The 142457-nt window shown below is 49.1% G+C and overlaps 7 protein-coding genes across 8 annotated transcripts in view; 2 read left to right on the top strand and 5 right to left on the bottom strand.

The window, feature by feature from the left end:
• Positions 1-5851, bottom strand: part of LOC144146242 (uncharacterized) — a 40803-nt gene extending 34952 nt beyond the window's left edge. Inside the window, exons 1-4 of the mRNA XM_077678205.1 lie at positions 5465-5851; positions 4680-4686; positions 2878-3017; positions 1604-1813 (exon numbers count right to left, since the gene is read on the bottom strand). Coding sequence (XP_077534331.1) covers positions 1604-1813; positions 2878-3017; positions 4680-4686; positions 5465-5851 — 744 coding nt within the window. The remainder of the gene's footprint in view (positions 1-1603; positions 1814-2877; positions 3018-4679; positions 4687-5464) is intronic.
• A 4451-nt stretch (positions 5852-10302) lies between these two features.
• On the top strand, positions 10303-34649 carry LOC144145164 (switch-associated protein 70-like). Its single transcript, XM_077676670.1, has 10 exons — positions 10303-10560; positions 14040-14206; positions 15024-15210; positions 16045-16248; positions 17281-17427; positions 18534-18645; positions 19187-19344; positions 24353-24498; positions 28655-28853; positions 31805-34649. The coding sequence occupies exons 1-10, from the start codon at positions 10429-10431 to the stop codon at positions 31949-31951; spliced, it is 1599 nt and encodes a 532-aa protein (XP_077532796.1). The 5' UTR covers positions 10303-10428; the 3' UTR covers positions 31952-34649.
• Positions 34650-41959: 7310 nt separating this feature from the next.
• LOC144146241 (uncharacterized) lies at positions 41960-55665 on the bottom strand. Its single transcript, XM_077678204.1, has 6 exons — positions 55430-55665; positions 53478-53594; positions 46772-46881; positions 46241-46317; positions 44447-44518; positions 41960-42108 (listed from the first exon to the last, which is right to left on the bottom strand). The coding sequence occupies exons 1-6, from the start codon at positions 55457-55459 to the stop codon at positions 41960-41962; spliced, it is 555 nt and encodes a 184-aa protein (XP_077534330.1). The 5' UTR covers positions 55460-55665.
• Positions 55666-70493: 14828 nt separating this feature from the next.
• Positions 70494-72752, bottom strand: LOC144146240 (neprilysin-like). The gene has a single exon (XM_077678203.1). It carries the CDS (start codon positions 72750-72752, stop codon positions 70494-70496), a length of 2259 nt encoding a protein of 752 aa, XP_077534329.1.
• Positions 72753-74745: 1993 nt separating this feature from the next.
• Positions 74746-92183, bottom strand: LOC144146238 (uncharacterized). Its single transcript, XM_077678202.1, has 3 exons — positions 91719-92183; positions 91066-91536; positions 74746-76207 (listed from the first exon to the last, which is right to left on the bottom strand). The coding sequence occupies exons 1-3, from the start codon at positions 92181-92183 to the stop codon at positions 74789-74791; spliced, it is 2355 nt and encodes a 784-aa protein (XP_077534328.1). The 3' UTR covers positions 74746-74788.
• Positions 92184-93024: 841 nt separating this feature from the next.
• LOC144145163 (neuferricin-like) lies at positions 93025-108570 on the top strand. The gene is made up of 4 exons (XM_077676669.1): positions 93025-93438; positions 93539-93679; positions 98686-98872; positions 104419-108570. Exons 1-4 carry the CDS (start codon positions 93111-93113, stop codon positions 104636-104638), a joined length of 876 nt encoding a protein of 291 aa, XP_077532795.1. The 5' UTR covers positions 93025-93110; the 3' UTR covers positions 104639-108570.
• A 25254-nt stretch (positions 108571-133824) lies between these two features.
• The window catches only part of LOC144145160 (beta-1,4-glucuronyltransferase 1-like), a 97791-nt gene continuing 89158 nt past the window's right edge, over positions 133825-142457 (bottom strand). For both annotated transcript variants that reach the window (XM_077676665.1, XM_077676664.1), the window contains exons 2-3: positions 142426-142457; positions 133825-134162 (exon numbers count right to left, since the gene is read on the bottom strand). The exon at positions 142426-142457 is cut by the window's right edge and continues 1503 nt beyond it. In XM_077676665.1, coding sequence (XP_077532791.1) covers positions 133965-134162; positions 142426-142457 — 230 coding nt within the window. In that variant the 3' untranslated portion in view covers positions 133825-133964. The remainder of the gene's footprint in view (positions 134163-142425) is intronic.

Here is a 142457-nt window from a genome sequence, read left to right as displayed (position 1 = left end):
GGGCTACATGGATTCATGTCTTTCAAAACAATTTTGCCAAGGATATGACACCACATCTCTGCATCCTCGTGACAGAGAGACATGAAAGCGCCGCAAAATCGAGTCGAACTGTGAGCTGTAAACATGGGAAGAGACATCAAAGTCCGTACGCCCGTTTTTGCTATGCGATGGTAGGTTTGAGAGCCGAGGACTCCAAGAAATGCACCATCCCCACAGCATTCCCCTTGCCTCAGACAGAAGCTGCCATGTCAAAAAAAAAATCTTTCGTGATTTAAGAAAACTTGTTGAGCTGGTCGATTCACTGTTTTCCCGAAAAGGGCGGTAAACGGACGTAGACGAAGGAAGCACGAATGACATACAGGCGCCAACGTCGAACTCTTTGCCCATAAAAAACCACGTTTATTTATACACAGGACCTTAGTACAGATAAACTTACCCGCCATGGTGGCTCAGTGGCTAAGGCATTTCGCTGCTGAGCCCGAGGTCACGGGTTCGATTCCCGGCGGCGGCGGTCGCTTTTCTGATGTAGGCGAAAGTAAAAAATGCCTACGAGATTTCGGCGCACGTTAGAGATCCCCAGTTCGTCGAAATTAATCCGGAGCCCACCACTAGGGCGTGCTTCATCGCCTGCGTTGCGTTGGCGCGTTAAACCTTAGAATCGATCAGTGCAGATATATTCAACACTTCTGCCAGGATTAACATTTGCTGACAATTCAGATAAACAAGTAACAGCAATGACGTGTATTGAACAAACAGCGCAGGCACACACGCGTACCACTGGCAGTACCGACACAGAACCATAACAACTAGAGCACGTTCTAAACTGGGTGATTAGACACTATCTTTAATAAAAGACAACTCTTTATCACTAAGTGCTAGTTGCGGCGTCCTCACGCAGTCATCTCCATCTTTTTTGATACAGCATGCCTCGATAATCTGTTACTTGTTTATCAAGAAATATTGGCCCTGGCAGAAATCTTGGATTTATCTGTATATGGTCCGGTGTATAAACGAACGTGGTTTTTCATGAATAAACAGTTGGAAGTGGGCGCCTGTGTGTCTTTCAATCGTGTCTCCTTTGTCTACGTCCGCCTAGCGCCCTTTTCTTCTCTCCAGTGAAATGTTTCATGATTGACTCAAACTGCCTATTGTTGCGGCAAGTAGTTAACAAAAGCACAAGATATGGTGGCGCCCACTGAAAGCATTTCCTGCTTCGGGCCACATTTTGCCAGGGACATGATACCACATACCTGTCGTCCTCGTGACAGTGACATGAAAGCGCCGCTAGTTCGAGTCGAACTGTGCGCTGCAAACATGAGAAGAAACATCAAAGTCCGTACGCCCGTTTTTACTATGCGACACCGCTAGTGCAGTTGGGCTTCAATGGTAGCGACGAGCGCGAAGGACTCCATGAAAGTGGCCGCATTAGGCACCCGGATGGAAATTTGGTAAGTGGAATGTCTTGTCTATATTGATTGACCTTGGGATTCTCAGAGGGTTTCGGCCTATACTTTGCCCCTACGTTAAAGTCAAATCTGTTTGTTTCCAGCTTTGTGAGCGCCTTCCTCCCCCGTCTGTCTATGGGCAGATGCGTAGTACTCACACCGCAGTATTGTGCGGCCAGCTGGTCAGCGCCGTAGACTTCTCCCAGGGGCAGGATGACCAGGGGCAGCACGGCCGCGATGGGCGGCGGGAGCAGGCGCCACATGAGAGCCGACAGCGTGAGCACGGTGCAGTAGATGCAGATGCCGTCCTGCAGCGCCGGGGGAGGTGAGCTCACAGACCTCGAGGCAAGGTCTCCCTCCTGCTGTCGCTAAAGGTCCCAGCATTTGCAAACTCGGTTTTTCCTCGCAGACTCCCCATTGAGCTTTTGCGATTAGAACTGGAGAGGAGGTGAGAGAATGAAGAGAAAGAAATTCGAACACGACAGATGAAAGTGCGCGGCTGCCATGGTGGTAACGTCCTCAGTTGCCTTTATTCCACATGGTATACAGGCAGGCACGGGGACTGAGAAAAGGTGCTTGCACGCATGGTGATGTTGAATTATTTTCACTGATAAAATGGCGATCTGGCCTCGCCCATGTAGAAAGTACAAGGAACCTGTTTCGGGCTAATCTGATTATCTGACCGACGAAGGCCATCAGTGACGGCACAGCTGCTTAGCGGCAAACCGTGTTTTCAAGGGAACGAATCCAGCTGCTGTGGATACGATAGAGATTTGTGTGCAGCTTCGGCTTACTGCTGAGTGAGTCTCCCACTCTTACACTCCTTTATTACCTGCTGAGGTCTGTGCGCTGTGTATGCAACAGTTTTCGAACGATATTTATAGACGCGCACAACCCTTCATGTTTCTCGAAGACGAGACACGGGCCACGTTGAAAAATAAGTTACGAATGCGAAAATGTCGGAATGGAGCGTAGAGGTTCTCCTAAAGCTAAGGAAATTACGCCAGGAAGGCAGATGACTTACGCCTTCCCAAGACACTGTGAGGCGGACTACTTCCTCATCGATAAATGATGCGTGGTCCTTCACGAAGAAGGACACGCTCGGTCTTTCTCAAGGGCCGATTATCCCACGATCAGGGCATTCTGGCAAGTATGCTTGATACATAGAGAATACCCTACAAACGCGTTAAAGGCATCAGCAATCAGCACCGCCAATGAGGACACAGATGGACTACGGTTTGGCGTCCACCCAGTTCGACAAAACTTCCCAAAAGTCTCTCAATTCTTTCGCAAATCCTTGCACTGTTCAGTGCGCAGCGGTATTCCTCCCATCAGTCCTTCACGTTTTTTTGCGGACGAACTCTTCATACGCCAAAGAAGTCCGGAGGTATACATTCAAGCCAAAGCGGGAAGTGTGGCCGAACGTAAGTACCTTGCCCCCGAAGACGAACGGCAGCAGGTAGACGGGCATGAGGAACTCGAGGCATTCGGTGACGCTGCCGCTCCGACGCTGCGTCTCTACCTCGGCCAACATGAGCGTCGTCGTCGTGCGACTTTTCTTGCTCAAATCGCCTGCATGTGCACACGAGGGACATCAAGGTCGCGAGGCCTACGTGACGCCATTCTCAACTAAAGCAAATAACCTGTCATTTTGACTGAAGGAGCACGCTTCTCGTGGCTCATAGCGCTTTTGTTGTTTGTCTTGTTTGCTTGCACATAATAAAATCCTACGTTTGTCTCTGTCGTTTTCCGTAAAATATTTTGTGTCGGAAAATAGCACGTCACGAAGTCCAGAAAGCAAAACTGGCAATCGGTGATCGAACGTTGCCCCCCTCCCCTTTCCCTAGCAGGATGGGTATAGAAAGCCTAGCAGAAGATAGGCGTAGACTGACAGACAGCAGTGAAAAGTTCAAATAGGCGTAAGTTTAACTCAAATTCCAGTGTAGCTTCGGCACGCGAAACACCCATTTCTTTAATTTCTTAACACAGAGGAAGGTCGCGCCTTCACTGGTGTGGAAGAAAGCTTTTCTGCAAGTTGCTTAACGTCAGAAAAATTTGTCATGAAAGGGATGTCATGTACCGCAATGGCGGACGTGACCATGTACCTTGAGTATCGCTGCTTTGGGCTGTTCCTTGCGGAACTGCTGAGAGGTTTATCGCGGGGTCCATCTGGTCGGCAATAGTGGACGAAAACGCGAAAAGTTCCCAGGGCTGAGGGGCTTGTCAAAACAGTGGCCTCGGGATGGCCTATGGCCTGGCCTCTTTCCGAGCTGCGCGCTTCTTCGAAGGTCGGAATGATGTGGTGCGTGCCGCTTCTTCTTCTCGTTTTTAGCGCGTGCGCCGATGTGCGCGTTACATTCAGTGGTGCTTCTGGGGCCATCGTAGCGCACTTAGTGAAACAGATATTGGTCGAAGTAAACAAAACTTTACCGTCCGTTCCTAAAAGAAGTTAAAGAAGCGCGAAAACTTTCTAAAACCAAAATTGCGTCAAACCTGCATCAACACCTTCGCTAAAAGTTCGTCTCACTTTCTCTGAAAGTGCGCCAAACCTTCAAAGACCCAAATCGCAAACGAAAAATGAACCCATCCGAGGAGTTTTCGTGCACAAATTAATTAAACGCATCTACGAATTATCTAACTGATACGTGGTTTGTGAGATAAACGTATACTGTTGTGCTCCTCATGCATGGTCACTACGTGCATTGTTTTATCTAGAACAGTTCCTTTTTCGGGATTTTCGAGCTACCGTTTTGACCCAGTGGAAGCCCAGTTCCACGCACGCGCCGTGTATCCAGGGATCTTATCAGAGCTTCTCGGTCACCCCACCGGTCTACGTGTAAATGCACTCGTTTTTAGATGCAAAGCATCTCTTGCTGGGGCTATGTCCGGCGTCCGTCCGTTGTCCGCACCTCTCCCCCTACACTATAAAAAAAAAAAGAAATAGCTACCGCCGCCCGGTTTCGATCCCACGACTCAGGCCGCAACGGGAGGTACGCGGTGCTCTTCCCACTACGCTACAAATCCGTTTTTTTTTTTAATGCCGGTCTTCGACACAACACAGAAACACAAAACAAACTTATTCACATGAGCAACTCGAGCGACAAGCTACCAACCTATGAAGGCTGATGTCTCCCTAAAATTCCCTAAGCGTAGTCAACGGTTCTATCCTTGACAGCCACTCAGGAGCGCATGCCTTGCGTTTCTGGACTTCTACGTACTGGGATATGGACTCACGAAAACACTGCCGGGTAGGGCGGGCGTCCACATCACCGTGGAGCCAGGCCATGCGCGAGCGCCATATGCTATGCAAGGCCACCAACATAACGAGGTCCAAGGGCGCCCCTTCCTCGTTGTCTACCGCTAGATAGCGTATGCCATGGGGGCTCAGCGGGAAATCTTTATGAAGGGTCCTCTGGAGGACATCCCACAAAAATACCGCAGCCCAACAATGTAGAAAAACGTGCTCTATCGTTTCTGGTTGTGAGTTCCCCACGGCACAGATATCCCTCTATCCTGCATCCAGCTGTTCCAACAGACAAGGTGCCTGTGTGTAATTTGAAGAAAAAGGTTTTCACACCAGGGTGAGCCTCCATTCTTTTGACGCGCTTTAGCACATTTTGGCCTGGCACAGCACGGTAATTATATTTATACATAGGTACGGGGAAAACAACATCGCAAATGTCCTTATACAGTTTTTTGCGTGTCACAGAGGACAGGTACTCGCCAGAAAAACGTGCGAATAGAAAACGGGCCGTCATAACTATTTCCTTAAAATACCCATACACGCCACCTGGCATGCACCATGTTGATACTACATATTCCGGCATAGCACGCGCCAGCCGTACTTGCATGACACTCTGCAAGAACGGGTCACGAACATCTCGCCAAAACAAAAACCGGTTTACCAGCTGTCGCACATACAGGTGCGCCAGCCCCAAGCCACCATCTCGCACTCTCCGAAACAGGTTTGTTCTGCTGCACCTCTCCCATGTTGAGCCCCAAATAAACACCGCAAATACCCGGTGAAGCCTTTGGACGTTGACGTAGCAGAGGCCCGCGCCTGCGCCCCGCACCACCGTCGGGAAGAGCTCTGCCGAGAAGGCATACACTGAGACCACGGTGAACTCGAAGACCAGCAGCCACGACACGGTGGCCCCCGCGTCGAGCGCGTACGGACCGCGGTACACATCGACCACGGCTAGTGACACGGCAACGACGGACAGAGCCGCCACGCTGTAGGCTAAGGACAGACGAGGGCCGATGCGTCTCAACGCGTACACGTTGAAAGGGAACTGGACGATATTCAACGCCAGGAGATCGAAGCTTGGCACCCAGCTTTTGCGCATAACTTCGCTCGTACTAAGGTGGTAGAACATGGCGAATGTGATGCACGAGCAGCCGAACATTACGAAGGACCGGGCACGCAAGGTAGCGTTCGCTACCAAGTCTGAGGCGTGCACGTCTGCAAAAGGAAGTGCGTCGTTGCTCTAAGTGCGCTGACCCTGGTGTCCTAATCAAAGTACAACAGCGGGGAACAGTAGCAAAGCCTACGCAGGCAACATTAGGCAAATAGTAGCCCTGTATTTCGATTCCCGGTTAGCGATCAAGAGCAAACAATCCTAATTTGATTTTAGATTCCCTTCATGACATGATCTTTACCGCCTGGTTGCTGACTTGTAGCCACCTCCTTACCTCCTTCCCCCCCTCCCACCCCCATTAGAAGTGAACAGGTTAATTGTCATCGTCATTGAACTGAGCTTATGCAGGATGGTTCTTCTGCGGGCCGGCGCATATGGCCACTGGCCAACCGGGATGACAACCCTGGCATGCCACCGTGCATGGCACAATTTTGTAGAATGAAAACGTGATTCCGAAAGCAGGTAAATCGGGCTGTCACTTTTTTTTTTATTGCGATAGTATGCTCGTTGGCATAAAATACTGCGTCACAGGTGTAGATTAACCCCCGTTTCGCGAAGAAACTCAAGTAGGGAGCGGTGATAAGGTCCCCAAATCCACCGATGAAGGTCAGGTGGTCTGCCAGGGTGGAGGCCTGTGCCTCGGAGGTGTCTTGTTCTCGCCGCTTCCAATGAAGGGCAAGTCCACAGCAAATGTTCAGTGTCCGCCTCTTCGGCAGGAGCCGTGCAAAAGTGGCAGTTCTGTGCGAACGGGGCATGGTAACGTGGTGGCCACTCCCGGGTAACGGTGGGGGAGAGGGCTACACCAACACGAAGTCTTCGCAGCAAGACCTCCTCCCAGCGAGCGAGTCTGCTAGGGAGGTCCGTTCCACACGGTGGAATAAGAGCTCGTGTGGCGCGACGAAGATCTTCTTTCCTTTGGAGAAACTGTTCTGGGGTGTCTAGTGGCAGTAAAGGCAATGGTCCACCGCATTTATTCCTGTCACTATTACCGCTCCATGCTTTGAGCAGAGCTACGCAATCGAAGACGCAGCGGACATAGCGTACGCGCTGTTAATCAAGTGCGTTTTCTCCATGTCAAAGCGTTTCACATGAGTGACTGGGCATCATGGACGCTGTGCATCCTTGTTCGTTGATCGTTGGGCTCGCATCCTTGTTCGGCTCGCTTCGATAGAATATTTCTTTTGCTTGAGCTAGCCCTCGTTGTCCTCTTTAGAAGAAATTTGTCGTGGTGCTGAATGTCCTGACAGCCACGTTGGAGCAGCGGCCCCGCCGATGCTGCGCGAGCTAGACGCTATCAGGCGTGCCTATGTCTCGGAACTCTGCCTGTCACCAACCTCTCTTACTCGCGGAGTCTCGCGACAGGTGCGCCTTCTTGGTACGCCTTCTTGGCCGGACTCAAAAACTATCTTCCTGCACACAAAGGGAGCGTAAAGCCTGGCCGTGCCTGGAATTAGTGGCGGTGACCGGAAAACTTCGGAGGGCGGTAGAAAGAACTCACATGCGCACGCACCCGTGACTGCTCGTAAGAAACTGATGAACCTTCTTTCTGAGGCATGCCTTTAAGTATTCTGTAGATCATAAAGCCGCCTGCTTCTCACGTCACTCCTTTTTTTTCCTGTTTTCTTTTCGGTTTCCCTCTTTGCATGACGTGACGAACGGTGAAATCAAAGAAAAAGTTGAAAGCACGGTAAATAAGCGGAAGGGAAGGTTGGTCGAGTAGAAATGTCGATAAATATCTCTCAATGATGAAAGCAATAGACGGTAAACAACTCATGGTTCATGGCCCACGCCTGCGTTACCGTCTGCATATTCAAACGCATAATGAGCACAATTCCGCTCTTTCACCCGGTTAGGATGAATAAAATTTTATTATTTTTATTTAAATATTCTTTGCCGAGTACCCCCATAAGGGACCTTGTAACGCACTGCATTAGCACAAAAATTTAAAATTGCGGATGTAACGGTTTAATAGTTATGATATCGCGAATAGAGATAATATGTTGTAGTGCTGAATTTCGATAAATACAATACGAAAGAAATAAAAATAAGAAATATTACAAAAACTAAAGAAATAAAAAAATGCATCTTCAAACATCTACAACAAACGAAGAATGAAATTAAAAGCCGGAAAATGATGGCGCAAACACAAATAAAGAATACCAAAAACAAGCCAACGGTGTTACGCCATGCATTTGAACAAAATGCAAACTAAAGTGAACCGATCGGTTGCTGACTGTTTTTCTTAGAGAGGCCAGGTGGACGCGGCGTTCATTCATGGCAAACGCACCGTTCCTTTTCGCAAACGCATTCGTTTTCCCAAACGCTCTTCGATAAGCAACTCTGAACGCTAGCAGTCGACCTTCGGGCGGCCTCTCTCAGGTATTGCCCATACGGCGCACGACGAAATTCCTGTCCTTTGTCAACACGTAGCGTGCAATACAAAAGGACCTGGCATTCCCATCGACCGATTTCCGCCAGATCGGCGACATACTGCGCCGTGACGAACTGCGCGCGTACTCTAAACTTCGAGCAGTACAACATCCCGAAACACTGCGGCGCGCCCAGCTCTATTGATAGCCGGTGACCCTTCGAATGACCTCACAGCGAGCGCAACTCACACGAAAACAACGCACCCACGCCTCGCACGCACTAATGCGCTAATTACCCCTAGCAATATACAGATAGGGTGGTTTCCCAAGGTACCTGCAGCGCCACTCGGACTTAGGCAAACTTTCCCCGGCAGGGAACAATTCTATCGGCAAGACTCGCATCATGGCTTCCCTAGACAAACGATGAAAGGTGGAAAGCATTCTCGCGGATGTGCTATTCACCCGTCGAACGCTGCGTAAGCTCAACCGGCAGGAAAGCAAGCACAAGCTGCGGTCCGCTGCGTGCTTATTCTTCTGCCTTTGACCTTCGAAGAAGCACGTTCCACTGAAGGGCGGGCAAATTGGCAACCTTATAGGAAGAGAAACACAGTAGCAAGTTGTGGAGCGATGTAACGTTTGCAGAAGGAACACCGTTCCTTCATAAACCTAACGAGTTACCGTTACAGTTACAGTTCCACCGAGTGTAACATGAAACAACCCGAACGCGTAACGAGTTACCGTTACAGTTACAGTTCCACCGAGTGTAACATGAAACAACCCGAACGCGTTTTGCCTGTCTCAAAATCCCACTCTCAAAAAAAAAAAAAAAAAACTGGCTATTTTCCCTCGCGTTCAAAATCCCTCCTCTCATATGCACATGTTCATAGCCTCCACAGTGCTGCACGTAGCTTGTGGCATGAACGCTGTTTCGTACAACACTGAATTATATACACACATAAAAACATTCTCGACCTTGCGTGCCCGGTCCTTCGTAATGTTCGGCTGCTCGTGCATCACCTTCGCCATGTTCTACCACCTTAGTACGAGCGAAGTTATGCGCAAAAGCTGGGTGCCAAGCTTCGATCTCCTGGTGTTGAATATCGTCCAGTTCCCTTTCAACGTGTACGCGTTGAGACGCACGTACCGGCCCTCGTCTGTCCTTAGCCTACAGCGTGGCGGCTCTGTCCATCGTTGCCGTGTCACTAGCCGTGGTCGATGTGTACCGCGGTCCGTACGCGCTCGACTCGGGGGCCACCGTGTCGTGGCTGCTGGTCTTCGAGCTACCATTTATCCCGTCACATGCATATTCTGTCCAAAACAGGAACCCTGTGCCACCTACTGTGGGAGGGACAATTAACAATCCCAACCTCGAGTTCCTCCTATGAGCAGTGGGTGATGCTGCTGACCACTTTCGACCTCTCGGACCAGCGACAACTGGGGAGAAAGCCTTGATGGCCAGCAAGATCCAGGGCATCCCGGGGTAAAGGCGCCTCCCCCCGGGCAGGTGCCCTGTCATCGGCATGACAGTTCTAAAGAATAGAGTTCATTCAAATAATGTTAGCCCTTTCTTCCCTTCATTATACGCCCCTCTTTCCCAATTAAATTATGCGCTCGTCACTGGTAGAAGAGCACTGAAGCCACAAGACTGTACCCCGGTGTAATTATGAAACTGCGTAGTGTCGGAAGGTATTGTGCGCCTTTCGTTTTTTTTTTTTTTAACGTACAAAATTCTTAGAACAACTACTTTGTCGCTCGGATTTGCAAGAAGTTTTGCTGCTGAAATTTGTGCCTTTCTTATTTCATCTGAGGCAAGTTTGAATACCGCGCCAAAGACGCTAGTTTTTGTCCCCCTGGTGGTGGCGGGCGTTTGATTTTTATCGAATGAAAGGAAGGCAAAACCCTCAACAGCAGCATAGTAATTTTGTCGAACTTAGTCGCTTAGCACAAATTAATACAGGAAACAAATTAGTTAGGAAACACTGGTAACTGTTGGTAACGGGACAATCCGAGAGTCATCGCGACAGTAGCTGTAGGTTGTAGTCGTTGTGGCCAACCTAATCTAAAAACGTTGGTTGTGGCTCAACAGGTGGTGCCAAAGTCGTCTGCACTGCTCGTCTGTTGACTGTTGGTGTGCCCGTGTTCGCTGTTTCCCACTCTACCGCAGACTGTACTGCCGAATGCCGCTGCCTCCAGGTTATGGCGAAGCCGAGCGTTGTTGACAGCAACAGCATGGGGCAACTGGAAACGGACGTTACCAACGCGATATGGCACGCTTTCGACACACTCGGGGAAGGCAACTCCGGCAAGGTAGCAAAGTCCCGCCTCAAGGTACGTTCACCAAACGCGTGCGTGGTTGTTATGTGTGAGTCATGAAAAGAAAAGTTGGGACGCCCACCCAGCGAGTTTGTCGCGGGTTTTTACTCTCTGTATTCATTACGCTACCACCTGTGTTTACCGCCTGGCATGTGTTCGCTGTTTGGATGGTAAACGGCGCGCTCAGTGACAGCGCGCATTCCACTGAAGCGTGATGAACCGTTAGACCACGCGTCCCTGCCTCTAGCCGTTCCGGATTTGCTTCATTGACAGCAATCGTAAACCGAATGACGCGATGACGGACGGCATTCGAAAGCCGCCCGCATCTTCCGCTGTAACTCGCCCGAGTCGTTTCGTGCCTGTCTGAATCACAGCGACAATTTGCTGACCACGTATGCGCAGACAGCAGCCGTATAGATCGCAAGATTAGAGCAAGGCTGTCCCCTGGATTGCGGGTGGGAGGTCAGCCTACGAGATTTTGCATTGCTTTCATTGGCCTAGTTTTTAACTGGCAGGATGCGTTGGTTGGCGCCGTTGCAATGTGACATTCGTTTTCTTAGGCCCCTGTCACGTATACAGCGTTGGCGGCCGTAGGTTCTTGTTAGCACAGCGAAGCGTGCAGTGCTCTCTATTCATGTCGGTAGAACGACTTGTCATTCTGAAGCATGCTGTCTTGCTTAATACGCCTGGCGAATGCCCGTGTGCAACGGTGTTTTGCATACTAATTTTAGCGTAACGAGCTCGCCAGACGCGCGGTACTTTTTTTTTTTTCTGGCAGCATTCATTCGACTTCGGCTGCTGCTTGTTTTTGTAAAGTATGCTACTTGCTCTGCTGCTTTCATGTCATTTTCCAGCTGCGAACTGAACTCGGAAGTTCGTGAAACTGCCGTGCGCGCCTGTGCACTAGCTGTTTCCGCTGTGTATTAATAAAATCGCACGACTTCGTTGGTAATGGTTTTTCCATTGCAATCATGCCTGAGTACTCGAAATCTTAGTTTGCATGATAAATTTGTTTCTTAGTCTGTCTTTCTAAATATTTTGGGGCAGTAGAGAATAACAATGGCATTCTTTTTGGTTTGACACGCACGTTACCCCATTAAAAGGATTAGTTCACTTTCGTTGTGTGGGCACTGTTACAAATGTTAGTAGTAGCACATGGGCCAGTAGAAGCTGAATGGCTTCTGCAAAATTTAAAACTCTGTGACACAGATGCGTACAGACATCTTACTCGCTGACCGCTGACCATTAATATGGGGGTTTAATAGTAATAATGCTGCATTACTACAGGACAGAGAAAGAACATGCAGGCGCTGAACGCTTGGAAGCAAAATATTGCAGGCCACATGAGCGTACACTAAAATCTCTTGCTCTGTTGCATGACATACAACAGCACCTATCAAAGCCTGCACTGGCATGTTTCTAACGTCCTTGAAAAATGCACGTGCTGTAGAAGTTCGGGAATCTGGAGGCTTTTTAACCGTAACTTTTTGGCCTAACGTAGTTAGCAGATCATTTGAAGGTAATTTTGGGAATTTCATAAGACTGGAACGTTAAAAGTGGGCCATCTTTATCAGGAATCTTAAAATGTCTTATCTGGGTTTCAGAAGCAATTCTTTTGGCGTAGTAGATCATGCTATCTGTGCGTAGTTGACAACTTTTGTCTCTTTGCTGGCCTTGGGACTCTTATCCTAATGATAAAAAAAGACAGCTTGTGTTTCGTGGCATTGGCAATGAGCTTCAAAGCATTCGTGCAGTTCTTAGTTACAAATGATTCCTATTCTGGGACATCATTCACAACAATAAGAGATGACTTGTCCCATTTTTAAACAATGTGCAAGGAAAATCTCAATACATATTCAATCACAGGTTACAATACTTTCGAAGAAAAAAAAAAACACATCCGAAGCTAATTCATGGCTTGAAAGATGACACCTTGAGTAGTTCGCAGCAGTTTATGGCGGACAATGCCAGATTCATCACGCCACTTAACACTGTTCACTTGTTGAACGATGACAGCCTGTCACTTTTATTTCTGTTTCTCTAGACAGAAAGAAATCTGAACACTTGTACTTCTCCATGTTCTATTTGTTCTGTGCAGCTTTAAGTGAAAGGCTGCACTTTCAAATGATGTAAGATGCAGTCTGAATAGATATGTTACAGAGAGAAAAAATAGGAAGCAAACTGCAACTTTTAATAGCCTACTTGAGACAGTACTACTTATTAAACAAAAAATTTGGGAATCTAAATTTTCTTCTAAATACAAAAATATGAGTTATCAACAGTATTCAATCTCTATGTGAAACTGATTATAGCAGCTATGAGATATTTCTATGCTCAATCACCAACCCTGTGGAAAGCAAAATTTAATTCCTTTTAATTTTAACTTTTTTTTTCTTTTGCACGCAATAACAGAATGGGATGAGCCACCTTCAAGCTCTCCTGAATATTCTAGTGGCTGTTGATTTATTAATGTAACTGTGCAGTGCATAAAGCTTCAAATTGTTAAAATTCGTTTTCAACCTAGCTAGGCTTGCTATTTTACCTTTACTTTTGCCAGGATTTTTTGTTTGTTTGTTTGCAGTACACATTGTTTTTTGCAATCATTTCTCACTTTTCTGCTTTTACATTATTTTTCCTTGTGCTGTTTCTGCGTTTTATTGAGCCTGCATTGTATTCCAAATGAGTGAATATATTACGATAGGATATCAGCCATCATGGCAGTTAAAACAGCCACATAATGTTGCAGCTGTTCGAGGAACATGTTCACAAAACAGGAGTAAGGCAAGGTGAAAGGTTAGGTATGCGGGCATCGCAGTGAACTGGTAGAAAACGCACCAAGCAAGCGCCTTCGTAGCAGGTGTTTTATCTATCAAGTGACAGCGCGACATATTTAATGCAACGCACCCGTGGCTTGTATAATTATGACCACAACTGAACATGTGTGCTTGACTGCTTTCTTGCATTGGTGGAAAGCAACTCCTATTGCCATTATTGTGCATAGCTGTTTTTATGCATGAAAAGTTCCCATGTTAATACTGTTGAATATGTTTACATCGATCCTAGATATTTTGAATCATTGCATGTATCGAAACATCTGAATATTCCCTTGAAAATTTATTACAGGTACTATTGGGCATTTTCTTTTTTGAATTATTGGCTACATTAAAGGTAATTCCTGACTCCTTCAGCTAGGATATACAAAAGTTCGACTGTACAGGCTTACTTACTATCCTTACTTACTTACAGCCACCTTACTATCCAAATGCTCTCACACCAGAAGCAATTTGGGAAAGACTTTTGGTTTGTTTTTCAAGGGCTCACCCTGTAAAAAATTTGCTTTGCACCAAATTCTTGTAAGCCTAACTGATTCTTAAATTCCCTTCAGTTTTGTGTTTTAAAAGTCTATGGCATTACTAACACATGTAGGATTTCTTCTGCTAGTGTTTCCAACATCAAGAAATGTAACAGTGACTTTGCTGCCCTTTTTCAACCAGGTGTTCACATCGAGTTTAGGAACGCTCCTTGGTTACACGAGGGCAGAGGCAGCCTTGGAGGAGTACTGCAGCACGAAGGAGCTCCAATTCGACCAGTACATGTTGTACCTACTGAAGGAGCTCTTCTCGGGACTCCCAAGCACGCTCGACCTCAAAACTGTCCGGAAGTGAGTTCTGTCGCATAACGTTCTCTTTCCTCTTGAAGCACAGGCAACCAAAATTGCGTTATTTCTTTTTTGGAATGAATCGTTCAGTGCCTGGAATATGGGGAGTTTTATAAAAGCACTGATCCTCAGGAAGGTGTACAATAGTGGTTTGAGATTCACAATTACTGTAAAGTTCTGAGCAAACGCCCACCCCCGAAATATCGCCCACCCACTTTGAGGGGTTAAATATTCCATTTTCTAAAAGGCCCCAAAGATTGCCTACCCCCTGAAATCGATGAATTTAGTGCCGATGAGTGAACAAAGTAAACGTGAATCATCTGTTCATGTGTTGATGCAGTCACTGATTTGTCCTTTCCACACTTGTGCCAAAAGTTCGCCCATCTGGTATTTTTTCTTGATATCTCTGCAGTTTTGGTTGGCGCTGCGGCCACTTTTTGTAGTTTTTCACACCTGACCCGAAAGATTGCCCATCCTGTATTTTTCAGTTGATATCTCTGAAATTTGTGTGGGCGTTATTTCGGAACTTTACGGTAAAATGATTTCTTACTGTTATACACTGTGCCACCACTGGTTGTTTTTCGAGCAGATGGACATTGAAGGGGAAGGATTTCGGGATGGACGTACGGGCATATATGTGCAGACAAATTAAATCGCAAGAGTTGGGCATGTATGACATTCTGTGAGGAAAGACAAAATGCTTCCCTTCAGGAGCATGTACATTGGCAGCATTACTGAGATTAATGATAAACTTGGGCAGTAGCACTGCTCCACGTGAGCATTCGATGTCTTTTGGACTTTCCTGCTCTTGCTTCCCCAGATACAGGGACCAGATCGAGGAGGTCTGCTGGCTAGTTTGCAAAAAGAAGTACCTCGACCGAGAGTTTGTGGCATTTCCTGAGAAGTGCGTGGCACAACTGTTTCGGGTCTTCTGTTTCCTGGGAGAGCTTCAGCTGTCTCCAAAGGACGTGCCAGAAGTCGTCATGGTTGCTGAAGAAGTTGAAGAGGTGTGTTTGTGGTTTGACCTTTCCGTGGCCTTATTAGAGGGTTTTGACATAGAGGGTAGCGTACGCTAGGCTAGCGGTGGCGTGTGCCTGGACGCAACTATGCATGTGTGTGTAAGCACGTTGTGGCGGGTCACTTCACTTGCCCCCGAACGAACATGTGCGTGCACAGTCAATTCCCAGCGTACCTGCTGCCGCTAGCCTAGCGTACGCTACCTGCTGTTCTAAAACACTTCATTATAGCATGCACGAATTGCTGTATGTAGGTGGTAAGGAGCCCGTTTGTTGATCAGCTTGGTTTCCATTACGATATAATGCTTCACATTTGTAAACTTGTATATGAGTCTGCAACAATGTGATTTTTCAGGTAACCTGTATTACTTTTCAGGCACTCTCTATTCAGGCAAGTGAAAAACTGAGTTGAGGGCACTGTGCAGAATGCTGCCTCAGCTTCTTCTGATGCAGGAAATGCACCGTTCATTTCCCTGAAGAAGGGAGTTTCTGCTTTAGCAAGTTCCCCTTTGGAAAATCACATCTAAGCTTATTTTGCTACACAGAGGAAGGTCTTCTGCAACACTTTTTTCAAGTTCTTTCAAAATTGAAATGCATTTAGAGCTCAGTCAGTACTATAGTAGGCATCCACGAAGTACGGAAGTAAAAAATTGCGGATGTACACCCATAAGATGTTTTCGTTTTTTTTTCTCTCTTTTTCTGTACAATCATTGTACGCTTGAGTAAACTACCCAGTCCTTCAAATCGGTCATTGGAACAAGTGGTCGTGCGGCCCCCACTAGCAATTTGTGCCTCGTGCAATGAAATGTGGTCCTCCCCCTTTAGGTTACCAGCAACTTTGTGAAGGCCCTGGGAAAAGAGTGGGACTCCGAGGACTTTCGGCAGCTGGCCGCATTGCTTCCAGTCTTCCACTTCCAGTCCTTCCTGGCATTCCTTGAGACCCGTTACACTTCGGGATCGGAGGCATGCGGACTTGTCGAGGCCGCCACGGAAGTCTACGACATCTACATTGGAGACGTCATCAAGAAGGTAGCTTGTCGCCTGGAAGCTTCACACACTTGTGCTCCAACATCGTTGTCTCGGCTGCCTTGATTGTTACTGATGCGTGGGTCATTACAAAACTTCTGAAGGTTGAGTGGAGCTTAGACCCCAAGGCAGAACAGCAGGACACGTGTGTTAAGGCGCACTACTCCCACGAAAAAGGGTTCACATGCTGACAAACCATTGACAAGCACAATTGGCAAACTGAAGGAGTGTAGCACATAACATGGGAGGAATGGTAGAACAATATTTCAATAATTTCAGCGACATATAGTTTATACCTTTGCGTCAGCATTTTATTTTGTATAGAGGGTGGAGGAGCAGGTGTGCGCTCCGAAGTACTTCGGTCAATGGCTGAGAAAACGGCATGGTGGCCAGAACCAGGAGACCTCTGGATTATTAAAGCAAAATCTTTCTTAGTGGGGCCGATGGTGTCCCGTCAAAAAACCGAATGCATTTCCCCATAGACCGGATGGTTGACTCAACAGCTCTGATAAGATCTCTGGACAGACTGCACGTGCGTGAAACCAGGCTCCCATGGCGTCAAAATGGTTACTTGATTATTGTGAAAAAGGAACGGTTCTAAATAAGACAATACATGCATCGATCGTAAAGAAAGAGTACAATAGTGTACATGTATCTCGTAAACCATGTATTGCTATACATTTAGATAGTTCACTGATGCGTTTACTTTGCACGAAATATCATCACACAGGTTTGTTCTTTGTTTGCTATTTGGGTCTTTGAACTTATGACAATCGATTGGACACACTTTCAATGAAGGTTGGATGCACTTTTAGCGAAGCTTTTGACACACTTTTGGTGTGAGAAAGCTTTCACGCTTCTCCCAACTTTCTTTAGGTAGAGATGGCAAAGTTTTTGCTGATACTAGCGCTTTAAAGGTTGGGTAGATTTCAGGTGCCCCATCTTTTATTTAGATGCGCACGTTGCCAACGCAATTGTACTGTGTTCCCTGAATGGTTTCATCGAACGTGGAATTGTTTCCCATGTTCACCGCAGGGCTTGCTCAAGAAGAAAATGTCCACCCTGGGCCTCTGGTGGGAGATGTACTTTGTGCTGCGACCTCACAGCTTCACCTACTACGGCACCAAGGAAGGGAGCCGCAAAAGCGGCGAGATCTGCATCACATCTCGCTCGCGGGCAGAGGTACGCTTGTATCGCCACCTTTTGCTAAGGCTTGTTGGTTCATTGCAAAGTTACCCCTGGAGGTGTACGAGCAGGTGATGAGACCATCATAAAACAAAAGTTACCGGAAATTAGGAGGCAATCCAATGCAGATTCATTTTATGCGTGCAGCAAGCCGCATTTGGTTCGTTTGCGTCTTTAAGTGGATCCAAATGGAACTCTCTTCTTCTTTTTTATGTCTGTGCATCGTACTCGGAATAAATTTGTGCTTTAAAAGCTTTGTCCAATTCTAGTTTGCGAGTTTGTGCTGCGTACTCTGCGGGTAACACTAAACTAGACTTTACAGTATGGTCACAGGCTGCATGCACAGATTTCCCGTGTTTGACCCACCCAGTGTATGTTTACTATTGATTAATGTGCGCAGGTTTCTTGGGGTTGATCCACTTTGCGCTCATGCACTAATAACAAGTCCAGGACTGTAGTCGTCATGCTGTGCTTGAAAACCGAAATGCGGAGGCGGCGTTGGGGTGTACTTTGCAATAACTCTGGTTTGTCTTCATGCATTCTGAAAAAACATGTGGTATGCTCTGTATTTAGTGGTGCAAATCAACCCGGCAACTTCGTGTTTTGCCTAGGCCAAGCTTGCTGATGGGTCCACTGTAAGCTGTGGTGGGAAGTGGCAAAGGATACTTAAACTAAGATTAAGTTCCTTGTTCCTGAGAGATGTTGCAAGAGCTTTTTGTTTCTGTACCGCCATGTATTCCCCAAAAGATTGTTATAAATACTCTGCGTCTACTTACCTTAATTGCTGTTTAAGCCCGTTTTAACTTATTTAAAAATGAGCGCTAGTAGCACAAAAAATGTAGCCTACATTGGGGTTTATTGCTTGAAGTAGAAGTTTGACTGTATTACTCTTTTTTAGGAGCTTCAAATGGCATATTGTAGTTACAGCAAATGTTGCTTCTTGTTTTTTTTTGCTGCCTTTATTCAGGAAAATAAAATCTTTTTTTTTTTTTTGTATCTTCGTGAACGAAAGTTTTGATGGGCAGTAAAAACTCTTCTATCTTCTGATCACCTGTAGACTTCTTGTGAATGGCAGCTCATTCGCTGGCGTGGTTTTCCTGCAGCCTGTTGGTGATGCTTCCGCCCGAAAGGGCCACCGTTTTCTGGTCACCACGGACGACAAGGTTGTCGAACTCTCAGCCTCAGACTACAAGTCAAAGCTGCAGTGGCTGTCAGGTGACCACCTCATTTAGTGCCACCTTCTTTTTTTTCTCCCCTTAAGTAATTCAGGGCTAGAGGAGTGTGCTTGTAATAAATGTCACTTGTGGGTTTAATGTCAACACGTGACCTCGTGCTATGACGGCACTGGTGTAAATAGAGAGAGGGATCCATTAGCATAGCAGGAGTTGTGCATACTTCATGTTTTCAGTTAGTGCAGTTTTGATGAGAAGTAGGGATAAAGCTCTTTTTGCCAATTGTGGAAAGGGAGAAAAAAATAGCTGTCATAGAGGGAAAACAAAGGTCGCAATAAAACCAAAGCTATTGTCTTTAAACGACACACCAGCTGCGGGGATGTGCCTGAAAATCTTCATGGGAGCTTTGAAACGACCCTTTTCGAAGTGCATACTGAGTGGAGTACCGCGGAAGACGTGTTAAGGCTGCCGAGTTAGTGGAGCAAACATGCGAAATGATGACCAATTCTGCATTAATTTTGGGGAATGCGGAGTGGCCACGCACGTGAAGTCGCATGACGCGCTACTGTTCACACGATGTGCAGCCATCCAGACGGCGGCCCAGCACTCGTACACGCACCGCTCGTACCAGCGGTACCTGGCTACCAAGCGGAAGAACGAACGGCAGGCGTCCCACGCCAGGAAGCAGGACGAGGAGCGCCGGCGGCTGCAGCACCTGGCGCAGCTGGAGATGGAGAAAGAGGTGGGAACTTGTCCAGAGCATTTGCAGTCGTTGAGTTCATCCTTAATTTCGTATGGACCACATGACAAGGCAAAGGAGAGGCTGATATAATTGCTCTGCGCCCTTCGCAGTCAAGTTGCATGGTGGGTCGCAAAGTAACACGAAATTTAATCTTAATTGCAGCGTCTATGCTCGGTGAAGCTGTGCGCCCAGTGGTACTTATAGGTGGGAAAAATGGAGCTGGGGAGGCTTATGGCTGTGTAATGCTGGGTAGGGTCAGGGAAATCAGGGAAGGGATCAAATAAATGGCGGTGTCGGTGACTCACACTGATGCGTTGCTCACTGATAGGTTTTCACAGAAGTGTCACAGAGGAAACTTTGCATAGCTTTTGTAGTTCGGTGTATGCTCAGTTAATAATTCTAGGGCACAGCTCTTTGGCAGCCGGTACCTGAGTTTTGGGAAGGGGCCTCTGTTTATGTCCACGTGATCGAGTTAGTGAACGCCGTAGCTAGTGCAGGAAGAAAGCAGAGAGGAGCATCTGACAAAGGGTGACGACAAGGGCGGCAACCGCGGCTATGGCGTCATCGTATCTCTCACTGCCTCCCCCTCACACTTATGCGTCACCGCTAAAGAGAGCCCTCCCCCTGACACTTTCCCCAGACACTGCTTCATTCACCACTAATCCAAATCGCGTGATGTTTGCGCGGGAGGTTGCAACACGATTTCCGATAACATGCCGGCCGGCAGCGCAGAGTAGCCCGTGCCACTGTGCGTTCGCTGATCACGCGATCACTTCCTGAGACACAGCAGATACCGTATTTTCGTGCGTATAACCTGCACAAAAATGTGAAAATTTCAGTGGCAAACTAGGGGTGCGGATAATACGCGGGGTCTTTCCCTTAGTGCAGCTTCACGGCAATGTGCCTTGTGCTGTAAAGCTCCTACGCAGGGACGCTAAGCCTTCCATAGCAGCGATTGCACAAAACATGCAAGGACAAGGAAGAAAAAACAAGGACGAGCGCACTCTAACAACTGAACTTTATTAATTCAACGAAAGACCTCTAAACCCACGAATCTGCGCAGCTTCACCACAAGAAATTCTCTACCGAATGGGTGGTCAAAGGCCTCTACGACTTGACGCCGACCGGGGACGTCCGAAGGCCTGATATTACATTATTCTGCAAGTGGATTGCCGAGGCATGGAGGGTGATTCCCGGTGAAATGGTGCAAAAAGGCTTCGCAAAAGGCTGCATTGCAAATAACATAGATGGAATCGAAGAGGAACTTGTGCACAACAGTGAGCGCGGCTCAAGTGATGGCTCTAGCGAGAGCAGTGACACTGAGCAAATCGTGACTTTCGCCTTGCAGTCAATGTATGCTACTTGCTAAATATATGCTTTTTCAGTCTACATAGTATGTTATGTGTTGCTTGAGCAGTAGGTTTGGTGCACCTCCTATCCTGTGTCAACTGCGGGCAATATGCGAGGATTTTTTTCTTTTCTGGCGGGCTGAAAGGGAGGGTGCAGATTATATGCAGGGACGGGTTATATGCGTGAAAATACGGTATGCGCTGTGACCAAGAACAGGGTGTCTAGCGACCGGGAAAACCGGGAAAAGTCAGGGAATTTTGAGCCACCGGGAAAAGTCAGGAAATTGTCAGGGAATTTTTGAATCAAGTAGTACCAGTCAGGGAAAACCACTTTGGGGCCAGCCCACGCAGTTTTAGAATAGGGGAAACCAGTGTTGGAGGCCCCCAAGAAGTTACCGAACACAACACATTCGCGCGCGACGAAAGCGTGAACCGCATGAAACGCTTTTTGGTTTTTCTGCAAGGGAAAACGCGGCGCGTACGCCCGAGGCGCGCTGATGCCGCCGCACAAACCACCCGCACGGTGCGTGCCCGTGCCGAGCGGTAGGCGTTGGCAACATGGCGGCAGCACCGGCCGCGGAGTCGTGCGGTAGCTCCAACGACCGCTTCTAACCGCTCTTTAAAATGCTACTCAAGGCACAAACGCACTTGCTTGTGCAGGAAAGGAGCCACCGCAGGCACGAAATCGTCGACGCGGCCGTGAAAATACCGCGCACGAATCGCGTGCAGAAACTCGCCGTGCGGTTCACGCAGCTGGCTTAGGTTGCTGGGTGCATTTGCGGCAGAGGGACGTCTAGGTGGTGCCCAAATCGCACGCAAAACGGGCTTTTTTTTAGCGAATTTTAAAAGACAGTGCTTTTTGGGAGCTAATCTTGAAAGAACTTCCTTATGACATCAGGAGCCAGAATTACATAATCAAAAAGGAACATGGTTTAGCGCGAACCCAGTGAACCGCATGGGGTGTTTTCTGCTCGCGAAAACGCGCCGCACACGTCACAAGCGCGCTGACGCTGCCGCGGAACTAGAGTTCCTTTATATATAGCTATGTATATAGCTTATATATATATAGCTATATAGAGGAACTCTGCGCGGAACTGCCCGCACGCTGCGCGGGGTGCTGCCGGCGGCGGCAACATGGCGGCGGCTTCGACCGCGAAGTGGTGACGGGAGTTCAAGCGACCGCTTCTAAGCGCTCTCTATAATGCCGCACAAGGCACGCACGAAGTTGCTTGTGAGGTAAAAGAGCTTATAATGTGGGAGAAAACGGTACAATAAAACATCATCCGCGCCGCTACTGAAAGGGTCCATGCAATACCTGCCGGCGTGGTAAGCCTTAACATCTCTGGCGGAGCCAGCCGGCTGCCTCGAGAGCTTCGAAACTGCCGCCATGAGGCGCGCGGCTCCCCATTGGCGCAAGTCGTCAGGCTCCTCCCACTGCCGCGCGCAACGCGCGTCATTTTCTGAGCGAGGCAGAAGCTGCCGCGCGCGCGAATCGTTGACGCGGGCGTCAAAAAATCGCACGCGCAACGCACCATGCGGTTCACGTTGCATGTCAAGCCAGGACAATCAAGAAAAGAAGCAAAAGGTGCTTGCTGAAGCGCAACTCGAAGCTTCTATCCCGCAAGATGAAATAAACTATCTGAAGCCGTAACTGAAGGCAAGCAAACCTCAAACAACAAACTGAAATTAATCAAAGTGGATTTTGAGAATTAGGGCACTTGCAACAAATGTGTTTTTTCGTATGATAGAATGTGTTTTCTCTACGCTTTTTATATGCTTCACGGACCGTTTCCACAAAATGGCGCGTGTTGTATTGGTCAGGGAATTTCAACTAAAATGGTCATGGAAAACCTGGAAAAGTCAGGGAAATTGAATTGGGCAATTTGCTAGACACCCTGAAGAAGTCTACAGGTCGCGTGGCATAGAAATTTCGCATTAGGCAGAATAGTAATTGTCAGTGCATTTTTTCTCTAAGGCTTTCATTTTTACTGATGGCTCATAGTTTCTTGATACGGTTTAAAAAGGTTCTATTGTATTTAATGTTTCTCAAAGTCAACATGCGAAGGCAGTATTAATAATCGTGAACGTATGTAAGCGGAAATGTGCTCAGAATCACTGCTGTCGCTATATTGCTTTTATATACAAGTCGTACACATTTCATTTGGTCAGCACAGTTGGCCGTAAGGAATGCAAGTGCTGCTTATTGTGGCCCAGCAATAACGTTTTTAACCTGACGTTGCTCATATACGAACACCCTAAGTGTCATCGTCATGTGTAAATGCTTGCGTTTTACTTTATTTGATTGAAGCATACACCTAACTTTACAGATGAGAATGAAAGGAGGGCGCAGATATCTTTGTCTGTTATATACAGGTTCTGAGCTGTAATATTGCTTTTGTTGAAAGTCGTACGGGTTCCTATCAGCTGAGTTTTGACAATACTTGTGTGCCTTGTTCTTTGCATTGTCTAGTGTGGTTGTCCAAATGTGTTGCTTGAAGCACTTGCTATGTGATGAACACCTGTTCGGGATATGTGCGCACAAAAATGCACTTGCATACCCCGATCTACAAAGTGCGTATACACGACAGCGATAAACGGCCACCGCAGTCGGTTTGGGATGATGACTTCACACAAATTTTGAGGCCAACCCCGCAATCAGCTATCTGTTAAGCAGTCGGTTTGGGATGATGGCTTCACACAAATTTTGAGGCCAACCCCGCAATCAGCTATCTGTTCGAGCTTCAACTGGTAGGATGTCACTTGTGGGAGTGTCAGTATTTCTAGCCACCACAAAATATTTTCGGTCCCCGAAACAGTTTATGGCGCATGCAGCACAAGCAATCAGCTGATGTCAAGGTAACGTCTAGCTCCTTTGACACACACAGCAAGGTCGCATAATACAAAGTTTACAGTTCCTACCATCTAACTTTTGTGGGACGTAGGTTCCGGGCTGCACTAGAAGGCCTGAAGGTAAATCAACTCCGGTATAATCGTGCGAACAAGATATGCAGAGCAACAAAAAAAAAAGTTTTAAACATAGTGCCTAAAAGTTAAAAATTACCAAGAGACCCTTGGTAAATACCGTATTTTTGCGATTATAAGCACCCCCCCCCCCCCCGCCCCCTCTACTTTCAGAAAAAAAATTATAAAAAAGTTTGCATGCAAATCCAAGCATCCCCTTTTCTGCAAGGAAGCACAGACAGCCAACCGTGCTTCCACGCTCTGTTCTTGAACCTTTCACTGCACTGGAGTTATTTAAAGGAAATGTTTGATGGAACAAAAGACAACCTGTTGTGAGATACTCAGAGCAGCGGCCCAGGCGGTGCTTCATACTCGAGTGGTAGGGAGAGTGACTGAGTATCAGACTTTAGCGGTGAGTTTGCTGTCTGTGCCTTTTTTTTTTTTTTTAACGTTTGCTGTATAAAACATTATTCCTTGAACTGTCTAATCTTGCTACTGCCGCGAAAGTGCGCGTGTAAGCGGGGGAAGGTCATTTTAGAATTTTGGAATCCAAGCACGCCCTCACTTTGGGCAATGTGATTATGGAAAAAAATGGGGTGCTTAGAATTGAGAAAATACGGTAATTGCGTGCCGAGGTTTTCCCCTGTGGTGCCTCCTGAGCCGTCGGCCTGACTGTTCTTCTCCCTGACCCCTGACAGGCCCGTCGTCTAGCGGAGGAGCAGCTGGCGAGCGAGCATCAGAAGAGGCAGGAGTTGGAGGCGGCCCAGCAGGAGCTGGAGAGGAAGCTGGAGGAAGAGCGGCAGGCCAAGAGGGACGAGGAGATCGTCCGCAATCTGCAGTCCAGGTGCCTGTCCAGCCTGTCTGAGCTCTGTTCTGTGATCCGTTTCCACAACTTTGCTGTCATTTATCGTTGTCCTGTTGCCATGGCTGTGGGTTCCGTTGGGAATGCAAGTCTCCAGCAGGCAGGGCCTGTTTGTTACTTGTAGCCTCTAGTGTAAAAGGTGTAAAGGTTTTAATACGGTGTAGACCATTTATAGCGTAAGCGGGGGACCGGATATAACCGGATACCACATACTGCTTAAAATGTGATTGGCCGAGGCACCATACCGTTTATAGTGCGGTTTTTTGGCGGTTCCACTGATCGACCAACGCAGCTGGGGCATCGTTTTAGGATCGCAAGAAAGGGAGAGAAAAAAAACGTAAGCAGCCATCCGACAAAGAGCCCTGCTCTCATCTTACTTGGACATAGAAAAGAAAAAAATAGGTGCCCTTTCGTTCATGTGTTGCATTTGCACTCATGTGATAACCAGAACTGCCCTTGTTTGTCACATCTTAGAAGATAGCGAGCCGCCTCCTTCCCACCGCACATAGTTAAGTTGTTTCTAGATAACTAGATAAGGAGCCACCCTTTCACCACCCCACCAAATGTTGTTTACAAGCAACTGCTTTCAACATCGTGAACACGCGAGGTGGGGTGGAAAAAAAAAAACAAAAAATTCTGCTTGTGTTCTTACATTTTCCCGCGGCACTCCTTCATAGATGCTAAGAAACCCAGCCATACTTCTTCAAAACACAAACAAAAAGGAAGTCAAACCCGCGCTCGCGGTTTGGAAGAACCGTGCAGCAGCTTGTAAGACCCTTTAGCAGTGGCTGATAGGGGAAGAAGAAGACTAAATGTAGACTGTGCCTGCATTTTTAAGAGGCCTTTATTTGAGTGATGATAAACAGAGAATGATTGAAAGGTAGATTGTGATGTGGTTGGATTTGCGCATGTTTTGTTTATAATGCAGGTTTTCGTGGCTCCCATGGCATACGTTGTAAGTGGTCTACACTGTAATTTAATTGTCTGAACAAGCACTCCTCTTTTCCATTCTTTGAAGTGCACGGAGCAAAATTGGGTGCATGATGTTGGAATTGGTTCTTATGCGTATCTAAGGGCCACAAGTCTTGTCGCTCACAATGCAGTTTTAGTTTTATGTAAAATATAAACAAGAGGAAGCAAGTGTTGTCTCTCATGTTTAATCTTATTTTTAGTGGAGCACTTGTCCCGGCCATGAACCAGTTGGTTCACCTACCTTTTCCCTTGTAGCTACGTTTGTGGTAGGTTCCTGTATACTAAGAGGGGAGTTTACATGCTAAAAATGTCAAAACTCAGCAAGCGATACTCAAAATTCTGTGATGTCCATGTGAGAACTTATTTTGTCTGTGAGGATAACATGCTCTTGATAACTGGCACGAAATTTTTTTCTTGATTGTTTTTTTTTTCTTTCTTTATTTTTTCGCGGCTATAGGTGTTTATGAGCCCACTAATCGTAGAATGGCACATTATATTGTCGAGCGCAGCATAAATAATTGCTTACAGCTTCGTTTATTCGTGTCAGTTTTGGTTTCGGTGAAGCGAACGTTGAGGCAGCCGCCATGACAAGAAGGTGCATTTGACGTCACTGTTCTCATCGCACAACAACCGGTGCCAATCTGGGCATGCGCGTGCGCATGCGCACGCCAGATTGGCCCGTTCGGCTGTAGTCGCATGTGATGCCAGTTCCAAAAACTGTGGCGTGATGCTTGTGACAAGGTGGGAAAGCGCGCACCAACAGACCAACAGACCAACAGAACAGCGGCCATCTCGATACGTTTGAGCCCTGACGTCGGCCGTTTGGGTCGAAGCACAGATGACGTCAAGAGCTTGCTCGGTGGCATGGATGAGCTTTCTCGTACGCGCAAGGATTAAAATTGATATAAAATATGTATAGTTATGGTTTAAACTTCCGAGGGGGTATCTTCATATACAAAGGAAGATTTTTACATTGTTATCTGAGCTTTCAAATTTTGTGTCAGTACTGCCCTTTAAACGGTGTCTCATGCAGTAGTTGGTGACTGACTAATGCAAGTACTTAACTCTTTCATTACGGCGGAAAAACGGCCGATTTTGAGTGCTTCCACGAAATGTTTTTTTTTCCCCTTGAACTACTGGACACACTTAGCCTTGCTATGCATGAAATTGTAGCTTATAGATTGCTCTTCCAAACACAAAGCAGCAGTTTTGTTAAAGGTACAATTACTTATAGTTTATTCGTCAAGTAATCAGAAAAAAGCCCCCAAGAAAAGTATACGAAAAACACAAATCGGCAATTTTACCGAGACTAAAAATTATTTCAGGAATTTTAAGATATACAAATTGTTCCTACGTTTCTTGGCTATGATTCAATATATACATCAACAGTGTACACCATGTTTTCGATTTTTCAGGGCCCGTCAACCTAGCGGAACTGACGGCTGTACCACGCCGCGAAGGCACTCAAGAGTCTCTGTAAAATGCGCATCCAAGTTTACTCTTTTGTGTTCTCGCACAAAATCTTTATGAGTTCGGTGGTAAAAAACAAGAAAAAAATCCAGCGCTATCGAGAAGCGTCGCACCTGAACCCTGCCGCGCTAATCTGACACGAGTGCCAGGTTATCTTGAAGGTAATAGTGCGATATGGCGTGGTGCATTTGACAAAATATTCTGGCCATACGTTGTCGAGACCCTAAACACAAAATCAAAACCGCAGTCGTCAGATAAGAAGCACGTTTTGTTTATAAATACAACCTGGAGTCACAACGAAATTACCTGCCAGCGCTTGTTGAAGTGCGAGGCACCTGAACCAGAGCTTCGTCGTCCGAACTGAAATCTGAAGATTCCACATCACTGCTTGACCCCTCACTGATGCTGGAATCAGAAAAATCGACAGTAGGAGCTGCCGAAGTGCTTGCTACAGCAGTCCGACTTTGCGGAAAGCGGCGCGAACCCGACGCCATTTTGTCTCCTGCTCGTCTCTACCTTCAGTTCAAATTTCTCTTGCTACACCGCTACCACACGAGGCACATAAACAAACGAAACCGAAATTGAAAGAGAAGTTGCCAATGAACACACCAGATGGCGATAGTTGTCTGTGGAGCACGGGTTTCAGATTTTGTGGGAGATTTGAAATCATCGGACGCCGGCTTCCGATTGCCTATGGCGCCGTCGTGAAAGAGTTAAGGCCATAGTATTTACAACGTTCAAGGATCCTTTCACTGGATATAAGGCAAAAGCAATTCCACACAGATGCGGGAACCGCATGAGCCTGTCATAAGATATTGCCGTTGTAATGGTTTTTCGAACAACTTGCCTTCAAATGGCGGCACACAGTCCTGGACCGAGATTCAGAAATGGTGGTTTAAAGATCGGGGAGTCGTCATCCTTTGGTGAAATTTTCCATCCCTACTTTTGTAAAGCGCCTGCAGTGAGATGGAAAGTTGTCTTTGCCACATGTCATGCACATTTTTCCGGCTTCTTGTATAACTGGAGTAGCTTTAATGCACAACGCCAGAGCTGTGCAAACGAAATCAGGGTGATTCCTCTTTCAAAGCAATTGGTGGGCACATACAATCGCGTTCACCCACACTTTTCTTGTGCCACTGCGTCACGTGGAAGTGGGTGATATGACATGATGATTAATAAAAAAGACAATGCTTTATGTACAGAGCTGAGGCTATATTCTTTGTACAGGGGTCAAGGGACAATAGTGATGGGGCGCAAGGGTTTCAGCTAGTTGGTAATCCATGAGCAACACAGCGCGAAAAAAGACCAAGGACGAGACGAAGATGACAAACAAGCAGCGCTTGTTTGCCGTCTTCGTCTTGTCCTTGGTCTTTTTTCGCGCTGTGTTGCTAGTGGTGGGGGATCCATCACTGAGTCACGACACATTTGGTGCAGCTAATTCAAACAGCTAGGTGGCTAGGCTTTCTCTCGCACACGTTGCTCCCATCTGGCTCGTTTGTTTGTGCCAAAGAGTGGGCTGCCGTCGCGACCATCTCCAGAATGCCCTTGGGGGCATATCATATGTAGCCACAGTCTGCTTTAGGCCTGAAGCGAAACAGGAAGCTCGTGTGACACAGCCTTCCAAGTTGCCTTCTAGACTTGCAAAGCATGCTGCTGCAGCTAGGGAAGAAAGAGTGCTGCCCGTCTGGGATTGCAGGATCCTAGCGGAGGAGTGGGAGAAGCGGGAGCGGCTGGAGCAGGAGAAGGCGGAGCAGCAGCGGCAGCTGGAAGAGGAGAGCCGCCGCCGGGAGCACCTGGAGCAGGTGCGGCGCCTCAAGGACCGCGAGATCAACTCCATCGCCCAGAAGCTCTCCTCGCTCAAGACCGAGAAGGTGCTGCTCAACTCGCAGCTTGAGGTCAGGCCACTTCTTATCTCGTCCCAGCGGCAAGTGGGCATAAGACCCCCACCCTTTTTTTTTTCCTCGTGCGTGTGACTGTGGGCAAAACAGGGGCTTAATTCTGAGTAGTGTGAGTCTCAGAAATGCCCGTATCAGGATGTGGCCTAGTACCAGTTGCGCAGACCACTGCTCCACCTTGGGTGTTTTGTGTCACATCCGTGTCGTCTTTCAACCAATCAGGGCTCACTCGAAGTGGACACCTTTAAGTGGACAAAACTCAGAATTCCGCCCCTGCAGTGCCCCTATAGAAGTTTGGCCATTCAAAAGCGGTTTATTTGTAGCGGTGTGTGAATATTCAAAAGTTTCAAATATACAAGTGAATTTTACAATGTTCGATGCGGGTACGAATTGAATAGCAGCATTGAAATATTTTCAGAGTACAGTCAACCCCGGTTATATCGAACTCGCAAGAAACATCTATCAGTTAATATGGGAGATAATTCAATATAAACATGTTAAGGAATTGTACGTCACAAAAGCACATACCATATTGAAAAACATTACTGATGAAACTGCTTTACTTTCGCACGAAATAGTCCTGTATCTTTGTTTGAACAACCTTGCTGCCTTAGGCGGTAGTATGCACTTGTCCACATTGCCTAAAAGTCGGAGCAGCTCAGGCCGCAACCTTTCACTTTTGCGAAGAAGCACCAGGCTAGTGCAAATTTGGGCAGATTTTTTCAGTAACATCTGCGCACAAGCTACTTCGAGCTAAGGCCATCATAAGCCTCATTTTAGTGATACTAGCACTAGCCACCAAAGCTACCGTATAAACTGGAATATAGGTCGACCCGGTATATTGGTCGACCCCCTAACTTGAGGTGGTAAAAGTTGACAAAAAAATGATTCGGCAGAGAAGCGCACACACAATGTCTATATTTATTTTTGACACCCGTCCATCACCGCCACTCACTATGCCTGCCGAAGTCACTCGTCCGAGCTGTCAGAGTCGTCCGAGGGTAACTGCTTCTCACTGTTATCTTCAGTGCTGTCGAGCGCGTTTCTGATGGAGCACTTCCTAAACACTTGTGCAACCATGTCATCGGGCTGTGACTGCCAAAAGAAGGGCACCCAGCTTGACACGGTCGCGAGGGATGGTCTTTACAGCTGGCCCGTAGGCAACTTTTCGTTGTCACCGGCTATCCACTCATTGTACAGTTTGCGGAACCAGTCCATGGATGGCCTCCGCTCTAACCGGTAGCGATCATGAGCGAAGTTCCCGAACGAAGTCTGCCACTTTGTTCTCCAACTCGGGGTGCACTGCTTGACGTCCACAAAACGATCTGTTCCGGGGGTTGCACGCGCACAGCATAGCTTTGTGGCTCTGCCAGTACTGCACACTTTTCTCCAAAGCGCCAAACTGGCGTTGCGCCACCTTAGCCCTTATTCACACAGCCGTTTTTCACCCCGCCATGTCACCGTCACGTCACTGTCTTCCGTCATTGGCGACAGTTTCTCGGGCGGTTTCTCGCCGAAAACGGCGCGATGATGACGGGAAGCCGACTCCACGTTTCCAATCCGTTAACGCGATGGGACCACGCCCGTGGTAAACCAGCCAATCAGAAAACAAATTTTTACGGCTAAATTTAGCGAAAAGTGAGCACACATAAAAATCTAAGCCATTTTCTTGACTTTTCAGATTAAGCACACTCAATTCTGGGCTAAACTAATCACTAGGCAGACGACCCTGTACTCTGATGGAGAGCTCCAGTATGAGCGCTAGTCCGTTTACGTCTCCGTCGCGGTTGCTTGACGTGACAGTGCCCCGATGGAGAAGGTGATGGCTGTGTGAATGAGGGCTTATTCCCATTCTGCTCGGTAACTCAATCGCCTTCAGCTTAAACACAGTGATGAACTGGCATCGACTTCCGCCACTCATCTCGGAGCAGACACAAACAGAAATGTGCGCACGCACACACACAAGACGAGTAAAAGACGAAAAACTAAAGAAAAGCGAAAAGCAAATAAAGGCCTGATAGAGCGAGAGAGCAGTCCAACACAAAGGGCGATGGCAATGGATTACACTGTGGAAACGCTTGCTCGGCAGCTTGAACGTTGTTGCCAGACAACGATTTACGTTCTGCTAATGACTGCTATGTAAGACGAGGGGGGACTTTTGTGCGGATTTTTGAGGAAGAAAACTACCTATTTTCTGGTTTATACGGTACACTTTGGAAGGAAGGCCACAAAGCGCAAACAAAAGGGGGGAGGGGGGGCATGGCGGGCAGGCCAGGATAGATATTTTTAGCGCGGGGGGGGGATGGAATGGATTGAAAGAGTGAGGGGACAGCCGCCGCGCCCACTCCCCGTAAGCAGCCAGGCTAAACCACTTTTAGGGGTGTGCCGGTGGAATTTCTCCTCCACCGGGAGGGAAAGACAAGTTGGGGGGGGGGGGGGGGGGGCATTTTTGCTGCATTTGGCGTTCAATATATCGGGAGTCACTGGTGTTTTTGTTTGATATAGGTGTAGGTCATTTCTGCTATATATAGTCACTGCAAGTATACCGTGACCAGAAATAGTTCAACATACAGGTTAATTTGATGTAAATGGGTTCGATATAGTCAGGTTAGACTATTTCTGAAGTGCAGATAGATTGTTGCTGAAATTTAGTCGTCGTATATAAAAAAAATCGAGATAAAGGGAATTGCGCTCTATATACACTATGAAAAATTTCCTGCAAAAACACGTATCATGCATCTTTTACTACAAACTAAGCATTGGCTGTGTCGTACGGTACACAGATTAAGCAGTCACTAAGATATACCGGCTGCTCTGTCACCGTTTCTGTGCTTGTGTGTAATTAGTGTCACATTCAAAGGGTTCAGCGTTATGTAAAAAAAAAAAAAAAGACATGATCTTGGGCTCTTTTCTTGTGACATTGATTTTTATTTTGTTTGTTTGTTTTCCAGCAAACACAAAAGAAGCTCTCAGAAGCAGAGTCTACCAGTAAGACGCTCGAGCGCAGGCTTCGAAAAAGCAAGAAGGAATCTCAACTGAAGAGGGCTGTCTCTGTGGATCTGACGGACTTTGTGACAACACCAACAAGCAGGCAGTGATGGGGGGGGGGTCCTCTTGCAGCCTGCTTTGTGATGTGTTTTCTGTTTTTTTTTTTTTTATTATTATTATTATTATTTGAAAGAATAGTGCTCTTCGATGCCCTCAAATACTTTGAGTGGCATAGTGCCATTGCTGCTCTCAGCCGAATTGATATACAGTTGTGGGAGACTATAACAGGTGAGTTAGTCATGCCGAAATATGTTCCCTGCGCTTTTTGTTTCTAAGACAAGGTGACATTCTAATTTTATCTGATGAAACACTGCTAGCATTGCGGTACAAGGCAGCTTTGAGCATGTAAGCTATTGCTTTTTTTTTTAATCTTTGTTGGATGTTGTTTTGTTTTTAAACTTAGTTTTTCAGTGGAAACTGAAACAGTGTCAAGGGAACGATGGGCTGGAGAGAATGTGTGCAGTGGGGGCTTGCATCTGCCTTGCCTCCATTTCCCAAATGTAGACATCCAAGAAAGCAAACAATGGTAGCAAACCTAGCTGAACCTTGACTCACTACTGCCATTAAAACTCGTCATTAAGGTTCCATGATTGTTATAATGGTATAAGCCGAGCTGGCTAGGTAGTTGACTGTGTAATTCAAGGGCTTGTGCACCATACTACAGGGACCACATCAGATATGGCTTGCGAACTTAGACAAGAGCTTAGGCAACAAGTTTTAGCCATAACTCTGCAGTTGATGGCAACACATTGACTGCTGCTTATAGAAGACACTTATTCCGAAGCGGTAAGCAACCATAGCCTTAATCTTCTGCCTTCGACATTCTTACCTTGACCCTGGACTGGGCTTGGGTTGTGTTTCTGTAGATGGGCTCAAAAAGCTTGAGCTCCTTGGCTGCTGCGGTCATTTTAAATGCTTTTTATGCAGCATAATCAAAGTGTTTACCACTGCGAAACTCTGCCTCTGCAAAACTGTGCCACTGCCTTTTTTTATCCATGTTTTATTCACTTTGTGTTGTTTAGCCTCCTTGCAAGCCCTGCACACATTTAATGAACATCGTGGTTTTTAACTGTTTAGCTGATGTTTGAGGACAAAGCAGTGTAATACCCCTGTCACAACAAGCACTTTCAATCGCGATTGAGTCGATCCGGATCAAGTCGCTGCTACACGGCAGTTTCAATCGCGATCGAGCTCGATCCCGCTCGAACTCAATCCTGGTTTCTCAAGCGCTATCGAGGCTTCCAAGCGCGATCGAACAAAAGCGGCGATACTCTCGTCCCCGCTCAGCAATGGCACAGAAGGTGACAACTTCAACTAAAGCCGCAAATTGTGTCAAATAACTTGACCGAAATAAGCTTTCGGTAACATTACATAGTTACGTATACCTACGACCGTGCGAAGTTACTAGACGCCGGCCGCAAGTACATTGTTAACGCCATCTGGTGTACACGAGCGCAACCGGTGCAACTTCTCGATCGCGATTGAAACAAGCCATGTAGCAGCGGCAGTGCGTCGAGCGCGCTCGAAAAGAAAACTCGATCGCGATTCACTTCAATCGCGATTGAAAGTGCCCGTGTGACAGGGGTATAATTGTAAACTTCAGGAGCTCTGCTGGAGGCTCGTATGTCAATACCGTTCGTGTAACTTCGCGACTTGATACGTCTTACCCAAGTCTTTGCACTTAGCTAAGAAATCTCTAACAGTGCCAATCGTATTTGCGTTGTATCAATATACTTCTAGCTTTGAAGCCGTGAACTCAAATGGAGCAAAACACAAGCTGAACTGAATAACTGCTCACTCGACCAGACGGTCACTCTAATAACTATTCAAGTGCTCCACTTCACTGAGACTCTGGCCGTTCTACTTTAAGTGGGGCCACAGTGTAACTATACGTCAGAAAAGCCATCTGTGCCTTTATGTATGTGTGCAGACTTTATTGTGAAAACTTTGCTGCTGCTAGTGGCTAGCTTGTGTTGCGTGCGGCGTTTTTTTCACTCTCCCCACTGAAACGCATCTGTGATCAAAATTTAGAAGTGACCACGCAAATGACTGTACAAACAAACTCGCTAAAAGGTATCATGCATAAGTTCGTTAGCTGAAAGAACACTCTCGGAAGAGGGTTTTGTGCGCTTTTGCGATGAGCTGTGAGCTTAAGTTTCTAAGCTTCCTAGAAAGGTAAACACATCTCTTGTCCAACTGTGTACTTTTACTGGTTTGTGTGTATACTCTCACCTCACTTGCTTGTGAGTGTCCTTTGGCGCAGAGAAAAGTTTTTGGTTCAAAAATAGTTGCACAACGTGGCTTGTTCTGTAACTAGCAGCTTTGCAGACGAACATGTGTGCTCTTAATTCCTTCCTTTTTGAATGCAGTCAAGTCCGTAGACGTTGAAATGCGCGAATTTTTGTTCCTTGTTGGATGCGGCAGCATCAGCGAGGTAAATGCTGTTGTCTGGGCACGGTGTCGCTTCTGCCAGCAGAACTTGATAATTCCAGACATTTCTGTGCTTGTATGTTCCCTATTAATTGTATGACGGCTGTGATAGTCTCGCACCATTTTACTACAAGCAAGCAGCTTTTTGTACAAACACTTCGCATGCTGAAGATGTGTGCCAGAGTCAAAATACGCTTTATTGTGCATGCAAGTTTTTCCGTTTTCTGCGTTAGCTGAACTCGCGGTTTAAACTTGAGAATGTTGTGTTATTGAGCTGACTGTTTACTCTGCATGTTCAAATAAATTATTCAGTCACAATCGCATGCCCGCATCTTCTTTTTCATCACAAACGTTTTCATAGCATGCATACATATATACATAGATACAGTCTAGTCCACTTATAATAATACTCAAATGCCTAGGAAATTCCATCGTTATAAGTGATAATTGTCATAAGCGGGTTGCGAAAAAAAAGAGAGCTCAAAATGTTTTATTCGCATGCAAACAAGGTCGTAGTACTACTTATTTGCGGAAAAGAAGACAGTCTGTCAGTTTTGTTTGCCACACACGAAGCTAGCGCACATCTTTTTCTAGAGCATCTGTAGGTGCTTCACCTAGCTGAGCTAGATGTCCTTAGCAGAAACAAAGTCTCCGAGGGACTGTATCATGCATTGGGCCTCCTGCAAAGACACTACCTGAGTAGGCTGCGCAACCATGTCGTCACTGTCACCGCTATCCGAAGCACGTATCCGCGCAACGATTGCCTCTTCTGTGAAGCACTCTGACGTTTCCAAAACATCAGCCCTGATGTCCCTTCCGCAGAAAAACGGAGGCAGTTGAACAGACCCCCAGTTAAATTCGAACCACACGTGACCATGGGGCGGATGTAGGCGAATGCATGAGCGAGCAGCACGTTGGCACTGGTGGCGCGAGTTTGCGAGTGTGCATGAGACAATGGCAAAGCGGCGGGGCCGGGAGGGGGGTTCAGAAGGAAAACTGCTCTCCTCCGCCGCTTGCTTCCTTGCAACTCACTTTTTGAGTTGTGGAAGGGTGCATCGCGGCTCGCGGCGCATGCCGTTGGTGGCTCGAATTCTCAGTGCAAGCTGTAACCAGTGTAATGAGGACGAACCGCTGTGCGCCATGAGCAGTGGCTGCATAAGCGGCATCATGAGTGCCAGGTGAACTACCGGCATTGACGACGACGACGATGAGCGCCAGTCTGCAGCATCGCTAGCGACGAGGGCACTAGATTAAACCGGCTCCGTCTTGAATCTCGATTCCTGCCTCTCCTCTGCTGTTTCGGCTTTGAGCAACACACCCCATTAGACCAGATTCAATCGTTATATCCTATATCTCGGCGCTGGAGCATTGTAATGACCAGTTTATTTTACCGTAGAACATATACAAAAATGGACGTTGCCATAGTTTTTTTATCGTTGTAGCCAGTATATTGTTATAAAGTTTCCATTGTGTCGAACCAAAAAAATACCGGTTCGGTTACGGTTCTGGTTCAGGCGAAATCATTTCGTTCCGGTTCGACAAAATCATGTTACGAACCGGTTCGCGAACCGGTTCGATGAGTTGAATTATTACTGAAATTAGAAAAAAACATTTAGTTGTTTAAAACGACAGTCAAATCAAAATACAAACAAAAATTCAAAATGCTGCTGCTCCCCAAGTGCAGTGGCGCAATTACAAAGCAAACTTTAAACAATTACGAGATATTCGAAAAACAGATGAAGTGGCGACTATTTACCACCTGCTTTCTCGCCCAGACTATGTTGTCCTAGCGACTATTCATAAAGCCACCGCCAAGAGATATGACGATGGGATATATTTTCTGCCCTTTCCTTTTTTGTTGAAATCGCAATCATCGCTATGGAATCGCCCATCACGCTAACCTTGAAGACTTAAATTTAGGCCTGCGTACTGGCCGCGCGCGCACGTTCAAATACCGGCGCTTAATACCAATGGCGCACATTTTTTTATATTTGTAACAAAACAGAAAAATCCTAAAAGTAATCTTTTTAGCGCTCAGTCACTGCATTATTGCTCTGACCACTGCAATTCCTTTTGCGATAGCTATGACGGATGTGTGCATTCGTTGCAATGCGTGCAATGTAGCCATCGTTCCGTGTGCTAAATTGTGGAATCTTATAACAGATTATGCTGTTACAAAATGGAAGGGAAATTTGACGCGCGGAGCATGAGGTGGGACTTTTTTGGGTAGACGCTCTTTAATTCGTCCACAGCACTACTCCCCTCCGGAAGGAGTAGCAGTAGAAGTAATGTAGCGAGTTGGGCAGTCAGTACAAGTGTACCTTCGAAAAAAAAAAGGCGGATCTGAAAGAGACAAAACTGCAGAACTAGCAGAAAAGATGATCGCTGGACGAATGGGGCAGTGTGAGGTACCAGGCTGCCTTTCTGCACGTGTCATCTGCTTTATTGCTGTTTTTGCTTCCAAGACAAGGTCGAGGGCTGCAGTTTCTTGCGAAGAGATTAAGTGCGCACCTTAATAGTTTTCACTGATATATCTGTTGTTATTTGTATCTCTAAAAAACGGAACTTTTCCACTGCACTGTCCTCAAAAACTGACCACGGACTCACTTCCTTCGCATTGATGACACGTTTGGTTGTGAAAGGTTTTGGTACTTTTTTTACTTATTCGGTTTTACTTGCTTTTTGCGTAATATTCTAAAACAACGTGATTCGCCTTTTCTTTTTTGCTGTTTTCCGTGTAAACACATTTAAAAAAACTGGCGCATTTGATGCTTCGTGCTATATCTTAACCAGCTGGTGATATTAAACATGGATCAAAATCTCGATACACGGACGTTCTCGATTTCCAGCTACTCCAGAAAAACGGTCGTAGTGAAGGGAGATCGAGGCCACTTGTGGTCAGCAGCAAACGGCTTAGCCACTGAGCAGCTCCTGCAGTCACATTTGTCATGTATTAACAATTTGTAGGTGTCGGACCTTTTAAACAAATTATGAAATGAATGCAAGAAGTTTGCACACATCGGGTGTGGGCTTTCGCTGTTGCGCAGTGGAGCACTCCTGCAGCCTGATTGCTGCAATAAAGTCGCAGCTAGGGAAGGGCAAAATCGTTTTATAAGCTGCCGAGAATGACATTTCGTTTGGTGAGCTTGCACTACGCTCGCGCTTCCAGCAGCAACAGACCATTGCTACATTGGTGCTCATTCATTTCCCCTGTTGTTACATAGAGCGTGATAGTGTTCAATTGTCTGGAGGGGAAAGTGTGCGAGCGGGTACGAAGTTGATGGTACGTGAAAGAAAAAAAAGGCCTGAATTGCATTGACTGTGCAATATCAACAACGAAGGGTCGAACCGTTTCGGAATTAACCGGTAACCGTTATTTCTTTTTTCGGTTCAGTTCCGGTTAGGGTTCAGCGTGCTCAAAAAGTAACGGTTCGGGTTCGGGTTCAGTTCCGGCAAAAATACCGGTTCAGTTCCGGTTTTCGGTTCGGTTTCGGTTCGACACCCTGTTATAAACAGTATCGTTATAAGTGGACTCGACTGTATACGTATTGTTACGACGGAAATGAAGCAACGAAACTATGCGAGAAGGCGACGAAAACGAACTGGCCGGCCAGGAGGGAGACGTTGGTGATGCACACTACTTTCTCTGTGCTGACCGCTCCCCGCCTACGAATTCCCTGCACACCGGTCGTCTAACGACGCACTACGTACTGGGCGGCTGCTGTCCCGGCGGCAAGGGTAGGGCGCTGGCGCAGCGTTCAGAATTCAAATTCCAATTTCCACGTGCGCTAAAAGTGATGGGACCGGGCCGCCGACATGCTGCACGCCCAAACCTGCCTGAGTGCCACGGTGGCTTTCGAGAAGGTCGTCGTCGGGGGAAAGGACGATAACAGACAGATCATGCAGTCGATGGAATTGTACAATAGATAAAATTATTTAACTTGTTTACTACGACTTCCGCATTAGTGCGGACTGCGATAAGCCACATCAGGCAAGACAAGCCACAGCCAGTCATTTACGTAGTCGGCGTTTTATTCTGTGGGGATATCCGTAAGAGGCGAGGGGCGGATACTGTGGCAAGCCGCAAGCTATAGGACCGGTGACGGACTTGTGGGTGCCGTACCGCAACCTCCTGCTGCCCCAATGGGCTGTGGAGTGGGCTTCTTGGACGGAATGGTGTACGTGGTGGGGGGCGTCACCACCAAGAAGCAGGTCTTCACCGGCATGATACCCAACGAGATCCTCTCCGAGGTGCATGCCACGGACCCCAAGGAGCCAGCGTGGACCCCAAGGAGCACGGCCCTGGTCATCCACCACGAGCTGTGGCCGGTAGGCGGCCTCAACCCCTCTAGCAAGGACCTCACGGGCGTATCAAACGTCGTCGACGTCCTAGCGTACGACTCCCTGAGGGGCCACTGGGAGTTCTGCTTCAAGCTGTCACAGCCCCAGCATGGAGTGGCCGAGGCCAGTGCCGACAACCGCGTCTACATCATCGGAGGCATGACCTGCCTGACCGGCGCGTTGGTAGACGAGGCGGATGTCTACCACCGGCAAAGACTCACCTTTCTGGACTGCGAGTTCCTCCCCAAGAGGCTCACTGAACTCACAGCAGTCACGGTGCCTCCGGAATCCGGAATCAAGAGATTCCGGGTTGAAGAGTGGGACAGGGTCGCCATCACCATCCTCTACGGAGCTCGAGCAGGGCGCCAGAAGAAGCGGCCCCCGAAGACGCGGCCCCCGAAGCCGCATAAAAGTATAGTCGGGGACAAGGACCACTCCACGGAGGAGACCCAGGTGCCTCCGGACGTACGGAGAAGGCCGCGTACTCGCCGGACGGACGCCGGTGACATGGAGGGCTCCGAAGGGCCGCAGTGGCCCTCCGGCTGGCTGTCCCTGGACTCGGACGCATTCGGATATTGCGTGGCATACTTGCGGCCGAAGTTAGGCTTTGATATAGGAAGATGGCCGCCCCCGACGCAGGCTTCGGCGGTAACGACGGTAACGTCCCCCCTGTGGAGCCACCCATAGGCGAGCAAGACTCGCCCGACAGTCGCGCCGATGATATAGAAAAGAAGTTGGATGCGCTATACCGGAGGATCGTCAAACTCGACCAGGAGATCCGCCATCTGAAGTTCCTCTACGATCGGGCCGAGGCAAACGGCGACGACATTCTGGACTACATCAACATACAGATTTCCATCGCCAGTGGCACGACGATGATGTGCATGGATAATGCCAACGCCCAGGTGGACGAGCTGAATCGCATCATCGCGCAGATGTTTGAGGAACTGTGGTATGAGGACCATTCGGAAGGCGAGGGAGTGTCGTTAGAATATATATCTGTCTTTCACTTTGACTGTTCAATTTCACAATTAACATAATAGCTAGGAACCTTTCTTTAAAAAAAAAGGGCCCATCCCCCCGTGAGGGGGACTCGAGTAAATGCGTCGCATAGGGGGTGGGTGTATTGCGTTAACGTTTAGTGTTTGGGAAGTTGGTGGTAGTGAATGCGTTGTATCAGCAGCTTGACGTAGTTTTTTTTTTTTTTACTCATACTGTTGGCCGGTGAGGCCGATACAGGGTGGGGTTACAAAATTCTTGTAATAACATATAAGCGTCCGTAAGAACGCACAAAAGCAAACACTTAATCGTGCATGCCTATATTATTGCACAAACAATGCAAACAAATAATGCCAAACAAACGCAATAAAATGCAGACAAGCTAATGAGTACAATAAAGAAATCTGTACATACACGCATACATATTCATATACATATACACATACATATACATACACACACATGTGTGTGCAAACATTCATTCAGCACTGCTAACAAAGTAGGTTAGGTACATTTGTACTAGGGCTCGCAATAAGGCCGTTCTCAAATTCCCAAGCAGTCCGAGATAGAACGACCGATTCTGGTAATGCGTTCCAGTGACGTATTGTGCGTGGAAAAAAAGAATATGCGCAGTGTTGATGCGGAGTTGGGTACGATGAAAGCGCGGCTATTTGTGTTTCGCATGTCTCTACCTTGTCTCGGAATTAGGTATTGGGTTGTTTCTATTTTAAAGGCATTCTGGGTAAGTAGAAAGAAAAACTTGAGGCGCGCATGAGTGCGGCGATCTGCTAGTGTTGGCAATTTAAGAATTTCAAGCATATCTGAGACAGAGTCAGTGCGTGAATAACGTGATAATATGAACCGAGCCGCCTTTTTTTGCACTTTTTCAAGCTTATCAATCAAACCTTTATGATGCGGATCCCAGATGATGCTACCGTATTCTAATGTTGGCCTGACAATTGTTAGATAGGCAGATAGCTTCACCGATGGGGGTGCCAGTTTTAGTTTTCTACGCAGAAACCAGAGCTTTTTTTCGGCAGCTGAACAAACTATAGTAATATGAGAAGCCCAACTTAGGTCATTGTTAATAGTCACACCCAAATATTTTACTGCGTTGACTATGCTTATCTCGCCAGTTTCTAGTGCATATGGGAAACTATGGACATTTGTGGTTTTGTTAGTAACACGTAAAGCAACCGTTTTTTTCTTTATTTAGTTTCATTTTCCAACGTTCACACCACTTTTCAATCGATGCAAGACCTTTGCTAAGTAGCGCGTGGTCGTTGCTGTCATTAATTTCCCGGTATATTAGACAGTCGTCTGCAAAAAGACGTACAGTAATTGTCTCATGTATGTCAGAAGCAATATCATTTATATACATTAGAAAAAGGATGGGGCCCAGAACGGACCCCTGCGGGACCCCAGAGGTAACTTCTAGCTCGCGAGATTTGATGCCATGTACCTCTACAAATTGAGTCCTTCCTGAAAGATAAGCGGTTATCAACTTTACTACAGTGCAGTTAATTCCTAATCGTATTAATTTTTGGATTAGGTGATCGTGTGGTACCCTGTCAAATGCTTTTGACATATCTAAAAATATTGCATCAATTTGCTTTTTATTATTTAGGCCAAGAGAAAAGTCATTTATTACCTCGGTAAGTTGTGTGATCGTCGAAACCTTTTGGCGGAAGCCATGTTGATGTTTGAATGAGTCAAGGATATAAGGCGCGTTCGTAGCCTTTCATTCTGTGTCGGTTTTGTGGCGCAGTGGGAAGAGCAACATGTACCTCGCGTTCCGCCCACTGGTAGTGAATGCGTTGTATCAGCAGCTTCTTGACGTAGTTTGAATGAGTCAAGGATATAAGGCGCGTTCGTAGCCTTCCATTCTGTGTCGGCTTTGTGGCGCAGTGGGTAGAGCACCATGTACCTTGCGTTCCGCCCGCAGGGTCGTGGGATCGAAACCAGGCGCCGGTAAGTATTATTTTTTTATATAGTGTAGGGGGAGGGGTGCGGACCTGTTGTTGAGAGCGAGGAGGGTAGCGTGATGCGGGAGAGGAGGAGTGGGGGAGAGGGTGCACCTGGAACGGCTGTTGCGGACGCCGAGGCACGCCAACGCCGACAACGCCGGGTGACATCGTGAGTTAAAGAAATGCTCTGCATTTAAAATATATTATATATATATGTGTGTGTGTGTATGTGTGGGATTCAATTTTTTTACTATATTGTGATAAGTGACGGGAAGCGAACCTTTGAGAACGAGGGTTGCAGTGTTTTACTGTTAGTAATAGTCAGCGCCAAGGCGACTGGCATGTGGACCGCATGAGCGGCACGATGGGCATTCCCGCCTTCTGCAGTGCCATGGTGATGCGCTGTTGTATCTCCACGGGAATCGCGTCCCATGGCTCCAGCGTGGTGAACAGTATCTTGGGCTTGCCGTCTGCGTGGAAGAAGCGGAGCATTTGCAAGGCAGCGTATATGTAGCTCTGTCAGAAAAGAACGCTAACGACACCATCGACTGGAAGGTATAACGTCAGTGCTGGAGCTGTAACTCTCCGTCTGCACACCAGCTGAAAATGGAAGAGGAACTTGTCAAAACAATGAACCACATTTGTGGAACGGCCACAGAGAGCCTCAAATTTCTTTGTCAATTGAGTTTACTGATTTAAGTGGTTGATTGATGGTAACTATTTGTTTGATTAGATCTTTTATCAGGCTTGGCTAGTCCACCTCAGTGGATATGCACCACTGCGGCACGGCTTTTAGGGGCGAAGCTCCTCTTGCTCGGGCCCTGCCCCGTCCCTCGTTGCTGCCAAGCACGGCGGAATGATGATGATTGTGGCAGGATCCCTCTAGGAATTGGCCAACCAAAGATTGGCCGAAGAGGTCAAAACGTTCGTTCGTTGCTATTCAACAAGGAGGACAGGAAGAAGAGGTTGTCGTTCGTCGCCTGCGAGCTGAAGACACGTACCGGAGGTACGCGACACAAGACGCTCTGCTGCAGAAGGCGACGGCCAAGGTGGCTAAAATGTCACACACCGAATTCGCCAACTTACCCATGGAGATTATCATCGTCCCAAGCCCTAGATTCCCAAGATTCGCAAGCCCTACATAATCACCACAAACATCGACGTCGTCGACGGGCTTGTCAACGGAGCGGTGGAAAGCTTGACGTGTCGAGTCTTTATATGATGTGTGGGCGAATGTTTCACGGTTTTACCGATAAACATTTGAGCTTCGCCCCTCTCATCATCATTCACTTCGTGGAGATGGCGGGATTTTTTTTGCCATAAGTCATGAATGCAACCTTTTCGGCACTGACAGCTGACGCCACAAGAAATTGTAAGGCCAGTATTCTCTCACTAAAATGGCGAACAAGTTATCAGGAGTAGTTTTTTCATTCCAGCTTTCAAATGAGGCCACTTAAGTAAGCCTAAAATGTCACCAGAAGTAGACAATGCCAGCTATTTTCCAGCAGTATTGATGACCAATGCATATTCCGGTCGCCCAAGCCAAGGTATGCATTTTGATGCCTCTCTGTTACCTCGCCAGCTTCGTGCTACGTGACGTCATTATTTACTACACTAAATTGCTCTGTCATTGCTAAAAAAATGAAATACAGGTAAATGAATGCTTGAAAGGACGCCACGTTTCTCAGGGAAGCTCGTATGCACAGGGTAACTAATTGAGTTAAGAAGACAGTTGCGTAAATTTGGCTCTGGGTGGGATTCAAACTGGGAGCATGAGGAATGCAAGACAAGTACACAGCCAGCGGCCCACCACATCCCAGTGATTTAACTCGCTAAAGGTGTACGTAATGAACGGGTTATGGCGTTCGGCTTAAAAAAACATGTGCCAGGGAGAAGCACTGTGCAGTGATAACAGAGGAATGGTTTCTCCGTGCTAGTTGCAGAACTAGCAAATAGGTTACTAGCAAAGCACGTTTCCGCTGATAGCGCTAACAAGGGCAATTGGCCAAGCCTTTCAGCCATAGTAACGAAGACATGACACTTTGTTTTGGAATGTTATGAACTATGAACTATGATTTGTTACTTACCCATTTAAATATTCTAGTTAGGTGTTTGTAATGAGAAAATTGTAGAGGATCATCAAGCAAACCGATAACCATCATTAGATTTGCGAAATTGTAATTGCGTGCAGAGCTACGTACAGCGCTTAGAGCCTCAGCTCTCCAGATGATCACAACGGGCTCCGTGCAGCAGCTGAGCGCCGCAAAGCCACGGCCACGTGCTCATGTCACTCGGAGCTGTACACGTCGCACGCCCAGCACGCTTTATCTTCTGCTCGAGCGGAAAGTGTTGCGCCGTGAAGATAAATCCGAATATAATTAAAGCGTGGTGGGCGTGTGATGTGTACAGCTCCGAGTGACATGGGCGCGTGGGCGTGGCTTTAGCTGCCGCCTCGAGCCCGTTGCGCTCATCTGGAGAGCTGAGGTTGTGAGGGCTGTAGCTCTGCACGCCATTACAATTTCGCAAACCTAATGACGGTTATCGGTTTGCTTGATGATCCTCTACAATTTTCTTATTACAATCGAACACTTGACGAATAATTAAACGGTTAATTAACAAAATATAGTTCATTATTCCCGTAATTAGCTCTTGAAACCCGTTTTATTGAATCCGCCATGTTCTCTGACCACTTCGCGCAAGAAAAACAATTCTACCTAAAAACGTCTATTTTTTTTTTAAATTACTCTTCCCTCTAAAACCCTGTATATGCGTCGTGGGTTTGCTTCATGAATGCCTAGAGCTACTTACCATTTTGTGAACAAACGTAGACCAAGGCCCATGATCGATTGTCCGTGTCTAAGATTTGCTGGAAAAACCTCCCTGCGAGGGAAACGAGAAACAATGAAACCAGTAGGCCAATGAGAAAAATTACCTGTCTCAAATAAAAGTCAAAGTATCTCTACCGTTCCCCTTGAACTTTTTTCGTGACATTAGAGAGTTTTAGCATAGCGTGCTCCGTCCGCTAACGCTATGGCGGCGGGTAGCGGGGCGCGACTGGGGAGAGCTAATTCGTCACGGTGGGGTGGATTAGTTCCGCGCGGCCTGCCTTCGCCATGCCCGCTCTTTCCCTCCGCTGAGGGGCAACCTCCTCGCACTCCCCGCGCGCGCATGCGCAGTCCGGTCCCGCTACCCGCTAACCTTAGCGTAGCGTACGGGAGCCGCTATGCTAAAACTCTCTATTAAAGAGCAAGTCAACAAACGCCAAAACTGAGCCCACTTCGCCACGCACACGCTGACTGCACCCAGGTAATGTTTCTACTGGAAGTCTTAGAAAATGCTCACGCCAAACTAGTGTCAGTGAAGTTAAGGGCCAGTATATGTGTATATTAATTGATACTCAGGTTGACTTCTGCCACTAATTGCAATAACTCTCATGTTCACCCACATAAATCTTTCACTGGACTTGTATGTCGAGGTGACACATTTGGACGGGAATATAAACTAACTAATTTGCGAAAGGTAGCGAGACAACCTGTTTTATTTTATTTCAGTTATTCATCCTTCAATCTCTGTAAAGAAACTCTGTAATGATGTAATTATATATGATTTTGCAATGTTTAATTATTTTACAATCCACATCTACTCTAAACGTATATTGTGTAATTATCCTAAACGAGCGCCGAAACGAAATTTTCGATCTGCTGCGTGTGACTGTGCCCCTGTTCTAACGAGGTCATTTTCCCAAGATGACCGCTGGCTGTTCCTTATGCAGAAATCGTTTTTATTAGATTATTCAATCAGGAGATAAGTTCCGTTGCTGTAGTTGGTGTTAAACAAAATACACTGTAGAGTGCGACCTTTCTGTAATGTTTGGCCGTGAATGAGAGCGGTTTGCTCAGGCAAAATTTTTTTTTGCCGAATTCCGGCTGCAAGAGTAAAGACGTTCATGCCTGCACTACCTTCCTTTCATATTCTAATATATAATTCCGGAATTCACGAAAATTTCACTTACGTCACATCCGTCACGGAAATGACGCCAGTAAACGAAGCAAGCGGCCTGTAAAGGGTGCACCCCTGCACACAGGGTCTTCTTGCGGGTAAGCAACCTTAAGTACTAACGAGTACGCTATACTTTGGGTTATTTGTTTTCGAGTTTTTAATTTTAACACGGGAGTGTTTTATGCCGGGATACACCGAGATTTCACTAACGTCATATCCATCACGGAAATGACGCCAGTACACCTTTGCCGAAGCGATCCGCCAGAAGGACGTCGCTCACCATGTACACCTTCAAGACAGCCGCCGACCCGCAAATCATGCTCAGCTGCAGATTTCGCTGCACATTTAACTTTCGTGTTTCACCGATTCCTATGACAGAGGAATCAACCACAGCTTTTTCGTTATTTCTTTCAGTCCTACATTCCCATTTCCCCGGCTTCTGAAGGCCTTAGCAAAGGAGACGTGCACTCCTAAGGACAAGAACAGTCATTTCATCTACTCGGCACCCTCTGTGTACGTTAACCTGCAAATCTGTCAGGCTAGGTTGCATACAAAGCGTGATATGTGGGCTCCGTGTGTTTGCCTTTCCACCCACGTTCTTACCATCTCTTTGAAGGAACTGCACAGAGCTGTCCACGAAGAATTTGTACTCCTTCACTTTTTTTGTCCGCCCGCCATACCTGAAAGACGGTATTTTGAAGCAAATCATTGTTACAGCCATCTTGAAACTGTGTGCGACTCAGTGTTTACTATTAGATCCTGACGGGAAAGGAAGAGACAACATGATTTGAACCCTGGCCTCTTTGTGGTTAATTAATTAGTACATGCACTTATAGCTCTCTTTGCTCATAGTTTTTATAGGCAGAAACATGTTTGATGCATATATGTACACACTTTCTATAACCTGAATGTAAGACGTATAAAAGAAGCAAATATATATCCGTAAATATATGCCTCCATATGTCTTGATAAAGCCTGTAGGCCTCCTTTGTTTGAATGTTCCTTACAGAAAGTGGTACTATAGTGTACAAGCAATATTGTTTCAGCTTTTATCAAGGAGACAGGCGGGGGTGATATTCCCAGTCACCTAATTATTTCTTGAGGACTATATCGTGTGTTGTAATAGGGTCCTACCTTTCAAGATCATACCACATCATGACACCTCGTTCCGGGTAGTAGGTCCTCACCACGCAAGATTGGATGGGTGGGTGGGTAGCAATCTCGAACCAAAACTTTCCTGAAATCTGGCAAATATATAAATTGTTTACATCAAGTTTAGCTGTTACTGCCTGTAAAAAAATGCAAGCACAGGCAAACAAGGAGAATGCAAACAATGAGATGTAAAGTTAGATTCGGCTAATTTATATCACACCATGTGAGCCGTCTTTTTTTTTTTTTTTTCTAAATGAGCCAGACGCAGAAACCGAAATTGAGTCGGATAAAACTGCGTACTGACAAAAAGAAAACTCGGCAACTTTCCCCCGAAAAGTGGTGGCAAGAAAAGAATTGAGATAGCGCCCTGAAAACGTGTCCGCAGATCGTAATTCGTATCGGAAATTAGCCAAATCCATTTCCCCAATGGGAGTTTGCTTTTGGCTTGACCGTTTAGACTGTTTCGTGGGTGTGTTTTTCTTTTTTGCTTTTCGGAGCTGGCTTATTATTAATTCAGACGGCCATGAGGAGATCGGCGAAATATCTGACCCTAGATGTCAATGATGAAGTGAACAGAAGAAAAAGTGAACGAATTGAAACTGAGAGATGTCAAACAATGAGTTTATTTCGTCTCACCCATCCCTAGGAAATAACTCCAGTTATATTTAGTTTTTTACTCCCGTATATTTACCATTTTGGTACTTAAATGAATAGCCGCCGCTTACAAGCACTGGCAAATCTCCCCCCTCCCTCTGACAGCACGAACCACTTCATTAAGGTGAGGAAGAAGACATGAGCAGCCTTCTTGTGAAGCATGTTGGAAATTCATGGCAAAGCAATGAAGAGCTTGCTTACTTCATGAGTGCCTTCAGGTGTGCCCAAGAAAATTGTCCTTGGGAAACATTTGAAAAGAGCTGCTAATGGTGCCAAGGGAACTCACCTGCTCTCCTGGTATAGCTTTATGGTTCGTGAAGCCCTGTTGCATATTTTAGTGCCTTTTCCACCAATGCTACATCGCATTATGCTTGGTAGTCAATTTGAATAAAGTTTTCATAAGAATGCCGCATCAACTTGAGTGTTTCGATTAAATATAAGCCAAACTCAAACATCACCCCAATATTGATCAAATTCACTCCATAATTTTTTATTACTTGTGGCCATAAACGTCCCATAGCTGACACGTCAAGTATGTCATATACAGTAAAACCTCGTTACAACAGGCACTCAAGGGATCCGGGAAACATGTCTCTTGTAACCAAAAATTCCAAAAACAGTGCTGAGTCGAACATGACCTCTTTGTTATAAATCAGCATCAAAACGTATTCGGACAGGTCGACAAGAAAATTCTCACTATGGCCTATGAAAGTCATTCATAGTAGTTTCGGAGACTGCAGATTGTACTAGTTTCCTTCCCAACCATTGTAGGTAAAGCACTTTTGTGGGTAAGCTGCCGACACTTTCTGTCCTACAATACGCCCATCATCATTCTCCGCTCGTTCATCCTCTAGAGCCCCATTAGTTCTTTTTGACGAATTGTTCCGACTTTTGGCCGGAATGCTGAATCGATCGAGAGTCCGACCGACCGACCAACCGTATTACTTGTATTCTCTGGTGAGGCACGCATGCCGGCAACCATGTGAGTGTGACGTCACTGGTTAGGTCGGGCTATAGTGCCTATAGAATATACTGGTCTAGGCACTATAGTTATATAGGCACTATAGTGGTTATATAGCACTACAGTAGCTATATAGGCACTATAGAACCTAGGCACCATAGTCGGGCTCCGCGGGATGGCGGTACTTGTCCGTGCTAAGCACATGACGTCTATTAGACGTTCCAAACTCTACCCCATCGAACGCAAAGTAATGCCTCGACTCCAACGTGAATGCGATTAATAACATCTCTGTTGACACCACTGTTGAGAATCGGGCTGAAACCGAGCAGACGACGCACGCCGGTGCTTTTTTTTTTTCGGCGTGCGGGTGTAGTGGCCCAAGCCGCGCCATGTCCGTGGTGCTTCGGCCATGTTCGAGTCCTTTTACAGTGTTGCCAAGCGAAGAAATTGACTGCTAAAGTTTTCAACGAATACCACCTATATACTTTTGCCCTTAACTTCACACACTGGTTGTGAATAAACTTAAATAGCCTGGCAGCACGCATGCGCGCCAGTTTTCTCAAGCGCCGCAAGCAATTGGGAGGCCGAGGCCGAGGCCGGGACCGCAAAGCCCAGTCTTCTTGCTCAGCCCCGCAGTGGTGTTGAAATGCGCAACTAAAGATATTGCACAGCGTCGCTCCTCCTAGCACGAATCCGAACTAATTAAGGGGAGGCCGTACTCTCAAATGTGTGGAAGACCAGCGCATGAACAGAGCTTTCGAACATGGCAGCCAGATGACGCCGCATGTGCCGAAGACTGTGTGCTCCATTGTTCGTGTTTCTGTGTATTTCCCCTGTACATATACATAGAAAGAGCAAAACTCTGCTGGGGCGTTCACTGTTCAAAGTTGTATCGAATGGAATGTTTTTTTTCTGGCGATTCCTAGCTGTCGCGCATGGATCCCTCACCACCAACCACAAAGTTTGAGTGCAGTAAAGCTTAATGCATCATGCTCGTTTACCTAATACAAAAAGTCATGCATGGCATGTTCTCTGTCAACATTCGTAATCTGCAGCATTCAAGAACCGGGCATTCAACCGGATTTCCGAAGCTTACGGCGAGCAATGGAACTAGCGGACAACAATTTGACCTAGTACTTTATTCTGTTGTAACTTGTTAGACATATCGTTAAACTTTTCTGTTCTTATAAAAGGTAGCGGCGTAGCCAGGATTTTATGACCCCCTCCACCCCCTCCACCCCCCCCCCCCCCTTCCTGGCCGGAAATGCTGCTACCCGATCCTACCTTTCTGTCGCTTTTTCGATGCCTGCTAAGAATGGACAGCTGGTTTTACTCAATTAGAGCCAGATCGTCTATTTTAAAGCTTACTATAGGAGATAGATGGACCTTTTAAGCTTGCTCCGACACAGCTGGGACGCCCTGTATATGCACTGAAAGACGATTGCTTCAACCGACGTAGATTTATTTGACAACGTTACAAGCGGGGATCTGCTCTTCTTCAGGCTTTAATGTATACAATGGCGCCGCCAGGTCTCGCGGGTTCCGCGCTATAAGATGAAAGGGGGAGAGGGTGACTTTTTAAATGTTTATGTTAAGAGTAAAGAGGGGGCAGCTGGAAAAAAATGGGCCAGGAGTCCCACGACAGGTCTCTGCCGGTCAAGACTGCGCCTTGGCCAATAAAACGTTGCATCGGGCTGACAGAGCTTGTGCGCTCCTCGCCCTATTTTTCGCCAGCTATTTCTCTTTCGTCTCCATTTGTGTTTCATGCAAGAAATATCGCCCTCTCCACCGTCCATTTCCTATATTACTCGTGGCTGCGCTTGTCAGGAATCACATTTCTTGTGCCAACGATCCCTCCGAAACAGCCAGAGTTGACGGGTCGGGAAAGAAGGGCGTGTCAAACAAGGCAAACGAAGTAATTAAGTTTACTTGGCAAACTGCTCTCTACTCTCGAATCACGTTACCAGTCGTGAACCTGCCTGTGAGAATCTGCCTCAGCACTGGCACAGACGTGTCGATTCTGAACGAGATGAGAGCGCGTTGGGCGCTCGCATGCAGAAGCTTACGTGACGTACGTCACGTCACGTACGTCACGTGCGTCACGTGCTGGCCGTAAACGGCCATGGAACAACACCACATGTTGGCCTGTCCATATGATCCCCTCCTCGAAGTAATTCCTCGGAGTTCTGAGAGGCAGCGTTGAGCTCCTCTAACCCAGAGAGAAAGAAGAGCATCATAGCCCGGGCTACCTCCGCACAGCTCCGGCTTCCGTCCTAGGTCTTTGAGAGAACTCCAATGACCCAGGTGGAATTCTAACCCACATCGCGTCATTGTACGGGTGCCAGTAACACGCTCCAAACCGCTCAAACAAAGGGGAATTTTTACTCATTATTGCATGAAAAACTAGCGCTAAAATCTCAGCTTATCTATACGATGACAGGAGGAACCGACGTAAGCGTTTCAACTATTATTAACGAACTCCGCACCGGTTAGATCGTCTTTAACTCACGATGTCACCCGGAATTGGCGTGCCTCGGCGTCCGCAACAGCCGTTCCGGGTGCGCCTTCTCCCCCACTCCTCCTCTCCCGCATCACGCTACCCTCCTCGCTCTCAACAACAGGTCCGCACCCCTCCCCCTACACTATATAAAAAAATATTACTTACCGGCGCCTGGTTTCGATCCCACGACCCTGCGGGCGGAACGCAAGGTACATGGTGCTCTACCCACTGCGCCACAAAGCCGACACAGAATAGAAGGCTACGAACGCGCCTTATATCCTTGACTCATTCAAACTACGTCAAGAAGCTGCTGATACAACGCATTCACTACCTGTGGGCGGAACGCGAGGTACATGGTGCTCTTCCCACTGCGCCACAAAACCGACACAGAATGAAAGGCTACGAACGCGCCTTATATCCTTGACTCATTCAAACTACGTCAAGAAGCTGCTGATACAACGCATTCACTACCACCAACTCCCCAAACACTAAACGTTAACGCAATACACCCACCTCCTATGCGACGCATTTACTCGAGTCCCCCTCGCGGGGAGATGGGCCCTTTTTATATAGTGTAGGGGGAGGGGTGCGGACCTGTTTTTGAGAGCGAGGAGGGTAGCGTGATGCGGGAGAGGAGGAGTGGGGGAGAGGGCGCACCTGGAACGGCTGTTGCGGAAGCCGAGGCACGCCAACGCCGGGTGACATCGTGAGTTAAAGAAATGCTCTGCATTTAATAGTTAGGCGGGGCCCTGTTTCGATCCCACGACTCTCTGGCCGCAACGGGAGGTACGTGGCGCTCTTCCCACTGCGCTACAAACCGTAACGGGAGCATGTGCTACGAACGCGCCTTATGTCCTTCACTCATTCAAACTACGTCACGAAACTACAGATACAACGAAGGCACGCGAAGCTGAACGTCAACGGAAACGAAGAACTGAAAACTTTAGAGGAGGATGTTGAATTTCCTGCGGGAAAGCTGTGGCGGGAAGCGCCACGCGCCTTGCAGCTCAACCAGAGAAGAGGACGAAGAGGGCGGGCAGCGGGGTAGGAGCGTGAGCACGCAATAAAGAAAGACGAGAACCAGGAGGTGGGCAGCACGAATCAGTCTTATTGTCAATGCGAGATTTTTCTCATCTAAAATTCTCCTGGAATCCGAATTGGTGCCCCTCACGCGACCTGGAGGCGATTGTAACGAGCCTTCGATGTCGTGTGCCCCAGTTGAACAGATACCTCCACAGGTCTCGTCTGGCGCAGACTGCCATGTGCAGTTACTGTAATGAAGAAGAGTCTGTCGACCATTTCCTTTTGTCATGTCGGCGATTTTCAAGCCTGAGACGTCAGCTCCTTGAAGTGCCGCTTCATCGCCTGGGGTTGGTATTATCAGTGCCGGCTCTTTTATCATTTGGGGCTTCAGAAACGGGATATTGCCGCCGGGATGTTTGTTCTGCTCTTCTGCGCTTCATTGAAAATTCCAAAAGATTTACAACCTAATTCGTATCTTGTTCTGGATCCTCACCTGAGCCCTCCACAAGCATCAATTTCTAATTTTTTTTTTATTCTCCTCCTCTCCCTCCTTCTTCTTCCTCCTCCTCTTATTTTTCTTTATTTAATTATTTATTTACTTATTTCCTTTTTTTTTCAATATTAACCAAATTCCAAACTCAATTCCTCCAACACAAGAAAAGCTTCCAAAATATTTATATTTTTCTTTGAATCATTCTAATTTTCTAATTTCCTTTGAATCTCATTCGAATTAACGACTGATGTTTGGCCGATCCCCTGATTGGGTATGCGCCAATATTCAAAGGAACAACAACAACAACAACAACAACAAGTTCGATCAGGTAACGCGGGTGTCGGTCTCTTCGCTGTCTCTACATTTCTCTACATTTCTCTGTCTCTGATGGGGCTTCACACTACGTTCCCATTCGCGCTCCGATAAATGAAACAACATAACGGCAACACAATGGAACCTACACGGAACCCCCATGATGCTTCGCATCCTCCTCATGATTCCCCACGGGAACACGGTGTAATTTTTTTTGCCCTGCCTCTACTAACAAGGCGACAGTCGACAATCTGGTGTTCCCCTTGGTCAACAGCTTGTTGCAGCATTTATTCCATATTCTGGCACAGTGCGCACTTTGGCGATCGAGTTAGGTGTGACCCAGCCCAAGCACCATGTGCTTCTCTTTTGGCTATGAGCGTCGTATTACGATCCAAGTTTTTGTCAATTGCAGCGAACACTGCCTGTGATACCAGCCCACACACAGAGCTTCGTTGCGCCATGAACTGCCCTCGAGTGCGAAGACATCTGAGGTCTGGCGAACTGCCGCACACCTTCATCGGCGGCTGCTATGCAACAGATCTACTACAGCTTGCCTATAGCGACAGTCTAAAAGTCAGACACACGTCAAGCAAGCTGCACAAGCGTGGAAACATATTCTCAGACCGCACCATACACACGAAGACGTGCCGATGAGGGCTCTCAATTGGTGCATTATCATTAGATACAGAAACCTCTCGGGAAAGGTATGCATGGCTCATGCGGATAGCTTGTACGCGGAACGTACTTCCCTCCAGTCCACGTTGGCGTTGCTCCACAAAACCGGACAGCGCCCGGCTTCGGCCAGCCCGGTCCACGTCAACAGTGTCCACGTGGCCAATAGGCAACACAAGTGCCGTAGAGCCTTGAAAGGAACGAAAGATTCACGTGTGAGGACATTTTCTTCCTTAGGAACAATGAGGGTGCGAGCCACGCCGTCCGTCCGAGATGGCGGGCTTGGCTAGCCTCGGTCCAGCTGACGGACCAGTAGGCTTTAGTAAACCTGACCGGAGACACCATCGACAATTAACGTTTAATAAAGTTTTTCCTCCTCCTTTTTCTCATCGCCCACATATCTGCATCCCCCCACAACCTCCAATGGGAGAAATGTAGCCCTCCCATCAGCACCTAGTCTACTCTCGCCCGCACGACCCACACCCTCCTCCACACCCCACCCTTGAGCAGTGGGAAGCAGTGCTGACAAGGTCACGGCGGGATCAACAGCAAACCAGGGTTGTTAGAGCCCTGGAAGCGGTGTGGACTGACGGCCTCTAGCTGGACAAAGAAGCGCTGCCCACAAATCCACTACTCCACCTTATGCCAATGAATTTTTTTTCTCTTCCCGGTGTACAGAGACAAGACTTCAGAAATTCAAAGGGATCATTTAATACCACTATCAAGGAGTAATGGGGGGCCGTGCTACACAGCTAAAACCCTGACATCCAGCGGTGGGCCGCCTAAAGGGCCAAAGACGCCGCCAGGAGCCAAGATGCCTTGGCCGTCGTCTAAGGTGCCACAGGCCTGAAGAGGCCTCCCGTTCGGACCGATTAGTTATTTCTCCTTCAGTTCTGTCTCCTCGCATACGGGGTTGTTTAAACTTGCGCAAAACTTCTCAGCTATACGCTTAGAACGTGTTATGTAGCCATCGAATGCATTATCAAGCAACCGAAGTATTTGTGGCAAGTAAAAAGCGATTATACCCCACGTTTCACGAGTGCTGTCTGTAGTCTGTGGTTAGAGATACACACCCCCAAAATTGACGCCAAAATGCATGGGCGTTCGTCATATCGGGCGTTTGCACACCGAATAACGTTTGTCGGCAGGGCTACTCTTACATTGGCTCCAGCTGCTAAGCTCGGTTCCTGACGGCGGCAGTCTTAAGTCTTTGAAGCGGGAACAAAATGCTAGAACACCAGCATCACGGTGCCGTGTTTCGCAGTTCAGCGTCGGCCGTTAATAGACAACTTTGATTTTGACTGCCGCCGCATTCGAGGAGAACTAAAGCAAACATCGCAACCCACCTTTTCTTGCCAGTATCAGTGAAACTGCTGTCATACCTCCCCCATGTTTTTTTTTTTTTTAAAGCGCAAGCTTTCTCGCGCCACTTCCCCAAGAAAACTGTCCTTACGTCTGTCCGTATAACGCCTGCTCTCCGCTTAGGTATATTGAGCCATATGGGGTATTTAATGGAGGGCACTTTTAAAAATAAATTTAGTAAATTTCCGCACCCTCCGAAGCAGCCATTTATGTATCAAGATGAGCCCTTGGGAGGCAATGCATATATGTACTATTTTACAATTCCCACTGGAATATATATATATATATATATATATATATATATATATATATATATATATATATATATATATATATATATATTGGAAGCGGATTTTTTCTCGACTTTGATTTCTTTGTTTCTGTATCATACAAGTACCTCAGTCAGCGCCATAAAGCACTTTCCAATAGCCGAATAGCACTGCACTAAAGAGTGCATCTATCTTTTATGTGTGTTCTTACGGAATTCCTCGTCCTATATATACATATATATTCACATTTAACACCTAGCTAGAAAAGAGACCTGTGAAAAGGAGACAGGCCAACAGCCATGCAGAGCCATTCTCGGTAAAAATGCCACGAATCTGCGCTCACATGCCACCATTTACGCAGTCAAAATGTAATTACTCTCGTAATTGAGCTTACCCGCGTGTGAAGAGATGCCACCGCGCACATCGCGCAACTAGACACGGGTGGCCTCAGCCCGGAAAGATGTATTCCGTTTGTGCACCCTGGCCGGTCGGTTTAACGTCTCAATGGCAGACTCGGTATGTTTCGGTCCGTGCTTTGATGGCCAGGGTGAAGGGGCGGGCGTTGAAAATAGCTTGCGGTGTCGCGGTTGTCCTTTCAGCGCGCCTACGTCGGGTCACGAATGCCCCGAGCGCTTTCTGAAAGGAAAGAAAAAAGCTCCTTTGGCAGACACCGGCCTGCACTTTGTGGCGCGCACATGATGAATTGCCTGTTCCCCACGCTTAATTCTTTGCGGTTTTTTTTGTTTTGTATTTTTTACCCAAGAAAATGTGGCTTGTATATTGGGCCGTCACTCGGCGGTCAAGGTCAGAGATGCTCGTCCGACAGAGGCAGAGACAGAGACGAACACACACACACACACACACACACACACACACACACACACACGCACACACACACACACGCACACACACACACACACACACACACACACACACACACACACACACACACACACACACACACACACACACACACGCACGCACGCGCGCACGCACGCACACAGAGAGAGAGAGAGAGAGAGAGAGAGAGAGAGAGAGAGAGAGAGAGAGAGAGAGAGAGAGAGAGAGAGAGAGAGAGAGAGAGAGAGAGAGAGAGAGGGGGGGGGGGGGGGGAGAGAGATAGAGAGACCAGCGACTCCTTTTCAGAATATATGCATTTGCGATCCGGTACACGTCTCCCTCAGCCCCTTGTATATGACAGAAACGGAAGAGCGCATCTCTGGCCGTTTTGAAGTTGTCAGAGACTTATTCGCGACGTCAGAGAACCAAATAATGAGTGGTTTCTCTTCATTATAAAACGATGTCTGAATTTAAACTCTGCAGTCACTGCTGCTTGTCAGTCAAAAAAACAAAACTTAGGCATAAGTTTCTCTTCTCGAAACTCTAAAGTACCAATATAGGCGAACTTGCTTTTACACTATAGTGTTCCCTTTAATAGGAAGCTCGTGCTATGGAACGCCGCGCATTCTTTCTCGTGGGAGCCATCCCTCAGCTTCCGACACCACCGCCAACGCCACTTTTTCGCTAAATGAGCCATTTAATGCTTTCTCGTTACGCCCAACGTCTAGGAGGAGAGGGAAGGAGTCCAAAAATTGGGATATGCTAGATTTTGTATGAGGCGTACGAAAGTGTCAATTCCGTATATTGAAAAGAATGTTTTGCAGCTTCGCCGTACTGAGCTATTTGACCACGTGGTGTACGTAGACGGTGCTTCACGTCTTACCGCAAGTATAGGCGGCAGAGGACAAGACTGTTAAGGAGTGACCCGCACCCGCTAATATGTCGACTTTATAATTTCACTAATGCCTGCATGACTGGGGATCTGTTGAATACAAACCTTGTGGACAAATGCGATGAACGTTTACAGGTTCGGCCTTTCTGCGTGCGAGCGACCTGTCTGGTTCATGAAAGCGGAACTGAAGTCGTGCTGCAGAGTTGCTTTGGGGACCGAACAAAGCATCCAAATGTAAATGTTGTTACCGTCTGAAATGAAGTTAACCTCTTTTATTTGGGCAAAAAGTTTAGTTGATGTCGATGGTACCAGGGGCGGAAACTCAGTGCTTTCCATTTCATGTCCATTTCAAAGCACCCGTTTCGAGCGAGACCTGACTTGCCTAAAAGCAAATGACCTGGTGGGACGCAACGTAAGAAAGGTGAGGCGTAGGTATCTGTGCATGTGATTAAAAATGGACATAAAATAGACACACACACACACACACACACACACACACATATATATATATATATATGAAACTTTATTTCTGTTCTATAAACACAGATACAGAAAAAGGAACCGCGGAAAAAAGCTGTCATAGACAGCTTGACGAGGCCGCAGCCCCCTTTTTGCTCAGACAGCAGCATCGCGACAAAAGAAAACACACAGTTATAAAGGCAACCGAAAAAAGTAACAATAAAAGCTAACAATAAGACTTTTTTTTTCACGTAATACCCGTTATTTTTAACAGGTATAAAAAGAACGGTTAAACAAGAAAGCAAACGAGAGACATAGAAAGGTTAACACATTTTAGTACACATGACACGTAATTGACGCTTAGAACATTTATAGATATCAAAATCGGCGCACTCAAATTCATTTAAAATAGAAGGCAGGGTATACTGTATGCGCTCTTTCCCAGTGTTTAAACGGGCTGTAGGGACCGCCCAATCCTCCTTATTCCTGAAAAAGTAACTGATTTCTTTCTGTTGCAACCGGGCCAAATTACGCATGTAGTTTGAAGATTTTGATAACCCCACTTTTAAGAAAGAGGTCTCTGGTTGGCTCCATATAACCTTTGTTATAAACGTGACGAAGAAATTTTTTTGTAGTAAATAAACTTTATGTAAAGAGGAATACTTTGCGGTAACCCAAACAAGTTGATAATAATTTAAATTATAATAACACAGAGCATTGTACAGAAGCAATTTCACAGATTTGGGGAGAATGTACCTTAAATGACCAATAACACCAGTGATTTGAGCCAACTTATTTATAACATGATCAACATGATTATCCCACGACATGTTTGCGGAAAACATGACACCTAGGCATTTGAAGCTATTCACAAACTGTAAATTTCGCGAATTTAGTTTCATGGTAGAATGAGAAGGAACCGGTTTGTTTTTAAGGCGAAATATAACTGCTTTTGTTTTAGTTTCATTTATTCGCATGTAGTTTGCATTAGACCATTTGTGCAGCGCCTCCATCGTGAGATTGCATGTAAAGATAAGTTCATCAATATTATCGCCAGAAAAAAACATACCACTGTCGTCTGCATAAATAACAAATGTTGCTGTGTCACTAATATTTACAATGTCATTCAAATAAAGATTAAACAGCAGAGGCCCCAGTATACTGCCCTGTAGGACACCAGAGAGCGTCATTTATGTGGACAACCTGTGTTCTATTAGACAGATATGACGTTATCAACAAACCAGCAGTGCCCCTAATACCGTAACACGCTAGTGTCTTGATCAGTAGTTCATGGTTCACTAAATCAAAGGCTTTGGAAAAATCTACAAAAATTCCTATGACCAGGGCCTTATTTTCAAATTGTGTAAGGATATATTCTTTTTGATGCAGTAGCGCCAGTTCTATTGATTTGTTTTTGCAGAAACCAAATTGATTTTCCGTAAGGATGTTATGTTGATCAGTGGATTTAGACAATCTACAGTGAAATATTTTTTCAAACGTTTTAGAAAAAAACAGGAAGAATAGACACAGGTCTGTAATTTCCAAGATCATTGCGATCCCCACTTTTGTAAAGAACAGTTACTTTTGCTGTCTGCATTTGTTCTGGAAATATAGCTGTAGTTATACAAATATTAAATATATGTGCGAGAACTGCCGCAATTACATCCACGACATATTTAACGGGCTTCACTTGGATGTCGTTAATGTTACGGCACCGGCTGTTGTTCAAATTTGAAACTACTGACATGACTTCTTCTACACTAACTGGTTCAAGAAATGTTGTTTTATCATTGCGCACGTTTATATAGTTGCATACATCCTGCGATGAACCGCTAGCCGCTAAAAGCCGTGAAATGTTTGTTGAAAGCATTAGCTAGTTCAATTCTATAGAGTTCTATCCCGTTAATGTTTAGGCTGCAAAGTTGATTTTGGGGCTTCTCAGGCTTCAATAGAGAGTTTAAGCGTGCCCATACTAAGTCATTCCCGACATTCTTGGCTTTAAGAAATGCCGAGTAATATTCTTTCCGAGCTAACCTCAGTTGTTGTGTTAGCTTATTTCTTAACTGCTTAAAGGACTTAAAATCATCACTTGAACGTGTATTTAGAAATGTTCTATGCAATTTGTACTTAAGTTTAATTTGTTGCCTCACATTTGGCGTAATCCATGGTTTTTGGATTCGGCGAGATATTTTACGGGTTTTTAAAGGGAAGTGAGTTTTGTATATTTCCGTAAGTATACGAAGAAAAACATTATAGGCCTCGTTACCATTATTAATTGTAATGATACTGGCCCAATCTTGCTGAATTACAGTCATTCGAAAAGCCTCAAGGGCACCGTCTGTTATGCATTGGTAAGTAAAAGCTTGTTATATATAAATATATATATATATATATATATATATATATATATATATATATATATATATATATATATATATATATATATATATATATATATATATATATAAAGGAAGGAAAATGAGGGGCTCGTTGAGGAAATACAGAAAGATAGGGCAGCAGTCTACAACGCCAAAGGAGGCATAGGGGTGTGGTTAGGGTCTTTTCTTTTTCACTACGGTTAATGAAGTAAACATTTTTTTAATATACAGAAGAAAGAAAGAAAGAAAGAAAGAAAAACACGCGCCCAGAGTGGGGACCGAACCCACGCATTCGACATGTAATCGAAAGGCGTGGGTTCGGTCCCCACTCTGGGCGCGTGTTTTTCTTTCTTTCTTTCTTTCTTTCTTTCTTCTGTATATTAAAAAAATGTTTACTTCATTAACCGTAGTGAAAAAGAAAAGACCCTAACCACACCCCTATGCCTCCTTTGGCGTTGTAGACTGCTGCCCTATCTTTCTGTATATATATATATATATATATATATATATATATATATATATATATATATATATATATATATATATATATATATATATATGTATATATATATATATATATATATATATATATATATATATATATATATATATATATATATATATATACGAAGGTTTTTGTGAGATTACCAATCTCCGAAAATGACAATATAAAATCCTGGTTAAGGTTGTCATGCATGATAATGAGGCTGAGGTATCAAACCTTTCGGCCCTGGCGTCCTATATAAAAGACTACTAGCAATTTGAGAACAAAACCAAGAGGGCTAGTTTTCAGGGAAATCGTTCTTCAAGGATCCCTCTATCGATAGATATCACCATTGTTCGTTTTTTTCTAAAACAGAACGCTATTAAGAGGAAGGCATTGCAATGAAGGCCAAACTGACGTCAGGCTGGCACCGCAGGACCGAAGTCCTAGTTTGATGACATGGCTGTAAATCCAAAAATATTTGAACTACCAGCCCTACTTTTGTAGTGGGCTCACTGCTTTCCAAATTTTAGGAAAACAAGTAAAAAAATTATGCCGTAAATTAATTGCCAGATTTAATTAGATGTAAAAGCCGGGTAACGCGGGCCAGTTGCTACGTAATGCTCAGAGACAAACAGCCATAAGACAGGACTAGTGCTGCGTGCGTCTAGTCTTCCCTTTGTCCTGTCTTTAGCGCTGTTTTTCTCTTTGAGCTGATTGGATATCATGCTTTTAAGTCACTAATTCAAGTTACAAGCTCAAGTGTGCCGAATCTGTGAAGTAACTTGAAACCGCGAGTGAGTCCTCAGCTGAAAGCCGCGAATATGCTCAGTTCATAAAACCTGAGTGAGAAGCTCTTTTGCTTCAACTATATATATGTACTGCTGAGAGTTTAACGAGGCAAACCGAATTCCACGTTCTAAGGCTCCGTCTGATTGCATTGCATATTCTGAACTCATTTGAAATTTTAGAAGTAAGCAAGAGCTTCCTTCACGAGAGAGACATGCATTTTTTAGCAATATTGCAGTTTTGCATACATGCAAAAGATTGTTTTGCACACGTGCAGTTCTATAGCAACACGCATGCTGCATGACGGTGTTAAGCCAGCGGTCTTTATGAACGGTTAACGGTGGGATGTTTGACGTCACTTCATAGCCTTCGCGTGTAAATGTGAGAGTTAGTACCGCCGCTGTGTGTAGGTGCACTGCGGTTAAAGCGCATTGCACCGAAGCCACTCGGGTGTTCGAAGAGGCCGCGAATGTAGTGCAGGAGCGCTCCAAGCGTGCATGCACGGCACGGATATACCTTCCTTTGAAAGCGAAACATGATAGAATATGTACTTATCACTAAGCAGAGCACCACGCAATGGTTTCCACCCTGGTGACAGAACGCATTTCATTGGACCGCTGTTTATGTCTATCACAGAGCACGGGGTAGATTTATTTGATATCTAATTACGCATACACAAGCAAGACATTTAACCCCAGCGTATTTTCTCAAAGTCAATGAATCGTACACTTAATTCGTCGAATCGCATTCCGCACATAAAAGCGGACAAATTTCGTCATCAAGCCAACCACGCAACGCCACCATCTTCAAACACAAATAGGTCATTTTCACGATTCGACCGACTGTTCGTGCTACACTGACGCACGCGAAATCACGGCGAATAAAAGATTGGCCAACAAAAATGATTCTGGCTGGCACAAAAAATTCGGCCAGTTTCTTGAAAATCGTTCGTTTTTTGCGTTATAGTCACCAAGAGATGCGACGTGTCGGCAGCCTGCACCGACGTGGTTAAGAGGCGTGTGAGGATGTAGTTCACAGCTGGCTTAAGGTGTCCAGGAAAAATACGTTGGTAACGTCACTTCGGTTCTGCGCTGCCGACCTCTGAGGGGGAGAGAGTTAAAACCAGCGAGTGGCGTTGGGAACATCGTGGTAGACGTATGCAGCCGCAGCGCTGCACGTGATGCTGATGTCCGTGGCGCGGTGCAATTGGCGAGCCTCGATGTCGTAGCGCTCCACAAGCGACACCGTTGTGGTGCCGTCGAATCCCCCCGCAGCGTAGATGCTCCCTTCGAGCAGCGCGGCCACGAAGTTGCTGCTCGGGAAGGCCATAGCGGGCAGCTCCGACCACCGGCCCTTGCGCACGTCCAGTCTCTCGGCCGAGCCGAGCCGCTGGGCGCCGTCGAAGCCGCCCATCACGTACACGTCGTCGCCGTGCACGACTGCCGTCAGACCACTGCGGGGCCTCGACATGCCCTGCACTCGGGTCCAGTCATCGGCCGTCGGATCGTAGTACTCGACAGTGTCCAGCACGTCGATGCCCGTAAAGCCGCCCATGACGTAGATGCGGCCGGCGACCGCTACGGCGCTGGCATCGCTGCGGATGTCGTGCATGGATGCCACGAGCTCCCACTGGTTGCGCGAGGCGTCGTATGTTTCGCAGGATGACGTGCGGCCCTCACCGTCGAATCCGTCCAGGGCGTAGATGTGTCCTCGGAGCAGGGCAACGCTGACGTAGCAGCGAGCCATGTACATGTTGGACTTGGTGCTCCACTTCATATTGGGCCCGTCGAGACAAACGACTGAATGATAGCAGATTCTGCCATCAAAGCCTCCTATGAAGTAGACGAGGCCGTCCATCATGGCCACTCCATGGTAGGCCCTCGGCGGCGTGCACTGATTGGGGTGCAGCACCCAGTGACGCGAACGGCAGTTGTAAGTGAGCAGGTTGTTGGTAGCGCCGCCAGTCCAGCCGCCGAACATGAAGATGATGTCTCTAGGGATACGGGGTTGGAGCCAGCGGCGATCGGCAAGGTAAGGCCAGGATCTCCAGTTTGCGCTGTCCGTCGCCACCATGTCCAGTGTCCATCTGATGACACTGAGGACTTCGAGGGCCTCCTTGTCTTGGCGTGCCAACGGTTCGGACTCAACTCTCTGCATGTCCGCGTTGCTGCCGAAGAGGAACCTCACAAGAGTCAAAAGTAGAGACAAGAAACCCCGCCTGACCTCGGGGTACCCGGCTATCCACTTGAGAATAGCGCCGAAGGAACCTTCGACTTCGCTTGTGACATGGAGTTCGTCGTCGCGGAGCACATTACACAGCTCCTCGAACGCCAGCAACCGGAACTGCGGGCTCGTGGTCCATAGCGTCTCGAAGTTTCGCACCAAAAAGCGGAAGACCTCGTTGTCGAGTGGCCAGTACCCTCTGTTCATGGCCAGCTGGTAGGTGCCGACGCAGTTTCCCGGTGCCAGGCTCTCCCCGAGTACCTTGAGGCAATGCTCCCGTAGCGCTGAGATGCTAAGCACTTCTGCGACGTCCAGGACCTCGAAAACGTGTGCGCCGACGAGCTCCTGGGGCGGGACGTGGTATGCGAGGTCGATGGCGAGTTCCAGCATTTCCGCGCTCCGGTCACTCACGAGAACCTCGCTGAAGGGGGGCCACTTGACGTCATTTACCTGCTCTTTCTGCTCGGCGGTAACGGCAACATCCTGTGTCTCCCACATTTCGGCGAAAAGCGCGCCGCAGCCCGCGTACCTGGCGGCGAGAATGAAGCGGTGGGCCAGACGCTCACCGCCATCGGAGGTCCTGAACTTGGCGTCGCCGTAGCGGCCTGCTTGCCTCAGGGCCCTCAGCATGGGCATGGAGCGATTCACGGCGCCTTGCGAGAATTCAGGCTGGCGACCGTTGTCGCTGAAGAGCTGCTGGGCGGAGGCGGTCGCGGTGGCGTCGTCGTTGCAGGGGATCGTTTCCTCGACGCCATCCCCGGAGGCCTCCATGGCGGCGTTCGAGAAAATCGAAGGCAGAAGCGCGAGCTGGGCGAGCGGCGCCGGGCAGGATGACAGCTAGCGGTGCCGCTTCAACGGCTCTGTTAGGCCCAACTGACCGATTCGAATCCGCAGCTTCCGCGCGCCACGGTGGTGGTGGTGGTGCCAAAAGAGATGGCTCATGCCCACTCAGGGGGATTGGCCAGGAAAGGGGCGCTCACAGAGAGAAATTACAAAGTAATTAAAGAAACACATTTAAGGAATTAAATAAAATATTAGGGAAATATATACAGAAAAAAAACTGCTCAAACATGAGACGTAGCATCAGGAAGTGTTGAACGGTTTGCGCTCACCATGCGTGCTCGTCGTTTTCGTCCAGTTGCCCCTGATTATGCTTACGCGGCGATGCCGCCCGCTCCCAAAACCGTAGGGCGCAGTTGCTTTTTTCAATGTGGGCGGTTCGTTTGGCGGTGACATTGAAAGCTACGAGAGGCATGAGGTTACTGGGTCATAAGTACGCTCAAAAAGAAATAGCAGGTTTACGACAGGAATGCTCTAGAGTTCACAGCCGTTCGGAATCATTTCCGGGGCCTTTGGGAATATTGACTGTATTGGGCGAAAAGAAGGAAGTGGTGTCGGAAAATAGTTTAACCGTCCCCTGTTGATTGGCCGATCCCCTGATTGGGTATGTGCCGTATATAAAGGCGCAACAACAACAACAACAAACGCGTTTTAGGTCTTCACGTATTTCAACAATCGGTTTAACCCTGGCCAATCCCCCTTGTGGGTACGTTCAAAAACTTTGAGGGCATCATCATCATCATTATTTTAGTTTTTTATGGCCTCACATGAGGGTGTAGGACGACTTCTCTGAATATGAACTATTTTGGGGGGGGCTATGTTCTCATTGACTTAGAAATGCGAATACACGTACGTCATGGTTTCATAGCCAATCCACCAATGTCGACCGCTTGCGTATACTGGTGGCATTGCTATTAATTAATGCCTCGCCCAAAAGGAGCTGAGATGCATGCAGAATGTTCCACGTGCCTGAGTTTAGCAAAAACCTGTCTGAAACTCAGAATCAAACTTAAAACGGTTGTGTGTAAGTGCGTTGTCTGAGTTGGCCCTCAGCCCAAGGTCAGCCTCTGTTCGGGCACTGCCGCAGCGGCACGGATAATTACTCTGCAACAAGCAGCTGCAGTGTGTTTGATGTCGACGTTTTAGGCTTAGGCGGTTCTTTGGGCTAGTAGATAATAAATGTTCGTCGAAGGTTTGCCGTTGTGCAATCCGCGGCGGCCGTGTCGGCGTTCGCGCCATCCCCGTCGTCAAGACAAGCAGCCCCTTTAGGGGCGAAGCACCTTAAAGGGACACTGAAGTGAATTTGTCAAGCCCCCGGTTTTGCTTGCACTGCGTGGACTGGCTCAAATTACCACACTTTTCATCATTTATCCGGTTGATAAGTCGGTAATTATTTTATAATGCGGAAAAGAAGAAAAACTACCATGCGCGGTCTGTAGCGGCCGCGCCAACTAAAGGTTGTGACGACAGGAGGAGATGCTCCTTGATTGGACGATGTCCAAGGTTAGCATTCAAACAAGTTTCGGTTTCGGTTCTTGATTGATTGATTGATTGATTGATTGATTGATTGATTGATTGATTGATTGATTGATTGATTGCAGGGTTTAACGCGCCGATGCAACGAAGGCGATGAGGCGCGCTGTGGTGGAGGGCTCCGGATTGATTTCGACCACCTGGGGATCTTTAACGTGCGCCGAAATCTCGTACACACGGGCGTTTTTGCTTTTCGCCTCCATCAGAAAAGCCCCCGCCGCGGCCGGGAAACGAACCCGCGTCCTCGTGCTCAGCAGCACAACGCCTATAGCCACTGAGCCACCGCGGCGGGTTGGGTTTCGGTTCTGTAAAACAGCATGCTTGACATCCGACGGCATCGTTGGATGGGCATTCTCGATATCTCAGTAATCGTCGTACCGCGCTTCTGCCATGTTGTCGGTGGTAAAATGCCTAAGATAAGCCTCTCAGGACGGCTTGGAATCGTAGCAATCACTACTAGCCGAGGCCTACGCAGTGGATGAACGCCCTCCGCGTCCCCGCAGACGCTCAAATGCCATGCGCTTTTCCCGCATATTCGGAGCTTGCCTCACTCATACCTGTATCGTAAAAAGCGTGTTCGCACCAGGCCAAGGGTCTGCTGATTCTGGCCTGTGCCCACTGCCCGCAAGTAGTCGGTGCTTGTTGCAACAGCACGCGAAAAGCATGTACCCTCGGGGATTCTAACTTGCGACTTGCAAAACAACAATCCCAGCGCTTCAGACCACTCGGCCACGAGCCAGCGCTGACCATGTTGGATATATAAGGTATATAATGTACAATCAGTTTACACTTTTATTTAGTTTTAGTGTTTGAAGTAACTTAGGTGACTATTTCCTGCTCCCTAGTTTTGCGCTGTACGGTGAAAGTTTCAGTTGATTATATTTCCTTAGTACCTATATTGACTTCGCTGACTCTTCTCCCGCCTTCAAGTGGCCTTAGGTTTTCTTAGTAGCGTACCAGTCAGCGAAAAGTCGCATGTTCGCTTGTGCAGCGCTTGTGTGGAGCGATCCGGACTCGGAGCTTGACACAGTGCACAAACTAACAAAGTAAAGAAAGGCACATTCTTCCATTCACAAACGTGTTGTGGCTTAGTTTCAAATGAGCGGGCGAATTGCGACGACCCGTCGGCGGCCGGCGGACTAAACGCTGGGCCGACTGACTCTGTCGGAAGGTCGGCGAGCCGTGCAGTAGCGCAGCAATTGCCAGCTCATCTCCTCCTGACGTCACACGAAAACGCCACAGGAAATGGGCGAGGGTGCAGAAAGGAGGACAGCATTTTCGAATTGATTTTTATACTAAATAAATTCGCGTAAACGCGATCAGAGTGGTCGACACATGGCCTATGGACTCCGGACTACAATTTGCGCTAGTAATCCCGCAATGTTTACAAATCACTTCAGTGTCCCTTTAAGGCCGGGGCTGGGTCCGGCGTCCGTCCGGCGTCCATACTCACGGCACATCACCGTGTAAATCGAAACATCTGAACAAAAGGTTCACAAAAGGTTAACATGAACATAATAAAAGGTTCACAAAAGGTTAGAGAGAGAGGGAGGAGAAAGATAGAGAGAGAGACGCACAGCACCATGTAAATAGAAACATCTCTGAACAAAAGGTTCACACAAGGTTAACAAGAACAAAATAAAAGGTTCACAAAAGGTTAGAGAGAGAGAGAGAGAGAGAGAGAGAGAGAGAGAGAGAGAGAGAGAGAGAGAGAGAGAGAGAGAGAGAGAGAGAGAGAGAGACGCACGGCATTGTGTAATTAGAAACATCTCTGAACAAAAGGTTCACAAAAGGTTAACAAGAACAAAATAAAAGGTTCACAAAAGGTTAGAGATAGAGAGAGACACACAGCACCGTGTAAATAGAAATATCTCTGAACAAAAGGTTCACAAAAGGTTAACAAGAACAAAATAAAAGGTTCACAAAAGGTTAGAGAGACAGAGAGAGACGCACAGCACCGTGTAAATAGAAACATCTCTGAACAAAGAAGAAGAAAAAAGAAAGGAAAGGCCGGGAGGTCAACCAGGTGTAGAGCCCGGTTTGCTACCCTGCACTGGGGGAATGGGGCTCAGGGAATAAAAAGGGGGGGGGGAGAAGAGGAAGAGATAGGAGTGGGAAAGCGCGTGGCAAGCACGCTCCTCTCCGACGAGTATTCGGAGCAGCGACACAGCTCTGAACAAACGGTTCACAAAAGGTTAACAAGAACAAAATAAAAGATTCACAAAAGGTTAGAGAGAGAGAGAGAGATGAACAGCACCGTGTAAATCGAAACATCTGTGACCAAAGGTTCACAAAAGGTTAACAAGAACAAAATAAAAGGTTTACAATAGAGATAGAGAGAGAGTGTGCTCCTGGAGAGCCGTGCTACGCATACGCGAAGAGCATTGGATTGGATTGAATTGGATTGAATTCAATTTGGATTTGGATTAGATTTAATTGAAATGGATTGGATTAAATTGAATTGGATTGAATTGGATTGGAAATTGTTTTAGCAGCAGTAAGCACTCTCGCAGGTGATTTACGGTAAGAGCGATCCCCAGTGCTTCGCACTCGTCATGATTCACTTCGTGGAGATGCGTGAATTTTTCTATTTTAAATTTCCCTTCTCTTCTGTCGTCGTAGTAAGCACGCTGCGTGAAGCCTGGAATAAATCTTCGTTGGTCATCCACCTTCACAGAGCGGAATGGCTCATATTTTTTTTTTTAATCTGTGCCAAACGCTATTAGTTTCTTTTCGGGTATACCTTTATTAGTCGTTATTCCGGATCAGATGTTCGGAAGACAAAACAGTGGTTTTGTTTCAGTTCAGCACCATGATCCAGTTCACTGCCTGTTGGTTCGTAATATACAGGCGCGCACTGAGAAAACCACTGAATAAAATTAAAAAAAAAAAAAGAAACCAGCACGCAAAGGCGCATCTGCCAAACCGCTAAAGAATATGCAAGTCTAAAAGCCCGTGTCGCGCTTGCCTCGCAATAGCGTGCCGACGCTGTCAACTCGTGCTATTTGCTGTCTCACTACGTGGTAATCGTTCGCACGCCCCTATGGCGGCAGCCTCTGCGTCTACAGAAGACGGCCTGTCGGCAGCCCGCCACGCGCACGAGGCTGGATGTATTCACGGCTTCAAGTTTTGCCTTCAAAGAGGGGTAACCAAACAACCCTTGCCCAATCTTTCCCTTGGCCTATAGCCGGCAGCGGTGTGCTTTATGTCAACAGAGGGAGAGCTTCTTCTTTAGATAAGCCTTGTGCATGATGCGAAAAAGAGAGAGATAGGGAGAGCAAGTAGTGTGAGAGAGTGGGGGAAAGAGGGAGGAAGAGAGAGGAATAAAGAACGAAATAACGAAAGAAATAAATAAAAATAGAAACGCTCAGCAACATCTCAACACCTTCTTTATAGTAGTAGTCCCACATCCTAATGAAAAACGAAATCGGTATTTTTTAGCGTTTTATATGATTACAAAATTACAAAATACAACACTGATACCCATTTTGTCTGAAATTTGAAACAAATAATCGAGATCAATGTAGCCTCCACAGTGCTGCACGTAGCTTGTGGAATGAACTAGTAGATTGGATGCGCGCGAGACATGAGCGGAACAGCACGCGTCCCCGCACGTGTCTACGCCCCGAGAACCGATTGGGTTGCCGGACGACCCGCTCCCGCGCGCGTCCAATCTGCTAGTTCATTCTACAAGCTTCGTGCAGCACTGTGGAGGCTACATTGCTGTCAACAGTCCGTTCACTGAGGGCGCCTAACTCACCGTGAAGGATGCATGCGACAAATGGCGCCGGAGCCTGGCGGTTCCACCTGCCGAGAGGGGAGGAGGAAATGTCCTTTCAAGGCCCCCTTCACGGTGAGTTAGACGTGCTCAGTGATCAGACTGTTGACAACTATGTAGCCTCCACAGTGCTGCACTGAGTTTGTGTACCGAACTATAGATATTTTGCCGCGCCGAGTCGGAAACCGGATTGCTCAATCGACGGACATGTGTCTCCCGCGCCAGCGTGCTGCGACCTCAACATTTGGCTGCGACATCAACACCCCCATTTAGGGGATCAACCAGTGAAGATGGCAGCTGCCGTCAGAAGCTCACGGCCGATTAATCGATTCCCTCTGCCCCCATGCTTTCGCCTTCAAAATTTTTTCTCGTTTGATGCCTTGACATGGTAAATAAGATATACAATCTACCAACAGGATATGTGATAAAGCCTAAAATAACACCTTTGGGACGCAAGGTATGCAGCGTCACCTTTGAAGAAGGGGAGCAACCTTACTGCGTCGTTTTCTTCTGTCTCGGTGCCCCTGAAGCTCTTGCGGCACACACGCTGCTCATCGTACCAGCTCACCGCTAACTCCCCTGTTCGGTTCGAGTTGAGCAGCACAACGTTGCTTCTCAAGGATTTGGTTGGTCTTTGGAGAATTCCATGATCGTTTCTGTAAATACTAAATTGCATCGAATACCGTGAAACGATAACCAGATTTTTTCTTCTTCGAAAAAGCGCTTACGTGTTGTCTTATGTATCAACTGACCAGACAGTGCGCGTTCCGCGAGTGGCCAACATTCGGCTAATTCCGCGATGCGGTATCATGCAGGTTTGCCGAGCCAGACTCCGGTCAAGCGCGCAAACCGGTGAAGTTGACGCCCGAGTAAAGTTGGTTGCGGCAGTTCATGGAGGAAGAAAGAGGACTAGAGCACGTTTTTTTTCCCTTTTGGAACCGCCCGCTTTAAAGATATTCTTGAAACAGCCTCTAAGCTGGTGCTTTACCGCGCCCACTTGAAGCGGCGCACAAATTACGCGTGCTAAAGAAATCTATTCAGCATCACGAAAACCCTCTTCGACCACGACAGGTTGTACACGAACTCGGTGGTGACAGTTTCACAAAAGCCTAGTGTAATGTAAATGAGCACATGGAGTGTCATGCCCGCAAATATAAAGAATTACATAAGTAACGTCCGTGTTTTTGCACCGACTGAAAGAATTATAGTCCCGGAACCCAAAGCCTTGCGCAACGTTCGTCTTCACAGGCTGCACTTCTTCCCGGGATTCATGAAGGAATCCTCGGCGCACTGAAAGGCATCGGCGAATTCTTTCATGTGCCGAAGCGGACCGTTGACGCGGTTCCACGCTGGGCTGGGCGCGTCGTCGTCGCCTCGAGGAATCGCCGGATTCACATTCTCGCAGAAATTGAGACCGTAGTAAATGAAGAACAGCTGCCTCTGGTTGAACTGTTGGGCCCTGGCGAAGTAGAAGTTGAGGCCTTCCTTCTGCATCCACTCATTGAACGCCTGGAAGGCCAGTTTCGCCGCCATCAGGTCCAGCATGTCCGACGCCGACGTCTTTTCCCAGTCGACAAATGAGCTCGTCTCGTGCCCGGCCGCCGACGCGCTCGTCTTGGCGTAGCTGTGCTGGAGGCAGCTGCGTAGGTTCTCGAACATGGACACCGGGTCGGACGTACTGGTGTTGTAGTAGAACCCGTACGCCAGCGAATAAACGTAGCCCAAGAGAACCCGGTAGATACGGACGCCAGCGCGTGCTACGTGAAAACCTTGCAGTCCCGAGTCGCCCGACATGGCGGGGTCGAACACTGGTATCGGAATCTCGAGATGCCGGAAGGGAGAGCGCAGCGTCGGCCAAGCTCGAAGAAAGCCCCGCGTCCAACCAACCCTCAGATCTTCGTCGTCCGCTGTCTCAAGGGGACCGCGCATTCGGTTCACCGCACGCCGAAGCCAGAAGAAGAAGAAAGATGAGAGCGATCGGTTAGATTCCTCTCGAGAGAAACCAGCAAAGTAGTTCGTCCGGAATGTCTTGTTGAAGAAACGCTGTGGCATCAATGGTTCCCATTTCACGGCGGCGAGCTTGCGAACAACATGCTGGGCGAATTCCAGCGAAAACTTTTCCTTGAAACCTCGGCTCAAAAAAGCGAAGAGCGTGGAGTTGAGATGCTCCAAAACGAGGTACTGGAGCACCTTCCAGGTGAGCTTGGTCACGGAGCGGTCGTAGGCGAGCAGCATTACCAGCGCGGGCTCGAAACGGTCCAGGAGACGGAGACAGTAGTGGGCAGCAGGCAGGCGCTCTAGCAAGCGCGGGTTGCGACCGTATGCTATGGAGGCGAGATGGTCACGCAGAGTGGCGTTACCAATGAGGGGCGACAGTACCATGCAGACGCGAAAGGCCATATAGTTGAGCAAGTCCGTCTTCCTCAGCGCCTGTGGCATCTTGTCGCTGAAACTGACCAGATAGTCGAAATTTGATGTCTCTACTATCTGATTAAGTGCGACCATCTTCTCGCCGAACGCCTCCTGTGCGAGCAGGGGCCAGTGCAATATTCTAGAAGCCGGCAGATGGTTCAAGTGTTTCACTATGCACTTGCTTATCGGGTCGGCGCAGTCGGACGCTGTCGTGGGCCCCGCGCGCCTCGCTAAGTCCATCTCGACGGCGGCGACGCTGGTGTGCATGGGCTTATCAATATGGTTCATGAGAGCCTTGTGAGCCTTAGACAGGAAGAGGAAGTAAGCGAGCGGGAGGTCCTTAGCTCGGCCTACAAGCAGCCTTGGCTGAGTGATGGACATGGCAGGATGCGTGCCGTCCCGGCGTTCGACGACGGTCAAGTGGAACAGGCTGTCCTCCCCAAGGAGTCTGTGCAGGCTACCCACCTTGGAGGAGACGTCAGCCGCGAGCACGCGATCGGACACAGAGTACGGCCAACGCTGCAGGCCCACTAGGTAAAATAACATGGTGATCAGTTCTTTGAAGAGGCCTACCGGTGGGTTGACGCAAGTGTCGAACAGGAGTTTGGCCGTCGGCAGCTCGCTGTTCTTCCAGCTGAGAACGCCCTCAAGGAACCGAGAGTACGCGTCCAAGAGGTCGTAGTCTACCGACGTCTTGTCCTCCGCTTCGCCGGGCTCGTGTCTCTTCATCCAAGCGGAACAGACGTAGGCGTAGAAGTCGTCGCACGGATCCAATGACGCGTTGACGGCGCCCAAGATTCGATCCGCCTCCTGATCGCACTTTCGAGAGCTGCAAATGTCGCGCTCCGCCAAGGTAGGCTCGGCGGTGCCGCCGCGTAACGCCGGCGGCGAAGAGGGCGCCTTCTCAGACTCCTCGTCGGTGAAGTTGACGATGACGTAGGACGGCGTCGGTCGCTTGGGGACCACCAGGTAACTGAGCACACCCATGGCCACGATGGTGAGTCCGATGAGGAGCACCACGAAGGTGGCGTAGTTACAGAAGCAGAGGTAGTAGCGCCCAGGGGAGATGAGCTCCTCCGTGTCGGGCATGTCCAAATAAGGTGCTGTTCGAACGACGGCGATGATGCTGATACGCGCAACGCGCCTCGAGCATTTTCTTCCTTCTTTACATGCCTTTTCTTCAGCTTGCCATGGCTCAAGGGACATCGCCCCTACGAACTTTTTCCGTTAAAAATGAGATGTATTTGCTACATCACGACATAGTGGAAGTTCTGTTGTTCTTATTTTCCATTCGCAAGCAAAGTCTGGAGGCCCTGGGACCTTTTTTTTATTTTTACAACGAAGCTTTTTACGGCTAAGATCCAGCAGGTAGTCTCCGATGACAGACCGAGCGTATAGGCCATCAATTTCCAGCGTATAAAAATTCATAAAGTAATAAACAATGACTTAGGGCCTCCATATTTTGACAGACCGACTTTTTTTTTTGCCCCTCGCAGAACGTCTTCTCCGCAACTCGCTTGTGTTTACAGGTGAAGCCAATTTTAAAGTGACCAGTGCAAGCTTTGTAATTCTGGCTTTCCCACATCGCATGTTGCACAGTAAAGCATGGCCATCTACGGACGGAGTATGGTTACAGTCCCACTGTAACCACACTTAAACCTGAATGCAACATACCTCTATGTAACGAATTCCTGGATTTAACGAACTTTTTCCATTCCCCATTGCCACTCCCATTGAAGCCCATGTGTTTGCGACCTCTATCTAACGAAACCGTGCTATGGTTAACCTTGATGCAAAAAAGTCGCTAAGCTGATCATTGTTTTTAATCCCTTTTGCCGAATCGGCCGGAGAAAATCACTAATTTAGCGAATACTTGCACTACTGTATGGAGCCTAGAATCGTCAAATTCTAGAAACGTCTAGAATCGTCAAAAACTAAATGTGTCATGATGTTGATAATGAACGTCATCTTGTGGTTAACGTAGCAGCCACTTCTGATTGTGATTGTGTAGCCTGACACCACACCAGGTCGCAAGCTTGTCAAACGTGCACTTACACACAGTGCACTCGGCTAAAATGTCATTCGGGAGCAGCTAAACGGCAAACGCGAATGACACTTCACACGGAACGCACTCTAACCCTTTGTCGCCCAGTGTTGCTTAGGAGCAACAACTCAATATTCTTTTTTCTCTCACACTTTGTCGTTCTTTTTTCTACATTTACCACCATCTATGGACGGACAAAGGATCGAGGACATTCAAAAGATAAAGGAAAAAAGGCAGCACCTACTTCCGTGGGCTAAAGAAATGTTGTCACGCGTGTCAACTCGCATCGAACCCCGTTGGCTTAATGGTTAGTGACACGTAACCGAAATGGTGCAATTTCGTTGTTATTACAAATGATAGCAATACAAACTTTACGTTATGTCTTCATCTGAACCATAAATCATGGTCATCAAGGTAGCATTCTTGTTCAAGTGATATATGGGCAGCCAGCGCCAAGTGTTTCCCAGGGCCCAGTGTGCTCTAGTGTCCGTCTTAATGAACCAAAAATTTTGCTGACTTCATATTTGTGAGGGCGGAAGTCCTTTTAGATATTAGAAAACTTCTCACACACTAAGCAAAATAATAAAGTTTTGGGCATAGAAGGGTTAAGCTGAGTGTGTTCCCGAAACACACTTTACCGGGGCCGGCTCGCCGAGTTAGTAATCTGCGAGCAGAAGTCCGAAAATCAAGAAAAATAACCTAAAACCGTGAGCGGTTAGTTGATAATAAGTAACGTTGAAAGTTAATTATAGATATATTGCTTATTTACTTTTGCAAAAAGAGAAGCGGCGCCGAAAAACAAGAAAATAACCTTTGTCTCAACTAGAGCTCCGCAGCTATAGGGTGCATCGATGCGCGCCCCCGCAGTTAAGGCCCCTAAAATTTTAGGGACCTTATCCTGATGATGATGATGATGATGATGATGATGTGGCTATCCCCTTTGTATCGGGTGGGCACACCTTTGGCACCCTAGCCGTCACTTATCTACAGGACTATAAACTATATCTACAAAAAGGAGATTTCCAGAGGGGAGGATAGGCATGGCCTAGGGCAGGTACTGCCTGCACGAATCACGGGGTCCCTATGAGTCAGTGGCACCGCATGCAGCACCTTTGTCTCTGGGCCCTAGTTGCCGGGTCCGCCACCACCACTGGTGCAGTCTTTCCTTCGACGTCGTCACCAACGTAGATCTGGTGTCACTGTCGCAGGTCTCGAGTCCCAACGCTTGCGGTAGAGTGGTGCCCTCTGGGTGGGTTGGCGACAACACAGCGCAATGAGTGATCACGTGCTCTGCACTCTCCTGTGCTTCCCCGCAGGCTCGGCAGGTGGCACTTTGCACTGCTGTCGATGGGTCGAAGCGCTGACGGTAGAGGAGGGTGCGGAGTGCTCCCGCGCGGGCCTCGAAGAGCAGTGCACTCCCAGTGTCGTTGTCGTAAAACAGCTCCGCTGCTGGGGTGGACTTGTAGGAGCGATACAGCTCCAGGGTGGACTTAGATAGCATGGCCGAGCACCACTGGCCTGTTTCTGCCTCGCGTACACGCTTCCGCGCCACGTGGCTCAGCTTCTGGGCACCTGTCTGTAGCGGCTCTGCAAGAAAGCCGAACTTGCGACTGAGCGTGTGCACTCGGGAGGTCCACACAGTCTGGGTGCCCTTGAAGCCCATGTAGCGGAAGATGCGTCGCGCCCATCGCTGATCGTCCATGCGCCGAAGTCGAGCTTCGAAGGCCAGCTTGCTGCTTGCTTCTCGGGCATCGAAAGATGACCATCCCAGGTCACCCTGGATGGCCTCAACGGCCACGCGACCATGGCAACCGAGCGCCACGCGTCCCACCTCGCGCTGGCCACGCTCCAGCCACGCTCGGGTGCTGGATGAGACGCACACCACTGCGTTGGCAAAGGTCAGTGCTGGGACATGGACCGCTTTCCACAGCTCACGAACGAGGATGTATCTGTTGCACCCCCACAATGACCTCCGGCGGAGCACAGCACTGGCTCTTCGGCAGGCCTGCCTGAGGTGTTCTTCGTGAGCCCCCAGTAGATCCGATGAAGAGGAGAGTATCACCCCAAGGTAACGGTACTCGGTCGCCCAGGGGATGGTGTCGTCGTTTGGCAGGAGCACGGTGTTCACTCCTGGACTTCCGGAGAACTGGAGCACCGCGGATTTCTTGGGGTTGAAGGAGAGGCCAAGCAGGGAGAGATGCGTGGCACTCAGGGTGATGAGCCGCTGGATGTCAGGGATGGTTTCTGCCAGGAGCACCAGATCATCCGCGAAGGCCAGTCCAGGCAGCACCCAAGTATGTTGTAGTCCCTCGTACAGGAACTGGAACGGGAAACCTAGTCCTGAGTCGATCAGACTTTGCTCTAGCCCCGATACATACAACATGTAGAGCAGGGGGGAGAGCGGACAGCCCTGTTTCAGACCCCGACGTACCGGTACCCGCTGCGATTGGGAGTCGCCTAGGCAGGCCACAACGGTCCCGCAGCGACGTGCCAGCGCCACCTGGTGAGGTTTTGATCCATGGCACCTGTTCTCTGCAGTGTTCTCGTAGGTGGTTTCTTGTGGCCTTGTGATTGTGTTCCCGCTTTAGCCTTCTCTGTTACATTCCACGTTTTCAGATAATTCCCCCCCAACGATAATGCTGCTGTTATTCGCTGCGCAGTGAATAACAGTGAAGATACCTGCGCCAGTGTTCAGTCGCCATTCCGAGCTCCGTTTTTTGTGGGCTTGTGCCAGGCACCGATTACAATTTTGAACGATGCAAACACAACGAAATGTTTACATTATTTCTCACGTGATAAAGAGGAGGGTTCCAAGTAATTTTGCGTAATATTTACGCCAGCTATCGTCACTGACATCACGACAAAGGGCACTTTATTTCGTCGTTTAGCAGCGCGCACCCAAACTCTCACTCAGGAAGCCCGAGTGCACTCAGCGTAAGTGCACTTAAATAGGCACGTTTGACAGGGGTATAGTAACTACACTTGACTTTTTTTTCGCCCGCACCGCGAACTAGCGTACGCTTCCCCGTGTGACCGCGGTGTCGGTGGGGCTAGGCCTGCTTGTCGGCGTGAAGTAGTAGCGCATCTCCATTGCTATCTGTGGTATCGGTTCATCGGTGATGAGTTCTGCTGTGAGAAAACGGAAAGTTTTGCCTTTTCAAGACAAACACACAATATTAAATGCCGTGTCCACCGGCGAGAAAGAAGAATGTCGCAGCCCGGTACAGTATCGCAGCTGGCACAGCTCTCGACAATTTTGAGCGCGGAAAAGAGCATCAAGTTCGTGAAATGGCACCCTTCCAGCATACGGCAAAAGTGATACTCATGTTACGTTTGTAAATACGAGGGGTAAGTCTTCTTTGGAGCGCCGCTTACTTAGCTGCCTAAGTTAGTGCGAAAGAAGCTGGCGCGAATCACGCAGTTTTTCACTGTGAAGGAGGAGGAACAACTTTATTAAAATAAACCGTCCAAGGGCGAACAGGGTGAGTTCACCTTCATTGATGTCTAGCATTTTGATTTAGTTTCTGCTTCATTCACGTGAACCTTAACTCGAAATCCACCATGTAACGAAAACCTGTATGTAATGAAGAATTGCGAGCTTTTATCGGCTTCATTCCACCCACATTTAACTGCACCCTGACTGCGAAACGCCCCGCGCTCTTCAGCGGCCACCTGTGAGACGCACTGGAGATTTTCTCTACCCACCAATCGTGTGTGTCCTTTGTTTGTGACGTAGAGAACGCGCCACTGTCCTTGTAGTTCAAAATACAAACCCCCGAATACAGTTAAACCCCAACATAGCAAATTTCACCATACCGCCAGCATCGCTGGACTATAGTCCAGTCCAGCCAGGGCCGTAGCCAGAACTTTTTTCCTGGGGGAGTTATAGATTTTGGGAAAAGGGTAGTTTTGCTGAAAGCAACAATAAGCATTGCTTATGTGCTGCCTAGAAAAGATTTCGAGAGGGGTTCGAACCCCCAAACCCCCCCTCTGGGTATGGCCCTGAATCGAGCGATGCCGGCGGTGATCCTCACCGTGTGGAATTGTGCTCTGATGTTTTTACGAAATTTTCCGAACGCTTGAATTGTTGGTGTACGGTCAGTCTGTCACCGCAGACGATCTGCTAGACATTCGTATACAGCTTCGCTCTAAAAAAAGCACTGCCTAAAGCCAACTTTAAAGAAAAGAACAATGCCCTAGGAAATGTCCGCTGGTGCATATGCTGTTGTGACCCAGACGTTTTCTATCCGTAACTTACAGGAATCTGCAGTGTCAAGGAGACTTCAAGAACGCACACGGTCTCGAATGGTTTCCCGTAGAGCCACTAAATAAGCCTTTATTTAGTGACGTTGTTTTCCTAGCTGTGGGGCGCCAGGATGGGCTGGAGACGTAAAAGCGTAACCTGCAGGAGTGACTTCACGAGTGGTAGCATCACCTGAAGTACTGTAAAGGGGATCAACGTCATGAATGTCCCACTCACTACAGCGCAGTGATAAAATTATTAATAAGTGATGTGGGTGGATTAGCTCCCAGTCGTACGTCAAACAGCGATGGAGAAATTTCCAAACAGTACTAAATGCCGTGCATCATCGCCGTCACTCCACGTGCAGGTGTATCAATAATAAAGGACTGTTGACACATTACAGGAACTACTTCAAATTATTTCCAAATACGCTCTTGATTTTACATTTCGTTTCCGAGCTGGCAGGCACGTAGCCAGGATTTGTTTTCAAGCCCTTCCCCCCCTCCCCCCGACAGAGAAAAAGCGAGGTAGTTTGCAGGCGCCCCTAAAGGCTATGAAGACAAAATACTTGTTTGGTTCATTAAACAGACTGCATTTTCCCGATAACAATGATAGCAACCTTATCGCAAACTTCAAAAGAATAATCGAGATATGAAGCAGCGGCCACTCCCCACTTTCCGGCGATTTCTCATGACATCACAGGATCTTTTTACGATTGGCGTACAACGACCTAAGACAGCCAATCAACATGGCTGCGCGATTGTAGAGAGCATCTAGTTTCATTGATGCTATTATTTCAATTGTTACGTGCAGTTAACCCACTCATAACTACGTTTTAGTGCTGGCCTGTACTAAATCACTGCTGCCCATATTACGTCACTGCAGCGCAAAATTTGAAAATTTTTGATATTTGTTGCATTGCTCCGGTTGAAAAACGGCTCCTGGGGTTGGAATGTAGCTGAGTGAGTTGCCAAAGGCTACAAATTCAACAAGGTTGTATTTTGTCTTCAAATGAGCCTAATTTAGTGCCCTATGAAGTTGTAAACTGGGAAAAAATCCGCAGATCCTGCGGTGGAATTCTGCGCCCGGGATACGGTACGTATATGCACGCACGGGCACCTTGTGCAGGCATTGCATTAAATGAGCATAGTTTCATGTTATTACTTGCTTTATTTCAACGTGTGGGGTATGATGAATGTGACATCCACAATAAAATGGCGTAGGCCGTAAGAATTAGATTTTTATTTAGTTGCTGTTGTCCAAAACGCAGAAGAAAATTTTTTGCCGATAAGCATTCTACGCCCGATCGCGTGGTGTGAAATGGGGTAACAAAGGTCACGATAACGGGCACACCATGCGACCGCTACCTCACTTGGAGTAGCGTGCCTGTAGATGAAGCAAACTACTAAAACTGCAGCGAGAACAAATATATTTTTAACTTTTCGTGTACTCTAACTGTTCACGTAATTCACGGACAGCGGTAACTCTTCATGTACTTAAACGCTGTCCCGATGCGCTTTGAGTAACCCTCGTCAACTTTGTGCATCATAGAATATTTAGGCGTTTATATGAGTAGAATTTACTTTTTCCCTCTTTCTAAGTTACGTACCCGCTTCATAACGGGCGCTCCTTTCAACAACCAATTCAAAAGCAAATATTAGAAATAAAACGAGATATAATTTTTTTGGCTCGCAGACATAAAGCTACTGTGACATCGTGTAAATATTAGGAAGCGATTCTTTAAATATTAAAAGACAAAGTGATCACGCAAGGATATATCAGGGGTCAGAGGAAGAAAATGACTTACAACTGCGGCCGCTTTTGTGTGTTGCATGGCACTTCGAGTGTGAGCTTCCCAAAGCAAGGGCGCTTCGGCCCTTGCACCGTTCTGTCACGTCGGCGTTTTTGTGACTCAGGCCCCTGAATCAGGCCCTTTGTGATTCAGGCCCCTGGGCAGCCGCCGCCTAGGCAAACAGTGGCTGTGGACTCAATGGAGGGGTTTTTGTTGTGACCGAGGTTGAAGATGGCCATCGGGTGTTTGTTAGTGTCGGTCGCGAGCGCCGTATGCCATGACACGGCTGGTGACCGTCAAGTCTTCACGTGTAGGATAAAGTCTGGAACTCGCTCGGCAAGCCGCAGCGTGCCCTTTTCGTCAACTCCCTGTTCCCAAGTTTCGTAGGTTATCGAAAAATACCGCCGAACGAATCTGCCTAATCGCGGAGGAGAAAATGACTGTCTGCAACACCGCACACGCAGCGCGCGCAAGCTGAGCCCATTCAATTACCCCACGCCAACACCCTCCCGGGCTCCACAGAAACGTGAAAAAGAATGAAGGGGTGACGCGCAGAAGAGGGGCATACTTTGCTATGCGCCTCATCCACAAAGGCCCTCTGCCCAACCACGACATTCATCCAGCTAAAGCACACGTTTCGCCCAATAGACCCACCGCTTTCTTCAGTTAACTGTCTGCCACCGCCGCTTGCACGTGGTTCTGTTTACACATACAAAGATAGTCTTTTCCCTTTCGGCCCTTTATCATACCAGTCTTCACCCATCAATGGCGGGTGGTCTCTCTTTTTTTCCGCCGCGAGTCATGCAGTGCGGACCTCTCCTTGCTTCCCCGGTTATACCATGGCGATTCAATCTCCTCTGCTGAGAACGACTCAGCCGGCCAATTATTCTCTGTGTGGCGACATGCCACACGAAAGCGGCACAACGTGGGCTGAACTTACCCGAGGGCGCCATCACTTTTGGAGCTGCACTCCTCCGACGCAATTATCTTGACCCGGGCGCTTCGTTTTGTGTAAGCACTAATGCGTTAAGACAGGCATTGGGTCGTGAATGCGTTAAGACAGAAAGTTGGGTCGTGAATGTTTTTAATAGTGGTACATCCGAAGGATATGCGCCTTTGTTCACAGGCGACGTACTAGGCGTACCAGGCATAACAGACAGCACGGCGTGTTACGAATCATCCCGCCGCTGGGCTTCGTTCTATACTCCTCGGCTGTGCAGCGAAGCCTCCACTACGTGCGCCTTTCAAGCAGCCACCCCCCCCCCCCCCTGTCGGTGACTCACGCTTGCAGCCGACAATTCAAACGCGTCGCTACACGTCTGGATCTCAAGCCCCTCGCTATCGGCGTGAATCAACGTCGGCAGACGGGGCAGGCTTCAACATGCCGAAGGACGCGGAAGCTGTTGCGGAGACCTCCTCTCTCCCCTCTCTCGGACTCAACGTGCACCGCTACTACCGACCGCTTACGAACTCTGGAAAGAGGGTTGTGTACATGTGTCTGTGCCGTTCATTTCGTGTGCAGAATCTAGAGGAAACGCTTGTTTTGACTGTTGGCGCTTTGGGTACACAGTCAAATCTCGATACAACGAATTTCAAGGGACCGCTAAAATTAGTTCGTTATTTTGAATAATCGTTATACTGAAAAAATAAAAAATGGGCGGTAAAAATTGTGAACGTAACAAAAGCATTCACCTGCCTTTAATGGGAACACGTGCGCAATCGAGTTAGCCTCTAACGCGGGTCTAGATGTACGTTTATTTGAAGAAATCGGTAATCTTTGCCTGACGTGTGCCACTCAACTGCTGCCAGACAAACAATTCGAAGCTGTCCACGTTCTTGTGCACTGCCTAAGTGGCATTGGTGCACCTGCTAAGAAAAGTGCGCATTTTCGCTACGCACAGCAAAACATCGGCGTTAGACACGGCTTCTTCGCCCTGACTTGCGGACCCTGTATCAGCGTCGTCGTCGTCGCTCTCGGTGTCGTCGTTGCTGGTTCCCTCATCGCGACGAACGATGTTTACGATGTCTTCAGTCGTCAGTTCAGCAGACGTGCATGCTTCATCGTCGCACTGCACTTAATCTTCAAAGGTGACTGCAGCGTCCACGGCGAACTTTTCTGCGACTTCGTCCCATGCATCGCATTCTTCACTGCCTGGCACCATGTGTTGGGCTTCAGGTGGCGTCTCTATAGTAGGCCGGCCTTCCTCCAACAGTCCTCGATGGTGGTCGCTGTTACGCTCCACCGGGCCCCGGTAATCATTTCCGCGGCCTGTAGCACATTAATTGCGTTCGCGGCCTCGTTCGTTCGTCGTTCACACTAACACGAGTCATTTCGTACACTCGGAATTGGTTATTTCGAAGTGTTGTTTTATATGAGGGTGATAAAATTCGATACGTTATTCTGAAATAATCGGTGTTCTGAAATTCGTAGTGAAATATTTTTACATAGAAATTAATGGGGATTTGGTAGGGGATTTTCAAAATATTCGTTAATCTGAAAAAAATCGTTAATCTGAGGTTCGCAATAACGGGATTTGACTGTAAATAAGACCCCCCCAAGCGCCGTAGTTCATTCCTGTTTGAGCAGTGAATCAATGCTGTCACTCTGCTCGAGTCCTGTTCTGTAACCTCGCCCGTCGGGGCATTGTTCTTTGGCTTCGGCTTATCTCTCGCTATGAAGTAAACAGAATTACGTTTGCCTGCGGCTTCTGGACTTCTTCACGGCTGCAACATTGGCTGGCCGCTCGCTTCACCACGCTACCAAACGTATGTCGGAGGCGACGAAGCTCGGCTCGGGTCGGCCTTCCCGTACGCAGCAATGATTTGTCAGCGGTGGGATGACAACGTTGCAACAGGCGCCGGCCAGAAAATTTCGGGGAGGGGGGGGCTGAAGCACCTGGTCAGCAACCCCCCCTGGATACGCCACTGGAACTTGCGACGGACGGATAGAGGAACCCGCGTGAGGGAGGCAAACTAGACAAACCGGGAGATCACAACAGCGACTAGAACCCAAACCTTGATCGAGATCTTACCGAAAGTCGCAAGAAAATCGCCGTCATTCATACTTTTCTCTTGCTACGAGCCTGGGAAGTTCGCCAATTCGGTGAAAAAAAGGCACTAGAGTCACTAGTGGCTCTAGGAGTCACTATGCGCGGCGCTGTGGCAATATGGGAGGGTGCAGAGAAAATTTGGGGGGGGGGGGAGGGGGGTTGAATTCCCCAAACCCCCCCTCGGGCTACGCCACTGCAAGATGGGGCCCGCCCCTATTGTCGACTGCACAAATTCCCGGGGAATTCGCCATGTTTTTTTTTTTTGTTTTTTTTTCGTAAGCACGACGTAAGCGATCAGTAACGTTTTGACGCTTCACTCATAATTATCACAACCAATGTATCAAATACTGCTCATAAAAGATATACAAACGCTTGGCATGTACTATAAAAATTAAGACGGTAGCTGGGGCTGGCAAAAGAAACACATTTCTGGGGGTCAAAATTGGCTTCAACACCACAAGGCGATCGAGTAACGTTGATCCAAAAGCGAGCGACAGGCGGATGTCGAGCTAAAGAAAATCACACAATTTTTACCGCATCTATTTGTTTCTTTCAATCGCTTTATAGTTGGGCTCTCTGCTCCAATGCAATTGCTTTGTTGCGTTATCACCTTCCCGGCCGCCACCGCCTCCACGCCATCGTCTGCTGCTGTTACAAGTTTATGGCGTGATCACAGAAAAAGACAGCCGCGACTATCGTTTGTATGTCACATAAAAACAGCAAAGCGCTACCCCTGATCACCGCGGAGCACACCAATGTCGCCGATTCACTCATTCGTCAAGCTCGACTTCAATCAGCGCTGTAATGAAAAAAAGAGTCACCCTTCTTTGTTATTTCTCTCTTGAGTTCGATCAATTGACCCAGCCAACCCAGCACCTGACTAGGAGGAGTGTGTACAAATGCCATGCATTTGGTTCTCTTTGTCAAGGAGAGGCTTGTACTGCCCTCTTATGTTTCGGTTACGCCAAACAAATATTTATTTTATTGCCAAACATAAAAGCAAAATGCTGCACGTTATTTGTATACTCTGTGATCGCTGACTTGGAAACAGTCGAAACTATTATTTCTTTCGGTATAAAACATGCTTTAAACAGTGTATCACGCGAAACTGCGCCTGCTACGAATTCACGGACATTTCGCGGCGCCGAAGGTCAGTGAAATTTTTTGCCCTATTTCGCGGCCATGGAGGAAAGAAAAGGCCATGTTCGCGGCCATAAGCCGCCGCTATTTTCAAGCTGTTGCGTACCATTACATGATGGTGATGGTGGCTGTGCCCTATGAAACGGGCTGTCGCTGCTCAAACGCGCAACCAAGCCAAAAAAAAGGAATACAAAGAAAAGAATAATTAAAAGGTCACTCCTTGCGTCGCTCCAAAGAGCAGCGCCCCTGTAGTCCCTCTCACAGCCTTCGCCCCAGCGCACAGCTTTGCCACCAAAACTCCAGCCGCCTCTTCGTCACTTCAATGACCTCACGCTCTATGCCGCTGCCAATCCGGAAACCCAGGGTAGGGTGCCGGGATGTTCCTCCTCGCCCGCCCTTCATCCAGGCGAGGGGCGGCGAGGAGAAACATCCATGCAGGCACCCTAACCCAGGGCTTTTTTTTTTTTCTTTATTGCACCCTAACCCAGGGCGGTGGGCAGCGACATCGTCCAGGCAGGGGGGATACGTTGGGGCACCCGACGATCACGTCCTCCAGAGTCTCGTCACACTCCCCACAGAGGGCACAGGAAGTCTGTAGCTCACCTGTGAGGCGCGCCCTCCACACCATAGAGTTTCTCAAGTTAGTGAGAAACTCTATGCTCCACACCCGTGTGCGCAGCATGCCTCCTCGAGCCTCGGCCAACAAGCCGCTGCCCACGAGTTGTCGTAAAGGCCCTCTCGGCGGATCTCCCTCTTCTCTTGAACGTACATCGTCAGTGCCGACTTCCGCTTCGCTGCCTCGTACCACTCGCTGCCTCCACCTCTTGCACGCGGAGTCGTCGGGCATGGGCAGTCAGGCACTTGTCCGTCGCTGCGAGCGAAAATGCTGGCAGGCCATACCTGCGGCGAAGTGCGGCCGACAGTTGTGCCACCCACCTGGTGGCACAACTGGTGTAAACGACATGCACCAAGGTTTGGCGGGCAATATTCGTGTCTTGGAGGCGGAGCAGTCTGTCCTCATAGTGGCTCTTCGCCACTGCCTCCCGTGCCACGAAACTCGACCAACCGAGTTCGCCTTGAATGGTCTCCAACGGGGTCTGCTTCCCCGCCCCAAGGGCCAGCCGGCCAACACCCCTTTGGCACCTTTCCAAGAATTCTCTTACGCCCGCCGAGAGGCAGAGGACCGCGTTGGCATAGGTGAGTACAGGCACTGCCACCATCTTCCACAAGGCCCTCATCACCTCATAGCGGTTGAAGGACCAAAGCGACTGGCGGCCTAACATGCCCTTGCTCCTAGCCGCCTTCCCCCGTACTGCCTTTTCGTGAGTAGCCATGTGGTCAAGTGTGTGGCGCCCCCCAACCCTGATATTCGTTGGCCGCTAGGTTCAGTGGCCCCACCAGGCTCGGTGGGCAACATTGTAGGTGGCCGGACAATAAACACCGCCGAGCACAGCAGCTCGCGGTCAGTCACCGTCACCACCTGCACGCTGCATGTCGTCTCTCGTCTGGAGGGTACCCCTACCCTCCCAGGTTCACGAACGCGGGGCTAAATCGTGACACTGGCGACGAGGGAAGAAGCCCGCGGAGCGGCCGAAGCCACCGAGAACGCCGAGACACCGCCCCCTCAAGCCAGCCGCCATTACGCCATGCCGCTGTACGGGAGGCTCGAGCCGTTCGAGGGTGAAGGGTCCGCCTGGCCGGTCTACGAGGAACAACTCGGCGTGTTTTTCCGGGCGAACGACACTCCCGAGGCAAAACAGCGCGACATTTTCCTGGCCAGCTGCGGGACCCGCGTCTTCGCTCTCCTGCTCGACCTGCTCAAGCCGGCCACGCCGCATGACAAGTCGCTGGGTGAGCTGCTCGCGACGCTACGCCCACACTTCAGCCCGGCCCCGTCGACGTTAATGGAGTGTTTTCGATCCAACAACCGGAGCCGCCGAGACGGAGAGACGCTCGGGCAGTTCGTCGCAGCGCTGTGAGGGTTGGCGAGCGGCTGCGCCTTCGGGGAGCAGCTCGACTCGCTGCTCCGGGACCGTTTCGTCTGCGGCATCAACGACCCCGCCATGCAGACGCGACTCCTGGAGCTTCCCGACCCCTCGCTGGACGACGCCGTGAAGGCAGCGCTGGCGATGGATGCCTGCAGCCAAGGACGCGGGCGAGCTAGCGCGTGCAGCCGGCTCACCGTCGGCGGAGGCGGCGGTGAACAAGATGGCGACACGGCATGGCAGGTGCAGTCGCTGCGGTGGTGACCACCCCCCTTCACAGTGCCAGTTCGCGCAAGCGGAGTGCTTTGCGTGCGGAAGAACTGGGCACATTGCTCGGGCGTGCCGAGGGGGGACGACGGCGGACGGACGGAAGCAGCAGCTGGCGTCGAGCCAAGGAGGTTGCGTCGAGCACAGGTTCCGCGCCAGCCCACAGCCGAGGGAGTCGGCGCAAGGGTAGGCGGCGGGGGCGCGCGGCAGCAGCTTCGGGTGCAACGGCTAGGCTTCACGTCGTGGCCGAAGACCCGCAGATTTTCGACATGTGGCACGCGGGCACAGTGCAGCCGTCGGTGTGTCACCATACATGCTGACCGTCGAAGTCTGCGGGCGCCCCATCTCCATGGAGCTGGACACAGGGGTTAGCGTGTCGGTCATGGCCGGGAAAGCCTTCAGACGCACACTCCCTGGCGTGTCCGTCGAGGCGTCGGGCGTCATGCTGCGCAGCTACTCCGGACAGCTCGCCCAGGTCGAGGGTCAAGCCCAGGTCAGCGTTCGCCTTGGCAGCAGGGAGGCCACCCTGCTCCTGTATTTGACCAAGGGGCCGTCACCGGCGCTGCTGGCCCGGAACTGGATCCAGGCTTTGGGTGTGCGGCTGCCGTAGTACCAGGAAGCAGTGCGTGCGGTGGAAGACGTCCCAAGCCTCCTGACCAAGTTCAAGGCCCTGTTCCAGCCCGGGGTGGGCACATTCACTGGCACGGCGGCGAGCATTCATGTGCCAGAGGGAGCCAAGCCCCGGTTTTTCAAGCCGCGCCCGCTGCCGTTCGCCTTGAAGGACGGGGTCACCCAGGAGCTGCAACGGCTGCAGCGAGACGAGATCCTGGTGCCCGTCAAATCTTCGGAGTGGGCTGCTCCCATCGTGCCAGTCCTTAAGCAAGACGACAGTGTAAGGATCTGCGGGGACTTCAAGGTCACCATCAACCCCGTCGCTACCATGGAAAAGTACCCGCTGCCCCACAATGAAGATTTCTGGTCGGCGCTGTCCGGGGGACATAGGTTCACCAAGCTCGACCTCAGAGATGCGTACCAGCAGCTGGTGCTCCAGGAGTCGTCCCAGAAGTATGTCACCATATCGACAATGTTGGGACTCTTCCAGTACACGCGCCTACCGTTCGGCGTGGCCTCAGCTTCTGCCATTTTCCAGAGGGAGATGGACAACCTGTTCAGGGGCATGAGGCACGTGGCGGTGTACTTGGGCGACATCCTGGTGACCGGTACCGACGACGAGGACCACCTGCAGAACCTACACAACGTCCTGGCACGATTGCAGGATGCCGGGCTGAAGCTCAAGCTGGAGAAGTGCGTTTTAAGTGTGAATACACTTTATAAGCGACCCCAAACCATCCACCGCCGGCGGCGGCGTCGGCGTCCGCAGTGCTCCTCTATAAAGAAACAGCATCCGGCGCCAGGTTTCGATCCGCGGACTTTGCGGCCGCAGCGCGACGCTCTACCGATCAAGCCACGGACGCGACGGTGATATCAGTGTTGACGCGCCTTATATCTTTAACGCATTCAAACTACGTCGTCAGCGGCGTGCGTTGGCGACTCAGCGGCGTTATAGCGGCTTGATAACTGCGTGGTGTACACGTGATACTACAAACCCGATGGAAGAGATGGAAGAGAAGGCGGCGAGGCGGTGGGCTGCGGGGGCCGAGCGCAAGCGCCGCAAGCGGGCCGACAACCGTGCATTCGCACTTTCACATTCTCCCCCTCGGGGAAATGCGGGGGAATTTTTCTTGGCCCCCAGCGTTGAGTACCTGGGCCACGTCATTTCACAGGCAGGCCTAGCCCCGGCACCCCGCAAGGTTGAGGCTGTGCTCAAGGCGTCCAAGCCCCAGAGCAAGAAGGAGCTGCAGAGCTACCTGGGCCTCGTAAATTTCTACAGGCGCTTCCTGCCGAACCTGTCGTCGCATCTGCAGCCGCTGCATCTTCTGCTTCGAGATGGGCAGCAGTGGGTCTGGAAGAAGGAGCAGGACTTGGCCTTCCAGCGCAGCAAGGAGCTCATCACCAGGGCTCCGGTGCTGGTGCACTTCAATCCAGCCAAGCCTGTTGTCCTGACTGTAGATGCGTCGCCGTACGGCGTGGGAGCTGTCCTGGCCCACCGGGAGAAGAATGGCCAGGAACACCCTGTATCGTTTGCGTCCCGTCGGCTTCATGCGGCAGAGCAGCGGTACAGCCAGCTGGACAAGGAAGGCCTGGCCCTTATGTTCGGGGTCGAGCGCTTCCACCAGTGCCTGTGGGGCAGGAAGTTCGAGGCTGTCACAGACCACAAGCCGCTGCTGGGACTGCTGGGACCTGACAAGGCGGTTCCAGTGCAGGCATCGCCTCGAGTGGTGCGCTGGGCCCTGAGGCTCACGGCCTACAACTACCGACTGGTCTACCGTCCGGGAAAGGACCCGGCACCTGCTGACGCCCTGAGCCGACTGCCCCTGCCGGATGTGCCTGCTGCAGTTCCTGAACCTGCCGAAGTGTTCATGATGGAGCACGCTTACCCGGAGGTGCTGTCCAGATCGGCAGTGTCGCACGCGACCAGCCGGGACCCAGTCCTGTCGCAGGTGATCAAGGCGGTGTCCCGAGGGGAGGAGTTGGCTGAACGGACGTACAGCCACAAGGCCGCCGAGCTGAGCCTGCAGCAGGGCTGCCTGCTGTGGGGTTCCAGGGTAGTGATCCCGCAGAGCCTGCGGTTCATGGTCCTGCAGTTGCTGCACGCGGGTCATCCAGGCGTGGAGAAGACCAAGATGGTGGCCCGGTACCACGTTTGGTGGCCTGGCCTGGACCAGGACATTGCTCGCATGGTGCAGAGCTGCCAAGTCTGCCAGGAGAACCAGCGCGCCTCGCGCCATGTGAAGATCACCCCCTGGCCGTTCCCGGAGAGACCCTGGTCCCGCGTGCACGTGGATTACGGGGGGCCCTTCAAGGGCCACTACTTCCTGGTGGTGGTGGACGCCTTCTCCAAGTGGGTGGAGGTGGTGCCGGTCACCACTCCCTCGGCAGGAGCAACCATTGCGGCGCTGCGGCAAGTCTTCGCAGCCCAGGGGTTGCCGGACGTCATCGTGTGCGACAACGGTCCCGCTTTCGCCAGCGAGGAGTACCTGGCCTGGCTGACGAAGAACGGAATCCGTCCGATGATATTTCCGCCGTACCACCTTGCGTCGAATGGTGCTGCCGAGCGGGTGGTGCAAACGGTGAAAGACAAGCTCAAGAAGAGCAAGGCTGGGGATTTCAGGACGCAGGTTGCCCGGGTTGGACGTCACGGGCCGTGCCCCTTGCGAGCTCCTGTTGGGCCAGATGGTGAAGACACCGTTGGACGTGTTGCATCCCGACCTCCGGTCCACAGCGCTCCTGAAGGAGCTCAAGCAGAAGCTGGCGGCTGACCGAGGTTGCCGTCCTGGGCCCTTGCCGGAGTCTGGGGCTCTGGTCTTCGCCAGGAACTTCCGGCCTGGTCCACCCTGGTCTGCCGGGCACGTGGCCTCTCCTGCCAGTCCGTCGTCGCTGCTCGTCCGCATGTCGGACGGGACCACGTGGCACCGGCATGCTGAGGCCTCGCCTGGCAACCTCAGCCGCCCCTTCAGGAAGCCAGCAGCCAACTACACCGACCGCTGCCAGCACAGCACCAGGGGCTGGTGCTACTCACGCCACTGCGGCGCCACCTGCAAGTCCGGTGCCACCTGCAAGGTTGACGGACGGTGCGAGAGTGGCACAGGCGGCACCCAATGCTGCCTCACCTGCATCGACACCTGTGCTTAGGCGGAGTGCGAGACTACGGAGACCGCCGGACCGTTACTCGCCGGGGTGACAGGTGTTGTTTTGTGGTTGCGTTGGACGAACAAACTTGGGGGTGAGGGGTATGACAAGTGTGTGGCGCCCCCAACTCTGATATTCGTTGGCCGCTAGGCCCAGTGGCCCCACCAGGCTCGGTGGGCAACATTGTGTGTGGCCGGACAATAAACACCGCCGAGCACAACAGCTCGCGGTCAGTCACCGTCACCACCAGCACGCTGCATGTCGTCTCTCGGATGGAGGGTACCCCTACCCTCCCAGGTTCACGAACGCGGGGCTAAATTGTGACAGTCGCACCCACTGGTCAAACTCGCGCCCAGGTACTTCACTGTTTCCGTTAGCTTGATCGTGCCCCCCTGAAAATTCCACGACGCCTCCGGCTGTTCGGCACCCCATGCCATAACCATGGACTTCGTTTGGTTAAACTGCAAGCCTATCCGGGTCATTTCTGTGCTGCAAATCTTCAGGAGCTTCTGCAGCTCCTCCAGGGTGTCTGCGAACAAGGCAACATCATCCGCATACACCAACGCCGGGATGGTACGCACCGCACTGGTTGACCCTCTCTGTAGGGCTCCAGGGAGAAACCAACCCCCGATGCCTCCAAGCGCTGAGTCACACCTGCCACGTACACCACGAACAACAGTGGTGACAGGGGATAGCCCTGCCGAAGTCCCCGTCACACTGGCACTGTTGTACACCCCTGCCACTCCACCTCTGCAGTCATGTCCGCATACAGTGCCTGCAAAAGCTCGCAGCTTGCGTCCCCAAGACCCAGTTTACGCAGGATGGACCAAAGAATGCCCCGATCAACGCAGTCGTAGGCCTTGGAGATGTCTAGAAAAGCCACATACAGCGGTCTCCGAGTCTGTTGGGCGATCTCGACACATTGGGTGAGTACAAACAAGTTGTCTTCAATACGCCTTCCAGACCGTAAACCCGTCTGCAGCTCTCCCAGCACACCCTTGCTTTCAGCCCAGCTCTGGAGGCGCTCCCTAACAACCTGCACGTCACTGCTATGGGCCTGTAGTTTGCCGGGTCCCGCCTATCACCTGACCTCTTGTTGCGTCTCGAGGCCACTGGAATAAGTGCCTTTACCAGCACCTGTGCAATGAGGTCCACTATCTTTTCACGCATCTCTGGGCCAAGTAGCTTGATCAGACTCATGGGAATGTTGTCCAAGCCACATGCTGTCCCTGCGTCCATTCTCTTGACCGCTCGCTGCAGCTCCCCACTAGATGGCACCTGGCGCAACTCTGCATCTGGGACCTCCTCCCCTGCATTAAGCAAGAACGTGTGGCTCATGTGCTTGGCTGCCAGCACACCATCAACGGGCTGCTGCAGTTTTAGTAGCCACTCTTCCAGGATTGGCAGGCAGTTCACCGCATTCACGGCCTCTTCCTCCGTCGATCGGCGCAGTTTGCCTTGGCGCGGCCTGCCCGAACTTGCCGCAACCCTTCTCCAGAAGCGCTGCGGTGCCTGCTGCCCAGATGCCTTGAGGTCGTCCAACACCCTTCTGTTAACTCGGTGGATTGATTGCTGGACGAGTGCAGCTGCCTCCTTCTTGCACTGCAGGAAAATCTCCCACGCGTGGTTTATGGCCGCTGAGTCACCGCCTCGACGAGCATGCCGGTTGGCTCGGCTAGCCTCCTTCCGACGCTGGATTGCCGCTGCAACATTTATGTTCCACCATGCCTTTGCTCAGCGCGTCGTGTGTTGCGACTCGTATGCGCCGCAAGCACCATAGCCACCTGTGTCTCAAGCTCCTCATAGGAGGACACGACATGCGCCCGTCTCTCCAGCTCATCGGCCATGTTTTGCAGCTCGTGCTCATTTGGCCGTGGCGCTCGTGGAGACTCTGGCTGCTGGGCTTTTCGTTGCTGCCGAACCCGAAAAGTAAGCAGTAGGCGGTTGTGGTCACTACCAAGGCTCTCTGTTCCATCCTCATCGATAACCATAGACTCCAGCCTTTGGTAAAGCCTCTCTGAGAGCGGACAGTAGTCGATACACGATTCGCTGTCCCTCATCGACCACGTGACGCAGCCCAAGCACTTCCCAGTGAGGTTGGCAATGGTCAACTTCTCTTGGCTGGCAAGGCCCAAAAGCAGCCACCCATTTGCATCCGTGCGACCATCCAGGTCTTCTAGGTGGCCGTTGAAGTCACCGACTAAGAGCACCTCATGCTGCTGCCGAAGGGCCTGGAGATCCTCCCTCATGCAGGCGCATATTTGTGCATTTTCAGCCTCATGCCCACCTGTCCGCAGATAAACTACGCCCAGTGCGACCTTGCTCCCTGCCAAGTGCCCGGTCACCCACATGTGCTCCTGACACTGCATACGCACCCGAGTCCACTCCTGGCTGCCTGTCCACAGGCATCCCGGGCCACCCCCTTGCCTTTCATTGTCCTGCCTATTGCAGCCCTCCCAGAAAATGCCCGTCTCACAGAGGGGGAGGGGGGGGGTCTCTTCATTTCGTAAATGGGTCTCAGCAACTGCAAAGAGCGAGATCTGTTCTTGTAGCTGATTCCTGAGCTCACCCCACTTCTGTTCCCTACGTGCCCCTTGCAGGTTCAGGAAACCAACCTTCACAACTGCACTCCTGCACCGCTTTCCTTGCCGCCTTCTCTGTTGTCTAGGTTTCTGCTTGCGTGCCCCCTCCAAGTCCCCTGTTTGCAGATTGGTGCTTCCCTCACTTGACGCAGCTGAAGTTGCCAACATAGAAAATGTGTGACGTGGTCGTTCCCGCCAACTGTTTAAATTACGTCACGCCTTCTCAGCCCATCACAGAGAGGGCGTGTACTGTTGTTGAATAGCAAAGACAGGCCTACGTTGTCATGTCTGGAGCATTTAGTCAATTTAGTCTAGTTTTTCATTGCCGGTCAAGAATTATGTGCTTTCAGTAAAGCGAAATAAGGCAAACTTTGTCCAGAGTTACTCGTACTCTGAACTTTGTCAACAGACGAAGGCACACACAACCGCTTTGTCAACCAGAATCACGTGACCAAAACTGAAACCCAATCAGAATAGACTTCTCCCTAGAAATTTGTGCAGGGCCCCTGGATGTCAAAACCAAAACGCACAAACTTGGGCAAACCTGGCGCTTGCTTGGTTCTCGTTTGGCAACGTTGAGCGCAGCTTGCGAAAATGGCGGCGAGACTGATATTTGGCTCAGCGTTGGTAGTAGCGCTTCTTGCTGTCGCCTTTGTGTATTTCGAACCTATTCCGCGTGAAAAGTATCCTGGCCTTGTTCGTAAAGCCCACAGCGCTGTGCTGAGGTCAGCGAAGTATGTTGGAAGCTTCTTTTGTTCTTCAAGCGGAACCGCCAAGGGAGTGTTCACCCCGGAAGAGCTGGCAAAGTACGACGGCAGCGGAGACTCTCTCGGACTTTATTTAGCAGTGCTGGGTCGCGTTTACGATGTCTCGAAAGGTGCCGAACACTACAGGCCTGGTGGAGGTTACGCCCAATTCGCGGGTAAGCGGTCACTTTAGTTTTATGGCGAGATGTCCTCTCTCATAAGCGAGCATTTCCTGGTTCTAACCAACGGCAATGTTTTTTCGAACCGGCTTTGCAGGAAAAGATGCGTCGAGGGCCTACATTACTGGCGAGTTCACCGAGGAAGGTCTGACAGATGACCTCACTGGCATGTCAGATGACAGCCTACTGTCGTTCACCCAATGGGTGGATTTCTACGAAAAGGACTACCGTTTCGTTGGTATGTTGGCGACACCACCCATTTGTACTGCGTTTTCTTCGCTTTATTATTTTAATCTTTCTGTTTTAATCTTTTAATTTTAATATTTATTTCCTGCATGAATTACTTGATCGATGCTTGAAACCTGAGCAGTTTTCAGATTTTTCATGATCAGTAATAATATCAAAGAATCGTAGCTTGACATGTGGCGGGGGCGTGGCAGCGTATGCGTTCGCGTGGGCGTCAACTTTACTAAAGAGTTAATATTCATGTCACGTTTTGCACAGATGTTCGTTTTGGTATAGGTAGCATTCTACGGAGAGGTCTCAGTGAGAGCAATGTTGAGTTCATGGTAGTTGAAGATTTTCTTTTTAACGTGTCACAAGCAATTCATTTTTGTGAAATAGGTGTCCTTGTGGCAAGACTCGTGTTACACTATAGGTAATTATTTCCGTGAGTTCTTACAGGTAAGACTCGAAGGAGCTCACAGCCGCTTGAAAGACAAAAAAAAAAAAAGCTGTTCATTATCCCATAATTCTTGCCTTACCATTTAACCACAGGATGCATGTGCAGACAAAAGTAATTGCTTTCGTACCACTTAGGAGAAAAGCAAAGAAAAAATAACAACACGAAAGAAAACTAAGTGCAGGAAACAAAAAACATTAGGCACCAGGACAGCTCCCAGTCTGTCTTTTTTGGTTGCTCACCCACCGCGGTGGCTCAGTGGCTAAGGCATTGCACTGCTGAGCACAAGGTTGCGGGTTCGATTCCTGGTAGCGGCGGCCACGTTTCGATGGAGGCGAAAAGCAAAACAAAAACGCCCATGCATACGAGATTTCGGCGCATGATAAAGATCCCCAGGTGGTCAAAACTAATCCGGAGCCCTCCACTGCGGCGCACCTCATCGCCTGCGTTGCGTCGGCACGTTAAACCCTACAATCAATTTTTTGGTTGTTCCCATGTCATGTATTTCTTTCCTTTCACTGCAATGAGGCCATTTGCTGATGACTCTTACAGCCGTGCATTCTAATGAAAGAAAGTATTCACTTGAAGCCATCTTCTGGCAGCGTGGCCAGAATTAACAGCAGTCGGCATGCTGATGACTGCAGTTTGAGGAATCGCCCTTTCCCTGTTACTCTTTCCACCCATGCCAAGAGAAGCCTTAAATTATTCCTTATGCACAGTGCGCGTGTGTTGAGATTTGTGATTTTAGAAGTAATAATCAGTACACACTGCTCTTTTTCGTTTTTATATCGCAAAGTGTGCTGTAAACCTGGATCTGGGCAAGAATTTTTCTTTCAGTGGTTGCATCATGGAGTACCCCAACCTCAACTTGCTTTTGCTCAAAGTACACTTGCAGTGATGTAGTGGCTAGCTATGTACTATGGCGGTCGCACAGTGGGAACACGGGAGCGCATGGCGCAAGCTACTACTAGAGCTTCCTAACGGCGCCGAATGGACACAGCGCGCATGCGCGCTCTGGGGGCCAGGAGAGTACAGAGCTCGGTGCGTGCTTCACGTCTTCAGGCAGCAGCGCATCGCCTGCTACTTGCGAGCTGCCGCTGCTCAGCAGCAGTTGACGTTGTCTGTGGTGGCTGTGAACGACAAAAATAATTACTGCGGTGCTGGAAAAAAAAGGTCCAGAGATTTATTTTGAACGCAAACAAAACGGTTGATGTAGGGAAGCACGAAAGAATCTCGGTCTTTTCCTACAACGCGTGTCGTCATTCTGCAACCGTGAAGATCGCGGCACGAGCCGTCACTGCGAGCTGCGGGACAAGTTGCAGCCGCATAGGCGTAGCAATAACTTCAGTCAACGTGGTTTAAGAAACTACAATGCAGTTTCTCGAATGTCCATTTGGAAGCAAACAAAGCATTACTAAAGCAGTCGTCGCTGGCTCAAGTGCACAATGACTTGTCCTGATAGTTTCTGTAACTCGCGTATGGAACAATGACTGGTCCCACTGAGCTGGCGTGGGCTGGTGTATCCTAATATCCTAATCATAGATTTGAAATTGCGCTCCGACATTCGTTGTATTCTTACCACTGAAGGAGACGCGCTGCACGTGTGCGGGATATTGGTACCAGATCACTTGAGGAATATCACCTGCGGCAAGAGGTCTGTGGTGTTACTATGGAGCGCTGCTGCTGACCCTGGGTGCATATAAACCGTGTAATAATACTTAGACTTGAGCTGTGCGAAATACTTCAGATTTATTCTTAGCTGCCATGCCCCTCTCAACAAATTTCGTGAATGAGAGTGGAAAGCGTTCAGGTCGGCTTCACTCCACAACTTATAATAATTTCACTGACGCCCAAATGAAGAAGGTGTGTTTTGCGAAAAAACCAAGAATGGGACCCTACCACATTGTCGGGGTTGTTCCCGGATATAAGCTGTGCTAGGCCTTGAAATAAAAATTCTTTAAAATCAAGAAGCTAGCTTCCCCACTCCCGGGCGGGGGGCGGGGGGGCTTCACTGTACAACTTCTTAACGCACATTAGCTTGCTTCTCCGTTTTAACAAAGGCCTTCCTCAACTTGTAGTAAAGCTAGTTATGCCTCAAGCCATAGCTAGCAGATTGCTAAAAATACACAAATTAAGAAACAAACTATGAGCTACTGTTATTGACAACATTGCACAAAACGCACAAAAATACAAAAAAATAAGGAACAGAAGCAATGCAAGGGTGAGGCTCGCTTTTTTGGTTCGAAACAAGGTTAGTAATCAGCTGATATTCGTCCTTATTTACACCCACACAGATGAAAGTTTTCTAGATTGCGAGGCCCGTTGCAGACAATGCGCGTGGTAGTCACGTATCGTGAAGCTGGTTTTCACGTATCGTGAAAACATTCCACAGCTCGCAGTGACGGCCCGTGCTAGCTATCTTCACGGCTGCAGAATGCCTGTGCACATAGCAGAAAAAGACTGCGATTCATTCTTGCTTTCCTACATTTGGCGTGCAAAATAAATCTCTAAACTTTTCTTCCAGTGCCGCAGTATTATTTTTGCCGTTCACGGCAGCCACTGGCAACATTGACTGCTTCTTGAGCGGCGGCAGCTCGCAAGTAGCAGACGATACGCTGCCGCCTGATGACGCGATGTGCACGATGAGATTTATGCTCTCTTTGCCCCCGCAGCGCGCATGCACGCTGTTCTCACTAAGTGTGACCACCATAGTACAGCCGACTGTTGATGTTACACAATTGTGCTGGCTCCCTATAAATCCTGCTTGTGTTGTAGTATATGTCTTTTAAGGGGGTGAAAGGTATTATCTAAGTTGCCACATCGATTTTCACATCAATTTCAAGGAGGAATTAAAGCAGAATTTTTATAGTTTCGTGTTCTAATTGTGCTGTGGTGTCTTGAGGTTATTAGCATGCATGCAGTGTCATGGGACATTTAACAGCTAGCCTCAGGAAGTGCTTTTTTTTTTTTTTTTCTAGAACAGTGCATAAAAGCTTCATGGCAAGTAGTCGCTGCTTGGCTTGGCAAGCTTTTTGCGTGGGCTGTTCAGTCACCACACGCAGCCAAGTCAATCCACGAGCTGCCTCTAAGCGGCACCGCGGGCTGCTTGCCTAAGCCACGTCGAGACTGCTAGTCTTCAGCTCTTGTTAGGCTGTGTGTAACACCAGCGGCGTACATCTCTTCTTCAAGCAGTCCTTACCATCTGCAACCACATCCCATGGACTCCTTGACAGAACTGGCACCAAACTGATCTGTCAGCACGCATCAGCACTCAATGGACGTGCATGTGGCCCTACCCTTTGTAACGGACGGCAACCGTGATGGGTGTCTAGCCAGTGTTCACACGTAAAAACGAAGAAACGAAGTAGTGAAAAAAGACAAAACCATAGGGTAAAGCAAAACGTCGGCTGCTATCGGCAATGTTCATGGCGCTTGCCAACACACCAGGAATTTTCGCCACCAGTCCTCCAGGTGCCGCTTGGACGCCTGGACGGCGTCACCCCCTGGTGCAGAAATCCCATAAACCCCACCTGTAATGCACCTGTAAACCCCAGTGTCGCCAGGCTTGCAGGTCCTTCTCCCCACCCCTTTGTTTTATAAAGCGAAGGTTTCTAAGTCTCACTGATGGTGTATGTCACGATGAAAACAGACTGCAGAAAAGCCAAGTTTCTCTGAAGATGATGATGATTCTGGGCGAAATGAAAAAAAAAAGATGCTTCCCGTGGTGTGAATCGAACCTGGGTCTCTTGCGTTATGAAGCCAACGTCTATACGATTGCGCCATTTCAACACGGATGAAGCAGTTAGAATTTAGAGAGGGGGGCATGGATGTGCAAAATGAGAAATATCATGCACCCCTCCGTCTAACGACAGCAGTGGTTGAACATGAAGCCTTCTTCATGCGAAACCAAATGGCGAAGGGTCAAAGTCAGAGCTGCGTGATCAAAAGTCCAAACTGTGTGCAGTCAAAGTCAAAGCTCAACAATTCAGTCCTAACAACGACAACCAAGGAATCCCTCACGAGAAAGCTTCGTGTTCAACCATCATCGTCATTAGACAAAGGGGTGCATGATTTTGTTATTGCGACCCGCCGCGGTGGCTCAGTGGCTAAGGCGTTGTGCTGCTGAGCACGAGGTCGCAAGTTCGATTCCCGGCCGCGGCGGCCGCTTTTCTGATGGAGGCGAAAAGCAAAAACGCCCGTGTGTACGAGATTTCGGCGCACGTTAAAGATCCCCAGGTGGTCAAAATTAATCTGGAGCCCTCCACTATTTGCGTTGCGTCGGCGCGTTAAACCCTACAATCAATCAAATCAATCAGTCGATTTTGTTATTGCAGCTACTATTGTTATTATTGTCGAGCCTGCGTGTATGTGTACTTGCTAGAGCAGTATAACAGGCCTCCTAGTGGGGAGCCCCTGCCTTGTTGCAATACCACAACAGTCCTTAGAGTTATAAAGTATTAGTGTTATTATTATTTTGGGATGGTAATTTCACTACTCGGGTTGAGTACTGTGTGGAGTCACTGGAGGCCGATGGCTGCAACGACGGATCGTCTTTCCAACAGGCAAGCTGGCAGGCCGGTACTACACCAATGATGGCCAGCCGACCAGTGAGCTGCAGAGGATCTGGGCGGCCGTGGAGCGGGCAAAGCAGAAGGACTACCTGGCCAAGGAAGCCAGCAAGTCGTTTCCCCTCTGCAACTCCGAGTGGACTCCACAGACGGGCAGCAAGGTTTGGTGCAGTAAGAGCAGGTGAGCCCGCACTGCAGTTGCTGCCTCATTTTTTTTCTTCTCATATGCATCACTTATTAAAAGAAATTTATAGATAGGTGTAGGTATATTAGGTTACCGGGTTCGATTTTAAAATGTGTAGACCATGATCAGCATCCGTTTCGAGCATTTTGTGTGCAGTCTTAAATGTAAAAAATGTGGTTGATGCCTCTTTCATAGGAATCGGTAAAACACAAAACTGAAATGTGCCTTCATAGGAGCAGTTAAATGTTAATTGTGCATCCATATGAACTTGCACATCGCTATTTATATTACGTCGGTACGGCACCATTAGATGCATCAACGTTAGACTTTGGATTGCATGTGCCGGAACATTGCGTAAATCCGACTGAAACCACAGCCCCTTGAAAACCGTGCGAACGAAACGAAACCGAAACCGAAAGCAGTAGGTGGTGGAGGGTGCCTCAATCCACCCACGTCCCGCCGACACGAAGACGCTGGCATCGAGGCACCAACTGTTGGCGCTCATTAGCGTCATGATGAACTACTTTGCTTCACCTGTCCTAGACAGCAGCGCCATCTAAATGAATGTAGTGAGAAAGACATCAGGTGCGTTCGTAGACCTACTTGCGCTTGAATTTATAGCGCAGTTGGCAGAGCGATCTCCCGTTGCGGCGAGAGGCTTCATGGCTCGAATCCGGGCACAGCCGTGTTAATGGAACTTTTTCTGGTGATGCCATTTCCATGATGGATATGACGTCGGTGAGATCTTGCTGTACCTGGGCATAAACACTTTCATGAAAAAAAGTGCATCTGAAATTGCTGCTTACGTGGCGGCATACTTGCAAGTTCAGTGGGCAGACTTCAGTTGATTTTTCACCGTGCCTAACTTGTACAAACTGTGCGAGTTAACAAAAAATTCGATATTAGCCATCAAATATGTTCAGGTTCGAATTTTGGTTGCTGAACTAGCATGAAATCAGATTGGCAAGCCTGTGTAATGTTGCCGAAGTTCGTGAAGCAGTCATGAAGGGCTCCTGGTGTGTTCTCCTTTTCTGAGCTTAACTCTTTCAGGACCGCTCCATAGGCCATCGATCACATATGATCGATGGTTTCACGAGCCTGCAGAATACAAATTTTCGCTCGATGGAACACCTAGCGGCATCTAGGAGATAGTTTGAAAACTATAGTTTTCTCTTTTGTGAAGTTTCTTTTTTTATCGCCAGGCGGCAACGCATCAGATATTTTATTCTGACGGGCAGTGGTTTCGAATGTAAACAAACATGGCGTCATACTCGGGCAAGCGCGATAAGAAATCCGCCTCATCTCGTCTCGCATATCTTCGCCTTCTACTGTGGATTTTAACGATGAGAGTGGCAGTGAAGAGTCCGAATGCGGCTTTAGAGATCGGATTTCAGCTCGAGTGAGGATTCAGGTGTCGATCAGCCTGGAACATCAAATCGCGCTCAAAGGTGGGTGTTGGTTTCGGTTTCAATTGTCTCTGGAGTAGGTATGTGCGCTTGAAATATGTTCTGGCTGGTTTATATTTGTTCGCTAGGGTGTTAACTACCTATGGTGGTGATCTCCTGCCAACATCTCAGAAAGGGATCAAGTTTTCGCCGAGACGAAAGCCCGGCGTGTACCTGGGCGACGACGTAGCCATGGCCCTAGTGCCAAAGAGATCACGCACAAAACAAAAAACCAGTTACACCTAGCCGCATCAAACTTTCGTGATGAAGAAACAAAGCATTGTGTTAGATTTTGTATATCCTGAAATAATTTTATTCTTTTTTAATATTTTTATATTTACGCTTTTTTCTATCTTTTTCTGTAGTTTTTTTACAAAGTTCTTACTTTAAGATTTTTTCATGGTTCTATCGTCAATGTTGCAGTAAAACTTGTTATTGTATGTCAAAGAACATATAATTACCTGCATTTTGGTATATGCTAAGGAAGGATGGTGCCTTTGCTTTATGTAATAAAAAATTTGTAGCGAGACCTCACTTTTTCATCACTTTTTCGGGCGGTCCCGAAAGAGTTAACAGTCAAACAAAGGTTCTAGACCTATCCTGAACAGCAAAATAAGAGATAAATTTAGTGGATGTGTACAATTTAGCTACAAGCATGTTTTACAATTTCACTTTACTGTCAGCAGCAAGAATAGGCTAAGTAGCAGTGAAGCCTAACTGAAAAAAATAATTATGGGACAATCTTATGCACAACCGTTATAGGTGAGCAAACAATCATTTGGTTATTTGCATCATTACGTGGGTTTAATTGGCACTTGCTCGTTCTCTTTAAAGGGACGCTGAAGTGCTTTGTAAACATGTCGGGATTGATTACTTGCGCAAATTGTAGTCTGGAGTCCCTAGGCCATGTTTAGACCACTCTCGGTGCGTTTATGCGACTTCATTTAGTAGAAACATCAATTCAAAAGTGCTTTCCTCCTCTCTGCATCCTCCTTGCCAATTCCCTATGAGGCTTACTTTAGATAGCTTGGCTTGACTGTGCTACCGCACGGCTTGCGGTACGGTGATTCTGGACGGATTATCTACTCATCCTAGAGCCGACAACATGACATAAGTGCGGTATTGTAATTGCTGAGATACCGAGAATGCCCAGCTAACTCTAATGTCGAATGCAAAACATGTTGTTTTGCAGAACTGAAATCGAAACTGAACTGAAATCGAATCGAAATTAGATATTTTGCCCAAGAAGAGGTGCGGGTGATATTCAAGGCTCACTTCTCTCAGAGCTTTACGGTAGAATGAAAGCTTAAGGTATGTTTCAGGCATTTTTGCTGCGGTAATAGAGTGACGGCATCTCTAGTACACAAATCCTGTAGCATGCGTTTGCAGCTATAAAATCTGGTCTCTGTAACCAGTTCACATTTAGAAGAAATTTAGGTTAGTTCTTTAACTTACACCCCTGTCACACGGGCACTTCCAATAGCGATTGAGTAGATCCGGATCGAGCTCAATTCGTATTGGGCGCTGCTACACGGCCAGTTTCAGTCGTGATCAAGCCCGATCCCGCTCGAACTCAATCCTGGTTCCCCAAGCGCGATTGAGGTTTCCAAGCATAATCAGACGAAAGCAGGGATACTCTCGTCCCCACTGAGTAATGGTACAGAAGTTGACAATCCCAGTCAATCGGTACAAGCGGCCCCCGTGCCATGTTGCCCGGCATTTTTCAGGGGTTCTCCACTTCGTAAGAGAATATGCCAACTAACGCCACGAATTGTGTCAAATAACTTGACCCAAGTAAGCGTGCGATAACATTTATATAGTTACGAATACCTACGACTGCACAAAGTTACCAGACGCCGGCCGCAAAATTGGCCCCGAGGACATACCGTGGCGCCACCTATGAGTGACGTCACTTTTAGGACGCCGGGTTATGCTGTCGTCTGCTAGAACACATTTACTGTGCTTATGCAACCGCACGTTTTTTTGTTGTGGCTACCGTGTGCCCCCTCCTTGCAGTTTTAATGCAAATTACGGAAAAAAGTTGTCTACACTGGCCAAATAACCCGGGCAAGTAATCAACGGCTCGCTTGTTCTCGACTACACCGCCGCGGCTGGGTAGTTGCTACCATCACCACCGACAGCTCGTTCGGAGCCAGCTAACGCCAAGGACGATACAATTGGTGCTGAGAAAAGTACGCTGTTAATTCATTATGAAATACTTTCGACGTGACATGTACGCGACTGTGTGTGCAAGAAAATAGATCTTGCAACAGCGACAGAAACGTGCCACTCAGTTGTGATCTCACCACGCGTACTGCGCGCATTGCCTGGTAAATGAATGACTACGTGAGATCGGTGAGTGGACTGCTTCGCCGCACAGACTTAAAAGTTCTGATACGATCTGCACTTTGGCTTAAGCATTGCCTATTTCCCCTCCAATGTTTTTTTTTACATTTATGCCCTGATTTGATTAACGATCACTAGTACTCTGTACTGCTCATATGTTTACTTTTCGCGACTTGTTCGTAATGTGCGAATGGTATTAACGAGAGTTTTTAACGACTTCGAGGGGGTTTAGATGTGGCTATGTTTATTTTTAATTAAGACCTCTGTAACACAACACGGGCTTTTGTCTGCTTACAATGAGCCTGCGCCTTTCTCTAGCATCAAGTTCGAGAACTCACGATTGCTCACAGAAGGCGCGGTTGCGTACGACGCGAAACACGTCGTGGGGTAATGGGGAGTTTAAAAATAGGGGAACCAAGCGTTGGAGGCCCCCAAGAAGTTCGGGGAGCCCAAAGCAACACGCTTGCGCACGGAGAGTTTTAGAAGAAGGTCTTCTCCAACAGCTAGCTCGCCTCTGGTTTCGAATGCGCGGAGTCCGATGTTGGAAACTTTAGGCTTAGTGTCGCGGCAGATATTTTATCGCCGCTGTCGTTATAGTCGCAAATGACAGTCCCTAACACAACTTTTCACCGCACTGTCACCCCCTTTCTCATATATGGAAGTTTGTTTCCGTGGTTACAGCCATTTATGCGATCGATGATCAAGATACCTGCCACGGCCTCGGACGATTTTTGCGCGCAGGTATCGCCACCCTTCGGCCGCTTGCCGCTCCGTGCGCGAACGGGCCGGTGGCGCGGGGCCCGACATCCGCAGCCGGTCGGCGAAGATCGCGGCATCGCCTTGAAAATCACAGCTGATGACACTACGTAGCACAATTTTTCACCACACTAACATCGACTTTCGCGAATGTGGAACTCCTTTTCCGCAATCAGTGTGATTTTAAAAAGCGGCAACAAGGTGTTGCTGTCGCGACCTATGTCAGTTCGAGCCACCGGCGGGCAGGCACGGCGGACGCGTGTGCGGAGCGTTTGTGAGCAGTAAACGCTTCATGATTTCCTGCTTCACTTATTTCTTGAGAACGACAGCCGAAAATCTAGAAATTTAGCTCTGTGATCATCGTAGCCGAGCTAAATCTTGATCGGGAAAACAAGCCGCAGCTTACGCTTACACCGGGTTCGGTCGCATACGCCCGCATACACCACCACGGTTATAAAGTCCCCATGAGGTGAAACTACGCTCCACGCACTGATAATTAACTTCAAACGCCGAGAATTAGCGCGAAAATGCACTTAAAAAGCGCGTCCTAAACGAAATGTCATTCGCTGCAAGCCAACTGCGCAGCAAGGTAAGAGCGGGGATCCTACAAGTGAAGTCAAAACGATCGCAGCGCCAGCCTCTCCAGTGGTGGCCCCTCGCGGCCAATACATTTTTTCCGCCATCTGGCGTACGTGAGTGTGACCGGTGCAACTTCTCAATCGTCATTGAAACGTGCCATGTAGCAGCGGAGATGCGTCGAGCTCGAAAAGTCAATCGCGCTTCGCTTCAATCCATATTGAAAGTGCCCGTGTGACAGGGTGAGGTGGGACGCTCAGTGGGTATGTTCCCGCCACGGTGTCATCGTCGTCAACACGAGCGTCACACCTGACATGGGGGTATTAGCCAAGGCTGCACAACTTGGTATGGCGGTTGCTGGCAGTGCTCAATTTTTGTTTTCCACTGCTGATTCCTGCCGCCGGGTTCCTCCCTTTGCAGTGGAGGCGTGGAACGCAGCTGGGTTGGAGTGCCGCGGCAGTACTTTGACAAGGAAGACAACTCGGTGCGGTGCGTGTGCGTGCGCACTTCGGGGCCCCCGTCCAACCACCGGGAGGGAGCGTCGCACAAGAACCGGGGCGACCTGGACGACCCGCGCCTGAAGGAGTACCCAGGGTGCCCTCCCACGTCGGACACGTGCCAGGTGCCAAACTCCAAGTGAAGCGGCACGCGCCGCCATGGCAATGAAGCCCCCCTGCCATCTTTAACCTTTTCTGTGTGGAGGCATGGCTTCATCTTGTTTCCTGAAGCTGCGAGGGAGCAGGGCCTTGCTCATGTTGGGCCCAGTGTGTAGGAAGAGGCCGCTTCATGGGTTCGGGGACCTGGTTTGATCTCTACCCGCCACATTAGGAGCAAACGAACACTTGGGTGGTGGGGACTGTATCGAGTAATCCATGCAATCAAAGCACACCTTTTCAGAAAGACGCTGTTGAAGAATAAATGATGTACTCAAGGGGTTTTCTACTACGGCTTTGAGCATCTCGTAAAAGAGAAGTCCTTAGTCGACCAACCGGTGAGCCTGCCTTGTTGGCCTCTGCCACGAATGTTTGTAAAGTGTCTGCAAAGTGCTAGAAACAAAGTGGACCATCTCATTTCCAATATTATTGACACATGGCAGTGTGCGGTGTCACTACGGCTAAAGGCTTCATGGTGCAATATAAAAGTTTTTCTGTTAAAAAGTGTGTTCGGGACAGACAGCAATGAAACACGAAAATGTGATTCCAAATCTGAATGATGTTACATGTTAAAGTAAACAAACTAACTAAAGAATTTATTTTCAACTTAATTATGACTTCTTAATTATGTAGATTGCAGTGTTGTCAGGATGGCACCAAAATGCATTTCCAGACTTGCAGGAGGTATTCAGGTAGAGTTTGGTAGCAGTGTTGATGTAATAGTGAGGAACTAAAAATTAAGTGTGCCAAGTAGTAAAGTAGGTGAGGGCAGCTATCTACGGGCAAGGAGCTGATGCCGCCACAAAAATGCGAATTTTGTTGATAATTTGCTGGGGACGGGATGCATTCATAAAGCACCTGCTTGCCTTTGTCAAGCAGTCTATTAACCAGAGGTTGTTTTTCTTGACTACCACACCTTGAAGCAATTTTTATTCTTAATGTCGTGTAACACCAGTATTACTTTTTAGAGGTGGTAGCACCCGTACAACCCGGATGTCGTGCTGGTGCCGCTGTTTTCGTGCAGTTGAGGTATGGTGCGCAGGGAGTATTGAAAGCATGCTTACAGTTCTGGGTACAGTGCAGCTGTATAAAGCTTGAACATCGCTTTAAGTAGTAATGATAGTAGGTAGCAACATTTTCTGTTGCTTTGCTTTATTCTGTTGTGAGATGCTGCGCCCTTTCATTACCATCCACCAGACTAACTGCCACTAAAGGATGATGAAATCTGCGAAAGGAATCGCTTGGTCAAAAGAGGGAATGCTTTGTTGGCATGTACTTGCGAACACAAGCACCATTTAAGCACAATCTACTTTCTGTGATGTCATGGTCATCTTGTCATGGCACCAGAGTTAATCGTCAGCAGCGAAAGGAATAAAGGTGAAAGTGCCCATGTATGAGCTATCAAGTGTGATGTTCTGACTTGAGACAAACTTGACTGTGTGATGAACTTAGCCGAGCTGCATAAGCGCTTTAGTCTCAAACAGTTTTCTACCCCCCACTGCACTGTTCAAGTTACTTTGTTTCATATTGCTGTGGCATCTGTACACAGTTGTCTCTACAGGCATCTTAGAGCGCACAAGAAGCAATGGATTCTGCACGGCTGTGTATAAAGTGTTTAGAATTGTAAGGCTTTTAGTACTTCGGCAGTCATGTTGCGCAGTGTTGGCCTGTTCAAAGCCCCCGTGCAGGCAGGGGTACTGACTGCTCCGTGTGTTGTATTGTTAATCAGCAAATGTGAAATTTGACTGCCCCCCTGAAAGGCGCTTAATAAGTAGCAGGTAAAATTTCACTTACAATTTCCCCTGGTTGTGTTTGGCTCAATTGCAGCGTTAGTGGTTGACGTTAATGCTTGTTCGTAAGGTGTGTTTGTGACTTATACTGCAGTTTTTTCTTTCTTTTTTTTGTTTTGTTGGCATTGAGGTTCTTGGGCTCATTATGAAGGAAAGAGGCGATTGACGCAGCCGATAGAGAGAGCAATTAAGCTGCTGGCTGTGCATAGATAATGAATGTGAATCGTATTGGCATGACGAATTCTTTTCGAAATATTTTAAAGCAACGCTGTACCACTTTCATCCAGCGGTTTCGCCGTGGATGCGCAAGTTCACCTTTTGACCTTAGATGCACCCCTCTGCGACACACCCCTCGAAGCACATCGCGTGATTTGCCGGTCCCGCTGTTGGCAGTGCGCACAAAACCCCGTTTTCAGCCGTTCTGCTCGCGTAGCGGCGGCAGCCGCGACGGGAGCAGCCGCTCAGCTGATCGGCAGCTGACCAAACCCGCAGCGTCCCACGCATATGCCGCTGGGTCGTCTCGGGCTATGTGACTCTTCTTGCGCCGCGTTTGCCGTGAAAGAGGAACGCCATGTCCGCCGAGAATGATAGCGAGGCCGGGCCTCCTTCTGTGAGCGTTGCACGGGACCGAACGTCTTTGAGCCGCGGTCAGCAATACAGCTACATCAAAGGTTAACCAAGCGAAACAAAGACTCAAGCAGACTGAGCCAAGCTTTTGCTTTGCATATCCAAGGTTAGCTGAGCTAAGCCGCTACCATTTTTTTTTACATGGAAATAAACCTTGTACTCTCATTAAGACAAAAACGCAATGAACTGCCTGAACATGGTAACGAACTTTGACCTGTATTTTCTGTTCGGAAATTAAGTTTGTTTATATTTTTTGCTTACAGTTGCAATGCTTAAGGATAAATAAAGTTCACTCTCTCCTTCAAGGTTACATGAATGTACTAATATAGCGTGGTGTTTTCTCATTGTCACGTAGCTTTTTAGGTCACGTAACTTATTTCAAAAAATGTCAGTGGTATTTTTTGCATAATGTAATATTTATTTCTGCTGCCCGTGTTTGTCAGGATTTCTTTGCAGCATACAAAATTAATAGTTATTAAATATAGGTGAATGCCAACCAGGCACTGTAGCTTGGTAACGGGCTTTTGCTAACCAGCCAGCAGCAATAGTAGCAGCACATCCAGGTTTTTGTAGCTCGAGCGGCAACGGATGGCATAGTTAGTACCTGTTGTAAGGGGCTTTGGCGTTGGCATCATTCGCAGCCCATTGTTCTTTATGCCTGGACCTTTGTGTTTGGTCTGCATCCATGTGGTTGTACTTTGTCTAGAGACTGTTGGGAGTTTTGTTGCGTCATCGTCCTGGTTGAAAGTTTTGCCTGGATTGCAGTGTGCTTGAATTCACTTCTCATGTTTTGTGAGCAAGTAGGTGATCATCTATATCGAGCATTTTAATAGACTTGTAGCTTCTAATCCTCGGCAAGGAGCAGAAGACTCGATGCTTGAAGCTACGGCTGTTTGTGTGTACAAGATTTGAGCTGATTTTAGAGGAGCCCAGGTGGCATAAAGTTATCACTTGCCGCTATGGCCAGCCTTGTAGCCCAGGTGTGGCTTGGGTGCTGCGTTTGTACAACTGCATGTCAAGGGTCTCAGTGCTGCAATGTGTCTACGCATGTGTCGTGTTACTTTTTGTTCTGTTGCAAGGTGTGGTGCTTTGAAAGCTCTCTTAAAAGATGGTTGTTTCTTGCTGTGCAATAATTAAGGCCACCACTTTAGCTCAGTGGTCTGATTCTTGGTTTGGGCTGGCACATATGTCTGCCCACTGGAATTTCAAGCGATAGAATCTAAATCAAGTTGAACTCATGCAATTGCCAAGTGTTTTTACGGTGCTTTAAATCTGAAATCTTTAGTAAAACCGTGTAAGTGTATCCCCGGTGAACTGTTGCCGTGTAAAGACGCTCTAAAAAGAAACAGCTGGGAAGGTTGGTTTATTTATAGAACTGTTCGCACTTAACGTTTTATGCTTGCTCTTTAAGGATGCGGCTTTGTTTTCTTGCATTCTTGTCTGGTCTTTTGTATTGCCAGTGTGCTGAATGTGCCTAATAAAATAATGTGCCTTTCATATTACCAACGTGAGTTGCATCACAGACATTAAAAAAAGACAGGTGACATCTGTGCTTGCATAGCTTAAGATGTGGTTGGGAGAGCTTCAAGAATGTGACAGCTTAAGTGTCTGGAAGTGTCACATTATTGTTTGGCAGGTAGAGCTGGCGGCAGTTAAGGGGCTGTGGGAGATTAAAAAAGTGGATTGAAAATTCGTGTAATTAGATGCTATTTTCTGGGTATAATTTCTGATTAGGACACATTTTAGCTCGTTTCTGTCCATATTCTAGGCCTTTCGTCGGATTTTGAGGAGCCTAGTGCAAATTGTGGCCAATTTTTGTAGTCTGGTTGGACAATATTCGCGCCGGCATCAATTCTGATGGCAGAGGAGCTTTGGGGTAATGACATCAGTTGCGGGCACAGCTGGCGACCGTGTCCGCCGAACACGGTGGCACCACTGACGGTTGGGGAGAGTGAACTTCATTGTGCACTTGGTGAAATCGTGTATCTTTTCTTTAATATCCACAATAGTGTCATTTTCCTCCTTTCCACACTGCTGCTGTCTCCGTGCCCGATTTCAACTTCAGGCAACCTTGTGTTTCTGGCCACCGGTGGTTGGTGGTGGTGATGTGTTTCCGTGGACACTTGATGAGTGTAGCTGACAGCGAACAGTGAGCGCCCGCTTAAAGTCGCTTATTGAGTCTAGCAACGCTCTCGCGTTAAAAAACACTTCAAATATGGAAAGAGCAATTGTCTTTTGGCGAGGGACTGTGGTGCAACTCAATGCATTCTGAAGTACAACAGTGACTGAAAGAAGTTCCGAGTACTGATCGCTTGTTAAAATTTTTATGTGATGACAGGACAAAATAAGTTGAACTATGGTAAACTGTGAGGTAATTAGGTTAAGGGAGGCTGATCTGGCATTAGCCTGGAGCACAGTGCCTCCAGGTGAAGACTTGAGATGATGAATCTGATTGTTATCGATGAAAAGTTGGGAAGACCTGCCATTGTGAATGATAATGGGTGACAGTGGTGACCACTGGTGCTGGGCTAGCATTGGGGGGGGGGGGGGCACTGCATGTTCATGGCTGGTTTAAAAAGGCATAGTGCACCTTGTGGTGGGGGGAGGGTGGGGGAATTTTGTATAGTTTTGTCAAGTTGTGTCAGGGCTGGGGATAAATAATGCATACCAGTGAACTTTGAATGGGTGCACTGGGAGTCAATATGCTTCAGAGTGCCATAATCAAGGTCGGGATGGTGTAGCACATCCGCCAAAATGTTTAAGTGGCGGCAGGACGTCGCAGCAAATTAAACACATTATGGCTGCTGACGACACAAATTTACCTCGCGGAGGCCTGTCTGGCACGAGCCTAGGACAGTCTCGCACAAGTGACATGCGACATCTTCCCCTTTGCAGCAGCAGGCACTTGGGTAAATATAGCTGGCCTTTTATAAGGAAAAAGACTGGCACTGCATCATTAGTTGTGCACCAGTGAAAATGAAGGGTAGTGCACACAATTGTCTGGGGAATGGGAAAAGAGCATTGCCACGGTACACAAGTACCACTTTTGCCCAAAGTGATCTGCAAGGTGGCTACTAAACTGATTTGTTTTGATCTTACGGGGACAATCCTTACTTCCTACGGAGCGGAGGCCGGCAAAATTGCTACATACTAGAAAATAACAAAAACTGTTCTTTTGAGAAGGACGACCGAAAACAGTACAAGTACAGCACACTGCACTACATTGTTTTTAGGTAGTGTATGGTGTCATATATTCTCCCTCATTCTGCTAAAAACCGGTTTTTGTCAACTCAATTTTCTTGCTCATACAAGTCTATTGTGCTCGCTTAACGAGGATGGCTTTCCTGCGTAGCTTCCATGTATCTTGAAAAAGCCAACTTACCGGGGCATATTGGGCAAAGATATCGAGCGGAAGTTAGTGCTTTGCTGCCAAAGTTTCATTCGTACTGCCACCAGATTCTTGGAAACCGAAGATGGTAAAAGTGTAGAGGGTGATGGTGTGGGAATCTTGAAAATAAGGGATGCAGAGTCTTTACCAAATATGGTCGTTGTGAACCAGAACAGGCTATACAGGCTACAATCTACAAACCTTTCTCAGCTCGTGAAAAAGCTATTGACATATGACTGCACTCACTGCATTACACTGGATGATTTCAGCTAGAAATTAAAAGCATTTAAAAGTTTGTTCACCAGCCTACACAAGTTAATAATAGTTCAGCCTTGCTGCTACCAGAAACGTGTGCGGGAGGAGCTGTTCAATGAAACAGCTCTTTAGAGAAGCATTCTTGGAACACATGAGGCAACGTGGCAAAATAAAATAGGTTTTTTTTTGCGTAAAGGTCTTATCGGTTGTGTTTATTATGCTAGTTTATAGCACTTTGAGCAGGACGGGCCGGGTGAGGTCGGCCGTATTGATGTGCCGAAGTAAAAAAGCAATTCGGTGCAGCCTGCCGTCTGTACGGGGATCGGTAGCTTCATGATCCGCCACGCTCAGCATCCCGAGGAAGGAGAAAAAACGTTTTGTTGGCATAACCCCACGTGGAATCAGCCCAGAAAACAACTCTGCTGTGCTCCAATAGAGGTGTAGGCGAGGCACTAGCACTATCCCCATGTAGATGAGGAGTCCGGTAAACTTCTTCATTTCATCTGGGGAAACATTTTTCCATGATCCGTCACGTTCCCAGTACGTTGGTTTCTCGAGGATGTGCGCCCAGGCGTATTTATTTGTGTCCTCGCACATCGCAGTAATGAGTTCCGCTGTAAAAAACAGCAAGAAGTCCAGGGCTCGAAGAAACCGACTAGCGCTACTCCGTCGCGCCATGCCCAGATCGACCCCCGGTCTCCGTCTTGGACAAAACTGCACGCGTTGTGCAGCGGGAGGCATCGAATCGCGCCCATAAGACGTAGAGACCCTGCGGATAGAGATAATAACAGTGACTACACGCTCGGTCCCCTCGCAGGCGCTGAAAAACGCGATAAATCCCGAAAAAAAAAAAAAAAAAAACACCGTCGAGTTGACGAAGATGTTCCGGGTTGATTGAGGGTCTCATCGCTGTCGGTGCTAAACTCTGATGATAGGGAATCTTCTTCAGGGCCACTGCTACTACTTTCATCAGAAAAATGACTGTAGAAACGCTAGAATCGCGAGAAACGACGACTCCTTTCAGACCCGGCGCGCGACGACGACGCCATGGCTGCCGCTATCGTCACTGGGTGCTCGCTTATCTTCCCTGCAAGGTAAAAAATCACCAGGTCTCCGGAAACCAAAACCGAAACTGACACGGGCACGGCCGTGACACGGGTTGTGTGCTTCCTAAACTTCATTTCAGATGGCGCCTCACGTCCGTGCAGTGCGTTGGCGCGCGGGAATTTCAATTTGAATCCATCGTTCAAATGGATCGAAATTGACTAGGCGTGGTAAGGAAAGAGCTTAAGGAGATCTGTGGTTGCCAGATTCGATTTTGCAAAACGCTTTTCTTCAGCACATCCCTTGATAAGAACCTAAGGCAAAAAAGGCACCCCGTGGCAACACAAAGCTTGCCCAAACATAATGACGTAACAGCATTGCATAAGCAAACGGGGGCCTTTTCGTTGGAATGCCACATTTGTATGGTGTAAACAAAATTATGGGAAAGTTGTAGCTGCAGGAGTCTCGGCTAACAGTGAAAAATTGTTTACCAATTCCTAAGGTGACAAACTCCCATTTCGGTTTAGGTATAGTGTACTAGAATATGGTGTACTGGAATTCTAGTATACTATAGTTTAGGGTAAATTGGAGTACGTCCGGTTGCCAGGTGCAAAACTGCATATGAATTATGACATCCCTTTGTAATCTCACCAGCTTCATTTCTGTACTTCCTACCTACAAAAACATGTTTCACTTGTATTTGCTTGTCCAGCAATAGATTAGGGCTCGTTATGTTAAATGCTTAATTTGATGTGCCTTTCTCTAAGGAAGGCACGTACAGCCTAGAGCAAGAACATTTTAACCACAGGTGTGTACTTACTGCAACATAAAGTATTCGCAGGCCCACTGCACGCTACATTCGTATCTGCACACTTCTTCCTCGGAGGTGGTCACAAAACGACTCCACAATAGCTTTTATAGGTTTCCTAGCCATAACGCACTCTACTAATCAACTAGTTCGGAGACGTATACTTACGGCGCAAACGTGTGTTCTTTAATAGCGTGTCTTATAGTCAATGTGGCCTGCTGTCTGGGTTGCAAGAAGGAGGCGGCGTATCTGTCGCAGAGGTCGTGCCGAGGGCATCAAAAGCAAGTCCAGTGGTTTGAACACGCGGCCGCCGAGTTTGACCAGTTGCCACATTTAGTTCCTTAACCAGCCATAGCACTTCCGGGCGTCGTGCGTCGCGCGCAGCCAGTAGTGAGACGAGAGCTAATGCGGTCGGGAACGGCGTGAATCGATGAGCGCACGGCCTTTTACAATGAGGAAACTGATGTCATCGTGAGTTCGCCGCATGAGGGCCCTATAGGGTATCACCCGGGACGACGGCTGCCTGACGTTCACCGCTGGACGCACGGTCCCCAACCGGCCCCTCCTGAACTTTATTCTGGAGACGGAACTACTTTATTTTATTTAGTTTATGCCGAAGGGTGTATACTTGTACGATAAAAAATGGCGATGTCACCATGGCGCCGGTAGTGAATCTTGTGTTCGCTTTGTATGGCCTGCGAATAAATGAATGAAACCACGTTTATTCCACATTATAATGTGCCGAAGACACTGCGTTGGAAAGGACTACGGTGGTATAGCAGAGGGATAGGGTAGGGCTGCCTCCGTTTTATCAGAGTACTTCAATGCCTTTCTGGTCATGAAACTTCGCCGTCACGCTATGGGAGAGCTTCGTACGCTGCCCAGGGAGGCCGCGCCGCGGCGCTGGTGTTGATCGGAGGGCAGCCGGGGGCGTGGTCAGAGCGCGTTTGGCAGGGAATGGACCATGGAGTAAGATAAAACAGACGCTCGCCGCCTTATCAGCAGTGCGCTTTCGCTTTACGTGTCGTGAGCCGCTCAAATGGACTTGTCATTTTGTGAGTGGCGAAAAAATTTGGTGCGAACGGGCATGCTGCTGCTGCGTTCCTGCCTGCCGGTTTGGCTACAGAGCAGCGGCGGCCGCTCGATGCCCTCCGATCTGTGGTGGCGCCCCTCGCAGTAGCCTTTGTCCCCGTACGAAACTTGGCCGGGAGTTTCGTGACCATGAGAAGCATTGAAGGACTCTGGTTTTATTAACGGACGTTTAGGAGACAGCTAAATCGGGGCCGCTTGAATCTTGTGGCTGTCGAGGAGCCGATCACCAACCGGTGGCGCCGCCGGGTGTTCAAGGAACAGAAGGAGTGCTCGCCAGAGCTCGGTGGCTCGATCCTGAGGCTTGGGATCCGGACAGGCCCATGTCCGGAGAGAAGAAGGCCAGGGCACGAAGCCTAGCTGGAATGTAAAGGGGGCACTCCCAACACAGGTGGTCGAGATCAGTACGGCAGTTGCACATGGAGCAGGTGCCAGTTACGGACGGTGGTGTATCACCCTTGTGAAAACGGTTCAGCAAAAAAGGAGTAAGTAGTGGGCCTGTCTGAATTCTCCGAAGCAGGACAGACTCTCGCCGTGTGAATACCTTCGAGGGGAGCGGCGGTATCAAGAGTGGATTGCCTAATGTTGTGGCCGCACATTGTTGTTTGGTCAAATGCTTGTCTGCCATCGGATCTGCTAGTTCGCGTGGGGTAGCTAGAAGAGGAAAAGGAGTATCGGGGGCTCTGGCTAGCGCGGTGTAAAGATGAGCGCGCGCTAATCATGCTTACAGTGATGGCGGATTTTGGAGGCTGCTTGCACCATTATGCCGAGAGAGCGTAATTAACGGGATCACTGTGTAAAATGTATGCTTATAATGAATTGCACCGTCAGCTCAAAGTCTGCATGCTCGGAAGCTGTAGCTGAGGCTTTTATACTTATTATTATCTTGCTTGCGAGATTTTGCAAGAAGAAGTAAGAATAAAAAAGGATGGCGATGGCTACACATTGATTTTAAGGAGGTTGTTGCTGTGACCTCAAGGAAAAAGGTGGTTATCGGGAGTGTGAAAAGTTTGAAGCATGTCGTCGATGCAGAAGTCGCGCACAAACTCACCCGTCATTAGAGGGGCGTACCTTTCGCACGTTTGTCGGTTTTCGGGAAACTAGCTGCTCCTGGAGGACATGCGAATCTAGGTAGAGGGAGAAGTACTGCTTCCTTTAACAGCAGAGCTATTTAAGCTTTTGGTTTCGCCGTCCAGCGTTACCAAAAAAAAAATACCGAGCGCACATGAGCGTGCGCCTAGTGAAGAGCGCCCAGCGTCGGCTGTTGCGACGTTGTCTTCCCACCGCTGACAACCCGTTGCTGCGTACGGGAAGGCCGACCCGAGCCGAGCTCCGTCGCCTCCGACATACGTGTGGTAGCGTGGTTTGAAGCGAGCGGCCAGCCATGTTGCAGCCGTGAAGCAGTCCAGAAGCCGTAGGCAAAACGTAACTTGTTTACTTCATAGCGAGAGATGAGCCGAAGCCAAAGAACAATGTCCCGACGGGCGAGGTTACAGTACAGGACTCGAGCAGAGTGACAGCATTGCTTCACGGCTCAAACAGGAATAAAATACAGCGCTTGGAGGAGTCTTATTTATACCCAAAGCGCTAACGGTCGAAACAAGCGTTCTCGTGCACCCAACACGACGGCACAGACACACACAGAGTTCGTGAGCAGTCGGTAGTAGCGGCGCACGCTGAGTCCGAGAGAGGGGAGAGAGGAGGTCTCTGCAGCGGACGCGGGGCTTCTGTGTCCTTGGGGCAGGTCTCTACGTGTTGCGTCGGCACGCCATCGCAGTTTGGTCGCGCCGATAGACAGGCGCCAGAGAGCCAGGCTTGTCGAGACGTGCAAGCGTGAGTCACCGACAGGGGGGGGGGGGGGGGCTGCTTGAAAGGCGCACGCACTGGAGGCTTCGCCGCACAGCCGAGGAGTGTTGAAACGAAGCCATGCGGCGGGCTCATTCGTAACACGGCCGATTCCGCCTTCGAGGACATTCTGCCCAGCGTTCGTGGCATAATCTCTCGCGTGCTGTGTCTAGTCTTCCCTTTTGTCCTCTCTTTAGCGCTGTTTTTCTGTTTAAGCATTATGTACCAACTGTCCCGTGTTACCCCTCTTTTACAGATCTACGTTCTCTTCACACTGCATTTCAATTATCTTTAAGCTATGCCCTGCAGCCAGGCGGGAATATTTTTCTTACCCTAATTATTGGCTGATTTTCTTACTGGGTATGCCACGTTCACCCTCCCCACTCCCCGTCCACCTCCTACTTTCCATGTAGGTATCCACTCGTGCTCCTCGACCTCCATTTTACCACGCCACGCCCCGACCCAACATCTCCGCTACATTATTTTCCTCGTCTATTCCCTCTTCTCTCTCCTGTCCAACCTCTCTTTCCCCTCCCTCCAGCTACACTCCTCTGGGTGTAATCCAAGCCCCATCGCTAATTCTTTTTCCCCTCTCTCCTCCTACCCATCATAAATCGCACTTTTCCCCCTCCGAATCACCATTCCCTTCCGGCTCCCTATCGGTCTTGCTACCGCTACCCTATTTCTCTCAAACTCTGCTCGCTTCCCTACTATTTCCCTCCATCTCTTCATGCCACGTTCCCTCTTTCTCGCTACTCTCCACTCTCCCTCACCACCCGTTAGTTCCCAGTGGGTCAGTAACCAATTAGTGAGCAGGCAGCAACAATGCATGCTGGCCGAATCGAGTGACAGACGGACCGTAACTTCGCGTTTAGCTAGGCCAAGAAAGGCTGTCGTCTTAAAACACAAAGGAAAAAAAGCGCGCCCAATGACTGACCTTCCCACAGACTGCGACGCACAAGGGCGTCGGGAGGAGGAGGAGGAGGGGTAAAGTGCAAGTGGGGCTTTTTTAAGTTTGACCACTAGGCGCCCCTCGCCTTTCGTCCTGTTCTTTCACACTTTGTTTCGTTTCCAATAGTAGAACACAACCATTATCATTTTTTAGCCCTCTGTTGCACGACGTCAATTCTCAGTACCTTCCGTCGGTCAGAACTGAAGCCGTGCCAGCTGGTTTCAGATTTTTAGGCGCGTACAAGGGTGCTCATAAACGACCTCGCAAATGTGTCTATGCGAGCGCAGTGTTTTGTCTTCTACTTAACTTTGCGCTAGTCTGGGCCGAGGTACACGGCCCCACGCGACTGTGCTTTTTTCGTTCATGACTTGGCTTGAAAGACGATTGTCTGTCTTGGGCTACTTGAACGCAGAGGTATCGGTCTGTTTGTCTGTCTGTCCCTCGATTCAGCCGCCCAGCCAAAGTTAACACAGCTGTTGAATGAAACGTTTATATACCCACAGCCTTTTCCAAACATCTAAATCTGGTGGCAATGTTCATGCTTTTCAACATTGTTGAGAAAAAACGTCACTTTACCCATATCTGAGCCAAAACATCAATATACATAAGTCATATTTGCACAGTTCCCTTATTTAACAAAATACATAGATGCTTGATAAAATACAACCCACCGTAGAAATGCAGAGCGCACTGGCATGGGAAGGGTGGCACTACCTACCGTTAGTCGCCCCGGGTGCGCAAGCCCGCGTGTTCCCCAGGGCCACTGCAGGTGGCGCCTCCGTTGTCGATAGCAGTATCATTGGCCGCGCGCGGCGCCGTTCGTATCAACTTTCTCCTCCTCTTCCATTCTCCCCCTTCCCCACTACGGCCATGTGGCCTTCCCCATCTCAATTAATGTTATTCAATCCAATTCTCCGTTACCGTTCGCGGCGACGAAATTGTACTTTGTCGTGTATTCCTCCATACATTGTGTGCGGAGTGCACACAGCTCTGGAAAGGACGACGCCAGATCCCGCGCGGTTTCCCACCCTTCAGCGACGACGGTAGTGGCCATGATTGGCCACGCTTAGGCTCGAAGACATGCCCAGAAAACGCAAGGAAAAACCAACGACGACATATTGCAAAGGAGAAGTGCGGGCGCGCCGACGCCTGTCGTCTCAAGCGTTCTCAGGAAACGTCCATGCAACGTGCCAAGCGGCTAGCGAAAGATCGGGGCGCACCCGGAGGCAGCAGGACACAGACCAGATGCGCGACGCGCGAATCGTCAGGGACCCGAGAGGCTAAGGGAGCCTACCGGGCGGCAGAAGAGACGCTCGAAGCTCGTGCAGAAAGAGTAACCAAGGACCGCGAGGCAAACGGAAGCGTCGGGAAACAAACTCCAAAAGGTGGCGCCCAAAAGCGTGGGAAAGACCGTGAAGCCAAGCGAGCCCGCCGTGCGACAGAGGAGACGCCAGAAGCACAGAACAGGGAGGATTTTAGAGAAGCAAAGGTCTAGCTTTGCCTGTAGTGCCAGAAAAAGCGTAGTGGCGGCGTCGTGAACTACCCAGTACGCCCGCTTGATGGCGCTGTAAACACGGCTTTGTAAACATGGCGGATGCTTTTTGCACAGGCCGCTTGAGCTCCTTAATAACATGGCTGCCCTCGCACGGCGGCCGCCGGCTCGCTGCTCCACGGCCGGACTCGACTCTCCTCCTCCCGCGCGCGAAAGGGGCGTCGAGTCCGGCCGTGGCTGCTCCTGCTGGCTCCTGGCTGGCACGCTGGTCGCGTGTTTACTTGCGCCGCGCTAGTGAAGTGATGTTACGCCAGGTGACCAGATGGCCTCGACTGGCACAGACCACAGTGAGCAGCAAGTGAGAACAAATCGTTTATTGACATCCGCAAGTTTACAGAGGCCAGGACATCATTTCATTTCGATCGCTGCAATTGTACGTCGCTTTCGTGACATTTTTTTTCCCATAACAACTCGTTCACTTGCGCTAAGATTTCGAACGAAGGGCACAAATGAAGTATTGACGGCGACAACGGTTTCCTTTGCACCGTCTTTCTAGCGGAGTGCTAAACACTCACCTTCTGTTGGAAGAATCGAATATTCTGGCCTCGACAGCTGCCTTCCGATGCGGAATTTTCCACATTTGTCATTCCACAAGCACTCAATTCCCGTGTTTTGCCAGTCCTCTCAACAACTGATGGACGCAAAAGCACATAACAGCAATAACAGTCACGAAACCGGTGCTCCGCGCACATTGAAACGGTCGGCCGTTGCAGCGGTTTCAATTTGAATTGGCGGCTTTGTGGTTGCGAATTCAGAAACGAGGTGGTGCACCAGTCGGCTGTTCGTAAAAAGTTGCGTACATTTTTGCTCAACGGATGTTTGATGCGGAACTTGTTAATAGTATTTTTAAATAACACATTGTAAGCGAACTGTGTGGGCTCTTTGAGTCACGGAATGAATGTTTTGTATTCTATACCAAAAGTAACATTTTGCCTGCGCCGTCTGGTGGGCTTGATGGTCGAAAACAGCGCTTTAGGTTGGTCACGTGGGGCGTCGATTTTTACGCCGCCTATAGGGAAGACAGGGAACGTCCAAGCTTGAGAGGCCTGCCAGAAGTGCATGCCGATACAATCGCGAAGTAAGGGCCCGAACATGGGACAGATGGCACTGCTGGCGCCGGTCAACAGCGCCACCCGCGGATGAAATGCACAAACATGGGCGGGACATGTCATGGCGTGTCGATGTGCAACACGCATGTTTCCGCGTTGCTTGAATGTCCAAGTACTCGCAGCCTGTCATGATTTTAGTCGTATTATACGCACATCTTGGCCCATATTCACACCCTCTGATTAAAGCCTAACTAGCCACCGCGGGTGTCCTACGTCACTAAGTATGACACGTGACCACGCCCATATTAGCGTTGCTCGTATTCGGAAGTGGTGATTAGGGTTTAGTAGCGACGACTGAACTTGCACGGCATGCTCCGTAAATATGTCAATGAACATCAATCTTCAAACGGCGATATATATGAACGCCTCGCTTGGCTGAGAAAACCACGACCAATGTACGCTTCTGACCGATGTGCTCCGACAAGCGATTCAGCACCCTCGACGCAACAAGCGCTGTCCGCCTGAGAAAGTGTTTTTTTTTTTTTTGTTCTGTCTTGTAGCGCGAGCTACACTGGCCGAGGTTGAGCAGTTTCGCGTGGCTCCTGGAGAGCCGTGCTGCGCATGCGCGAGGAGCAGTGACGTCACACAGCGCACAGAACGTTGCTCGCTACCCGGCGTCTCTCACACACCCCACGCGCCCAGCGTCTTCGCCTATCTCCGTTCCGTACGTGGCGGCCCGGTCTACTTGATCATGCGAGGGGTGGCCGGGTGTGGAAGCGATGGCTCGTGCGTCGCAGCAACGCTGCGCCGGAGCCGCTTGATAAATATACATGTGTCACTTAATGCGTATACCGTGTCATTGAAGCAGCAGTAAGCATGAAAATCAAGCTAATCCTAGACAACCACGAAAGCTAAGAATAACCAGCTGAACCTTATCTCACGCTATGTATACTCTGGCATAGCCGAGCTAAGCCACTGCTAATTTTATTTATGCGGAAACGACCATCCAACATTCCAATCCAGGTATCGTGCACAATGTCCCGTAGCATTGGGCGGAGGGACCGTCCTATCTGTTGGTTTTCAGCGAACTGGTGAATCCAAAGGAATGTGTCGTCCGCGTCGCTACAGTACGGTACAACCAGAGCTCGTCGATCAAGTAACTCTGGGTACAACGGCCCCACCATTCACACGCCAATAAAAAGCGGGAAAACCGGCAGAGTGCTTTCTTTATAGTTAAACCTGTACGGGTTAAGGTAAGAGCTTACGACAATCTAAAAAACACTCCTTACGCTATGGGACGGCACACACGAACACTTTTTATTGCTTTTATTGGGCCAGTAGCAATGCACACAAAAACAACCGGACGTTGTTGCGACCCGGAGAACGAAATTATATAACTGTTAACAGGTTTTCCACAGTCTCATTACAAATTTGTTTCACACGGGAATGCCACTAAATCTTGCCCGCACGCGGCACGGCGTTCCATACACACCGTGCACGAGTTAAAGGAACAACTCCTCCAAATCTCCAATATAAAGCAATTGTTACGCTACATACGGAAAAACTAATATTAAACATGACCGCGGCCGTCATGAGTAAAGGCATACAGTTAAGAGCTAAAGCTACCATACACAGAAAACATTGCAAAGAAACACAAGAGCTTCACATTTTACCTTTCACCAACCTGAACGTTCGCGGAAGTATCCAAATAATCTAAGCAGCCGCGGGCTCAGAATATGCTGTCACGAGAAGGCTATTTTCACAGAAACCGGCACCACCCACAGCACTGCATCCGAACACCGGTCAAGCGAGGAGTTTTTTTCTTCCGCACCGAATTCGTTGTCTGCTTACGGTTATTTTAGATAGATGGATCTGCGCTAGGAGGTACGCGTTTGGCGCAACGGTCATTACATGAGCACGCTCTGAGAGCCAGCAAAAAGCACACGATGAATACACAGGGTAACACCTTAACAAAAGTGGCTATCCCAACCAACCACCGGATGTCCGTCGGCCGTCCACCGTACGTCCAATCCGGCTCTAGCAGACATCCGGAGGACGTCCTTTTCAGGGCAGATGGACGTACCATGTACGTCCGGATTTAACACTTCCGTACGTTCAGTCGGCCGTCCGAAATTGGACGGATTTTGGATGTTCAGTAAAAATTTCCAGAATCACATAACGAGAAGCTTATGTTCCTACAATGAATAGTACACCGCATAAGACCAACGCACTACAGGACAGACAGGCACACATGAACACAGTGAACTTGCTTCACATATTTCGTTAGTGGTTCTTAATTCTTATATATCCTTCCCCATAGATATCATCGTTAAATTCGGTGAGGTGCTTCAAAAAAAGAACAATGTTAGGTTTAATTTTAGAAAGTACAGATGAAACTTGCAATAGACAAGTCAGGGTGTTGATGTACAAGACGCTTTTTATTAAAAATCGAAGTAACTTTTTCGTTTTTGCTTTTATATTAAATTTCAGCCAGTATTTGATGCTTCCTGGTAACTTTGTACGTCCACTAGCGGATGTCATTCTGACTTGTACATCTGTTTCTGGATGCCCAATGTACGTCCGAAAATGTATACCCAAAAGCAGAAATTTACGGACCACGAAAGCAGCAATTTTGAGTTATTTCGCTGCCGCAGGGCAGCCCGGAGTGCTATGTGCGGTAGTTTTCATTAGTTCAGTACTTACACGACATCTCGCATGCATTCGACAGTTTGTCGTGCTGCTATAGGAAGAGAAATAACCTAAAATTGCCATTTCTCTGATCCGTAAACTTTTGATCGTGGTTGTGCATCCAAACATGGACGTACAGTGGCCGCCCAAACTGGGCATTGGACGTTCGCCTCTATTTCGGACGTCTCACGACGCCCGTGGTTGCTTGCGATATGCGACCGCTAAACAACCGCATAAAAAAAAACTTTCTTCCCTCTGAGGGCCCACGCAGCTCCGTCTGCAAAACTCGTAGCGCTGGTAGGCGGAATATCGTGACCCCTCTCCTCAAAATGGACTCGCCCTCTGGCTCCACAAACAGGCAAGAAACGAAGCTCATTTCACAGATGCAAGGGGAGCTCGGTTAGGTCGTGTTAGAGGTAGAGAGCGAGAGAAAGAGAAAGCACGATGAGATCGGGTGACCGGGTCTTCGCCGTCTCCTCCTTTTTATTGTGATTTTTTTCCGCCCTCCGCCGAAGCCCGGTTTGTCGCGGCGACAGAGAAAGGGAGCATAAAAATGCAAAGTTCTCGTCGCCGACCGAGCCAATCAAGCGTCGATTCAGCGGGACTGCCTGTGTGAGCACACGCCGCACGGCAGTCGCCGCATCGCGGATTTCCGTGCACGCGCAACAAAACGCGCCGCCGACAATGGGTGAGATTATCAAGCGCCCACTCACAACTTCCGCTTTCCACCTCTACGGCGAACAAACGGCGCTCCAGGCAAACTCCAGGTTCGGGTCCCTAGCGCATACCGACAGGATTGCCAAGGGCCGCAAGGCGCAACGAACCAACCGGTATACTGGAGAGACGCCAGAGAAGGAAGGGGGAGGGGGGGGGGGGGGGGGGGAGGAGGAAAACACTTCATTGAAACCAAAGGGCTCAGGGAGAGGGGCGGGGGTGGCGGATGTCCATGCACAGGCCGTTCGCAACTTTGGATCGGTCGCCACCTTCTGGGCGGTTAGATAAGAGCTCCCCTGGGCCTGCTCCCAGTAGGAAGGAATAGTGACGGAGAAATGGGGCATTTGAACATTCACATGATGGGAGCACATATAGTGAGTGTCCAATACGCCGCATGAGAGGCAGTATGACGAGGAGAATCGATGTGGGTGTGAGTGTACAAGTTGTCTTTGGGGGACAGTGTGTGTCTGCAGCCATATATGTGCGCGGCCTGCGGTGTCAGTGATGGGTGAGGAGGTCTTAAGATTCTGCGGGGGAGGCGGAAGTGTTGTGCAATGAAGTTAGAAGGGCTGATCCGGTGAGCTCAGGGACGCACCAGAAGCGCATGCCGAGAGAATCGGCAAAGGCATCGAGCTTCAGGGGAGGGCCGCGCGGACCACCACAAAGGCTCTATCCTGGCCTTGTACCAAAAACAGGGAATACACATGCTCAATGTTAACTGCGCTACGCGCCAGTTCGACCGCCAGTTCATAAACGATCGCTTCAGCGCTGCTTTCAGCCTTTGCGATAGCCTCTGGTTTCGGAGCGACTTAATTGTCAGCCGTTCGCGACGCCTTCAAGTTGCTGCGAAACAACGTCTTCGTCTTCCCTGGACGAGACGTGGACTCCTTTCTACTGTGCTCTACGAGCCGTACAAGCCTCAACAACAATCGAGTGCTCCGTCTGTTCCGTAGCCATGGCTTCTGCTATACCTGACATCCCCAGTCACCTCGAGCCGTTGAACCAAATTAGTGAGCGCATGGTGTCGCCACGAGTGCCGTCCATGCGAGTGAGGCGTTTTCAGTACGCTGTGGGGCAGTTTGGAATCGTGGGCCAAGTGGTAAAGATGCCCGTCAGCGTGCCGGATATGTTTTTCGCCCCACACACTGTTCACGGTGACCACGCGATCAACGTTAACCTCCAGCAGCGCCTGGCAAGCAAGGCCGTGTACATGCACGGGATGGTCACCCGCTCCCTAATCCGTGACGCGAGGGTACCCTACACCGCTACTACAGTATAACAGTGGACGAGGGGCTCTTAGAACAGTGTACGACTATGCGCGACGAGATTGAGGCACTCGACCCCGATTGTATAAACATGGATGATCCTGTTGATGCGGCGCTCGCCATGACCGCAAACCAACAAACGTCGGTGTGGTATGAGCAGCGCTACCTCAATATCGCACCCCACGAGGGAATTCACCCAGCCAACTTGATCTTCAGCGAGCACTCGGAAGAATTCTCAATCCCTCAGATTTTCATGGGTGAGCAGCGCCGCATCGACCCCGAGGTGCGAGCCACGCCATTCGACCACGCCACAAGTGAAGCGCGGCGCCGGGACCTACGCGGTGTCGTTCCTTCACATGTTCTGTACATGGCTGCCGGGATCATGCGCTTGCGCATTTCACAGGGCCTCTGGGTTACCTTCCGCAACGTGGCCAAGGCGCGGCAGACGTTACGCGCCGTATGCTGGACGACAGAAAGTTCCTCGAGGAGTGCGTACAGCACGACTCCGCATTCCTTCGCGCCATACCAAACTCCATTTACTACTGGGCCCAGAGGAAACGGCATGTATTCCCTGTGATTCGGCAGCTTCTCAAACCGACCGTCTTCCTCACGCTCAGTGCCTCTGAGCAGTGCCGGATTAGGAAACTTTGGGGCCCGGGGCTACCATTTGGGGCTACTGCGTCCTTGGGGCCCTAATGATGATGATGATAATGATTCCGCTTTAATAGGGGAAAACTTTCCAAGCCCATGTTATGCTCTCTGATCAGCGATAAATTATTATAATTTTACGCTTTCCTGAAACTAATTTCTTGGCTTGATGTCTAGTATTATATAACGGATTTTATCAGGCCTAAAAGTTAGTACGGTTTGATTGCCGGTCCATCACAGATTCACAATTAATCGAACAGCCGTGTCGGCCTGCACGTGCCATGGTACAGAAGAGTATTTTCTTACAAGAATCGTATTTTATTATGCCTGTAAGGTTTTAGTTTTATTGTGAAGTTCTCCACCTGCATATATGGGAGGGCTCAAAGTCCGCGCAGGCAGCTGTCATTCACAGACATCTGCCAAACAGTTAGCCGCCACGGCTTACGGGCCAAAATCCTGTAGGTTACCCGCGCAGACGAGAAAGCACGCGGTGGTTAGAACACGCGCCACCTTTGAAGGAAGTTGGGAGGGGTGGGGGTCGCGCAATGCAACCTTCCTATCGCAGTGCGATTAGCACAAAGACGATCGATAAGCAGAAAAATGTCGCTTTTTTGGGCTGGGGAGTAGTCCGCTTCGTGCGTGGGTTTGCGCATGGCAACTTTCAGCGGCGATGAACTCCTGTTGCGCAGCTGTGATGGTCTTGCTAGTCGGCAAGCCGTTACACATTAACGGGTCCCCTTTGGGTTGGAGAGCGACAGGTGAGCACGAGAGATGGCATCAGACAACAGTTTAATAGGGATAGAATGTCTCTGCTCACCCCCGCGCTGCTGCTCCCGTCGGTGCCGCGCAACAGTTCCAGCAGTCAGTAGTTTGTTGTAGATCGGTCGGGTTGTTGTTCGGTTGTAACTGGCAGTGGAAACACGCTGAAGCTTCTCGTCTAGATTCGGGGTCTACGACGAAGGCGAGTGTGGGTGGACCTCTCGTTTTCGAGTTCTCAACACGTCTGCCGCGTCCACTGTTTTCCCGCGCTCCTTTGGGGGCTCCTCTCCTCCTGCCGCCGCGCCCAAGCTGGACCAGATCTGCGGGCCGCCCTTTGGTCCGCGCCGTCCGCCGGCTTATTCCAAAGCGAAAAGCTCCTACGGGGACAAACAGCTTACCGTCCCCGAGTCGCGGCGGAGGTCCGTTTTCAAGACGGCATGTGTCTTGAAAACACGCAGGATGTGTTTTTAAGTGGACACAGCTTTCGTCATCCCGAAAGGAAACAGACGTTGTTGTTGCTTTGTTTGGCGTCCACGCTTGAGCTCTTCACACCGACTAGGCCTGCTGATTCCCCAGCTCGAAGGGAGTCGCTAGGGTCGGGCTCGCCCGGTGGCCTCTGCGTTCGCGCGGAGTGGCGCCTAGAGAATTACGCTACGAATGGAATCGCGCGGACATGTAGCTTCCGCAACGCTTGTTGCTCAGACAGCCTGCAGAGGCAACAGCACAGAGGCGCGGGCTGAAGCGGCGGTGAAGCCGAACGACCCCGCGAGTGGCCTGCACAACCTTTGAACATTTAAATAACCATATATACGCTGACCTATTATTAGTAAAGACTAATATAAAGACATATTAGTAGAAATTAAGAAGAAGAAATGGACGTGGGCAGGGCATGTAATGCGAAGGCAAGATAACCGCTGGTCATTAAGGGTAACAGAGTGGATCCCTAGAGAAGGCAAGCGTTGCCGGGGGCGGCAGAAAGTTAGATGGGCAGATGAGATCAAGAAGTTTGCGGGGATAAATTGGTCACAGTTGGCACAGGACCGAGATAACTGGAGAATAATGGGAGAGGCCTTTGCCCTGCAGTGGGCGTAGATAGGTTGGTGATGATGATGATGATGATGATATACGCTGACCACTGAGCGAGAAATATCGAGTCAATATCAATCACGCTTATGCGACTCAACTAATCCACTAGCTTTATTGAACGGGTCGTCATCGCAATGAACTTCCTTGTCAAGCGCCATACATTAAAATTTGTGGCAGACAGAAACTTTGTATGAACCCGTAGGGCAGTGCTTAAGTTGTCAATAATTACATATAACGTCCCTCAGGCTTAAACAATTTACAATGTTCTTCAGACATTATTTCATTATGCGCATGCCTGACCCTTTCTTATACTGAAACGTGCTCGCGCCGAAACGTCCGCGTACTTAGATGTCCGTGTACCGAAAAGACTACCGAAACGACCTGTGCCGAAAAAGACCAGAGCCGAGATCAGGGCCTTTTTCATGTGGCTTCTTAGGCCCGGTAAAGCTGTGTACTCACGACTTTTGATCCAAGACATCTTCTCATAAACCTCGGGAAAACAAGGAAGAGGAGTAGGAATAACTAAATTATATTGAAATGGACTCGAAGGTTGTCAGCCATAACGTGAGGGGCCCCCAACTCCTCCCCACATGTCACTAGTTAGTCAGCTTCGGTGTGAAGGTGAGGTTGAAGCTTCTACCTTCAACTTCCAATGCGGGCAGCGAGCACACTCAAGATATTTTTTTTCATATGATCGAGCGGGGCCCCTGACAGCTGGGGGCGGCCGGGGCTGCAGCCCCCGTAGCCCCCACCTTAATCCGGCCCTGCCTCTGAGCTGCAGTGGCCTCGGTTGCTGACTTTACTAGAGAGACATACGTGAGGCCAGCCACTGCTTGACGTAGATATACGGACTCAATAAATCCACTTCACCGCGCCGAGCTTGTGAATAATGATCCCGTCACCTTTGCACTTCCAGAAGCTCGTTCGCGTCATCATGAACATCCTACAGAGCCGTATAAAGCATCGCCGTTCGGCCGTGTTACGATCGGCTTACGGTGTTGCGAAGAGCTTCTCTAATATTAGAGAGTTTTAGCTGACCGTTTTCGACGCTCCGCTCCGGTATCGGCGGCCCGCTCAACGCAACCGGAGCCAATGCCGTTCGCGGCCAAGCGCGCCACGCATGCGCAATGGCGCTTCCGCTTGCTATCGGAGCGGAGTGGACCGTGAAAGACGGTCAGCTAAAACTCCCTATTATCGGGTTTAAAATCCATCCGTCGTCCGGTTTCCAGTGGTGGTTCCCCCCCCCCCTCATCGATGGGGAGCGACCTGGCTTTGTACGAAACGACGCGGCGGCGACTGACGCTGCTGCTGGACACAAGCCGCTTTCAACGTTCGCCGGCAAGGCAAGTCACAATGACCGAGAACGTTGCACGGAGGGAGTGACAAAGGCGTCGCGCGGCATTGCTCTTTCGGCGGTAATCTAGGTGGTCCTGTCTTCTTCGGCTGTCATCTTATCGCATCGGGGGAACCCTTTCTGGCGTGTCAGAAACGCCGCTGTTCAACGAGCGCCCGACGCCGGATTACCGACGGGGCCCAGGCGCCCTCCTGTCGCTTTAACCTCGGGTGGTCCTAAGGGCTTCGACCTTAGGAGGATTGCACCACCAAAGTCAACCTGACACTGACCTGTGCGAGAGGAAAAGTGTCTTCTCTCTGTGATTGTGTGGACGTCAATTTGAGTGCCACGGATTTTCGTGATTGGTGCGTTCCTGAAAACAGCGGGAGAAAGGGTGACAGGGGCAGACCGAACCTGGCTATTTAATCTCGCGCGCGCAGGAGCGCAAAACCCTGTTCACTCAGTAAAACTCCATGTAAATTTCTGTACATAAGGTTTCTTTCTTCGCCCTACTCGGCCCCAATGTTTGCCCCTACTCCGGACCAACGGACGCCACCACCGGTCACGCCACCAGATCCCCAACAGCCGGTACCGGGCGGTTGACTACTTCAACAGGATTGAGCTGCAGCACCGCGGTAGCGCACACGCCCACATACTGCTCTGGATTGGGGATACACCCGCCGAGGACCTCTTCGACGACATGACCGCAACTACTGAGATGGTCGACTTCTTACGTTTCACTCGACGCGTCTTTGGTTCGGCGCGAGCCTTGTCAACCATTGCACGCACACCTGCTACAAGCGAGGCCCAACCAAGACGCACTGCCGATTCGGTGCCCCCTTCTGGCCAGTGAACAAGACCCGGGTGCTAACGCCTACGCTGAAGAACGACACCAACCATTCGAAAGTAACAGCACTGAAGATAAATTCCTCGAAATGCACGAAGGGCTCGCCACAGTCCAGTACGAGTCCATACAAGATTTCTGGGGCTATAAGAACATAGTAAACGAGTCGCACTACTTCAACGTTGGAAAAGCAGGCATTATCGTCCTACCACTTTTCTGCGACGGCACGTACCAGAAACATCGTAAGTAGCGCTTGAAACGGGACGACAGAAGAGAAGATACACACGACGGCGCTACTTACGATGCATCAACACCAACTAACCCAACTGTCCATTTTACTGAACGTAACAGAAAAGTGGGTGAATATATTCAACCCATGGATTGCATGTGGATTTGCAGGTTGTGGTCGACCCCGAAGCGTGAGCTGCGTACGTCGTCGACTACGTCAATAAGTCTAACAGAGTAATTGTCAAGGCGGTCAACCCCGATTTAGACATTAACAACCTGCTTCGTTGGCTCGGCGTCAACGTGTTCGACGCAGTCGAGATGAGCATCCAGGAAGCAGCTTGGACCATACGTCGTTTGGCAATGTCTGAGGCGAGCCGGAAGGTCATCTTCATACCCACCATGCCACCGGCGGAACGTACACGTGTGCGGAAATCCGTCGCCGAGAATGTGGTTGTCGATTCGACCGCCGTCTGGAAGCTTGATGCTATACAGAAGCACGAGGATCGGCCACAGAGCCTGCGACACCTACACACTGCCGAGTTTGCCGTGTGGTATACACGGGCTCCAAAAGTAACTACCGCCGCCGGTTGCTACCACGTGTCATATGCTACCAGGCATACCGCCCGAGGAGGAAGACGACTATACAAGAGAGGGATGGTGCTCCTGTACGCACCTTTCCAACGGGGAATTGACATCCTCGACCGTTTTGTATACGAGGGGCACCTACGCTCCATCGTCGAGCGCCACAAGACCTACGAAAAGGGTGCGTCGGCGGATGGGTTGAACGACATGTTCAGCGAGATACTCTGTGAACGGTGCGACCAGCCCAAGTGTGGTGAGGGCACGTCGAAGCAGTTGGTGGTGGCCATGCACAATGACGCTGACCCCACACGTGGTGAGATGCTTTTGGATGTGGTAAACGATTTCTCGGACGTTGCAACCACGGCCTTGCTACCAGGCCAGTGCGCTGCGGTAAAGGTGAATGAGGACGTGATGTCAGCAGCTGACTACAACGCCGTGATGAGGCTCACGAATGCCGAACAGCGCGAAATTGTGATCGAGTCTTACCGCATACTCGTGCTGCCCAATCACAAGCCAATGCGTGCGTTCATGACGGGGTCTGCGGCCTGTGGCAAGCTCTACACTGCATTTGCGTTCATAGAAACGTTCAACCGCATTTATGCTACGTCAAAGAGTAAACACAACGCTTACGTGGCCACTGCGACAACGGGAAAGGTCGCGGCTGCCATCGTCGGTGTAACAGTGCACTCAGCGCTCAAGATCAACATGAGTGGCGACGATGGCCTGCGCCACAGCGACCTCAACAAGTTCAGACTCGCATTCGCCAACGTTCGCCTTCTAGTAATCTATGAGGTGAGCATGATGGGCTTGGAGCTACTGGCCAAGGTCGACAGCCGCATGCGCCAGATACTGTTACGGCGAGCCATTTGATGGCATGGGCGTGCTGCTCTGCAATAACCTTCGCCAGTTACTACCTGTTCGAGGCACAAAAATATACAAGACCAGTAAGAAGCAGGTCCGCATGCAGACCGAGATGCCGTGGCAGCTATATCGACTACCATCCACTTGTGCAGGTAATGCGCCAGAATTGTGCTCTTCTCCTCGCTGCTTCAAGATCGGCGATGGCGACCCACTAGACGCAGACGACGTGGGCTTACTGCAGTCCCGTTTCGTGACCACTGCCGTCGCACACAACCTGTGCCCAGATGTTGCCCGGTTTTTTTTCTCTTACAAGGACGCCGATGCGTACAACAGTTATCTGGTCACTGGCGACCGTCAAGCGTGGTGAGGCCGAATGCGGACGACATCATAATCGACCACAAGTCGCAGAACCAGTATGATACTATGACGACACCAAGGCGAACCTGGCGACCATGGAAGTGTGCGACACGGGTGGTATACCCGCACACCTCTCACTGTGCGTCGGTAAGCCGTATATGCTTACGGCCAACGTGAAGTTATGGACGGACTGGTGAACGGTGCCATTGGCCTGCTAGGCTACATACAGCACAACACGGAAGAAACAAGATGATACGCCTCGGGCTTGACTTCCCATCCGAAACGGCTGCCAGAATAGCAAAACTCAAAGCGGCCCCAATGAGGACCGCATTCTACGATACGCTTACTGGGTGCCCGTCAGGCGACGCGTCATCAACGTGACCCTCTCCAAGCGCACCCACTTCCCCCTGGTGCAAGCGAGCGCAATAACCATAGACAAATCTCAGGGCGCGGCTTACGGTGAGGTGGTGTACTCATATGACAAGCCCCACCCACTTCGCCTTGTGTACGTTGCGCTTTCGCGGGCCACCAGCCTCGAGGACCTCTTCCTCACAAAGACAATGACGCGGTAGCGCTCAACAATACTCTTGAGGAGAAAGTAGCCGCGGGAATCGCTGCCCAACAGCACAGGCGCACGACGTCAACCCAAGGTCGCACCATCCTGGCTGAAATAGGGTTTGCGACATCTCACTTATCCCCTTTACCAAAAGAACCTCCACCATGGGACACAATTCCTAGAATAATGGTCAAGCTCATCCCAAGTCGCATGGACCCGTCTTCAGACTCCGGCAGGCGCCGAAGTAGAGCCCTCCATCTTTCCAGCCCACCACATGACACATATTACACAGACGCCATGTTTACCGACAACATAGCCACAACTGTCGCGGTAGGTCCACGTGAAGACATCATCCGTCAACACTGTAATGTACCTTCTTCTACAGCTGCTGAAATTCAAGCCATTGCTGATTCGATCATGCTGCAAACCCATTCAACTGACCAAATTACCATCCGCACGGATAGTCAATCTGCTCTCAGAGAATTCGCAACTAACTCCTTACCTGCGCACATTCATCACGAGCTGACATGCTACACGGCAGCCCACAGTCACCTGCACGTATTTCTAGAATGGGTCCCCGGACACCAGGGAATTGTAGGGAATGAAAGGGCTCACGCCCTTTCTCGTGCAAATCGAAACCCGAGCGACCTCACACGCCGCGAAGGCACTTACATCCGCCAGGCTTCTCCCTCCCTTGTGACCTAGTTCTTCACTATATAATGACCCGAGATGGCACGCCCAACTGTTAGGTGTGTAGTGCCTATCCCGACGTTAAACGCACCTACTGGACTTGTCCTCGCACCAGGCGATCACCTCACTTTCTTCATTCACACCTTTTACCATCCCACATTCCATACTCGTGAGAAAGCGGGGCCGCTCCTCCGCCTGATCTTCGCCCCATCCTTTGGCCTCGCCTCGCCCGGCACATTGCCCACGTGCGGGGCCCTGACACCTGCGGAATTCCCGCCTGAACGTATTCCTGGCCCACCAGAACCCCATTTTCGGCAGCCCGGACATGGGCCGCTTTAAATAAAGTTTGATCTCTCTCTCTCTCTCTCTCTCAACTACAGCGCTGGATTTTTTCTTGCTATAGCCACTGCGCGAGCCTGGGACCCGGCGGTCGCGGCGAGGCACGCGCTCACGAGCGCTCGCAATTTTTTTTCTCCTCGGGGTTTTTACCAGCTTTTTTCTGCCAAAGCCACTGCGCGTGGCGCGGACGTTCGGCGGTCACCGCGAGGCACGAGCTCACGAGCGCTCGGAATTTTCTTTGGTATTTTTCTTGCAACGGTGAACTTACGGCCAGTAACAGCAGCTCCGCTGTTCGAAAGGACGGCGAGGAAGATGATTATGATTAGACGACACGTGATTACAACCACGATACTCACCTTGTCGGAAGCTAGCGGCAGAGCAGGCCACCATTGCCACGGCGGGGGCTTCTTCGAAAGCAAAACTCATAGCGACTCAAGAAGCGCAGTTAGGAATTTTGCGAAGGAACGGGCCTAGTTCGAGGCACTAAGGTCTCTTGTCCACTTATAGATTGGAGAAATGTCTAAATCGCATAAGCGAGGGAACAAGAACGCTCAATTGAAACGCGGTTCAAGATCCGGCTTGCGGATCCGGTCGCGTGGACGAAACATCTGAACCCTTCTCATCTGCTGGGACGGAGGTGGACCGCCCGGTATTTTGCGACTAAATAATGACCCATGAATTAAAACAGTCGAAATATCCTACCTCACAGGACTCTAAACAAGTAGCAGCAAGTAGTAAGGAATCTCTTACAGACAAATACATTCTTCAATGCTGCCATATACGGTCACTGTCACCCAGGGCTCTAAACGAGAGAGTGTAAGCTAATATACGGGCAGAGTAGACCTACACCATATTGTTTGGGCATGTTCTCAAAGGAACAGTTCCTTAGGTGATTCTCAGTTAAGATTTAGGAACTCTGTGAGACCGTTTTGCGAAGCTCTGACCTCGACGCCGAGATGCGGGTTGTCCGCATAGCCGGAGACGCCGCCGGAGCCCAGGGGCTTCTGGCCGCCGTCTGAAGGGGCTCAGCCTCCTTTACTTCAAAATTATGTTGGTCAAATAAATGTTGCCTCTTTCTCTCTCCCTCGCAAACTTTTAAGAGAGTTCGTTCTTAGCTCATATATGGTCATTGTCGATACCGACTGCACTGTCGTGCAAGGCCACTCCGAACGTAGGACCGGTCTTTGTCTAAGCGTGAGTAGTTTGTGTGGTTCCGGTGGTATTTAAAAAAAATGTGGTTGATTCCTCTGACATAGGAATCGGTAATACACGAAAGTGAAATGTGCAGCGAAATCTGCAGCTGAGCATGATTTCCGGGTCGACGGCTGTGTTGTGGGTGTGCTCGGCGAGCGACGTCCTGCTGGCGGGTCGCTACGGCAAAGGTGCACTGGCGTGATTTTTGTGACGGATATGACGTTAGTGAAATCTTGGTGTATCCCGGTATAAAAAACTTTCGTGTTAAAATATAAATCCCGAAAACGAACGCCAAGTATAACGTACTCTTTGGTTCTAAAGGTTGCTTCCCCGCAAGAAGACCCTGTGTGCAGGGGTGCACCCTTTACAGGCCGTTTGCTTCGTTGTACTGGCGTCATTTCCGTGACGTATACGACGTCACTCAAATGTTTGTGTATCCCGGAATAAAACACTTTCGTGTTTAAAAAAAACAAAATAAATAACGCCAGCCCTCATGCGTGTTGTGAGGATTTCGGCGAAAGAGTAACATGCACGGGCTGAGACTAGTTTTTTCAAATTTACCACGCCCAGCACCGGAGGTGTGTCGGCCCCTCCTCGATGAAGAGTTGGGGCGGAGCATCACGACGCAAGTGAGGAGGACACACGCAGCGCTTCTTTATACACACTCGTACACGACGTATCTTACACAGGCAAACACACTTCTCTGAGCAACACAGGAGGAGGCACGCGCTTCGGGGGGCGTGTCCACGACGAGGCTTAGCAGACGAGGCTTAGCAGTCTTTTGAAAGCGCCGGGTAGCGGGACTTGAGGCTGTTCATGAGGCGTGCGTGGTGCGCATTGTTCACTTTCACAAAGGGCACCCTGCGCCGTTCCTCGCTCGCGATGATGGTCTTAATGCCGGGCGCGTGCACCAGGAAGGCGTTGTCCAGGATGTGGAAGTCGTAGCCGCGCAGGCACAGCTCGTAGCTCTATGCAGGAGAGAGAGGGCACGGGAGAGGGGGCAACGGTTAGACGAGTTATTTCTCTAGCACTCACCAAATATTGCAGCACTATGTTAGGGGAAAAGCCTTTTACGGGCTCGGGCTGTTGGCGTCTCCTGTCGTCGTCGTCGTCGTTTAATGTAGCCGCAGTACTGAAATGCCGGGACACTCGTTTTCCAACGACTCGCGCTACAATGTAACGCGTACTAAAGAGCACACCGGGACACTCGTTTTCCAACGCCCCGCGCTAGAACGCTTCGTGCTTCAAGGCACGAGACTTTTACAGCAAAGCTGTATACTTCTACCCCAGAACGGTTTCATTTTTGTGGACAAAAACGCCAAGGGGCTAAGAATACAGTTATAAACTGCATGTTTCTCCCCTCCCCAGGTTTCCCGTTAGTGGAGATGGCTCGGGATGTTTTCTCATGGCATCCCGCGAAGAAGTGTGCTTAGTTCTAGGTTCTTTAACTACCACGAATTTCAACCTTGTAAAGATGTCTAAATCGTATAAGCGAGGGAACAAGAACGCTCAATTGAAACAACGCGGTTCAAGATCCGGCTTGCGGATCCGGTCGCGTGGACGAAACATCTGAACCCTTCTCATCTGCTGGGACGGAGGTGGCATTGTCGGAACGAACACACACACACGCACACGCACACGCACGCACACGCACATATATATATATATATATATATATATATATATATATATATATAGTCTGGAATCAAAAACTCACACAGAGCGCGAAAAAATAAGGTTAGTAGAGACAGAGACACACGAGAAGGACATTTAAAATAAAAATAAAAGTTTACTGACGTTTCAGGGAGAGGACTCCCTTTCTTCGTGTGTCTCTGTCTCTACTAACCTTTTATCTATATATATATATATATATATTGCGGGCGTTGGGAGTGTGCTGCTCTGATATTTATGCGTGGGAGCGACATCATCATGGTTATATGCAGCGTGCAAGACAGAAGGTCAATCTCCCTGTTACTTCTACCCACCTAAACCCGTCGCCACTATCACCTGTGAACAATCATCATCATCCCTGAGGGTTCGTTCCTTCAGTGGCCTATGCCCGGAAGCCTAATAAAGGTGGTCCTTTCACATCTCGGAACTCCGTCTATCAATATATATATACATATACGCGCACACTCCGGGGTGTAGAGGAGGATTGGATGTACTGTAACTTTCGTATCTCCTACACTGGCTGCTGGGCGTGACATCACACGGTCAAATTCTGCCTTTAACAATATATGCCGAAGAGCGCCCTCTTTTCATTGGGCCCTCATGTACTCCCGAAAAATTGATCCGCCACAGGACCTGCCGAGACGCGCGAGTGAGCGAGATGCAGATCACTGTTGTCGTCTTTGCCAACGCGGAAATGTCTGAGAAGAAAACAAATGTTACCATTAACGCTCTTGTCTAGTAGCCTGGTATTCTCGTGCAGAATTCGCCGGCACCATCTGCTGGTGTTGCTTCGTATGTCGTTTCAGCTTCTCGTGCACGAGAAGCTGGAACGACGTATGAAACGACACCAGCGCCCCTAATAAGGCTCTCAGTTTGACCGGGACACCGCTACGGGGCGCCGTCCAGATACCAAGATAAAAAAATGGCCAAGCATCTGCTCCTTTCGTTGCAAATGTCGATGAAAGACGATAGTCGACTGGCGCCCCTGGCAAGTAAATGCCTCCCTTCTCTTTCCCCCGCACCTATCATGCTGTTCCCGCCCTCCCATGCTCATCCCGTTTCATGCACTCCCGGCCCGTTCCTCCCAAAATAACACGCTAGAGGTTTGTTCAAGTCAATTTAAATTTACCGAGTTCCGCTGGTCCAAGTCGGGTGCCTCGATGCCAGCGCTGCCGTACGGCGGAGACGCGCGTGAATCAAGGCACCCTACTACAACGTTTATAGAACCACGTTGCCCTACTACACGAGCTTTCCAAACGAAACGTGGAACCTATCTAGTGGAGCCTTTCGTTGCTGTTGTAGTTTGATTTTTTAATGCCGCCAGGCAGCACGGGCAACAGCAGGGGACGGTTTTCTGCAATTCATGTATTTCATTTGATATCCCAAAAACCAAGAATCCGTGAATTTTTTAATAAAGGAACACTGCAAATATCTCTCATGCATTGATTTTCTGCCTGATATTTTCGCAATTTCTTGTTCTTGTTCAGCAATGTTGAAAAGTATGAACATTAACACCGGACTTAGACGTTTAGATTTGGCTGTGGGTATATAAGACTATTGCGCAGTTTCTGTTTCACTTTGGCCGGCTGGCTGAATCGAGTGACAGACAGGCAGACATACAGACAGACCAAATTTTCTGCGTTTAAGTAGCCCAAATAACACTATCGTCTTTAATAGTTCTTATTTCTGCTTCATTCCTGCTCGGTCACAACGTAGAAGCAGCGGGGGACTGCAGCAGCGCTGCAGCGAGTAAAGCCCTAACGCTGCCCGAAGTGGCGGCAATGGGCGTCCAACTCCCAGCGCAGCAACTATTGCCGCTGCGTCAACCGCGCTAAGGTTAAATTTGGCACACGCTTACGCCGGCGTTGGACGCCACTCGGTAAGCGGTCTCTCTCAACCCCTTTCTCATTGAACTATCCCAAAAGAGCATCACCCTTTCGACCAAATTTAAAGTCCCAATCGGTTACTAAGTGCGCGTTTGTAGTCCGACGTCAGCAGCGCGCAGGTAACGTTGGTAGCCGTTTCAGTGTGTGCCAAAAGTGCGGGACGCCTTAGCGCAACTGCGAGGAACACGCGCTGAGGGTTCGCCTCATTCGTGCACGCTACCACTGCTACCATCAGCTGACGTTAGCGACGTGCGAAACAGAAGCCGATCCCGCGCTGCAACCGCCGGAGCGTGACAGCTACCGGCAATCGCGTCGTTGCACGTGAAAGTGTAGAAGGTCATGTTTTTGGAAACATGAAGTTGAGGTATGCCGATGCCGATGAATGAAGTGTGCCGATCTGTGCCACAAAGTCAAACAATTTTCACAGGTAGTTAAAATCGCCCAGACATATTTCACGTCCGCCTTTTGAGGGTCATTATTATGCTGATGCGTGTCATATTATCAAATGATTTGCTTTTCCAGCTAGCAGTCGCTCAAACACTTATACGCTGATTTTGTGTGTCTGGTTTTATTGCATAGCTGGCGTGTTGTGCAAAAAAAAACACTTTAAAAGATCTGCTAGGCGGAGAAACGTACATGTCATCCAGCGAATTCTTCGCGGACCCCTGAACTGCCCTACCGTACCCATTGGAGTTCGGGAACTCCCATTTGTGCACCACTACAATAAACAATAGATGGGACATGTCAGAAAAATTTTGCGCCGTTGGCCCATTAACACCGAGCGAATGAAGAACAGAATATGGCGGAGAGGAGGACCGTAAGCCCAGTCCCGAGCACACATGTGGATACGGAATCTCAAGCCCTTCCCGGGCCGGCAGCGGAATTAGCTGCGGTGGCGCTGCGCTCGCGGTTGCTAGGTTGACGTCAAGTCGAAGCAGTGCCGGCCGGCTTCTCCTTGCCCGATGCGTCCGTCGTGCGGATTCCCGGCGCTTCCTATCACTCCTTCTACGCGTTATAAAATGGCGTGTGACTTGAGTGCAGGGTCGGGTAGATGGCAAAATAGAATGGAACGGAAATGAGGCCAACGAAATACTGATACTCGAGGACGACAAAAAAATGGCCGCATCTCCTCTCCGTGGGTGATGGCAAGGGTGCGGAGTACGGGGACTCGAAATGACATCCAAGTCGCGCCCCGAGTGACATCCGATTTGCGCCCCGACCGTCATTCGATTTGAGCCGTGAGTTGCACCTTGATTATTCCCTAAATGAAACCGCAACTCACGGCTCAAATCGAATTTCGCTTGAATTTCGCTTGATGATGGTGCGCGCACGGATGGACGCGGACGGACATTGGGAGGTCCTAAGGTACTCCGCACCGTTACAGGCGAGAAAGTAAGCCGTTTGACTCTCGGGTAGTAACTCACGGTCGTAGCCCAAATGGTAAGACGACTGACACTAACTCTGTGTGGTCTACCAGACACAGGCTCGAATACTGCCGGTGCCTGTATGATGTTTTGCGATTGTAAATACTATGCGCACAGACGCGGACGGACATTGCGCGGTCCTAAGGTACTCCGCACCTAAAAGGAGCGACAGGCAGCCAATGCCGCTGCAAAGGCGAGGAAACGGGACCACTTAGATGGTTTGAACGCAAAGCACGGCTGGCAAGGTGTGCGAGTGGCGTATGAGAAACGCCATGTTAAGGGCATCTAAAGTGACAGCAAGGCGTGCGCATCAGGCTAAGCCTCGTGTTCGCAAGGGAGAGGTAATTGGTGCTCACGCATTCTTGAAGATCCACCGATGGATCTTCCAATTAAACCCGCCGCGGTGGCTCAGTGGCTAAGACGTTGGGCTGCTGAGCACGAGGGCGTTGGTTCGATTCCCGGCCGCGGCGGCCTCTTTTCGGATGGAGACGAAAAGCAAAAAACGCCCGTGTGTTCGAGATTTCGGCGCACGTTCAAAATCCCCAGGTGATCGAAATTAATCCGGAGGCCTCCACTACGGCACGCCTAGCTCATCGCCTGCGTTTCGTCGGCGCGTCAAACCGTATACAATCAACCTTCCAATTATATTTTGTAAAGAAATTAATTTTTTTGCAGCACACATAATGCGCAGTTGTATACGCACTATAGGTGCTATTCGTTGAAAAGTTTAGCTGTCAATTTCTTTGATTGGCAACACTGGAAACGGCCACAGACATGGCCGATGCGCCAAGGACACGGCGCGGCTTGAGCCACTGCGCCCGCACGCCGAAGAAAAAAAAATTGGCCGCGTATCTGCTCCTTTCGTTGCAAATGTCGTCAAAAGACGATAGTCTTTATCGGCTTTTGCGAAGTAAATGCCTCCCTTCGCTTTCCCGCTCACCTCTCATGTTGTTCCTCTTGCGTCGCGCTCCTCCCAAGGTAAAGACGCCAAAGGTTTGCTTAAATCATTTTAAATTTCCCGCGTTCCACTGCTCCAAACCGGGTGTCTCGATGCGAACGCTGCCGTACGGCGAAGACGCGCGTTAATCGAGGCGCCCTACTTCCGCGTTTATAGAACCGCATTTCCCTACTCCACGTGCGTTGCAAGCAGAACGTGGAACCTATCTAGTGGAACCTTTCGTAACTGCTTCCGGTTGATTTCTTAAAATGGCGCCAGAAGCTATAGTGGCGCGGGCGACAGCAGGCGACGGCGGAGTGAATTCTTTTTCTGCAGTTGATGAAGTATTTAATTTCGCAAAAGTCAAGCACGTTTGATTTTTTTACAAAAGAACACTGCAAATATCACTTCTGTATTGATTTGTTGTCTCATATTTGCGTAATGTCTTGTTCTTCTTCAACAATGTTGACAAGTATGAACATTACGCCGGGCATAGACGGGTAGATTTAGCTGTGACTATATAAGACTATTGCGCAGGCATTGTTTTGCTGTGGCCGGGTGGCTGAATCGAGTCACAGACAGACAGACAGACCAAAATTTCTGGGTTTAATTAGCCCAAGAAAGACTATCGTCTTTAAAAAAACACCGGCGTGCGTCATCTGCTCCATTCCAATCCGATTCTAAACGGTGGCGTCAACAGAGATGTTATTAATTTAAACTCGAGGGAATACTGTGCGTTCGATGAGGTAGAGCTTGTAACGTGAAACAGCCATGTGTTTCACAGTCGTGCTTAGCATGGACAAGTACCGCCATCCCGCGGAGCCCGACGTAACGAGTGACGGCGCACCACGGCCGGGCTAGAGCGGCGGCGCGCGCTGTGTCGCAGCCACGGCGGCGGCGGCGAGAACAATGCAACCCTGTCTCGACGTGATCTGCCACCACCAACGCGTGCACGCCGCTGCTCTAGCCCGGCCGTGGGCGCACTCACACGGTTGCATGGAGGAGAAGAGGGGTGCCTGAACTGCGGGCCGTGCGCACACAATCGCCTAGCTTGGCCACAGATATGGCTGCGCACACTTGGTTATAACTTGGTTGCCTGCATGCAATCCGCGCCATTAAATACCGGCTATAGGTCCGGGAACACGCGCGCTCCTCCAACTACAGTGCTTTGACACTCACGCGACGCATGCTTTTCATCTAGAGTTCATGCGGGCGCGTCTAAATCGCTCTGCTGCGCAGTGATAGCGAGACGCCAACAGCCCCTCAGCCGAGCAGCGCGTGCGTCTTTTCACGCGTCTCCTTGGTGGTAATCTTTAAGATAAGGTGGTGGTTTAATTTTTTAATGCTCTCGGTGCTGGGACATTTGCGGCATGGTTGCACCGAGGACTGTGGAAAGGTTATTATTTAAGTGCGCAGTTAAACCATAATGTGATAACGGAATGTATTTTTCCGGCAAACAATAAACGTAGTCCAAGACATATCGCGGTAACCGGGAATTACTTTTACTGTGGATTGCACGTCCACTGCCGCAAGCAGCGTTGGAAGCCTATCGCCCAGCAAACTGCCGGCCTTGCAGCAAGGCTGCGATAAAATACCCACGCTCAACGCAAGCGGCAGAAAGTGGAAAGAGCATTAGATGGTTTTTGTACATAGCCACGATGGGACATGTATAAGGCAAAACAACGGTGGAGGGTGGAGGAGAGGGGAGGAAGCTTTCGAAATGGGGGCTTTTTCGAAAGGCGGCTTTCTGCCGGCCATCCCAACTTTGAAACGTGGCCTTTCGAAATCAGCGCTATCGGTAACGTTGCCGCCGTATGTCACGATTTGCCATGCGGTCATCCGTCACCTGTGCTGATATTTTGCCGTTGCACTTGTGCCTTCTGATTCGATCTTACAGCTACAGTTCTCACATCGCCTGACTCAACGTTTCACAAGTCTTTCTTTATAGCATATGCAAATACTGTCCATGCCAGTAGACCTATCGCGCCGGTTTCATCCGTCTACGAAAGCTTTGAGTTAGGTATAGTTGGTATCGCTAACTGGAATGACATTTGTTTATACAGCACCGGTCAGGCTTATTAGTCCCCAAATCTGGGGTTTAGCTCTGGGGTTTAATAAACATGTCCAAATGAGGCTCATAACGCACGCAGTAGAGCGATTTGGACGGCATGGGATTGGGCTAGTCAATCTTTCGGTCCAGATATAAAGGAACACTGTCAGGCCCGGTACGCCCCGTACTTTGGGGCTTGATGTTATTTTGTAGATCAAAAGTTGGAAGCGCGTGTTTTATTTGTGCATTAGAAAAGGTATACTTTGTTTCATATAAGTTGCAACAATCAAAATCTATGTGGTGCACTTAGCTCGAAGTGTACTGTTAGCACCATTGTTCCATGGGGAAGCAATCATTCTGGGCACTGTCAATCAGGACTGCTAACCAATACTGTTCCGTTGTTCCGTAACGGTGCATCTTCATTTAGAAGCACTGTCCAACTTTTTGCGCACAAACAGTTTTTGGAATTTATCTTGCGCCAACGCTGGTTTCCGTTCAGTTAGCGCGTCGTTTCACGTTGCCAGTTATTACTCTTTCTGAATTTTATTATTTTGATGATTCCATTGCGCCTGCAACATGTTTGTAAATGTATCATATCATATACCATATGCGCGCATCTCTGAAAATTTCAACCTATGTAAGCATCCTGACAATGCAAGTTCAACCACGCGCACATTGTCCTCTCGGTCAATTTCTATTGTGCTTCGTGTCTGCTGACCTGTCGCATTTTTTTTTTCAAGCGCATGCGCAACACCTCTTCACCTTTCGCGTGTGGCTGCTGATTTTCATCGCCCATGGTTCCTAATTGAACTTTATCCCGTTAAATATTATCCTTCCCCGTGCACACGGAAAGAGATGGTCATGACGGGAGGCACTGAACGCTTTCCATATCCATAAACTTGCCAGGAGCCAGTTTACGATCGTGCATACGACCTGCAAAATCATTCCGTTCTATTGTGAGAAGATGAGGTGGTGGCCTTGCCAATCAGTCGTACGGGAAAGTTAAATCAAGGCCCGCTTCGAAACGAATCAGTCTGGATTGTACGATTTCTCTGTCTCCGCATTGGAGGCAAATTTATTCAAACGCTCAGACGGCGTCTAAACGAGCTTCTGGAGAATATATGATCTCCTACGTATGGTTTGTTCTGCAACGTTACGTTCTGCACGTCACGTTCTGCGCAAATCTCAGCAGAACGAGCACGACGTCAAATTCTAGGGCTGTTCACACATCGCGTGGTCTGGCCCAGTGAGCACAATGCTTACCTGTGCCATTTTATCCCTCTTGCCCTCCCACG

This window comes from Haemaphysalis longicornis, unplaced genomic scaffold, assembly GCF_048455015.1.
Source record: "Haemaphysalis longicornis isolate Haplotype H1 unplaced genomic scaffold, Haemaphysalis longicornis Haplotype H1 scaffold_7, whole genome shotgun sequence".
Taxonomy (NCBI): Eukaryota; Metazoa; Arthropoda; class Arachnida; order Ixodida; family Ixodidae; genus Haemaphysalis; species Haemaphysalis longicornis.
This window is presented reverse-complemented; position numbering and strand designations above follow the sequence as displayed.

Excerpts from the sequence above, each read along its gene's own strand:
- LOC144146238 (XM_077678202.1), bottom strand. The coding sequence starts at position 92,183 with ATGAGGGAGGATCTCCAGGCCCTTCGGCAGCAGCATGAGGTGCTCTTA. Across the intron at positions 91,537-91,718 it reads ATGAGGAGCTTGAGACACAG|TGCAAGAAGGAGGCAGCTGC; the intron begins GTGGCTATGGTG and ends ATTTTCCTGCAG. Across the intron at positions 76,208-91,065 it reads ACCTCATTGCACAGGTGCTG|GTGGCGCTGGCACGTCGCTG; the intron begins GTAAAGGCACTT and ends AAACCTCACCAG.
- LOC144145164 (XM_077676670.1), top strand. The coding sequence starts at position 10,429 with ATGGCGAAGCCGAGCGTTGTTGACAGCAACAGCATGGGGCAACTGGAA. Across the intron at positions 14,207-15,023 it reads GACCTCAAAACTGTCCGGAA|ATACAGGGACCAGATCGAGG; the intron begins GTGAGTTCTGTC and ends TTGCTTCCCCAG. Across the intron at positions 17,428-18,533 it reads CATCTCGCTCGCGGGCAGAG|CCTGTTGGTGATGCTTCCGC; the intron begins GTACGCTTGTAT and ends GTTTTCCTGCAG.
- LOC144146241 (XM_077678204.1), bottom strand. The coding sequence starts at position 55,459 with ATGTGCGCGGTGGCATCTCTTCACACGCGG. Across the intron at positions 53,595-55,429 it reads TGGCATCTCTTCACACGCGG|GCTCTACGGCACTTGTGTTG; the intron begins GTAAGCTCAATT and ends GTTCCTTTCAAG. Across the intron at positions 46,318-46,771 it reads ATGTGGTATGATCTTGAAAG|GTATGGCGGGCGGACAAAAA; the intron begins GTAGGACCCTAT and ends ACCGTCTTTCAG.
- LOC144146240 (XM_077678203.1), bottom strand. The coding sequence starts at position 72,752 with ATGCCCGACACGGAGGAGCTCATCTCCCCTGGGCGCTACTACCTCTGC.
- LOC144145163 (XM_077676669.1), top strand. The coding sequence starts at position 93,111 with ATGGCGGCGAGACTGATATTTGGCTCAGCGTTGGTAGTAGCGCTTCTT. Across the intron at positions 93,680-98,685 it reads AAAGGACTACCGTTTCGTTG|GCAAGCTGGCAGGCCGGTAC; the intron begins GTATGTTGGCGA and ends TCTTTCCAACAG. Across the intron at positions 98,873-104,418 it reads GTTTGGTGCAGTAAGAGCAG|TGGAGGCGTGGAACGCAGCT; the intron begins GTGAGCCCGCAC and ends CTCCCTTTGCAG.